The 144,179-nt window shown below is 27.3% G+C and overlaps 1 protein-coding gene across 1 annotated transcript; it reads left to right on the top strand.

The window, feature by feature from the left end:
- Nucleotides 1-38,596: 38,596 nt before the first annotated feature.
- Nucleotides 38,597-123,874, top strand: LOC114129776 (TWiK family of potassium channels protein 7-like). Its single transcript, XM_027994608.2, has 4 exons — nucleotides 38,597-39,360; nucleotides 98,364-98,578; nucleotides 99,375-99,529; nucleotides 122,448-123,874. The coding sequence occupies exons 1-4, from the start codon at nucleotides 38,922-38,924 to the stop codon at nucleotides 122,812-122,814; spliced, it is 1,176 nt and encodes a 391-aa protein (XP_027850409.1). The 5' UTR covers nucleotides 38,597-38,921; the 3' UTR covers nucleotides 122,815-123,874.
- Nucleotides 123,875-144,179: the final 20,305 nt, after the last annotated feature.

Raw genomic sequence — 144,179 nt, 5'->3', positions numbered from 1 at the left:
TAAGCTATATTTACTATTATTGTGTAAGTAGGATATCTATCTAATATGTTTTTGATTGATAAACTAAATATTAATTTCATTTTCATTAAAAAAGCTTCGACAGGTTAGCCACACTCGTAAATCTTCTAATTTCACAAGAATGATGGATAAAGTAATATTTTTAAACGTATTTTAGTTCTTTTTGTTCGTTTTTTATTTCATTATTACTACTACTGTTGTTGTTATTATTATTTGAATAGAGTCTCTGTGAAATACAGAAGTGAATTTTATAAGTTATTGATTTTCAGATGTTTTTTCCGGGTCTTTTTTTTTAAGATAAACCCCAAAACGATTTTAACGTTGAAAAATATTTTGTATGGTGTAATTTTACAAGGTCAAGAAGAGAAGAAAAAAAACTATTGTAAATAGAATCGAGACTTATACATAACAACAACAATAACCAATGTACATAAACAATAGAGATATATCGACGTCGTGTGGTCTACTAGTTTTTGTCTCGACAACCCGACAGTTACATAAAACGATATAGTTATTTATTTTAACTAATACGTTTGTTGGATATTTTACTAATAAAAATATAAATAAAATAATCTTTCGAATATACAAATAATGTATTATAATCGTATACCGACGGTGCAATGATTTGAGAAAAATATGTCATATACTCATGTAGTCATGTCTAATGAAATTATTGTATCAAATAAATGTGTTTTATTCGATAATGAAAAATAAACGATAAAATATTATATCGAAATGGTCTTTACAAAACAAAATTAAAAATTAAAAAAAGCATTTTTAAAATCTAGAAAAAATATATCTAATGTTGTATATTTGCAATACTTATCATTTCATATTTAAGTTAATCATTAGTGTTATTATATTTTATAATATTGTTGTTATATATTCACTATAATATCATGTCACTCATATTTTAATCGAAATCGGCGAATCCTCCTCCCCTCTCCATACACACACACACAAAAAAATGTTGGTAACTATTTAGTATGTAATTTCCATATATTTGCATTCTAAATTTTGTTATTTGTCTGTACTTATATATTTCAAGTTTTCAACTTTAGAGTCGAAAACCCAATCTGTATCAAACATACTTATACTTTTTTTTTTCTTACGTCAATGTTTTTTTATGCATGTGATTAGCAAAGGTTAAGCTAATAATACATTTTGAGAATTTCAACATGGAGAGGGCTGGAATATGTATATGATTTATACAGCTTTATATATAATACGAGTATATAATATTTATAGTAATTAATAACCAATGTTGTCTTAAATATGATTTTTTTTTTTTTATTATTATCAAAGATTATACTTATCAAGTATGACGTTTTTGACAACCAGCTTAGGATGTACAAGGTACATGCACTATTTTTCACGTGTGACGTTATTCAAAATATTCGCAGTGAATAAATAAATTTCCATAGACTTATCTCAACGACCTGTCATCATCAGCTTCTATTCTACCCGCCACTCCTACCGACTTTAAAATGAAAAATTTGACAGTCATGAATTTAAATTTTGGGCCGCATAATCGTCGTTTGTTGCTATAGTTTTTTTTTCTTGTTGAAACTTGGTTGAATTCGATGGTCCGATAAAAACCATGAGGCCCATGTCAAACAATATTTTATTATTTTAGTGTGAAATGTGACGGCACTATTTGTATCTATTTGATAATTATTACAGAAATCCAAATCTTTTGTCTTACTTTAAAAAATAAAAAAGTCACTAAGGGCAGTACGGAAAGTCTAGAAAATTTGTTGTATATACAAATATACACTGATAGTAGTATAATATTACATAAACGTATAAAAAAATAAAACGCATATACTACCATGTAGCGCAAAACGACAGTTCTGTTTGTTTTTTTCTTCTACCAAAACAAACGATTTATTATCATGCAGCCACCCCTAACTTTAGACGCGTTTTTTTTACCGATCTTTATAAATTATTATGTCGTATTATACTCGCAAACGAATCGTAATAAACAATTCTATACCACAAGGTTATATTTGAATTCATAAAACAACAGACATTAGTATTTAGGCCACGTATTCGAATGCAAAATAATTTTTGTGCCTTCTATAAAAAACACTATTTTTCCTAACACTAGAACTTATTCTCGCATTGAAAAGTCTTAAAATACATATTTTGTTTTAGACTTTCTGATATCCAAATAAATAAATGTATGTATATATATTTTATTTTAAGGACACTTGAAGAGTAAAGTCTATTGAATATATAGTACAGTATTATAAAAAATATTATTATCTAAACAATTTCTGTTTAGTTTTAAAATATTATCCAAAATGACAAATTGTTTTTTGTTATAATATTACAACCCACATAATATGTGGGTACATATTATGTACAAAAACAGTATAATGTACATTTATATTATAATGCAAATATAGTTTCATTTCCATTATCGAAACATGGCATACAATAGAAACATAAAACTAATTATTATCAATCTCTTGATGATCAAGTACCTTTATACTTTTTATTGTTGCCAATAAAACAAATTTAAATTAATTTTGCGCGCTGCACTGAATCAGTTTATTAAGTATTATTTTATTTTTTAAAATATTTTATTGGAACACTGATATTTACGCCCTAATAAATTATCAATTAATTTTAATATTTTTTTACATTATTAAATATAGTTTTATTTTCTTTGTTAAGTTACCTTTATATTAATATTTACTATACAATATATGGTGATGTATTTAATCTTTATTTTGAGTTTGTTTTCACTTTATAAACCCATTGAGTGTATTGAAAAGAGATGTTTTTTATTTTATAATTTGATTAATTTTTATTTTAATACTAAAATTATTATAAAATTAATGATACATTAATTATATTTACACAATTTAAACCAATTGATGATGCATAATACTTAAACCAACTAATTATTACATATTATACTAACCAAAATAATAAATAAATTTATATAATTATATTTAAAAAAATATTAAATTTTATTTGTAGAAAAGAACATAATTTTATCGATTAAATATTCTAATTTAATGTTAAAATAATTGTGCAGTTTTTTTTTATTTCTTAAAAATGTTTAGTCAGAAGTATTCTTGAATAACCCTTAGGTTTTATTATAATGAATTGAAATCTATAAAATTATTATGATCCTTGTCTCTGAATTTAAATTATAAGTCCCACGAAATACGCAAACTCGTGTATCACACGCAATACTATTTATATATATATATTTATGTTAAAATCATCACGACGGTCACAATGATGAGAATAAACAAAAATATATAATCAAATTCAAAGCCTCTGATCGATAGTTCGAATAATATACATTATACATAGTATACCTATACAGCGTTATTATATTAGTAATGCATAATATTATATTACACCAACGTAGCCTGCATGTTCATATATATATATTGTCCAATATTTATCTATAGAATACGCGTTTGGTGCGATTTGTAAACGGTTTATATGAAAAAAAATATAAAATATAGGTACCTTTAAAGTATAATATTATAATAAGATATAATATTTTGAACAAACATTTACCAGAATAAGAAATGTCATTATTTATTTAAAGTGTACAACTTTTTTTACTAAAGGAACTAAAATATATTTGGTTTTTATACAAAAATTATTTGAATATGCCATTTCAATATTAACTTTAACTAAAACAATTACAATTGTATTAGGTATTTACTATAACATTTATTTCTGTTAAACTTAATCTAATACGTAACTTTAAAAAACAGAGATAAACAAAAAAAATACAAAAATTTTTTAACTTAAACTGAAAACACTCATAAAGCATTTTATAAAGCGAAGATTTAGAATTAAATAAAATACATATTTATTATTTTATTTGTTTGATTACTGTTAAATACAAATTAACAACATATTTTTATAATTTTATTATATTATTACACAATCAATAGTATTACATATTAACTTGTATACACAGTTAAACTTACAATATGCTTTGATAATCACTTTAAATAACAATCCTAATTTAAGTATTTTGTAAGAATGTAAAAAAAATTAAATTAATTATACTAGGTAGTTAATAGTTATGTTACCGAACTAATGTGATGACGTAACAAATACAATATTCGTTTCATTATGTTTAATTAATGTTCAATATCAGTTAAAAACGTTTTGAAGTGTATGTACCACTTGGACGATTTACTAGTTAATAAATACAAATCATTTTAACATGAAAAAATCAAATCATAAAAAATTTTAAAAAATATGAATACTCGTATACTTGTAAATAAATTTAACGTAGAAGCAATTTAGGTCACCGGTTTCATAAAAAATTTAAACTTAGCACATACCAGAAATTTCTGGTGGTAATTTTTTTTTTTTTATGCATAAAAAATTAGCATAAATTATAATATTCACTTTGTATTAAACATAGCAATTTTTATTTATGTTTAGCTTTTGGAACTATAATGTATTACTAATGTGTGTTTTAAATGAATTGATTTAAATACTATTTTTTTTTTTATCTTATATTCTAACAAAATAGGTATCTCATTTTAAAATACTAGGAGTATTTATCATAGAACCGCATCATTATGAATATTGTATAAGATCTGATTTTTTTTCTAGCAATCATTATAGAATAAGTACGCTTGCACGTTGCTATATTCGAGTTGTCATACCAGAAAGCTTTCTGTGAACATGTTTATTTAATATATAGTATGCGATGAATTTTTGCTGTGCGCAGTGTGTATATGTGTGCACACTTATATTCAATTAAATTACGGATAATTGGTTCCGAGTGGCACGGTCACTTTATCATATCACACTGCGTTGGGCCGAAGGGCGCGTTGCGTGTTGTTAACACGCGTTTTAGCGGAAGTATAGTTCCGGTGGATGAATACACAATAGACTTCACAGAGTGCAGAGGTCCGAACTGTAGCGACGGTCACCGTCGTTAACACTTTGGTTCTTTTCTTTTATTTATTTATTCACATTATTAACCCTTTGCGTTTTTTCACGTAGTATTACATAATACTATAGAAGATACCGTTGTCGGCGGTGGCCGACTCTTTCGTATTTAATGTACTGCGACAACAATAACACTACTGTATTGTACAATAATTTTAGGTGTACGGCCGTGACCAGTGAGAAAACAAAACCTTTCAACAACAACATTACGTATTATAAAATCAACGGTTATCGTTGGGTCACCGCTGTCCGATAACTGTTTACCTCCATAACGAGCCACTGTTCATCGTTATTCTATTACGATAGAATTATAATTGTAAATATAGAATGGTAGGTACATTATTTTTTTCTCGAGATTCATATTCATTGTGTATTATATACATATACATTATAATAATAATAATAATAATAATATAATAGTTTGCACTTTTCACCACAACCCACCTTTCTGCCACTACGACGTTTATAATAACATTATACACTCGAACTAATTCAAAAACTATTCGTAATCCTTGCGCGGGTGTACATACCACTATATAGGTAGGTATTATGTCTAAGCACACTGTGTTTGCTCGGGGTTGTACGAGAGACCTTTGTAAAAGTCGGGCAAGCGTTTAAACCTGGTTAAGGGTTTGACTTTGTATATTATGCACATAAATACCCGTATTCATACTATGTGCGCATGTTATTATGTGATATTATTTTCGAACGTTCGAACAAATAAAGGCTACTGTCACCTCAACCGCGTCACCCTTTTATTAATGAACGCAATTATTCTGTTTGCCGATTAATTTTCCAAATGCGCTGCACATGCAATAATAATATATAACATTTACGTACCCTAATATTCACATACCTATAGGTAGAAACTAGATAATATAGTGGATCGCGATATGCACACCGGCATATACATTTTGTGCTTGTTGCCGTTTTTTTTTTTCAAGAGTACTTATTTATGCTTTATGTTTATTATGTTAATGTGTTTATTGCATTTTGCAATTTTAGTCAAAACCACTCTCATTCTGATTCCTATGAGTTACGACCATACTAATTTTCATTAACTTCCGAAAATATTAAAGCTGTCCTTGTCATAACAAGGGAAAGTCCTAGTCACATTTTTTTCTTTTTGTCCTTTGAGTTGTGGTAAATGGGGTTAGAAAATGTTTAGCTAAGATATTTTATAAAATAAAAATAGTTTTTAAAATATGTTTTGGGGTCGTTTCCATGTAAATATTATGGAATATTGGAATATTTTAGCCAGATATTAAATCTGATTAAAATTAATCATTATTATTGGAATTAGAGTCGTCTATTTTAGTGAAAAATAAAACATTTGTTCTTAGTCGCAGAATATAATATATTGTATTGTTGATTTTAGAGAAATATGCGTGTACGTAAGTAAAAGATAATTACCAATAAAATCTTCCTTAAAACCAAGAAGTTTCAATGTACATTTTATAATATTACCAAAAAGAAAACAATTATAATTTTCAAAAATATTTAAATTAATTTGAATACACAATTAAGTATTAAATTAGATATATTTTCAAATTTAAGACATTTTAATAAGTTTTTGTACTTGCATAAATGTTTGGTGTGCATCAAATTGTCATTTATTTCAGTTTTTATAAAATTTGGTTTTGTAAGTTTTCGGGTTTTCAATATATTAATTACAATTATTTTTTAGCTGTGAATATTATTGAAATTGATAAATAAGCATAACGGATATTCTCCATCATCGTACTAGCGGTTATTGTTATTATAGTTGCTGGCATAAACTTTACGGTTACTGGTTTTTTATTCATCGGAAACACAACAGTTTAAAGTAAATCACAGTTTTTCGTTCGCACATTATTTGAATTTCAGTGAACGTAGAGGTAATAATAACGTTAACAATAACAAATATAAACCAACAAATTATTATACATTCATCGGATTTTCCGGTAAAAATGACCGACTAACTGCAGTAAAATAAAAACAAAAAACGCAAACACGGCGTGGTAAATTAGTTATACATTATTTTTATTTTGTACTTTAACGTGAATATTGTGCAAACATCGATTTACCACTGTAAGAACGTTTTATTTTATACACTTTTTTAATCGTGCAACAATACCACGGATGATCGAGCTTCCGGTTGAAAGTATCACTTACAATTAAAAACAAAAATAAATCTACACTGTACTAACCTACTATTGTGTACAAAATACACTTATTTGTGCTACACAAATATTATTATATTTAATATATTATTATTTTTTAACATTTATTATTATACCTACACGGTGATTCTGTTTAAGATCAACTCTGAAAAATTGCTTAATGTTTTTGGGAATCATTTTTTTTTTTTAGACAATTTTATATTCTTTCAGTGCAATATTTTTTAAAAAAAAAACTATACGAGTATGTTACTATATTATTTAAATTTATTTTTACATTTTTACTATTTTTAGTTACAACATATTATATCTTTAATTTCATATCAAGGTGCAGGAATTTTCTAAGAATTTCAATCTATAAAAATCGAAATTAGAATAAGTAGATAATTAATTAACTTATATGTTAGGTATAACTAATATTATAATAACTAGTTGTGGTGTTTAATTGGGTATTAGTTTTCATGGTTTTGATTTAAATTGAACAGCGTGTATGAATTAATATGCTCCAACTACTTCCGTAATTCCGAGGACGTTAAGTGTTCGTATTCTTTGTATAATCATATTTTGTCTAGTGCAATAGATTAAGTTTTCAATAAACAATCTAACTAAATATTTTATGGCTGTTAGTTTTTTTTATATTTTAGAATTTTAATTAATTTTTAGCTGTTTTTTTTATAAATGAATATGATTCAATTTTGCTTTTATAAAGCATTTATAGACTTTTTTTATTGAGTTTTAAAAACTTAGCAATACCTACTTTAAGTATTTGAAATTATGAACAAAGTAGATTAAAAGCCTTCAAAAGTTATAAAGATAAAAAAAAAAATAAACTTTCAAATATTGTATTAAAACTATTCGTTTTTGAGTAGCGTCTAATAATAGGTTTGTTGTATAATAATTCATTAATATTATTTAAAAGGTATTTATTTATTTTTTCAAAAATCTTAAGCTCGCAATATTATTAATAATTCAGAGATACTTGTGAATATTTTAAAAATTGAATTATTAAGTTTTAAAAGAGAGTTATATAAGTCTTAAAATTTAAGCACGACGTGGGTATATGGACAAATTTATTTATAGTAAAATGTAATATATCTACGTGTTAAGCAAACTACAGGTGTATATTACAAATGTTGAAGAGCTCTGCATAATATTATAATGATCATAATACTATGTACCTACCTACCTACCTACAGGTTATATCGCATTTATATTAACAATAAGTGAGTGGATCGCGAATCACTTGCATTTGCTTTATTTTTTGTTGCCACGATAAATGTAAACGCATACACTGGTGTATAATATACTACTAGGATTTTCGGAAGATTGTTTTTTTTTTTTTTTTGTAATAAATCTGCGGCGATGGTATTATGAGCGCACGCGAAAAATCCGGCCTAACGATTTATAATATTATAATAGTCGACTAGTTTTCGAAGCGCACACAATCGTAATGGAAATTTTATATACATAATATATGAACAGCGGAGATACGTCGGGACGCGCTGCCGTCGATAAATTATTAACACAATAATATTCGGCAAACGGATAATTCAATATAACAAGGCGTGCATGCAACTGTATAATAATATTATTGTACACTGACTGTATAGTTCGCATTGCATTATAATACCGTATTAGGTATATTATTATACACCACTCCGTATAACCTCTCTCGCGGCTCACCCTTTGCAACGGGCGGTGCGTTCAATATTTAATTTGGTTTTACTTGTTTTTGCTCAAAGACGTTTACTTCTCGGACACGCGGCAGCGTAACAGCTGCTTTTCGGATCAATCCAAATATGACACACGTTTGTTAAATTCACACTACGGTTGTACTACACAATAGCCATTTGATTTTTCGTCGGATAAGAGGTCATCAAGCGACACACACGAAATTTTAGCTAAAATGTTTTTTACAGTAGAATTTACCGAGATTGTGTATTAGCTGTTCAACGAACGATGTGCAATTCGACCGTGGTGGATTAGACATAACACATAATATTTTCAAACTACTTTTTACACTTCCGTGATATCTCTAAGAACAATCTGAAAAGCGTTTGTGAAAATCGATAAAGTAGTTAGTTGTTTAGTCTATAAACTACAAACATAGGAATATTGCATTTTGTTGTACATTTTAATAACAAACAACACATTTAATTGTATTTAAAGAAAAGAAAATCTATTGCTACTAATGACGGGTTTGCCAGTCTGTATCAATTTTTTTTCAAATTTTATTTCTGTAATCAATAGTAACCCTGTATATAAATGAAAAATTATTTGATTTTTGTGAATCAAAATAAAAATCATATACGAGTCTCCTATAATAGCATTTAGTGGTCGAAAAATACTCCCTTATTCACCAGGAACATATTTATATGTATATTTTTATTGAAATTGGACTAGCAGTTCCTGAGATTAGTGGGTTTAAACAAGCAAACTCTTATAATATTATTTTATTATACTCTATTATTAGTATTCGTTACACAACATAGAATAGACTAAATAAAATTTAATTTTTAAAAAAATAATTGTATTTTATTTAATAAGTATTATACAATATTATGCATTATGTATATATTATATTATATACTATATAATAAAAATATAGATTACATGAAAAAAAACCGTTTAACATTCAATGAAAGAATAGCTATACATTGATGACCTATTCCATATATTTATTGGTTTTTTTCCGAGTTCTAATACATAAAATACATAACTGCAAGAAAAAAAAATAATAATTATTTTTAAAAATGTTATTATTCAACTATACTTATAATGCAGTTACGTATTTATTCCAGTAAATCCATTTTTAACGGATTAGATTGTTTGAATTTAAATTGAATTTGCAATTGTTAAAAAAAAAAAAAAATTGTTTATTTAAAAATGCTGTGATGATAGTGATTTGTTTTTGTTACTAAGGCTTTTTTAACTGGTAACTGTTGGTATGCCTAAACAAAACCACTCGTTCAACTAGGAAAAAAATGGTAGAAATAAATAACACCGCGATGATAAGAGTTAGTTTTTATTTTTCTGTCCTGAATAATATATATGTGGATAATTGATTTATTCTCTGACGGAGTTTTTTTTTTTATATAATACATATTATATAAGTATATTATGACAGAATTGTACAGCATCCGTTTTATAAATCCATTGCAACCACAGACGCTCTTTATTGAGTTTACGACACGGATACGTGTGTAAACCAGATGATCCGATCCTATATCATTATAGGATATTATGTTTAATAATAATTCAACACGTATTCGTACGGTATACCGAAACATTTTATTCTCTTCAAACTCCTTATACCTATACGATTCAAACTTGTAGATGCGAAGGTATAATAATTTATTTAAACATACAAAAGTGAATCTCGTGGAATATAGGCTGAATTCCAAGATTACACTATATAAATGGTTTATGCATGCTTTCAACGCGACTTTTCAAACTTGAAATTCTTGACATCTTGACATTTTGACATTGGTAAAATACTATTGAGGCTATTTTTAGTCTAAGTACTTACTATGGCCTATATATATGATATTACTTCATATGTGTTTAAATAGTTATTAAATAACGAATTCAATAAATTCATATAAAAAAAAAAATATATATATATTATATATATTATCATATCATATTATAATTTTCTAATGTAATAATAATTTATATAATTTATATAACACAGTTATATTCTTTATACAAAACACCGTGTCTATATTGAGTTAATAATCTACGATCCTTGATTAAAAAACAGTACATTATAATTTTTATTTATTTTAAGATATTTTGCAACATTCAAATCCCAACGAAAAAATTTACATTAAAATATTTTCAAAAACGTTCTGTTCTTTATTCATATTTGTAACATAGTAGCGTGTTTCTTTTTGAAGATCTTGATAAATGTCTCATTGATCCTATCCTTCCTATCAGCTTTAGACCTAAATTAAATTATATTATACATAATAATATCAAGATATATTGTTCACGAATAAAAAATCTTTCAATTTTAAAAATACTTCTGTGATAATTTTTTAAAGAAGAACATTTGTATTTACTATTTATTAACTATATAACTGAAAATGTGGTATATACATGGAAGTCAATATTTTAAATTGTATAAGTATCTTCTTATACGTCTCATAGTTTTTAGTTTGATATAAACATAATATAACCCTGATTTTTTCCTTATGTTTTATTTTAATCGAATTCTGATTTTTGGAACTTAAAATATAGACTATTTCCAAGTACTTCAAATTTATGCCCTAAAAAATATTTCCTGTTGCAAGACAAACTTTTATTTGTTTAAACGAGAACCACTATTTTTAGTATACAGTTTCTTTAGTGCATAAAGTTTAATAATTCAGAAACTTGTAACAACTCGTTTTAGTATAAAATAAAATATCTGCCTAAAAATGTTTGCTAAAAATGCGTGGTTTTTCTTTTGAAAAAAGAAAGTATTGTAGTTTTTACTACCATTACCACCACAAGATATTTTTAAATGGTTTCTAAGATCAAAGTGTTTTAAAATATAATTTTTAAGAATAGAATACTACACAATTCTAGAAATCAGAATTGGAATAAATTTATTATTTATATTTATTAAGTATAAAATATGAATATGGTTAGTAAATCATCTTCTATAGTATTTTTTTAATTAATAGCGAATAAATGAATACATTTAATGGTTAAAATAATACCCTGGATATCACTTCAGGGCTTAATTATTTAAACCATTATCATTATTTTAATAATATAAAAATAAAATCTTAATCTATTTTATAAAAATAAATAAAACTTAAAGGGATACGTAGATTAAATACGTACGTCGTACACAAAACAATATTTTGAACTTTCTAACACCTTTCACCCTCAAAATGTTCTAATTTTTATGATTTTTACAAATACTAGATGGTCAGATAAAATATTTTATTGTATTCATTTTTAATAGAAAGATAGATACTAGTAGACCATTTAAATGTTCAAAGTCAATTAAGATAAATTCTATAGCACTTTACACTCACCACAAGAAATCGCTTTATAACTAAAATAAATCTTAATAGGATTCCCTATTAAAAGGTTAGGTTAGTGCAATGATAAATTATATTATGTCTGATTTATATTTTATATAAATTTCAGAGGTAAAACTAAAACTATAGTTTACTAGTGTTAACGTTTACGACGAATCAATGTGCCGGGTAGTGAGGTTATTGTAAACTACTATATTTTTAATGGATAGTGCGAGAAAAAATGTAATTACAAATATATAATAAATAAATATTTATAATATTTTACATTGTACTCGCGTTATATGAGACTCGTGTAATTGGGGTCTGATCATCAACAACATTGATTTCTTCACAAGTACTAGCCTTTTTCACGCGTGTCTTCACAATGAAATAATTGTTTTAATAATTTAATAAAATTATAAGAATAGATATCATTAGAAGTCAGACCAGGACGTCAGTTTTTCATAAAAGAGTGTCTCAAAAGTATGACATATTTTGATAGTGAACAAAATCTACGCATGTCCACTGGTTTACATTAAAAGAAAAAACCGTCTTCTGCGGAAACCTGCACGTAAGCTTTATAATCTGTACATTCAAATAATGATAATAATAATAATAATAATAGTAATAATAATGACTATGTCGCGTGTGTGTTTCAGATTGTCGTCTCTTTTTTTTTTCTATATAAATATACATAATAATAATACGTATAATGGGGACATAGGGGTATGTTTCCGTTTCTCCGTTTCGTCAGCGAGCCACATTTGTTCGGATTTACAGACGCGTGAACACGCTATTTTCCTCGTGTTCTCTTTGTGTGGTTTTACAACTTGTCACGCGAATAGTATACAACATTTGTATACTACAATTGTAACTGAAACCCAAAAGAAAAAACTCGTATTTGCATATATATTATATATATTTTAAATACAGTTCAATACTATTTTAAAAACGACAAAAGCGGTGCATTTAACTCATTATGCGCACGTAACAGTTTATTTTTTGTGATAACAGTATTATAGAAAATTTATTTATACTATTTTATATTTATGATTATTAATACTGTGTGGTTTTCTGGTGGGTGACTGTTGGACTAACAAAACTATAACAATAACCGACTTATTTAAAAAATATCTGGAGAAAATTAGCAAGTAACTTTACAGTATTATGAGTGTATATAAATTGTTCTCTAATGCTATATTAGCCATTTATAGTTATAATCGTTCAGTGTACCTATTGCGTATTTTTTGGAAATATGAGGATACTTGCTTATACCAACTATAAATATACATAATGAAAAGCAAATGTAACAAAACTATTTTATATTTAGTGGTTACACATTTTGATACCATAAAATATTATGAAATAAAATTGAACAATGAAGTTTCACTTTAAATATGTGTAGAAGATATTAAAAATAGTATTTGAATATTGTTATTTTATTTACTATACCAAAATTCTTAATCGTCAAAAAATAATTAACCAATTAAAAATAAAAAGAGTCGAAAACATTTTAAGTTTGTTAAAAATAAGTAGTAGTAAGTAAGTTTAAAATATTATAAATTATTATATTATATTGATTTGTAAAAAATATAGATTTTATTAAAATACATATATTAAATGACCATTCAACTATTGGCCATAATTTATTAAAAAATATAGTTGTTATACATACAATTCTCGCCTAAAAATGTAATAGGTATGCAATAAAATAAAATTTAGAAAACATTAGGTCTCAAAAAATTGTGCAATACACTTTTATTTAATTTTGTTTGTGTTTTATTTTTAACTATTTATTTGAACTCTTAACTTTAATTAATACAAATATAACATAATATATAGGTAATGCCTTAAAAATAGCGTACAATTGTCTAAAACAAAAAACTCGTATTAAATGAATTTCAGCCATTTTTTCGGTCTAGTATTGACCAATAACCATGACATTTTTTTTTATCTAACTCGTGTTTGTTAAACTATATTTATGTTGCACTTACCTCCTTGCAATGACAAAACTATGTGGTATTGAATTTTTACTAGAATAATATGTATTTATTAATTATTATATGAGAAATGTATTCTTAATTTTATAATATAACATAATTGAATGTCTTGAACGGTTATTATCACCCAATCATATTTGTGACTAATTATTGGCTCGTTTAGAAATATCGAAGTGATAGGTGGAAGTATCAAATAATATAGGTAATATAATATATTATAATATTAGCATTGGTTTTATGAATATTTTATATTCTAAATAAAATTTTTATTTTACAATAAACTACAATACTGAAATTCAAGCAATATGTTTTCAGACTGTGAAAATACTAGCCATCAGGGTACTTTTTAAGCATGTTTCACAAGTTTGGGAAATTCTACAGCAGATTTTCCAAAGAAACGTCGGTGCAATTATACCATTACTACAATGTTATATTACATATTTACAACGGATTATTTAATAGTCACGGTAGTCGTGAACATGGGATCGCCGTGTCCAAGTTCATTGATAAACAGTACTGGTCCGTTCATTTCTATAGTAATACATCATCTACGACTGCTCGAGATATAAACAGAGAGGCATACTCGCACACACACACACACACAGAGAAAGAGAGACGAATAGAAGTGGTAGAACATAAGATAACGGGTGGAAAATATAGATCAGGAGAGAGCGAGTGAGCGAGACTTACGCCGCGCTCGGCAAAAGTTTACCGGCAACTCCGGGGTAAAGTGCAAAATATTAAGCGTCCGTTTTACGGTTTCCGAGCACATCTCGCCCGCTTGAGTCGTTGCCGCCACTGTCGGTAGAGGAATCTACTTTATTATTTTATACGTTTGCCTCCTCGCCGTGACCTTATGAGCGGCAACGGTGTCGGCGGCGTAGTAACTTTTGGTGGGCCCACGGGGAGAAGTTTCAGTACTTTTCATTAGCTGCGCAACGGGAACGGAGCGGAAAAAGGGGGCGCGCAAACTCGAGACCATGACGTGTATAACAATATACACACTAAACGCGAAAATTATTTTATACGACGATACTATAATATGGAATAATAATATTATATTATAATTACATATCATATAATAAACCGCACTGCGCATTGTATGCGCGTATAATGTAGTGTGGGTATAACACACAGTGGTGTGTGAATTTACGGTACTATAATGCACGGCGTCGGTATACGATCTCTTTGAAGTAGAGTGTCGACTGCTGAAGCCGAAAGTCGTACACTCATCTCTGCAGCAATCTTTATGATGATATTTACAGTACCTAAACAGCGGTGGCGTGCGGACCAACGGACTATAAATGAAATCCACGACCGTATTTCACGCCACCGTCTCTAATTCAACCCGTTAAAAGCACTTCACCTGTTCGATTGTAAGTTCTGGAATGTACGACACAATAGCAATGTAATGATAACATGTTTAATCACTGTGAATTGCACGAGTTCCGCTACGGACGATTCACCGTGCCAATACACAATCGATCACGAAAAAATAACCCGTCTTCGTATAGCAACTGTAAGCCGACAGTTAACTCGTTTATTGAAATATTATTAACTTTATAACTTGACAGAGTATATTTTTATTTAAGTGAAACACTCGTTATTTCGATAAATATTAGATATTAGAGGTTTTTTCGAACACGATATTTTAATTCACCAGACAATGTTTTTGTACTTGAAAATTCCCAAGAAAAAATTTTATTTCTGAATATGAAATTAAAATGTACCTTGATTTCATTCGAAAAATTAAAAACTCAAAATATAAAACAAAAATGATAAAAATACTAAAAGATGTAATTTGTTTTTTTTTTAAATATTATTTTATTCTGACGTAAAAAAAACCTTATGAATATTTTCAAAAACATAATTAATATTTTATGAAATAACGGGTGTTTTTTTTCAAAAAAACAAAAAAACATATTATTACTGTTGGATCTATTATATCAAGCTGAAGAAACGTCGTTTAAATGTAAAAAATACAATTTTTCCTTTGAAAAAAGGGGAAATTTACGTGACCGAAAAACTCATCCTGATAACATATTGTTTTTTAGTAGACGATGCTTAGGAAACGTATATGTAGTAGGTATATGTACTAAAAAATATTAATGCATTAGGTAGAAAACATACAATTATTTTGTGAAAAATATAAATTTTCTGTATTTTTATTATATTAATTTTTATTGTAATAGAACACGTAAAATGTATCAAAGTAAGTACTACAAATTTATTGTAAATTGTTCTATGATCTTAATAAAATGTTTGAAATCGAAAATATTATTTTTATTTTTTAACTACTATAATTTTAATATAATAATGCGAAGTACAGATTTTATTTAATTTGAAACTTATGATCAATAAATTGTATGTATATAGTTAAATTCATAAAAAAAAAATAACAAATAATTTATTTGGTACTTACAAAAGTATACGGGAATAAAAGTTCACATTTTAAGTACTTATGTAGTTATACATATAAAGTACATTAAAACTTTATTGGATTTGATTTTAATGCAATTTAAATTTACAAAACACTGTTTTTTGTTTACAAACAATTAATCTATTATTACTTTTTTTTTAAAAATTATAAATCAAATATTTATTATTTTGGATATACAGATCATGTAGTCGTATGGTTCTACTCTTTATTCCTATTTATGTAATACATAGTTGCAATAGTGAAAAACGTGTTGTTTTTCTGCCACGGTTGGATTTAGAATACTTCAAATATTATTTTCATGTTTTATTGTATTTTTTTTTATAGCTAAGTGTTTTTCTGTGTTCGAAAAATGTTTTCAATGTACACCAACGACTTTCAACCTCGGGGACAAGTAGTGTAATAACGTCACCATCATATTGTTTTACAGTTTATACAACACTAGATTAAAACTTTTCCTTTTAACAATAACAATTATTTAAACTTTTAAAGAAATTAAATCCATTATTACCAAAAATAAACGAATAGATTGATTTATACATGATAATATAATAATGAAACATACTTTGTTAAAGGTTTCCAAGTAAAATGGTTAGCGTAAATTTATTTCGAATATAATACTATTATATAGCATCCAATAAATCAGTCTATAATTTAAAATTGGTTTATGGTCAATAGTTTAAAATTTAAAATTATTCGCTATTGTATACTATAAGTATTTATATTTCTGTAAATCGAAATTGTCCACTACTATATTGATCTAGTTAAAAAATATTTATTTTTGAGCACACGAATAGAGAATCTCACAATTGCAGGATATTACACGTATAGGAAAATGACAAAAATATTTTATCTTCTATGGGTGTAAGATTGATGAATCAACTATAAAGTCATTCAGTTAGGTTTATTTTTTTTCAAATTTTCATAATTTGTTGGAAATAATATATATACAATGCATGATTTAATGACACACAGTTATCGTTTAATCGTGTCTTGCTTTTCTTAAACGTCCACGAATCTGGTTTTCAGTAGGCGTTTTCTATTGAAAAGTGGAAACTTTTCGAAAGAAAGCTTGCAGCTATAGACCTGGAATTTTTCTATATGCGATTAAAACTAATCGATTCTGAAGATCTAGCCGTAAATCGTGAAAAGACGACTAACTTGAAAACGGCTCTCTTTTCCAAAAAGTAATACAGACGGCCAAACCTTATAATACTAACGGTCCGTATATAAATATTTATGTTGTTGTACGCGTGAGAAAAGCGGACAGTCCGGGAATTCGGGCGGTACCATCTTAATGGCGTTTATTATCGGTTTCCAATTTTTCGATACGTTTAATTCAGGTTTATAGAGTCTGCGTCCGTCGACACGTCTGCAACTCTGCACGAAGTCGGCATTATGTTATACGTATAACTTCACGTTCCCAAACGAATTGTAATTTCGTTTTTGTTATTTCTTCGTAAAAATATTTTAACGAAACCGTGGCATTTAAAACTTAAGCTGCTATATTCAATTTGATTAATTTTCTTTTTTCAATTATTTTAATAAATTGTCAAGACATCAGCTACTATTATATTTTCAGTCAGTGTTAGATAGATGAGATATTTTGAAAAAAGGTAAATTAATTTATTGCATTCTTCTTATGTATATAATTTAATATAAGTGCATGTACTGTTTAAAATTTAAATAGTAATACATTAACCATGGCGCGCGCGCACACACACACAGACTCATCAATCCTAAATGAGTATACTTAAATAAGTTTGATATTGTGATCAGGTATATATTATAATTTTTTAAATATAGTGAAACATATTATGCTCGTAAATTATTGTATGTTCTATTGACTAGTGTAATCATCCCGCAAAGAACTCGTGTTTATAACCACTATAACCTAACTTACAACTTTTCTTTTTACTTGGGTGTTCGATCGTTCTAATCACGTGTACAATGCACATCTTTCGATCGCGTTCAAGTTGTACCAGAGTTACATAATATAAGTGATATTTTTTTATTCCAATTTCTTCCTAAGAAAAATTAATCTTGTTCCGGGTGTAAGTACCAAAATATTACAATTCTATCCTTGCTCCATCAATAAAATAATACAAAATCTTAATTTATTAATGACTCAATTATATAAATGCAATAGATCAAGGTACTAAATAACATGAATTAATTCGATATAATATTTGAATTTAAAATTTTTTTTTTATAATTAATATATAAGATTTTATTACAGTCCATATAAGCGTATTTACAATACGTAATTTTGGTGATAGAATTTATAAAAGTAAGTTAAAATAAGGTAGCAACTATTTCACATTTTAGTAAAGTGGGAGGTAATTATTGACTTATTGATTATCAACTACCATAATGTGAAGAAATTTTACGAAGATAAATAGACTGAAACGCATGAATTGTTCTAAAATTTGAAAAAGGAGATTCTATAGGAGAAGTCTAAAAAAAAGTTAGTTTCTTTGCTCATTTATATTGTTATTTTAATCGTACACTTAGTAAGCACAAAATATAATTTACTACCTTTATTATGATAAATAATATATAATATTTGGGGTTTCAAGGTTATACTTTTTATTTTTATAAGCATATTATATTGTTCACCCAAAACCGTTTACTTTTATGAGAGGCTGCATTGACGTGTTGATGGCGGACATAATTTTAGCATTAGGAGAATAAGCTGCGGTTTCTATTGTAGTAATTTCATTCCGTAGATAGAAACTTTTCCGAAATGGCTTTATGCATAGACGCTGTTGTACGTATTATTTGTTCTTGAACGTCTGAACCAATAATTATTAATATTGTAAAATGTCTAATGTAGACTTTATTTTTATTCTATCGTTTTCTAAATTGAAATCAAAGTATAATTGTTAATAATAATACGATGACAACAAAATAAACAGAACACGTCGATAATATTGAGTAAAAGCTATTTAAAAAAAACACTAATGAATAATAATAATAGTAATAATAACTCAAATTTATTCACAGGATTCTAAAAACTGCTTGTATAATGTATATTATGAAAATATTTGTTTGATACGTAAAATTCTAAGTATAATAATACATTATTTATACGTTTTTTTTTTTTTTTTAAACAATTTGATTTATATTAAAAACTTAAAGTTCTACAAGTATTTTAAGGTATATTATTTCAAAAACACTAAATTTATAATCGTAAATGGTACTTAGGTACCTATGTCAATAAATTGCCAAGTGACACTTGTGGTACTCTACTTGACAGTAAAAATATAAAAACAGTATGCTTTTTAAAATGGCATAAATTGTTTCAAAGAGTTTATTTAATGAATTGTATAGTAGCTGGAACTGCTCTGCTCTGGCGAGAGGGTTCATTATTATTATTATTATTATTATTATTAATATTAAACGTTGTATGACCATAATTATAACTTAGCTGAACTTGATTCAATAGAAATAGTTATATTATATGTATAATATATATTTTTTTCCCTTTATCAATGCTATAATGATCGTGTTTAGTAAAAATACGTAATATTACTGTGAAAACGGTTGGCAATAGCAGTGCAGCTTTCGTTAATCGTCATCATTAACTATAACTACCGTAAAAAAAATATTGATATTAAAGTATTTTTACTGTTCCAAAAGAGAATTATAGACATAAAAAAAAAACTTTAAAAACACACGCTGTTTTATAAATCTATCTCAATACTCCGTAAATACGCCATTGAGTTAACTGAATATTTTAGTACTTATGTCTTATTTCATATTTTGCATTAGCCAACCAGACGGTGTAGTATTATGTTTATATCAGTTATAATTGTATTCAAATGATCATCAGTTTTATTATTGTTATACAAACACTATGTAAATATATAGTCCTCTTCTATGATTATTAAACTATTTATTTATGCACCATACTTTACAAACCTTCTACAATAATATAATTACGTGCGACTAGGGTACCTTACTATTATTGTAAGCTTTTTATACGATAACAAGTGGTACTTTGTATTTTTTTTATGCTTGGAAAATGCACGTAATTGTTGTGTTTATAAGTGGATCTTTTCTAAATTATTTACATATCTGAGATAAGTTTATTTACACCTAATATTGTTCACCAAGTGTCATAAAATCAGACATTAGTACACAATATTTGCATTGCCATAATATTATATTAATAGAGACTGATAGCATTCCTCATTTCACTTTCAGCAACTGTAGAGCGATAAATTTACTTAAATCACACATAAAAATCGCTGTTTTTACAATGATTGGCCGACGAAATATACCTAAAAAAGTAGTACCGTTTTTGGTTTTCTTATCTTGCAGCCTAAACTAGCACGTGGTAAAAAGTCTATAAATATTAGTGATAAGTATGTTTATGTGAAATACTAGAGAACTCTAAAATCGTTGTTTTTGTTACAACCAGTAGGAAATTTCAGAAGGGGGAAACTATATGTGCCAAGCAGAGATTAATTTTCACTCTTCAATCGTCTCAAAACACTTTCTTTTTTTTTAACAAAATACTAAATACTGATACAAATTAATAAAATAACATAGTTTATATATATATAAATTTAGTATAAATTAAGTAAACGTTTGTTTAATATTATGACGGGACTTTTAAACCTTTTTCTTCTAGGTTTAAGAGCTAATTGTGCTTCTGTAATGGCCTCCCACTAAGCGAGTTAGAATCCTTAAAATCATCGCTGTTACGGCGAGCCAGCACTTAAGGTTGGCTTAACGAATTATCATCGCACTGGACAACCGACTATCGCAGAGGCGTAATATTAATGCTTAATCACCAACACAGCTGTTCCGTATTCTGATTGCGATCCACATCACTACAATGAATCTATTTGATGACACTTCGGATCAAACTTGGTCAACAACTTCCAGCTGACTGAACGTGCATGTTAAGTCATGCGCACTGAACGTAATTGTAAGGATACTAGAACTTAGAATTCATACAACGGATCAACCTTGGTAATAACTGGAAACGGCAACAATATCGTGTACCATTCCGGATGTAGTCCTGTAAGCCGGCTTGCGGCTTTTCATCAGTATTTTTCCGAGTCGTCAATTGTCTCCGGTGTTTATTAGATTGGTTTTCTATTTTCGCATTCACCCTGCCACATAATAGTTCACTGTATGATCAAAATTTTAGCCTAGAATAGTTTTATCATAAGAATTTTAGCTTGTTTGGAAATTACTAGTGCTTTATTAAAATAAAATCAAAACCCAACGACTTTTTTCCTCAGCTAAATCATTCAATTAAAATGATCAAGTACCTATATGTTTTTTTCGTCTTACTATTGGATAGTTTACAATTAGTAAAAATTTGCATGTTTAAATAATTATAGATATCAAAAAACTAAATCAAACACATGTCAACATAATATGCGTAATACTTAATGATCGCTTTTTTTATCGCATAGCATATTATTTTTTAGTTTTAGATTTCCATACAACATAATGAAAAATTCGGTATTAAATTATAATAGTTAAATATCTATTTTAATGTATTTTAACACATATCATTTAATGTTTATATGAAGTGCTCACGAATAGATTCAATTTTTTTTCTTATAGTACCTATGTACGGTATTAACAGCTGAAAACCAATCAGAATCGTAGAACGAATAAAATGGATTTAAATTATAATTTAGTCACACAAGACTGAAAATCCAATAACATAGTATGTATATCACGAAATAAAATAACAAAGACAGTTTTAATAGAAAACACAGGGTCACAATAAAGTCTAATAAAATATAATGTCCACATGTATTTAGTATGAAAACCAACCTCTGAAAATGAGAAGGCGAACGGCATGAGTAGTAATTACCTTGATATCAATATATTATCATATAACATATTATCTCTACGAATAAATAGGTAATATCGAATTACTATGGAGTAAAAATTAAAAAAAAAGGATTTATTCTACCTTATTTTCATTTTTAATTGCTTATTTTACATATTTATCCAATATTTATTATAGTTTAAACTTTAAAGTTCATATTTATTTAAACAATTTTAAATGCGGCAATAAGTTCATAAAACTGATTATAAAATACAAAAATCAATTAAAAAAAGTTTTATGGTATTCTATTTCAAAACTAATAAAAGTCATAATAAGTTTACGACTATTAAAAATGTATAATATATAAGTATCATGTATTGTAGTAGAAATTAAGAATTTAATGATTGATTTTTAAATATTTTAAAAACATTTAACGCACTTCTAGTTTTAACAAACTTACTAAAAAAAGTAAAGAATTTTTACTTTTTTTAGATTATTCTGTTCGAATTAATTAAAATTGAAATAATAAGTAATGCCTTGTAGTACTTACAATATTAATATATTAAGATCGATGATGCCTCAAAGTTCTTATCTTTAAATTTAGTGTTCTTAAACATCTATGTTTCAGATAAATATTCATGATTTGCAATGTATGTTATAATATCAACTTGGACCAAGATTTAAGGATATTTGCTTATTGATATACGTACATTAATAAAAATATATGTAGTCAATAAATTAAAATATGTTTATGCGAACACATGTACAATGTATGTGTAGATTTTGCATTTATACCCTAACCTATCCGAGAACATTTAGATTTATCATCATTGTTTTCAAAGCTTGATAATTTATTCTGTATGTAGGTTTTATACGTCGTTTTAGTTTCCGATCGAATTACCTTTGAAAACTTAGTTCGTGAACATATTATTATGCATAACATAACGTTATTGTAATACCTCAAAATTCTTGCTTTAAGCTCATATAAATATGGTATTTATTAGTTCACAAGACCAAATAAGTGCACAATTGTATGTAATTGTATAATAGGTATAATATATTCTTAATACAGGAATTTGATAAAAAAAATATACTAATAATTGATGTATGAGCTAAGAACATAATTATATTATTCAATTTTTCCATTAATAATAAATAATAATATAATATTTATCTTGAAATACATTTAATCTCATTTTAAATACATGCGTGAAAAAATATTTAATTTATGAAAAAAAAAATTATAGATAAGATATTCCGATTTTTTTAAATTTAACATTGTATAGTACCTAATTGAAATTTTTTGCTGAATTATTATGTTTAAGTATATTATTGATGATGTTTAATACTTTTTTCATAAATACAGAATTACAGATATCAAAGATATATAAATCATTATTATGTCCATGTACACTTTACTGATAGATTAAACATGTATAACATTAATGCTTATTACAATTTTACGTTTCAGTAAATTATTTTTTTTAAAGTATAAGTGAGATTGACTTTATATTTTATTTTAATAATTTATTTTGTTTTAATGTGTACTTAAAGCTATTTTTTTTTAAATTTATTGATGAAAATAGTTATTTGTTTATATTAAAAATAAAAAGTGATGTCCCCGAATATAATATTTACGTTATTGTTTATCCAGGATTTATCTGTTAATTTAAATAATTTTATTTTTATGATTAAATCCAAATTTAATTATATATATATATTTAAACTGAAAGTACTTAAACACTACTTTATAGTAAATATATTTTCAAATAAATAATACAATTAGTATGGAACGATCTTTCGATCATCCGTCGGTCGTAGTTAAAAACAACAAATCGAGAATTATAATATTTAGAAACGGTAAATTACTATGTGTACATATACTTATACTATCCAAACGCATGATTTCTATATTTAATAATATTGTACAAGAATGACGAAAGTACAAAATATGTACAATTTTACGTTTAAAAATTTTTTTTAAATTAAAACGTATGTATAGTAACTATAATAACCACGAAACATAGTTTATTAGGGACATTGCTTTCGGCGTAAATTTAATTCGATTTTAAGCAATGTACAGCATATGATTCCTAATAGATATACAAAAAAGTTCTAAGCCATAATATGAAATGATTAGTACGTCGATATAAAAATAGTTTACAATCATTTGTGAAGCGGCTACGTCGCGTGACGTACGCACATTCGTAATTTTATCCTAAAAAACGAATTGAGGTTAAGTATATAAAGTAACTTTGAAATATTATATAATATTGTGCCACTATATTATTGTCATGATTAATTACAGTTTTTATTTCCCATTATGTATCGTAGTCCCGAATCGTTTAGAGGATATCATTATAGTCTACAGTCGTGATTGATACTATTTCAAAGCGATAAAATTTAGCAGCTGTTATTCGTATAATATAAATATATTATATTTATTATATAACATCAGCAGCAGGCGCACCCCGAAAATGGGAGTGCGTCTTAATAGAGTGTTACTGGGTGTATATTATATTCGAGTATTAATAATAACTCATGATTGGATTATAATAAAAGGAATGTAGTCGTCTCGCGATTCACTTAATACCTATTTAATAATATACTAGATTACACTGCATATTAAAATGAGTTTATTATTATTTTACATCCGGTCGACTATTTCAACATTTATTCGATATATTAATCGACTTACGAACTTATTATCTCATAATGAATTAGGTTGGTGTATAACTGGCATTCATGTAATACACTTTAGGTATAAATTGAGATTCAATAACAATAATATTATTATACATCTATACAGTACCACCTGATAAAAGTACTCAGAGTGCGTCGCAAAGCAATAAAATTGAAAATTAACGAACTTTTCTATTATATATCAATTGTTATGGAAATTCGATTATATTGTATACCCATTTATTCCCATCGTCTTGCCTTACATAATATATATTATTGTTTGTAACCGGAAGTGCGTCATTGTCGATAAAACTGCGTCAAAAATAAAATATTAATCCTCTCGTCTATAATTTTATAATGACAGTTCGACTGCCATAAACGCTATTCTGCTGTATAATTAAATATGTGTTTTTATGTAATTAATTACATTAAATATTGAACTTTGAGAGCGATTAATAAACGATAAATTAAACTATGAGTATGTTAAAATGTTTTTTTATGGAATCGGCAGTCCCTCAAAAAGATTAACTGTCGATTATTTTGCACGGCCAGACGAATAAGAAAACATTTTTTTTCTTTTATTATTTATATTTAAAATTAAACAATTTATACATTTTCCATACAATAAACTTAAATGGTAATTCATTTTTGTCAGAGAGTCTTAATAGGAGAAGCCACTCACTGACAACACTCCTGTTTTGAGGTTGTAAGATTAAATTAGAGGAATATAAATCACTATCTTATTTACAATCTTAAAGGTGAATTACTGGAAATTTATTGGGTTACATTTTTTGCCAGCATATTTGGATGTCAAAAGTAATATCAAAACATTATTAACATTTATGGGTAAATTCTCAGATAACTAGAGTAACAAATGTCTTTTTAATTTTTTTTAGTTTTTTATGCTCATGTTATTTATATAGTTATGTTTAATTAATTAACTAAATATATATATATAAATTGATTTTTATAAAAAATTACCATTATCTGGATAGACTTGATTCGTGGAACGTTTTCACGTGGCACTTTGAAAGTATAACTACAATTTTTTTTAGCAGTTGATATCTATTATGATTAGATCATCTATAGCAGGGGTTCCCAACCTTTTTATCATCGAGTACCACCAGACACTTTTACAATCAATACGCGTACCACTTCAATTATAAATCTAAATTAGAAGTTAAATTTTTTTTAACGTATATTTTTATAATTCATTAATTTCTTAACATTTTTTATTATTTGATATTTATGAAAGTAAAAAAAAAATAATTTTTAGTTAAATCTTTAAGTGTACCACTTACGAGGCTTCCGCGTATCACTAGTGGTACGCGTACCACAGTTTGGAAGCCCCTCATTTATAGACTGTTATCTAAAATAGAAATTTCGCATCCCAGAAATAATAGATAATATAATTCCTACTATTAGATTTCTGCAAGAAAAAAGTTTTTAGTAAATGACCCATTAAGGAGAGCTATGTCTTTGTTGTTAATAGCCAATTAAGGAAAAAATTGGCTTAATATGTATTGAAATATGTATCTACTTGATACTTTTAACATTTTTATATTTTTAAAATCCTAACAATGTTTATAAAATAAATAAATAGTTTTTTTTACAAAGTATTATAATTAATTGCTTACCAATATACTGATGTAAGAATAAAACTGATAGAATCAAAATGCAAACACAAAAATCAATTGATATATATATTTTAACAATCTCTATCTGAGCATTGGATATAACTAATAACTATGCGAGTTACACAAGCATATTATCTCGTTGAGCTTAAATGCGTACACAACTATGCAGTAAGGTCGATATATCTGGAATGTGGTGGACGAATATTAGAGGGCACACTGACTGAATTGTTCATCGGTTCGTTATATTTTAGAACACAGGCAATTGAATGGAACACACAAATTGCTGCTAATATTATTCAATTGGAAAGAGTGCAGCGTATGATATTCAGATTTCCTAAATGGTATACTTAAAATCAAATGTTACATCATCGTATAAAATGATATTTGAAAAATAAATTATCATTGCAATTTTTTACATCGCATTTGTTATAAAATATATTTTAATATTTTTTTTTACCATACTACATATAATTATAGTGTACATACCCGGGTTATATTCCATTAAATAAATAAACAACAAACTATAAAATAATATAAACAACAAAGTTTATATAAATAAATAAAAATACGCATATACAAATACAAGTGCAATAAATAAATAAAAAAAATAAACTAATAAAATACCCCGGGGTACTTATTACCCATTATTCATTACTTATTATTATGCCTACCCTTCGTGTCGATGGCGAAAATTTCGTCATTGACACATGTTGTACGAGTCAATTACATCGAAGGTTCCATTTACTATACAGGTACCTCTACCATTGTATCGTATTTTAATAATACAGTTTATCGAATTCAGAGTCATAAACGATAATAATATTGTGTGTCTGTCGGTATATAAAATCGGGAAAACACGGTGTTGTAATATTTATCGGGTCATAAATATTGTCGACAAATGGCGATGGCGATCGGAACGAGAAAAAAAAATATATAACGAGAATTCAGAATTAATCCGCGTTTTCAAACGGAAAAACGATACCAATAAATAAACAAAAACATTATAAGTACACGTATGCCATATAGTGCATCAGTATACTTGATAAATGTTAAGGTAAAAGTACTATTACTTAGTGTCCCTGCCACATTGATAACGCTAACGTAAAGGTTTAACGCCCTCGTATTCAAAACGATTTTAGAGCTGAATTTTTTGACGTGTAGTAGTGGAAACATACAGTAATTTTACCCACCCATACAATCTAAGCTACCTATATACTTATTTTTTATTCCATTTTGTTAGATGCGTCAATATTTAAATTTTATTGGAATCGAATCAATTATTGACAAATAAAATAAATTTAATCGTACCTTTTTATGTCTAATTGCACAAAAATATTTAAATCTACTTTAACCAGGCATATAATCAAATTCATTAGGTAGTTTAAACTCATCTACATGATCGATAATCAATTTTATTATGCCAATAAAATTATATATTTATTATTAGACGTAAGTATGACATAAACTAAAACATGTAAGGATTTTAATTATCGTAGAATACTTAGAACAATTATTTATCTTTTTGTTTATGACGTATATAAACATATTACTTATATAAGAAATTCACATCAGGATTTACAATCTGTTATTTTACATAGCGAGTAGAATGGAATTTATTCTTCAGAATTTTTACTTATTTCTTCTAAGGTATTGGTATTGTTATTTCAAAGGTGAAACGCCATTAGAATTTTTGATAACTAATATACGTCACGACGAATAGCTGGTATTGTTGTGAGATGGGTATTCAATTATGACGAAAGACATTATAATAATTTCATTTCATACTGTATTTCTAATCTTCAAATAAATATAGGCTATCTTATACTGTACCAGTAAGGATAATTATTTCTATAAATCCTTGAGAGACCACAGAAAAATAATATAGTTTAGAATAATCCCGTTAAAATGAATTGTGTTAAGAGAAAAAATACGACGCCAACAAGAGATGACTCTCAAAAATTAATAAACCCTGAAGCTGTTACATATAATAATGCTTCAGTCGTAGATTGTTATGTTGCCAGGAGGTTAGTGGCAATTTACTGTCTCTCTATAAATTCATTCATTTTCATCTGTATCGCGATGAATTTTGTTTTCTACTAATTCGTTTTGTAAATAATAATAGTTTTTTTTTTTATATATTATAGTTATCACTTAATATTTTGTTCATCCTAGATGATAAAATATATATTTCTTTATACTTATTAGTGATTGAATTATTAATTATTACATTACTATCGTTTACGTTACAACGTAAATCACCAGTAACTGTTATTACTACAAAATTATATTATATTATTATATTTGTAACAGAACACTATACATATAATAGACAACTTTTAAACAATCTTCTCTGCTTAAAATAATGTATCTTTTCATACCATGTGGCTTATGTAGCTAAAATATATATATTGAAGCATTTAAAATGATAATAGGTATATCATAAGAATTTCAAAAATTAGTCATCGAATATAAAAGGTATATGATTTAAATACAAAACAAAAATAATAATTTTATAATAAAAGATGTTTTTATCTATAATACATAGGTAGTAAGAACATAATAAATATTTGAAATTTTGAAATTATTTTATGATTAGAAATTCATAAATATTTTTTTTTTATAACATCTAAGATTTGAAAAAATAATTTAAGATTCCTTGTATTAAAATTTTCTCGTCTTAACAAAAATAAGGTTACGAGAATTTGCATTAATTTTTTATAAGTATTTGAGTTAAACTGTGTACAACATTGAATATTCACATTAAAGTAACTTCATAGTAGTTCTTAGTAAAAATAATTATTTATCCTCAAACGATTTTTGATATTTTGTTGTAATTAAAAAACAAAGAACAATAGATGCTTGAAACATTGTCCAAATTTGTATATGGTACATAAATTATTTTAACAGTTATTTTTTTTAATTTTTATTTCTATAAATATTGATAATAATTTTGCTTGGTCAACAATATTGAGAATCTGACTTACCCAATGGTTATTATACTTCCTACATTCACATTAAGAAAAAAATCATCTGCTTCTAACAATTTACAATAAAACAAAGCGGTTTTAAAATTAAAAAAATAATTCGTATTGGTACATAACACGCTTAAAATTGGTTAAAAATAAAAAAAACTTGAAGATATTATATAGTCTTAAAGTATGCTCGTATCTATAAAAAACCAAAAGAAAAAATTTTCTACCTCCAAAAATGTTGTACCTATCTATTTTACACAATTATTATAGTCATAACAACAAATTATTTTTTACATTTACATGTTATACATACTATACTATGGCTAAATGGTTATTGGATAAAATAAAAATGTATAAAACAATGCTCGTATAACTGTATGTAAATAACGAACTACAATAATAATAAAATTAATGTGATATATATATTAAAATGATTAAAACATTAAGTTAAAACATTTTTAAACGAGATGTATTGGTCAACATTTTTATAGTAGGTATAATAGAATATTCTATAAGAACGTCATAAATTGTTGTCGAAGGGACAAAAAAAGTTAGTAATAGCTACCTTAATCTTACCTTAAAACTTTTAGACAGTAAATAGTGCAAAAATAATAAGCAAACAAGCAATATTATTCTGAATAAAATTTAAAGTGACGTATGTGGATTTAGAAACGCAAAGTTCACAGGACCTAGTTATCCGAAGATCTTTTAGTTTTCCCAGCGGACTGCGGGACCTACATCAATTTCCCGACGAGTATATGTATCACATATAATTATTTAAGATTTTACCGCTATACGTAAAATCAGTTAATAGAAATTCCACAATGAATAAAACGATTTCGATGATTAGTGTAATATGATAATCCCGCGAGGTACAGCATGGTGTTACTATTTCCACGTGTCGTTGACTTGTAAATATATCGGATGGTCGAGAATTTCAGACACGCCGACCCGAAGCTTACGTCGTGTGAAAAAAAAAATCGTCGTTCGCTGTGTTTGCCGGCCTATTATTGTGTGCGAATGGTTTTTCTAAAAATAAAACCGAACAAAAACGTTGTGAAATAATAACATTATAACGTAATCCCCGGTGCAGCGTATCCGTTTTCTTTTTTTTTTTTTATTATTTCATTTTTATTTGACCTCAGGATATTACATTATGATCAAAAATATTAAAAAAGTGTTTCAATTTAATAACAATAATTAAGTCGATGTAATTTATTAGGTTTGTATCCAACTCTATACTTTTTATAAAATATATGATTCGCGGATTAGTTTTTGTCTTCATTCGTATTATAGGTATATATATATATATTATAATACTGTTCTTGAAATGATTATATTCTAGTGAAACTCCACTATTGTAATTTTTTTCCTGCTCTTTTCTTGGTTCTTTATCGCACAGTCCGCACCCAATCATAAGTTTTGACATTTCATTATTTTTACGACACTATTTATGAACACTACACAATTCTAAAATAATCAAGTCACTACCTGTTGGATTTTCACTGCTATTTTCTTTTTATATTAAATTCCAGTTTTACTTACCTATAATAATAAATACAAATAATTATTAAGAAACGCTAAAATTTTTGCTGAATATTTTTTTTTTCATCACATACTTTAAATATTAATTCTGAATTATTATCTATATTGATTATATTATTCATCCATCAAATAGATTTTTATCTATTGAATAATGCTTAAAATAATTAATATTTGTATTACATTACATGTTTGATATAAATATTTCTTTTAATTTCGTTGTATGCACAATACAACACAAAAAATAGTAAAAACTGTCAAAATATACGAAAAAAAAACTGTTTTCAAAAGTATTTCTTTAATAATATACAATTAGGTAGCTGGTTATTATAATCATTATTGAGATTATCCGAGATCAGAAATAAAAATAAAATTATTTATTATTTAGGGATTGGTTATTGAATTGTTTATGTATTGAGTTTCGTGGTTAAGTTAAATATTTAATTAATTTAAGGTTTTTCAAGCAATATTAAGAATATTTTTTATATTACTTTAAATTATTTTACATAGAAGTTTCTTGATGAAATACATATATTAAAACAATTTCTTATGCTCAATAATATGTTTCACTGATATATTTATAAAAAAATTTCAAGCGTATTATTATAATAAATCGCTTATTTGGTTTAAAGAAAAAAAAATAAAATTGAATTGTCTGTTATATTGTAATGCAATAATTTTATATTCAAAATCAGTACTAAAGAATGTACGTTATGTATTTATTTATTTTTATACAAAAAAATGTGTATTTGCATTTTACAGTTCTCAGACTACAGTCTTTTATAAATTATGTACATAAAAAGAATAATATTATATCAGAATGTTATTACAGTACAAAGCACAGCATTTTTGTTATTTAATTGAATTTAATTTAAATAAAATGTATTTTATAAAATATCTATTAACTCTATGTGAAAAGAGAAATAATAAGAATCAAAATAGTGATTGATCATTGTGTTTCGATATTATATTTAACAAAAGATCGACGACGACAATACTTCAATTTGTGTCAAGACCCGCGTAAGTTTGTCACACAGACCATATATTATATTATACAGATTCTCATATATATATATACATGTTATTCGAGGATTTGAACTATTACAACGGTCCGAATAGTTTTTTACGCATTTCAAAGACACTTTAGAAGCACTAAATCAATACGGGTTATTTTTCTGGTACTTCGAAAACTTTTTTATTTTATATTGCAATTTTTATGAACTGCAAATAATTGTGTTCTTAAACAACGGCCATTCTAAACACTGATACGTTTTTCTTTTTGGTTTTTTTTTTTATGTAATATACTTATTAAAATGTTTAACATCACAAGTTTTAATAGTATTTTTATTTTTTACATTTCAACTTGATTTACTCGATTTTACTTTTTCAAACGATCGGACGCTAGTATGAATTATTTAAATTCTTATTTTGTATACATGGTATACGCCGTTTATTAAAAGAACAGTTTTTTCTACATAAATGCATTAAAAAAATTTAATAAGAAAACACATGACACCAAATTATTAATTTAACTGAACAATTTAGCATATTCATAATAAAATGAATTTATTGTTAAAAATTTAATAGTTCTATAGTTTGGAGTTTTGGATGGAAAGAAAAATATTGACATTATTAATTATAGTAGTACATACAATATATTATAAATACAAATTATCGATATTTTATAAAGTAATAAACTACGCTTAGTGTGAGTGAGAGAGAAAGGTTGAAAGAGAGAGAGTGTGTATGTGAGAGAGATAGAGAAATATCTAGTATTATTATTGTTAATAAAAGAATGATAATTAATCTAAAGGTTATATGGAATACAAAATACATTTAATTTAATTTTTTCATTTAAAAATAATCAATTACAATTAAAATCAATATTAAATAATTCATAAACATAATTTTGTAATCATTAACATCAAAATGTAATATTATTTGATTAAAATGAAATTATTACTAAAAAAAAAAAAATAAAATTATACAAACTAAACTTAATGATACATTGATACTTTTAAATTTTAATTATAAAGCTATTTGCAGTTTAAGTCAATTATACAATACAATCATCAACAAATTATCTTTGGTTAATAACTATATTTAAACATAACATATAATATCTATAGTATGATTTCATTTGAGAAACTCTCTAACAACAAACCCAGTACCTAATAAAGTTAATTACATTATCCAAATAACTCGTGAATCTAATGATAATTGATTTTTATAATTCATAATAAACATAATAATTTTTAGCACAAGAAGTATCTAGATTGTTCACTAGTTACTATTATTTTTTATATTTAGATTATCTCATAAGTTACAGTTAATATTATATAATGTTATTAGTATTGTATAATCTTGAATAGTATAGTTTGATTAAAAATATACTTTTAATTTTACGCACACAATTTAACATTTTTTTTTTAATTGAGTTATATTGTATGGTTATTTTATAGCACAACCATTGATTTCATTCAAAAACAAACTCGGAAAAACATATATACATATATATCTCTTGGTATATCTACGGTAAAATACAAAAATACAAACGATTGTCAACGGCTTATCAAATATTCTAATGACAATATGGAAAAGAGCTAGAAGAAGTGATGTACTGATTTTTTATTCCACAGCACCCTTAGTGTCACCCTGTCTTTGGGGTTATTTTTTACGATGGTGGGTGGGCAGTGAGAAAAGAGTAATCCATATATTTATTTATATGTGCTAATATAATTATCTGCATATTATAAAACATCAAATCATTGGTAATATAAATTAAAGTATTTTTTAATCGTTAGAGCTTACGACAGTGAAACAAACAACAAAAACAAAAAACCAAATACAAAACAAATAAAATTAGTATAATTATAGTAACAAATTGTTAAATTGTCTAAACCATTCTAAGCCATTTAGTGCTGCCTAAAGATTAGTACGGATCTTACGATAGTCAACTTCTTTAAATAAAAATGCACACATTTTATATTCGAATAAATTATATTAATCCAAGTCATCGCAACAAAATATAACAAAACTACTGAATCTTTTGGATGGCCATTGTCGTGTAGTTTTGGCACAAGACACCATCGTAAATGTGGCGAGACACCAATCCATCTTTTTCCCTTCTCTTCAGTTTACAACTGTTAGTTATACAACTGGACGTAAGATTTTTTTTCTGTTAAATAAAACAAATTTGATATTACTTCTATTTTAAGCCACAAACATAAAAAAAAACAAAACAAAATGCATTATCAAACAATATATTGTACAATGATATTAACATTTGTATAGTCGAATGTCCTCAAACACTATATAAGTTATAAACGAACCTTAATAGAATTTCATAGTCAAATTTTGTCTCCTCTTTAGAAATAACAGCTGTTTTGTGTACTGTGATTTTAAACTAATTGAATATTGAGTGATAAAATATATTATATAAATATAGATTTAGTGTATGTATATATTTTGTTGATGCGCCTGTTGGCTATTTATTATTCAGTTGCAGTAAATACAGTGAGCTGCACCGACCAGACATATAATTTATCAGCAACATGACATTTCGGTTTGTCGTTCATTGCAAATGTTATTTTAATGCGCACATACATCATACTATATTTTTAACATGCTACTTTAATAAGCTACACAGATGATTGAAATATTTCGAAATTCTATTTGATTACATTATTTTATTTGATTAGCTGCAGACTTTTAGCTTTGAATAAATAATAATTTTCAATACTTTGTATACATGATATGGTATGATTATAGAGCAGTAAAAATCTTATTGATCATAAACTAAATAAAACATTTAATTTTATAGCCACTCATTTATAACTCACTGAAATACTATATATATATAACATAATAATACCTAATTTATTGCTAATGATCAAAACTATTAATTCAATAATAATTTCATACAGTTATTATAATAAATCATCATTTCACTGACTTGTTTAATAATATCATTTAAAAAATAATTTAATATTCATTAGTTATTTAGCTTTTTTAATTTTAACTTTACAATATAATTGAATCATATATATTTTCATGTTGGCATCGTAATTTTTGATCTGATTCCGAGTACAAATCAATATATAGTACCTTCTGCTAAAATTTAAAAACAATTTATAAAAATTATAAATACGAAGTATATAATATGTGACTAAAACTTTTAAATGTATTTATAAGTGTTGAATCGGTGTTAAATAAATAATTATCTAGTGAATAGATTACTTGTGACAATTCAAATGTTTATTTCATTATTAATATTATTTTACTATGAATCCTAAATGGGAATATAAAATTTTACACTGTCGTCACTAATGGTATAGCGAGAGCAAAGTTAAAGTTTTCAACCAACATTTAGGAAAATACTTGAGAAATGTGAGTGACTTGCCTCTGGCGATAGTTATATATTACATTATGTTTATATACGATCATGTTTTGTTGGATCAGTCAGTAGTTACGGGGTCACCATACTATTTCTGAAATGTAACTTTACCAAAACTAAAGAACTTTAATTAGACTCATTCATGTTGTTATAATGGTAAGCCTATCACCCATCTGTTTGTGGTTCCCAAACGATAGAACCATATTCTAAAATAGGAATCACTAGGGTATAATGACTATAGATAAATCAAAAGTTTTATAGCATCAACATCGTTCTTCTAAATGAATCAAACCATTTAACAGAAATATTTCATACTTGTATAATGAACCATAACATAATATGGTGAATGGTAATAATATTATCTGCTCGTGCTCAGGGATAAAGAGATAGAAGGAACATAGAATCGAGATCTCTCGGGCAAGAAAAGTATAGCTACATTTATAAAACATAAATATAGTTAAGTAAAACTATTATTGACATAATATGGTGAAATTATTGAGTTTATTTTTAAAATTATTATAACTAAACGAACAAATTTTTTAATTTTATAAAAAAAAAAAAAATTCAAGCAATATAGCTATGCATAAAATATTTAATGTAATGATAAGAACAAAAATGACTAACACTCTCAAAATTCTATTACGTATTGCCAAAATCCTAAGATAGAATATTTCATGAATACCGAAAATAATCAATTATACGAATTTGTAATGACTAAATATAAGTTGAACATAGCATATACATGAAATAAGATAATATGTGTATTATAATAATACATTATAACCATTACAGGGACACATAATAAAGTTGGTCCCTAAAATATCAGCAGCAGCCAGCAGTTTACTTTTAAATGTACACCTAATGATATATACTGTAAGGGTTTGACTATAAATAAAAAATATTATTCATAACAATAAAAACAATCGTTCGAAAAAATCGGGAAAGCCGTCTTTATAATCCGTTTTTTTTTTTTTTATAATTATGTAGAATAAACTGAGCGGAAAATACCACGAAAACATATTAGACGGATTCTTGCTCGTTTTCAACTAATAATTATTATCCGATTAAAAAAAAAAAAAACGGTTAGAGGGGTCAGAGAGAAAGAAAGGGATCGAGTTTCACGAACAATTAATTTTCAGAATTTAGCTCTACAAATATAAAATGATTTTTTAGTCCATCGAATAAAGTATTGAAAACGTTTTTAAATTTAAAATTGTTAGCCATAAGGAAAAGTACCTATACTGTACTTAATGTGATGTGCTTAGATTTGATTTGTATGTACTCGTAATTTTTCCGACGTGTAATAATAGTCTTCAGATTTATTTTAGAAGTATGAGAAATAGATTTCTATGAGTTCATTTTAGGGAAAAAACTCGTAAAATTGAAATGCGTCAATAAATTAAATAAATGAGAAGCATTCGGGAAACGATTATAAACATGGATATAATGAGTATGGGAATTTTTACCAAACATACTGAGCGTAAATAAAATGTAAAAATAGTTTTTAGTAAAAAACTCTACGATTGATTACGTATTTTGTTTCTAACACATTTCAAGTTGAACAAAAATGTAATGTTTCTATTTAACACAATATTGATACAACAACCATGCGACAGGTGTAATTGAATACAAAATAGGTAGGTACAAATTATAATCTACTACTATTGTACCTATATTATAATAAATAATATGAATCTTGAATTTATGTTTTATTAATAGACGATAAAAAATACATAGCAATGTACGATTATAAAGCGACTTAATAGTATAACACGAAAATAAAAAATATTATCCTTTAATAATATATTATAGTTGATGGGATGCATGTAAGCTTTTACCACATGGTGTGTATTGTATTGACACAGTCATACGAGAATAAAACATTGATTTTACTAAAAATACGAAACGTGTTATCCGTTAAGACCACTATTTGTTGACAATGTTGACATGTATGGCTCCTATATGAATATATTATCATTTAATTTGGGCTGGGTTGACTCGACGTATGATTATAAATCGTAGGTATTCCGTTTGAATAGAGACAACGCATCTTATAATGTCGTATATCGTATTTCAGTCCATCTCAGAAGGATTAAAAAAAAAAAACAAAAACAAAAACAAAATAATAATGATATCGTTGACGCTCTTAAACACGTGTTGGTAATAGGGGGAGGAGGGTAAAGAATTGACAATGGACTGAGACATCGACCGTTTGTTAATAACAACAATAATATTATACCAATATTGTAAAAGTCTCATATGCTGATAATTTGTTAAGTATTTAATTAAAATGTAGGCGGATTTTAAAGTTTTAACTAGGTATAGATTAGCTTTTGATTCGTGCGTTCGTTTAAATCGAATCACAAATAGGGATAAGCTTGTGTTCACGCCCGCTTAAAACAAACGGGCATGGGTAATTTCTTAAAACAATTTTTTTTTCGACCATTATTCAATATTCTAAATGTATACTTCTTAATTCCTCGTCGTTATAAAAAGTAAGAAAATCTAGTGCATCCGGTTTGACTCGGCTTCTCGGCCGCCCGGCGCATTGTACCGCTACCCCCCCCCCCCCCACAACCATATATCATTGCTATAAATCCGGCACTTGTCTCGAATTCTTTATAGCATTAGATCACAGTATAGTTTTCTATGAAATATCAGAAACGATATTATGGTCTCGGAGGCCGAGTAAAAATACGACGACGAAAACACGCGTATTCACCACGGCGTCGTGCACGCACGTGCGAGTATATTGTCCGTCGTCGGCGACCGTTGTACGCCATATTGTATATATTATTATTATGCAGTCGTCGTCGTCGGAGTCTAATTCGAGACTGGTCCCCGGCGGCTGCGTTCGGCGGTCCAGTGAGCATAGAAACGCTTCTATTAATAGGCCTACGCTCGCGCGAGCGGCGCCGGGGGGGGAGGGTGGGGGGTCCGACGCGTCCGTCGGGGGATCCGAGTCGCGTCGACGGCAGACGCGGACGCGCGCGCGCGCGCCGGCCGGCGACAAAAACGCACACGTAACCGTACGCGGATGACCGAGAGTCGTGTTGTGCGCGCGCCCCCAATTGACAAACCGTGTTGCGTAACGCGTGGTGCGTGAAACGTGGTGCGTGTTGCGTGGTGCGTGGTGCGTGGTGCGTAGTGCGCGGAACGTGGCGAGTGCAGTGCGTATTATACAGCGTGGTGCATGCGGCCGGTCGCGTGTGGTATGAACCACGCGTAGCCGCGACCGCAGCGGTCGCGCCGTCGTCGGACCGGACCGCTGCCGGTGGGGTGACCGCGACTGCGGTTGTGCGACGCAGGCATGGAAAGAAAACGGAGCGGCCGGCGGTACTACAACAAGCGGAAAAAGACGTGGACGCAACAGTGCAAGGACTACCTGCGGCAGTTCATAGCGTTCCTGTTCAGCAACATCGGCATCATTTGTCTGGTGGTGGGTTACACGATCGCCGGCGCGTTCATATTCATCGTCATCGAGGGCGCGCCCGGCAACGCGATCGCCGTCATCGACCGGGTGGGCGCGAACCGCAGCGGCACGGCCGACCGGATCTGGGACATGGTGTGCTGCAACGCGTACTGCGAAGACGAGTGGAAGCAAGAAGTTCAGGTGCACCTCCGGTCCTTCCAGAGCCACGTCATCGAGGCGGTCCGCAACTTCAGCTACGAGGGTCCCAACAAGCAGATGACCCGTTGGTCGTTTTCCGGATCGTTCCTCTACTCGCTGTCCGTCATCACCACCATAGGTGAGTGATGTGTGACCGCTAATATCGTATAGTTCCAGACGAGTATAGATCCTGAGTGACCTCATTAACAACGAACCCGCTGATTAGTGGTGGGATTGGTTGGGGCAGTGCTTCTACTGGAAAAGCTTTACGAAAATAATCAAAACCGTCTCTAAAAAAAAACTATTTTTTGTTCATTTGGAATATTGTGTGGTTAGATTAATTTAACCGAGTGAGGTGATGTACATAATAAATTACCAGATGGTTAACAAAAATACAAGTAATTATCATGATTTTTGAAATTAAAAATATTAAGTCTATATCCGGTTTAATCGGGCCCGTGTGATTTTTCTTCAGTATTCAATTCTTGTAAATTGTCTATATAGTATAAAAACTTAGAGTAGTGCCAAAAATTTTCTCTATAATATGACTATATCTATAGTTAATAATAAATATGTTATTTATCCGTAGTTAATGATTTTACTTTTCCTTTGAATAGCTGTTTGACTCATTTTGTATTTTTTAATAATAACACATCATAATATATACTTATAATCAATTAATTTTTTTTTATCTTTTTTTATTTCTTTGCTTTCTTTGTTAAAATATAAATTTTGATATTTAATTTTACTACAAAAGTTTTAAATTACTAAAACTGTTCATGCAATTTCTTCTAAAAATGTGTGTACATCCAGTTATACAAAAAAATTAGTTTTTAATTGTTTTATGTGTACCATTTTATATTTTTTTTTTTTAACTATTTTTCTGTTTTTTTTTTTTTTTTTTTTTTAATGATGAAGTATTTTTATTCACAGTAATCTAATACCTAAAGCTTTAATAATTATTCATTTTAGCATAAAGAGATTTTCACTACTAAAGTTTTTAACGACCCGATAAAATTGAATATAAATATAGTAATAATATTAATAATATTATATTCACTATATACAGTCAATAAGTAATTATTGTTTAGCAAAAACTCGTAAACAATATATAAGCATAAAATTATTAATTCAACAACCAATGCGAAAGACTTTAAATCAATTTTTATAATAATACAACAACATCGTAGGTATAATAAGTATACATATAATAATAATGTAATGCACTAAAGTTTAAAGTGGAAAAAGAAGTGGTTTTTTCAAAATTGATTGAAGTTTTATAAAGCTTTGTTTACTCTGAAGGTTTCAGGTTCTAGTTAAAACCACATTTGTTTCAACAAGTAATTTTTGATCTATTATTATGGAAATATGCGGAGAAGTTCTATAACTCGTATGTGACAAATTAGTTTCCAATGAAACGTAATTTAAAATAATTGGATATTTTTTACCACCCCATAATAATAAGTGTTTTTCGTAAAATCCAAGTTAGAGTTAAATGCTGTTCCTCATGAATGCAGAATTTTAAAAATGTATTTATACTGTATACTGCTTGAAAATTTTTCATTAAAATTCTGACCGAATTCCAAATATGTGTACTTCACATAGGTAATAATATTTTCCTTCAATAATTACGAATATGGATTCACATCACAAAATCGACTTACAAACGTATTTTTTTATACACGGTGTTTTAAAAGTCTTCACCCGATTACGAAATGAGATAGTTCGGCAACGGCTTATCGCAGGTTGATGGCTAATGTATTAATGGAAAGGTTAAATAACCAAGTTTATTTTAATTTATCTAGTTGATAAATTGGGCGGGTTTATTCCCCTCCAAAAAACGAGATACTGTTTTCTTACAATGGACATTGGAACATCAAAAAAAAAAAAAAAAAAGTAATAATTTTTGACATTTTTTTGGGAGGAAAATGGATAGTGGAGGAAAACAGTATCTTGTTTTTGGAGGAAAATGGCTATGGCCGATAAATTTGGCACCTTAATAGCGGTGGATTGGGCGTAAAGAAAACGACGATTTGGTGATTCATCCCTGGCCACCACGTTCCCTTAACCACTCAGTGTGGGATTTTTTTATGGGGTTACGTAAAAGAGAAAGTTTATGTACCACAATTTCCTAAAAATTTGGAAGAGCTTAAAATCAGAATCAAAAATGCTGTTAATGCCGTGACACAAGATATGATCAGCAACCTTTCTACTATGGCCCCAGCATACATTTATGCCCAATCCACAGCCATTACGGGGCCAAATGTATGAACTAGATAGCTTAAAATAAACTTGGTTATCTAACCTTTCCATTAATGCATTTGTCATTAACCCACGATAAACCGTTGTCGAACTATATCAGTTCATAATCGGATGAAGATTTTTGAAACACTATGTATTTTAAAACATCGGATAGGTCAACTTTGATATCGCTGGAAGAAAATTAACGGTAGGTATCTATTTAGTTACTTCAAAAATAGATATACTGTATAGTGTATACTCTAAACTTATAATCACAATAATTATATAATATACCATATGATAAATATAGCAAATCGATGATAAATGGTATTACATCAATAATAATATATTCGATACAGTGGTAGAACAAATTAAACCTTTTAAGCTTAACATACCTATATACTTAAATCAAATACAGGAACCATAGAGTATGTAACTATTAAAAAAAAAATGTAGATATATCTATATTTATCTATATAGAAATTCAGAAAATATTACTGTTTTTATATATTTATGAGTTTTCGATTTAAGAATAATAATGCCATTATTATTATGATAAACGCTACATCCCTCAATGTTCATGTTACATTACACACTGATAGGACAGAATAATAGGGAATAGTGATATGATGTGTGAAATATTATTAATTATAATCCAATATTTTTGTGGACGTCACTGTGCGTTGAAAATAAAAATTCGATTTTTGGTTGTGTGGTGGTTGAACGATTTCCCGTAATGAACATATTTGATACTTATAATATCATAGATCTTATGATCTATGTTTATACATTGCTAACGTTATAATAATTGTACATTAAACTTACGTGACATCATTAGTTATAAACAGGGATAAAAAGTTCTTGCAAATGCATTTTTTTTTTTTTTTTTTTGATAACTCATAGAACATCAAAAGTAAGATTTACATTTGTTTCATACTTTCCTGATGTTATATAAGAAATTTAATTTTGATAATTTATATATATTTACGGTGTCTAATGCTATTTTGATAATTTAAAGTCTTAAAATGCTACTTATAGTCATAATTTTATATAATAAAAGAAATTATCAATACAACTCCAATGAAGTAAGTATACAAGTATGTGAACGTAAATATATATTTTTATCTAATTTTCAAACATTAAATACGTTATTGATTATTATCGCCGATTTGAACAAATTATTCCATTGATTTTCAATAATTTGATTATAGGATTTGTCATATTTATGTGTTCCAAGTCGTACCGAATGTCTTTAAAACTTTAAATGCATAGGTATGCATGATCTCATGGATAGAGTTTTGCATTAGTTTATATTGTCCAATCACTAACATTTATTAAAAACATGTATTTACATTAAGTTTGCAAAAAAAAAAGTTCAGGTTTTCATTTAAATGTCTAAAGTTAACATTCTCTTTCTCAAAAATATAATAAACAAAATAAGTATAAAATTTCCAAATAATTTTAGATGTTTTAAATAAAAAAAACTTCTGTACTGTAAATATTCTGTGTAAAATACACAGTATATTATTATTATTATTATTAAAAGAGCTCTGACCGAATATTTATACCAAAATATCAGTTGTGACTTGCGATGGGCGCTATCCGAATAATCTTTCTCCACGCCGTGAAATTGATTGGGTTCAATTTTGTCAGACCACTGAGTTATTCATTTTTTATCCTCTGGACCAACTTGGCATGCGAACCTTAAGCTGCACGCATGCACGACATGCACGAACGTATATGAGTTATATACAGTATATAGTACAAACATATGTAAAGTTCACTCGGGAAAGAATCTAATACATTTGCCATGTGACTGTGATTTACATAATATTAGTATAAGTCGATTAAAAGTTGATTAACCATAATTGCACACTCAAATTATATTATTTTAAACTTAATCATTTTAATAATATAAATATATAATATCTATAACATTGTGTAATATGATAATAATTATTCATTATTTTAATACAGTATAAATTTATATATTATATTAAGGGTTTCAAAAGTTCAAAGAGAAAACATTTTTATTCATCATTATCTATTGTAGTATATCATATATTATAATATTATAGAGTGATTCTTTTAAAGTTAAACATTCAGTACAAATGTGTGGTGTAATAATGGTTTTAAATTATCTAAATACAATATTTTCACAAACGTTAGAGCTTTTAAAGAAAAATAATATTCACATTATATACATTTATATTTAAATTACAAACATTTCGAATTATAACGGATGTCGCTTCGCAATTTATTACATTGGGTGAAAACGATCGCGTGTGCAATAATTAGTGATAATTTATAGAATTTGTTTAAGATTAGTAACATATAGGTATGTGAATAAGTATAATAATATTTATAAACTCAGTCAAAGTAGAATTTATCTATCCTCATTTTTAACTCCCTTTTAATAATGACATTATTAATATATACTCATATTGCTACTTTTTACATAATCCATTTAGGCCATGAACCTGTTTTTAAGACTCACACTTAGCCAAAAACTTAAAATAAATCTGATAATATTACTCTGTATGATACAGTATTATTTATCGATTCGAACAAAAGTTAATATATGCCATCGATAACTCTTAACAATTAAAACTGTCTATGTCATTTATTTTTGTATAGAATATTTCGTTGATGTGCATAACTAATCATTGATTTTGTATCAAGTATTATAAAGTCATGCAGAAAAATAATTTAATAATTAGTGTATGATTACACCGATGGTAGCACAGGGGTTTAAGAGTGTAAGTTTTCATAACCACAGTCTCTCAAATAAAATTGAAATCTTTTAACACATGAGTATTATATATATTGTATACTTTACTGCCGTTTTTTTATTATAATAAGCTTGTATAAATATGGGGATGCAGAGTTGTTAGTCAGAATATAATATCTATATAAAGTCTACGCAAGACATTATCTTCAAATATATTATAAAAATATTACAATTAATATAATAATAAATTAATAAATATTTATATATAAGCTATAATTAATAGACTTGCTTGATATATGATAACAAGACTAATGACTTAGAAAAGGTTTGTACACTATTCTGATCCATTTCTTATAAAATATTGTATTAATTTAATATATAGTAATATTTTACTATATGTTTATAGTTTTATACTATAATGTGTATAAGTAGTAGAAATAATAAATTGTTTGACATATCTTGCCGAAAAGAAAAAAATGTTTATGTCCGGCCAAATTATAATAAAAATTACGTATAAAAAATAAAATCGAAGATTAGGACAAATCATATGAACATAAGAGTATTGATTCATAAAAGGTATGTAATACTTTTATAATAATATGTACAATGATTGTATTTATGGAGAATGAGAAAGGTTCTGGACTACACTCTTAATCCCCAAACCCCTGGGAATATTTTTAAAAATGATTTTTTTCATATTTATGAGTGTTATTATTACAATATTGTTTATTTTATCATTATTATATTATTGTTATTTAACATCTTTATTAATAGAAAAAAATGAACTAAAGTTTTACCGATCCACGGAACATAACCTGTAATATCACTTTTTTGGTTTAGAACTAATTACAATATAATTTAATTTATATATATATATAAAGATTCAACAATTATGTGACACCAATTTAAGATAAATTTGGTATTCATTTTTATATTTAACAACAATTTTTACATAAATATCTAATGTATTTTTCACACTGATTTCGCTATATTTTGTGTTTTTTGAAACATCCGAGTAGGTATGTGTATTTTTTTTATCTTTCCATATCCCTAAAAAAAAAAATGCAGAGTATCGTCCATCATTTTATGTATTTTGCGTCGTATATATTTTAAGATACTGGTCACAATTTATTACAATATCTAGTAGCATACTATACAGAGCTTCAGCTACACATATTTGTAGTAGACATTTCTATATCTATTTCTCATTCCTATATTATTGCCTCTCTCACACTTTATCACCATATTCGTCCCTTTCAGAAGACAGCCATCTAGAATTCCTTAATTATGTACATTACCAAGATGGTATGCCATTGTCGGTAGCTCGTGCATCAGTTTGTTCGAAAATGACGGTAACCGACTGTCGTATATAATAATATATCATGTATGCGCAGCACACTATACGCGGGGAATGGGCCTCCGGAAAAACGTCGGTGCCAAATTATCCCAAACCATAATTAGCGTCAAGCGAACCGCCACACGCATCTCGGTCATCCGTGAATGTATTACATAGACCGTGTTATAACGTTATAATATAGTCTACTTTAGAGCACTTTTAATAACTTTACCTTCGACGACATCCCACGTACATAATTGCGTACCAATATAATAGTGTCTATAGCGTAACATGTGTATAGGTATGTAAATCATGTACCTACGTCGTATAATATGCATTATGATACGCAGCAGACGTGTGATCGATCTCGATCGGATAAACCGACAGTGGATTTATTACCATATTCTCCGAGGATGTAATAAAAACCATTGTAACCTTTTTTGCCAAAAACAAAAGCAAAATAAACTTAAGTACACACACGCAGTAGGTAACACGACGTACGTTATAATATTATATTTATGATGATGAGCGTGTAACTGTAAGTACAGCGTAAATAAATATTATAGGCACGTATATACTATACTATATAGTTATCTAAGTACTATACATCAGTTCAACTGTGTTACAAATGTATTAACCCCAGGGTATAGTATACTGTTTTATGGATACGCCACTAATGGACTACTTCATTTTATTAAAAAAAAAAAAAAAAATATTCGTCGTCAAAACTATGATTGAGTACGCGCTGACATATACGGTGATGAAATATATAGAAACTCGTCAGTTTTCATTATTATTATTATTATTATTATTTTGGTACACCGTCCGCAACGCGATACAATTGACATGACGTGCCAAATTCGAAAATACGAAAAAGTTACCTTACGACCAAATAATTATGTTATTTGAAATATGAAATACAACACTATTATAGTATTAAAGCAGCAGTGCTGAATTCATATTTGATTTTATCAAACTATTATTATTACCACTGATCTTTTAAATTGAAAAAATTAGATAATATTATAGTAATTTAAGTTCATTAGTAACAATTTTTCAAACTTTTACACTTTTTCTACTGTCGTATAATTTGTTGCTTTTTAAATGTAATACTTAACAAAAGTTAATCTGTCAATGGATAATTTTGAAAATAATCATTTAAATAATTTATATTATACGAAAATTATTGCATCTAAATGTCAATATAATATATTTGATATTATAATTTTGAAACAAATAATTATAGACAAAAATGTTACGTTTTTTTTAGATCACATCAAAACAAATTTGGTTTTATTTACATTGTTGAATCAGAAAAAAATATAGTAATATAATTTAATTTTAAATGTATTTAATTTACATATAACAGTGATTCTTTGGACATAATATTATAATTTATAATCATGCTAATATTATACACACATATTTAAATATTATTGTGGTGTACGAGTATACTGTATATTATACTCATAATAATATACTTTTTAATTTAAGTTTATTTTTCTATTTACAAGGAAAAGTACAAATATAATATACGTGAATACCACTTGACGTTTCGTTTGCCCGTTAAGAGAAAAATAATCTCCATTGACGATGACAAAATATGGGTTTTGTTTTTAACAACGTCTGCGATATTCCGAACTCACTTTGAAATAAATGAAAAAAGCTTGTCGCATTTTCAAAATAATTGGTCTGCTCTTTCTAAACGATACATTGCCTGTAAGAATTGAATCGTATATAGCATCATTGAAATCGATACCACTGCTTATAACAATAACACTAACGTTGTGTATAATAATATACCCAGGATTAGAATAGTATGAATATGAATACACGTATACATATATACACTATACATGAGTAAAATCAAACTTCGAACCAGTTCTTCATTTTTTATAACTTAAAATATTTATAATTATAGTTAGTAAATATAATAAATTTATTTAAATTAGCCAACTTAAAACACTACTTAGTTAAAAAAAAAAAAATGGTTAATAGTTACTTAAAGACCATATTTTCAAATTCTTGAGATTTTTTTTTTATTTTTAGGGACTTTTCTGTAGAGAAACAAACTTTTGATTTTTTCTAAAATAAGAACACTCTTCTCTACAGTAAATTATTGAGTAGATAATTTATAATTTTAAATAAGAACTTACGTGCTTACTTATAAATTCATGACAAAATATAATTTGTATGATTAAATATTCAAGTATTAACAAAACACCAATGTTTACGTTTAGTGTTTACTCGTTATGGACGTAGTTGTAATAGTTTTATAAAGATAGTCGAGAATTTAGTTCATAAAAATCGTAATATAGTAATATTAAAATAAGAAATATAAGATAAAAATATAGTATTACCTTACTATTTTTTTTAAAGAATGTTGTATACTTATTATAAATTAAAATTAGAAATATCTAGTATAAGTTTAAATGATTAAATTGTATTCTGTACTTAATATGACTTTGTTTATATTAACAAACTTAAAGATGTGGAAGCTATGATGATTTGAAAATTATAGTAATATTACCTAATTAATAAATAATTAATAAATGCAATAATAATTATGCCTTATAATTTCTAAAAAGTGTAATAGTTAAGTACTCTAAGTACTAGACAAAATATTAGGTGGATATTATGTTTTATAATTTATACAAAATCGTTATTAAAGAACAATATAATGCTTAATATATAAATTTAAGAAATCACTCATTTAAATTTATTTATAAATGCATTAATCATTTGATTATTATATTTTTTTTAAGTGTCATTATTAATTGAAAAAAATAATATTTGTATCTCCACAGGATACTTTTTATGCTATAAAATATCTGAATGGTATTATATTGATGTCTACTTAAAATACTAAAAGTATACTAGAAGTCTAGAAATACCAAAAATTGGAACTTAAAGAAATGCATTGTTAAAGAAAAAAAATAGGTCAGTGAGTACAGTTCTACTATGTATGAGGTTTCAAGTGGGTCACAATTATAGGTATGTTCAATTTGAATTCTATGATAATATATTACTGAATACCAAAAACGATCCTGAGCGGAGAATGTCTGACAGACTATATCGCAAACTATATTTCACGATGTTTTTTTTTGATATACATACCTAATAATATCATTTATTTTTTTTTTAATATTATGGAAGGTTGGAATATTTTTTTCAAGAATATTTCATCTTTTATATTATGTAAGGTGTGGTGTAGATAGGTTTATGAGAAAATCATCTAGGAAAATTTTCCAAAAGTCTTACGTTGACCGATACAATAGATCTGCAACACATTAGTCGTGTTTCGTTGCAAGAGACAGAATTTTTATCGTTCGTTATTATTCATAACTTCTCATGCTAACAAAATCTGTAAGAATTCACATATTAAAATAATATTAAATTTTCGTATCGTGTAAAAATAATTTACAGTGTTGCCATCCATTTACTATTGCAAATCGGCGAATTAGACCTGACATAATATAAATCGATGCAGTATGATTGGCAATTCAATTTTTAAAATCCACAGAACATTTGGGTACTCTTTAACTCTGAATTTAACCTCGCTGAAACATTGAAATGAGAGGAGTATACAATTATAGTACAAACTATTTTCATAAGCTACATTTGAATATTTTATATAATATTATATTGTAACACGTTTAATAATATATATTATTAATATAAAAGACATATTTTAAACAAACTTACTTAGTTTAATTTGTGTATTATAATTTTATAGTAGTTTTCATTTATTTACCTTGTTTATTACAGTAGCTATATATGATTATTTCTTATAAATTATTATAATATAGTTTACACAATAAAAAAATTATTCATATAAAATGAATATTTATTATTGGCTAATGTTACAAAACATAATCAGAAAAAATAATGCCCAAACGTGTTGTAACTGTAATATATCGGATCATTCATTTAACATAGTAATTTAATTTTTATTTTTATAATGACAATTTATATTTTAAATTATTAATTCTTAACTTGAGAAGCTCCACGAGAGAAGTCACTCGTTTCCTGGGGGGACCGACTGATGTTAACCGATAACAACGTTATCGGTATGTAAGATTGGTGAGGTATGCGAAATTTTCGAAACATTTTGATTTGATCGCCAACCAGGTGAATTCTCTTGTGGGTCGAAATATAGAGCAAAACATTTTCAGAGTACTTTGATGTATAAAAATCAAATTTAGGATAATATATAAGTGCTTAAAATTTAAAAAAAGAGTGGAGTGGAGTGGAGTGGTACTCTTAGAAGTATATCCAACAAAATGTTAGTCCACTCTCCATCCAACAATACTTCAAATAATTTTATGAATAAAATATTTCTCTATAATTTGATTTTTTTAGTTAAAAAAATTCTGTTTCAAAATAAAAAATAAAAAATATACATTTTATTTCAATAGTAAACAACTTAAAAAGTATAATTTTGTTATGTGGTAGCTAATAAATAATAATTATTTTTCAAAAATATTAGTGCTTGTTTGAAATAATGAGAGTGTTACGTTAAATATATGATTCCGTATAGGTACATGTTGTCTGTCAAACACCCCAAAGCGCCCTACCTCTGTAGGCTAACAGTGAAAATGGCGAGCGAGTTATGATAATATTATACACTATTCGCAGTGCTGTACATAATAATTATGCTACCTTTCCCTCGTCAAATTAAACATTATCTATACCAAAACCTCCAATGCCTGCAGCACGCGCATAAACTGCAGCTGTGACTTAGGGTCGAAAACGTGCGAAACGTCTAGCGACGGGTATATTAAATGCTAAGTATTATGAAATTGTATATAATTGTTTTATTATTAAATAATATCATATAATACATCAGATTATTATCATTTCCATATGCATTAACTGTGATTTTAGAAGTCGTCCCTTGTGACTTGCTGTAACAGCGATAGGTGTAGCATAATAATAAGTATACCTCTTAAATATATACTGACGATACGGTGCGGGTGCATATACAAAACGTCACGTTCGTAAATACATTGACCAAATAAAATATTACTGTCCCCATTAGGTGGAAATCATTTTAAAATCGCCTCTATCGCTCTCGTATTGATGCGTATATTATAATAGAAATATAACAATTAAATATAAATTCATATTACAATTTACTTTACAGATTCTTCGTCCTCGTTCATAGTATATTAAAGACATACATCCACTTGTGTTGTCATCACCTATTCCTTCCAAACCTAAATTAAAAAAATAAAATTATTAAATAAAAGTAATTGTTTACAGTAGTATATACTATAGTAGTATTACAATATGATGTTTGTTTTTTCACAGTGATAATCCTACCATATTTAAGGGGGTATAGGTATACCACTTAAAATTATAACTTTATTATACAAATATGCAGAGATATTTAATATAATTATATTATAATCTTAAATCATAAATTTGTGTCTCACCCAAAAACATTTACAGTATACACATTATTACACTGACATATTATTATGTTTTTTGTTTTTAAACAGTATGATACCAAATTATAATGATTAAATAAGACATAATCATTTTATAATTCAATAATTCAATCCATAATATACACGGTGTGATCATGTGCGATCACCACGATAAAAAGTTCAATTCCCAAATTGATTGTGAAGGAATAAATAAACAATATACTGCTCAAAAATAAAATATAGTGTACTTTTGGTAACTTAGATATAAAAAAAAAAAAATCAACTTCCTAAAAATTTCAAGTTATCAAGGTTCGAGTAACTGAGAGTTGGCTATTATTAATAATAATAATAATAATAATAATAATAAAAAATATTATACACAAATTAACGAGAAAAAAAAATAAGCTTAAGGATAATAAATAACTTCTACATTTACAAATATAAAATAGGGAAAATAGACTTGTATTTTACACAATTCATTGAATTATACTTTACAACATCATTATATAGGTAACTGTGTCGTGAAAAATAAATAATGGGAACCGAGTCTATTAAATACGGTTGACAATTCTAATTTTGTTCTCTAGAATTTTAAAAGTAAACATTTAATGTTGCCATAAAATATGCGAAAAGTTTTATACGGTTTTATTTCATCTTCAAATCGTATATTAATTGCACTGAAATACTGCAGTGTGTATTTTAGCGCTGCGTGGTTTCAAGATTAATAGGCAATAATAATAATAATAATATAATGTTTGTCGTCCGATAAAATCGCCCGACTCGTTAAATGTATTTTTAATTCTGATTATTTTCTTTAATTTAATAATAACAATAATAATAAAAAAAAATAATAAAAACCATAATAATAATAAAACACATTTGACTTTCAGCGAAAATATTATGCTCGAGTAAAAATACATTTAAAACGCATAACTCTCGGTACCGTTTAATAATGTTTAAATTACCGACGGATCCGTTGCGTGCACACAATACACAATATTATATCATGCACGTATATATAGCGTTTCGTAGAAGGTACCGACGTTATACGGTCGTTGTGTCTGTAGAATTTTTTTTTTTTTACTCTCTCTCTCCGCATTACTCTTATTCTCTTTCGCATATATCGTATCTTCATAATATTCCCTCTCACTCACTCATCTCCGGCCAGTGCTGAGCGCTCGGTTTATTTTCGTATTTAAAACAGCATCAATGGGGCTAGCTATACTTGAAACCACGCGCTCAGTTAAATATGTATGTGTGTGTGTGCTCGCGCGGTTTCGTGTCATAAACGCCACACAGTCCACTGGTAATGCGCCGAAACGAGACAGTATTTTCACCGGATTCTTTGTGTGTACGACGTGCTTGGGAAAATGATAAATCGGCCGTTGTTTATTATTATTATTATTATTATCATAACTATGATTTATCCGACGGGAAGACGAGAGACCGCGAAGTCTTTGCGAAAACATCGACTTTACATATACGCATTTCGCGCGGCTCTATTTACATATAATATTTTAGACAACGACGACGACAGTGATGGGTTTATTGGTTTTGCAGTGATGTATTTTTTTTTGTCTGTCCCGTTTCTATTTCTGTATAGACCCTTTTTAGTTTCTCGGAAAAAAAAAAATAAAACTTCTAAAAGTTTGACTGCTCTCGTATTGCCGTTCAGGCTGTGTTCCAGGATCTGCACATCGTTACATCGGACTTTCCGCCTGGCGTATTCGATTTCTTCCTCATCCGTGCATATAATTATTTTTATATTCATTCCGTCAGTTCGTATAGCGTTTATTGCAAGCACATACAAACATTAACGTTTGGCTCGTGTTTTTAATGATCAGTGCGGTTGTAATAGTGGCAATACGATGTAGCTTAGGTATCGCGGAATACTAAATGTATAATAATATATACACGGGAAAACGAAGTCAAATTAATGTTGGATTAATACAAGTTCAGTTTACTTAACTTCGAGGAACGCGCGATAAAATATTAATATTTGCATTGCATTATATGCGGATTTGTAATAGTAATAATAATAATAATTAATATTACTTGGTAAACGACGGAACTTTTCTCTAGAATATTTGAACTATATTTATTAAATATACGCTGTGTTTGGAAAATCGGTCGATTATATTTAATAAAAACAGTAAAAAAAATAAATAAAATAACAACAAACAACAAACCGATGTGTAGTAATCGTTCGATAACTGTATTATAATTTATTAGAACACATACGCAGTTGGATTGTCTGTGTGAAAAGCGCTCGTGTTATCTTTTGATAAGAATCGTATTTTATCGTTTTACAAAATATAGCTTATGTGCTTTTATTTTCAATGCGACACGACGGAGGAGTTATTGCAGGGGTGACACTGGGCTGTAGTGCACTATTTTTTCTCACGAAATACACTTTACAGAGCTATAGTGTTAAAAAGTGTCGTTTTGGATTAGGAATTGAACACATTTATTTTTATTGTATCTTACAAGCTTATTTTTAAAATTTAAAAAAAAAAAATCTCAACCGTTATCCCGAATCCCGATAAACCGTCGAGACTGCTCAAATCGTTTTTCAGCCAGGTTTTAATACACCCGGGGATCAATGGTCCACTGTCACTACTCCTCTATATATTTTCAACATATTATATATTATTTTTAAAATAATATATGTTCGTAGTGTATAGTATGTCAGGAACTTGAACCGAATTGGCATCATGACAAGTAATAAACATTTATACAATAACTCGTACCTAATTAACCACAGTGTGAATCATTTCTAAAATGTATTATGAAATCTTGAAGAACTCAAAGTATAAAACCAGATAAGTATATTATTGTTTTATTTTGACGAGCTGATATCAAATAAAAAATCTATTAGTTTCCAGTCCCCTGCGTCCTATTCAAACGTACAATGTTACATAATAAAAAACCATAAGTCAAATTGCATTGCAGATTTCTTAAAAAACATTTTATTTATATTTCTAATAAGTATAAAATTAGGGAAAAAATATTCGATTAAGCTGGTTATAAGATACTGTCATTAGTAACGATTGACAGTTGCAAATTACAACATTAGTTAGTAGGTAACTATTCATATTTATTTCTTCACATTAAAATAATGATATATTTAATATTACATTAAATGTTTGTTTATATGCAGCGTTAATTAGTTAAAGATTGTGAATAATGTAAGTTAAAACTTATATTTCAAAGTATCATAATATTGATTGAAAAATATTGCAAAATATTTAATAAGGTAACTAATGTATGCCTATTTATTGGTAGGATATTATAATAATCAAATGACTAGCTAAAATATATTATAAAAAAACAAATTGACAAGAGTGGAACAATTGAGCTCTAGGATTTTTAGAAAATAATACTGTACTCCTTGATTTTATACACATAGCTGTGATTTAATTATTGTTATTTATTTATTTTATATACACGGTAAAATGCAATTTGTATAAGATTATACTAAGTATTGTAAAGTGTCTGTCAAGTATATAATTTTAATATTATATTATCATAATTATTACTAATTCCATAATTTTATTAAGTCTAAAACCTTAAATGTAACTGTGTTACAAGGAAGTAAGAAAAATTCAATTTGGTTGCAATATTAAATTATATGGCTACACCGTTTATTTATTTTTAATAAATTCATTAAACGTGAAACTTTCAATTATGATATAATTTTTTAAACCAATTTTCTGTTTTATTTTTTCGAATACAAATCTCAATTTTTGTAGAAAACATTAAAAGGGAGACCCTATAATAATCATAAAACGAGTGTATTATTAAAAATGTAGAAATATAATAATAATAATAAGAGGTATATTATTTTACTCGTGCTCAAAATATAGTCGACGAAATGTATTATAGAGATTAGAGCGTCGTTGTGTCTGTCAGATGGCATTCATGTAGTTTATTATAGATCTTATAAAAGGGCGGAAAATAATATCGTGTCGTACAGTTGACGGAATTTATCATAGATCATATTAAACGGGAACGTACGAGTATATACTATAACTATATCATAGCATTGCATATTTTATCTCGTCCGTCAATCACGCCGATCACGAGTAACACCGAATAACACGATAATAATAATAACAAAAATATTAATATAAATTTCGACGAAAAATAAACCAAATTTAATAGTATATAATGTAAACGCGAGCGCGTTGAAAGAAAATCGGCTTACTCGGATTTAATTTTAGTAGAAATGACTGAATATCTCCTAGATTGTTTTAAAATATTGGAAAAATTTTACGTGAAACTCAAACCCGTGATGTGATATTGAACGCGCATTGCCCGTGGCTAGTGAAACGAATTTTTCGACAAGAATCTATAACTTATCGAGCATATACGTCGTGTATAAATGGTATATTATTATTATTATTTGAATTCCCTCGGAGAAAATGCAACCATTTACGATACCGTTGGCCGGATTCCGTCTTCATATCGATCAGTTATAATCATGGCTAAGATTTATACATACAATATAAAATAATGAAATATGCATTTCATTTTCTTAAAATATGCTAAAATATGCAAAATTGCTAATATTTCCCAAACTAATTGATTTAGTGAAAGATAAGCTTCTTATATAATGCTGAAACAAATTGAATAAAGTTAATTTTTATGTAACTTAAATCATTTTTGTGAGTCGTGTATTAAGTAAATTTATAGCAATTTTTATTTTTTGAAGAAAAAAAATCATTAATTTTATGAAATTTAAATTACAATAATTATATATCGCAAAAACGTTTTTAACGAACCTATATGCCGTAATAATACCTTAACTGCAATAATATACTTAACTACTTAATATTATACATTATAATCTTGACATTTTTCGTAACCGTCCTAAAATTATTTGTTTTTCGGCAATTTAAGCATATTTTTATTAAATTTAAGAGGTGGTAACCGAGTTCGCTCATGTTTACATGCGGCCGAAAACATGGTTGACGACAAACAATCGCAATTTTTATTACCGCGAACTGTGTTACACAGCGACGACGACATGCGTTCTCGTAGAGCCGTGTTTAACTCTATATACACAAGCTGACAGACGAATAGCTTGTTGGCATGAAAATGAAATTAATAAATTTTAGTTGACGGGTAGACGGAATTTTTTTTTCCGTCCCAATGATTTTTGCGTTGATCGGTGGTCAGCCGGATTAACACAAGATCGAACGACGGCTGGACGGGCGCGCGAGTGCCCAGACGAACTTAATTTTAAACGTCCCTGGGCATAATCATGTGTAAATGTTGTTTTTATTGTCGCAGGCCCTCGAATTCACCCGTTAATTAATAAGTCAGAAATCGTAATAATTAAACTAAACGTCTAGCAATTTTTATTTTTCGTTTTAACAACATCGTTCGTTTTTTTCCCCTTCAAATTAATCAAAAACATTTATAGCGTCAATGCTAGTTATCAGTTTCAATAGGTAGTGAAAAACGTGTAATTTTTCATTATATGAGTTGCATGATTTAATTTCATTCAAAAATTCTAAACCAACTGCATAACCAATAATCTCGATGTAGGCACTATTAAAAAATAGAGTTCAAAAAAATACTGTGAAACTAGCCAACTTGAACCGAAATATGTTTAGTGTCACGTTATCTTATTTAGACTGGTACTTAAATTCCAGATGTGTGTAGATATTTAAAATATAGTGGAGGTATAACATTTTTTTTCCGGACAACTACTGAACAGGTGACGGATGCGTATTTGCATTTTATATCACAATAATATTTTAATGTTTAGACGTAATCATTGTAGATGTTAAAACTAGGAAAAATCCTATGGTTAATTAAAAAAAAAAATTATTGCGTCACCGTTGTGATAGCCTTTAACACGTTGTCTTATTAAAATATGTTTAAATCTGATCACGATTTAAGGTAAACGTGTTAAATTAAAACTCTTTCTCTAATCAAAATAAATATTATGTTTAAGCTTTTATGTATTTTTTTTTTCGTTTCATGGATCGTGTTTTCTCATAAAGCTAAAACTAACAGTATTTGATGTTTTGCATATTTTTAAATTACAAACTAAATTATATTAATTAATTTGGTATGAGGCAGTTATTTTCCTTTGAATACTTCCGTATTTTTCAGGAATATTTTTTTTTTTACTTATCACAAGTTATTGTTTTGTATAGTATACATATATATTATAGATACACAACAACATGGGTCGAGTAGACGAACTAGGAGCATGTACCTATCTTTAATGAAACTATAGGTTGTGAACTTGCGAATTTTCATTGAAAAATAAGAGAATATTGTTTAATTAATAATTAGATTGTCCTTAATTAAAAATATAAATCATTGAGCTCGACGAATGGAAAATTGAAACTAATTCAATTTGTATAATATCTTTGGATATTTAATCGAATCAATTCAGAAAGAAAAAAAAACTCAGCCATTTTATTTTAATATATTAAATTAAAATATTATGCTAACGTCCCGTGCGACTTTTACATTGTAAGCTCACAGCATCTACTATTGTACACGACTATTGAGTACATGACGTATACATCCACTACAGTAAGTATAAATAAATGATGGCGTCTTCGATGCATATAATAACGTGCGCTTGATTTGAGATCGGAAAAAAATGGAAAATTCAATCGTAAAAAATATATACCGTACGCGTAATATATCGCGTATAGCTGTAGATAAGTTACTGGAGTTTGTTTGGATTTTCACCCGAGTTTTGCATCGGAATTGAATTCTCGAAGAGTTCGATCGCTTTCATGGGAAACCTATGTCAAAATCCAACGGGTCCATAAATATTCCTTGTCTTCGGTAAATATTATTTCCTCGCAATCGAGTCGCAAGACATATGCGACGAGTGGTATAGTAAACAAAATTATTGCAATAATAATACGCGTACAGTTCGCATTTTTTGTGGGGGAAATAAACACATTACGTCTGCGTACATAATATTATTATGATTATTACGCGCACGATAGATATCGCTAGTTCGTTCGTTGCGCACTTGTAATACACGCGAGTAACATATTATTATATACGTAAAATAGATTTAATATTTTTTTTAAATTCCAACATAACGTATTGTTATTATTGTTTTATGGTTAAAGGCAGTTATTTATAGTGCGGTCTACCACGCCGTTTCGTCTCGTCTATACGCGTATTAAGAGGGACGTCTTTCTCTAGTTGTGTATTCGACTTTTCAGCTTCTATTTGTTTTTAACGTGAACGAAAAAAAATTTTATGACCTGCAATCGAATACAAATCTGTGCGGGTCTACGGGTTTCTTTATTGCAATATTGCAGTTTAAGTTCGATAAAAACAATAATAATAATAATAATTTTATAACAAGCACGGAACAGCCGATCGACAAGCCCAACGTTTACGTGGCACGTGCGCGCCTGTACACCCGATAATACTATTATAATATGCGAAGTTGAATGCGAACGATGCATTTTAATTAAATCACCACCAAGAACGATATAAGTGTTGTAGCAATAATCTCAACTATTCCAGACGTACCTAAATATAACAGCATAATTATTTACATTATAAATAATTATGTTCAGTGCCGAACATATATATTCATCACGTCTCATGTATGTTATTATAGTTTGCAACTCGTCGAAATAAAAACATTGTGGTCCAATATAAAGTTTTTTTTATCTAAACAGAAAAGAACGATCAAAACATAGGGCAGTAATAATTATTCAAGATATAATTATATGATGATATACAATATGAATAATTACATAATTAGTCGATGTAACTTCAAAAATATTCTGATTTTTTAGGTAAGTGTTTCGTCAACACTGTAGGTACTTACTCCAATTTGAGTAGTTTGACGGAAATGGTTCGTGTTCTAGTTGTAATAGGGGAGAATTAAATTGTATAACAAATAAATAAATCTAAATGATATGAAATTATCATATTTTTATTATAAATACCTACATAGTAAGTATATAATAATATAATACATAATATACTGATAACTTGTCTTTAACATATTAAATAATAATAGAATAAGGATGGTACCATGAGGATCAGTCATATCTTCTCGACCTTTCCTTAATTTGAATTGAAAATAGTGAGATGGAATATTGATGAGTGATGATTCAGAATTGAACCGGAGCTGGTCATCAGTTTTCTTACCGGGCTAAAACTGACCTCGGATTTCACTGATACACAAACGGATGGCCAACAAGCCACAGTAACGTTTTGGTTTTTGAAGAAAAAGCAAAACTTGAAGCGAAGAAAGAAACAAAAACATGCTTTATTTTGTATATATCACACATACTCACGATGCAAAACAATTATAATGAAAATAGCGCAACGAGTAACAGTGAGTGCTCTAATGTCGCTCAGGTTTGACGGACACCGTACGTTATAGTTGACCGGACGACGTTTGTACCAAGCTGAAAAGTCCATTATCACAATTATTATGTCAGTGATGGTAATGGTGGATGGGCGTTGACGTTATTTTGTACGAACAGTAGGTATCTATCGAAAAATATCGACTCAATACAGAAAGCATTGAGAATTTTAAAATCCGTGATTCGTAATTGCATATACATTGTTAATACTGAATCTAATTTCGATTTAATTTAATACGTCTAGTTATCTTTATGTAATCCCTACTAGACACTCTGGGTTCATCTCGAGTAAGTGGCTTAAATTAAATTTATTTCCGAACCAAAGTTTTGCTTTCATTGTAAAACAGTTTTAATTAACGGCATCAATATTATCCAATGAATAGACGCAATCACTTTAGTTAAGACTGGATTCGATGTACGGAATAGTTGTTAAAAAAAAAATACAATATGTGTGTAGAATATTTGCATGTTATCGAATTCTACGATTTTGTAATATATTATTATGCGTATACAACTGTGCATGAGTTTCGTAATAATCTATTCAAACAAGCAGAAAAACGGATGAGTCGATCATATTATATCATTTGCATAAAGATTATTGTCTGTACATTGTATTTCAACAAAAAGTAATATAATCAAGGCGTAAATGTTTACATTATACTGTGTTCGTGCTAACTGCTAAATGATAATTCCTTATTCTCAGTTTAAATAATATTATCTCCACTACACGATAGAAAAGACCGCGGTAAGTTAGAACGTTGGTGCAACGACCTGTTAGAACTTTATTTAACAGTTCTGATAAATTATGAATTAATGAAACAACACACTGAATTCGATAGAAAACAATAACCGCATCAGCGTAATATATTGCAGACTTATAGGAATTATGTACTTCACATTTTGTCCATGTGCATTTTATCTGATTTAATCTACATGAGTTGTTAAATCTATTTAAATGTATTTTCATTCAAAGTGCGTACGAGTATTATTATTATTATCAATATTTTTTTTTTTATTAAGCTCATTAAAATTGCAATATATTGTTTACATTGTCTGATGAGTCGTCTATTATATTTTTACTAATGTAGCGCTATACAGATATACATTAAGTGAAATAGCTAGGATTTTAGTACTTTAGGTAAGACAAGATTATAAGAAGCTATTCTTTAACTTATTTAATTTGTTAAGAATATCATTATTCCCATTACCCATTGTCCTATTTAAAGCAAAATAAACTATATTAAAGTTACTAAAATTTATAATTGTTATTTAATAAATTACATTTCAATTATATAAAATAAAAGAAACATTTTTAAGTTAAACATACAATTATTATTATTAACGTTGTTATCATCCCAAAATTATTTAAAAGCATTTAAAAAAAAATAAAATTGAATGGAATTTTGTAAGTTATTAAATTAGATATATTATAAAGATTCAAAAGATTAACGAGTATGTGTACGATTTATAAATAATTATTACTCTACTCTACATATTTTTTTCAGTTAAAAACAATAAACGTGTGCAGTTATGTAAAAAATGTACAAATAATATTGCTTTGAAAACAAACGGTGATCAGGTAAAATCTTTAAAACAAATTATGAATGTTATAACAATATAAAACGTTTTCGCGTTTATTGTGGATAACGAACAACGCTAAATCGATTGAAAATATATAACTTTAATAATCAATTATTGTGTAAACAATGGAAGTAAAAAAAAAAAAAAATAATATAAAAAAAAGATATATAGACATATTTTATAAATATATTTAAACATAACATGACCTACATTGATATTTTTGTTATTATGAACGATTGATAATAAAAATTTAAATATTTTACTATAAATATTATAACTCATACGATATGATAAAAAATAGGGTATTCATTTGTATTGTTGTGTATATGATTGAATGGAATTCTTGAAATGAAAAAAAATAGTTATTTTCGTCAATATTACATAGGTACTATATTTATATTTAATTAAAATATAGAATATGATTGTAAAGCATAGTATGTGGTATATTTCTAACTGACAAAATTTCTTCTTTTAGACTAAATTAAAAAACAAGAAGTGTTTTGTTTTTAACTTATCGTGTACATATGATCTTTTCTCTAATTGGTCCAGCCTAATTAGAGTTGTTATACATTTCATACTCTATACAGGTTTTAGGATTAAGAGATGTATGAGCTTTACTTACCTATTGTAATTTGTTTTTTTTGTTGATATGATGAATGAGATAATAGTTTTTGTTAATAATTCTATTATACACAGATCTTATTTTTTTTTTATGTACCAACACTGGAATAATCATGATAATACATTCTAAAATGTTTAAAAGAAGATGAATATAATAGTTGTATAGTTATTATAGAAATGTATTTATAAAAAAACAGAGAAAATAGAACAAGAATTTATAATATTTTATACATTTTAGCTACTTTATACCACAAATTTTACTTTAAATAAATAATATTGTGCTTACATGGTTATACTTAATTTTTTTTCCATGTAAAATAGTAGGTATAACTCAACGGTATAAATTCAACGGACTAAAACAAATAATAATATATAAAGTAAATAATATGTTACTGGATGATCCTCATATTATTTAATATTTATCGCAATATATTGTAATGAATAATGATTATTTATACAACCATGTATACGTTTATTAAAGAAAATGTTGTGGTAATTCTTAAGAAAATATTTTAGGTCTAACAATCGCCAAAAATAAATACTAAAAATGAATGTCGATCATTATGTTAACTGAAATTGACATGAATTACATGATTATTATATATTATTAGTCATAACAAGGACTCGGATTGGACACAAATTTTCATTTCTAACACACTTGCATCTCATAACCAAAGAGAAGTGCTCGATCTATGTACTCTGTGACAAACAACAGTCCATCAAACACATTACATTAGAATACTCAAAGTTCAACAGCTCTAGATAAATTCTTGGAAACATATCAACAATTCTACAAGCATTTAGTGAAGAAAATTCCAAAAATATTTACAAATTGTTCACTAATATAGGCTTAGCAAAATTACATTAAAAAAATATACATTACACTAACATCTTCTTCTATTAAACATAATGTATTAATATATCCCTTTGTTTTTAAGACCAATAGTTTGTAACTATTAAAGGCTAATGACTTCAGAAGTTGAAAACCTAACTCAATAAAAAAAGAAAAAATATATTATTATATCGATACAAACGATATAAACTATGAGTGTCATTTGTCTTCTGAATAATATTATTGCTATTTTCCAAAAACTAAATTTCTGAATTTTTATATCATTGATTATCATGATGTTTATAATATTATATGATATTTAATCGGGTCGTGTGCTGTACTATAAAATAAATATACCAAATAGGACAGATGTCCTATATAGGCAAAAAGTGTACAGGTTTAAATACAATTTAACATGATTATTGTAATAATTATTAAATAAAAACCATACTTATAAGCTGAAACAATTTCTGTGAATAATTATGCTATGTTATAATACAGAACAACATATTATTAATACAACGGTTGCCGTCAAAATAACACACATAACGATAATAATAATTATTATTATAGTTGTAATATTCGGTGCCAAAAACTGGCCAGCTGACTTATTTCGGCCAAAATCTTCCGTCAAACATTTGTTTGTTTTTTTTCTCAGTTTTTTTTTTTATTTTTTAGAAACTTAACGCTCTCTAAAACGCCTACGGACGTCATATATTATACTGGTACCCCTACTACTTCCTCTGTCGGACTACAGTAAGTTTCCTTGCCGAAAATTCTTCACAATAATCGTTTCCACCTACACCTGTTTCTCTTCATCAACACTTATTACTCATCGTTTTCTTCTTTCTAGTGGTCTTCCTGTATCTTACCATGTCCACTCTCGTATATCTACACTTCGCTTTGATCGATGGCGATTATCAACTTCACTGATGGTTTCGAGTCAAGAATGAAAATGGGGAAAAAAAACAACACAATAATCTAATTTCATGCCGAGCGCAGAAAACGGTTGGAGATTCTCGTTAAAAACTGATGTGCGTGTTTACATATTTTTTCCGCAGTTTTATCTTCTTTTTTTGAAAACTACTACGGGAAGTTCGTAAAATGACCTGTCAAAAGTAAAATCTATGCTCAATTCCCAACCCATCGAAATTCTGAATGCAACTTTTCGAGCTTTGACCCGAAAGGAGTTAACTGGAAAAAAAAATACATCATTATTATTATAAAACCAATAGATTCTTCTTCATTTTACCTTTTACATAGTTTAAAATATAAGCAAACGACAAAATTTATTAAGCAGCCAACACAAATACATACACACATACACACACAAAAAAAACATAATATTAATTTTACTTTCTTTCCGTCGAAATCAAGTATAGAAAAAAATAATATAAAATATTTATTGTGGACGTAACTCGCAAAAATAAAAATGTTCAAGAATAGTTAAAATGTAATTATTATTATTATTATTTTTTTTTTTTTTTAATGATTCAAGAAATACTAAATTATGCTGTTTTAATTTTAACAACAAAAAAAAAAAAAAAAAAAATATATTTGAAGATTACATATTACTTGGAAATAAGGTTGATTTATTCTGTTTTTCCCACAATCAGTTAAAATCTTTATTTTGTTGTACCAATTGGACAAACTTAAGTGTTTTTATAATCAAAATTAAAATTATATTTACTTAGTCACATAAGAATAAAATACATTTCACCACACATATAAATTTTATTAAACTCTGTATAATTAGATATTAACTGGAATTTCATAATACAAAATAATATACAGAATACTGAGAAAATATATTGTCTATAGTATATTTTTTATGATATAAATAAAATATGTAATACGATTTAAAATAAATATTTGTTCACATATTAATTTTCAGCTTGTTAAACATATTATATTTTATTTTATATAATTGTTATACTTAGACTTTACATTACATAATAGTATTTTAGTTGATTTATTTATTTTTTTCGGTTTAAATAACTCGTTATTGTTTTTAATATGTAAAATCAATAACATAGTACAATAATGTTTATATTACCATAAATATACATGAACTCTATATCATAGTATGCATTATATAAAATATTTAAGGGAATATAAAATAACACTAAATTCAGATTTTACTATGTCTATCATTTGTTCGTTTGTTGAAATTATATTTTACTTTTTATAAAATTCGGTAGAATGTCATACTAAAACAATAATACATAACGTTTCTAACGGCGTAATTTGTTTAATGTTTTAACTAAATTATAAAACTTATTTTATGCATATTTCCCGCTAGAAGAGAGCGAAAAATAGGAATAGTTCTTAAACGAAAACAATTTCTTTTTCAAAATTATATAGCAGCGTGTTTAGAATAATAATACTTTATCTTAATTAAATGAGACAATATTTTAGCACGATGTAACAAATGCTTACTTTTACAAAAAAAAAAAAAAAATATAGTAACAATAATAATAAAAATCATAATAATTATCCAATAGTTTTTAATTGAATAATAAGATAAAAAGTGCGAGCAAATTACAGTGAATGCTAAATGTCGGTTACTCGTTTCCTGTGTTTTATAATATAATTAAAATCTCTGTGATAAATCATTAAATTAAAAAACGATTTTGAGCGGTTTATTATATTATTTTATAGACACATGTATTCACATTTCACATAGTCTATGTTATTAGGTACTGGAAGTATTTTTTTTTTAAATTTTAATCGCTCATTAAATAACTAAAAACTATAGGTTATTGTTTAGAATAATGATTTTAAAACACAAGTAAACAAATAAAATAAGTCTAATAACCTTTACGTGTTTACATTTCATCATAATCGTCCTGAAAACTATGAATAATTTAAAGAATGGCCTCCATACATTTTTAATCTAGATAAATATTTGTCTTAAAAACTGCAAAAAAAAAAAAAACAAAACATAACAAAACAAGAATCAAAAAGTTCGTAATTATTCATACAACATGTAATTTAATGCACTTTAGATAAAATCATAAATATTGCAATTTAATGCATGGTAGTTTTAAAAATATCTCGCATCTAATAATCTCAACGCCTGTGGGTAATATTTCTAATTCATACGTAGATTATAATATGCGTCGTTATAATATGGTGCACACGAGTAAATGAGTAAAATAACCGTATACTTAACCAATTTTAATACATACAAATAGAATAATTTATGATATTCGACGACTTTTAAATTGGAAATAATCTGATAGAATGAACGATATTCAAATTTAAATAATACTGCTGTGCATATATAATCATTATATGTGATATCCACGTATGCCAGGTATACAACATTTCTGAATAAGAGATTAGTTGAAACGAGAAATTCACTTATAAAACGTAAGTGCGTCATTTACAATCGTTGATCACTGCTAATCTGTAGCTCAAAGGTCCAGATAGTCTACCTTCCAGTCATACCGATTCATGAATATTTTATTATAATATGAGGCATTAATATAATAAAATACACTGGACGCGTAAGCTGCTTCTTTTGAATCAAACAGCGCGAGTAATTGTGTTAAAAAAAAAAAAAATTATTCCACTTTCATTCGGTCATACATAATATAATAAGGTGAATTTTATCATACAGTGCATTTGTTTAATGAAAACCCGTAATGGATCCATAGCGACCCGCTTCTGTCATTTGGTCACCCTATTATTTTACGAACATATATCTTTGAACCCTTTTAAAGTTGTTATATACTTTTTTGTTTTTTTGTTTAGTTGGAATAATTTTCTTCAAATCTGCTTCAGAATAGTACTATTAAGTGATCAGTTTTGTTTTACTTTTTATTTTATTTATTTTCAAATCAATGAATAAAATTTAGGCATATAGCTGAAAACCATAGAACGAATGAAATATTCATTAAAAGATAATCACTTTTTCATATATTTTAATATTATACTATGGTGTCGATATAATTGACACAAATTCATAATTACCTTAACGTCTTAAACTACTATTGCTACTGTAAAACAAGAAGAAATATAATAGATGTATTTTCAACAAGCTATTTATAAATTGTCATATAAAAGAATTTAAAGTTGCTTTTATCTACACAATAACTATAATATGTAAAAACATGTAACCCAAGTAGTAATTAAAAAATTTAATTAACTTCTTTTTAACTGAATCAAGTTAATTAATATTTTTTCTTATATTTTATTTAAACTTAAAAGTTAAATATTATATTATTTATTAAATGTTCTATTACGTTCTTAACGTTAACATAACTTAATTAGCTAAAGTTGTTTTATTTTTTCATAACCTTCATTTCTTCGCATTTTATGATTCCTCATAAGTTATGAGTGGTGACTATATGTCATTTTTTTAGTGTGTTTTTACGGTAGGCATTTCGATGCATAGTGAGCTATAATATATATATTTAATGGGTAAATAAAAGTATTAATTCGACAAGGTTGTAAAACTTTAAAATTATACAGTATTTTTTTTTTTTTTTTGATTGATTTAATCATAAATAAGTTTGTTGATACTATTTAAAAAATTGTGAATACTAATACTAAATTTAGGTATGCTAAATATCCTTTCATTTGTTATTTATTGACTAAACTGAAAATGTTTATAGGTAGTAAATCAAAGAAAGAGTTAATGATACGGAACAATCGTACATGGAAGTATATTTTATTATGGATAACAATGAAATAGTTGTCAACGATATAAATGTCATTTCTAGTTTTTGAAGTAAAATAAATATAACACCTACTTTAATGATTAATAGACATAACATAATATGAACAGATTTTAAGAGTACAACGTTACGTAATTTTTAACTCAAATCACGTGTAATTTATAACAGCTACATAGAGAGACTTGAATTAGGACAGATTAAAATATATTATGCAGTATAAGCTTACTCACTTCTCCTTTTATCCTTTTGTGATGCATTTATTCAAATATTGATTGATATTTGTAATTTCTTAATACACTTAGAGAACATTTTACATTTAGATACTTGTTTGGATATGAATTTAATAAAAAATATGATTTCCTTATACATTATATAATATTCTAATATAATATATAATTTTAAGTTTCAATATTGATATAACAGATTTTGTATTTTAAATAATGTACATAAACACAATATTACCTAATGAAAAAATCAGCATTATAATAAATATCAATAAAGTTTTTCATATCTACCTGGTTCATAAAATACTAAAATATTATTATAACCAATAGAATAATAATATATACCAATTTATTTATTTTGTTTGTTAGGTATTTTTATTCTGATTACCAACTGAAAAAATGCTGAGTCAGTTATTAATAGTTCACGTAACCAAATCGTGGTCACAAATTGTACTATAAAAAAAAAAAAAAAAAACAAAACCAGCTTTCCTATAAAAGCGCATCACATATAATAACGAAAAATAATACATTTTTATAGTGACGTCTTCATTCGTACAGGCTGCACATATACTGTTGCCTCGAGACCAATATAAAAAATGTACTTACAAACAACAAAATACGATGATAGGAAGTTATTGAAAAAAATATACGTCCAGTGAAACAGAAATGAATGAATTATTAAAAAAAATACAGTTCATTCCTAATATAAAATATATCATGTGTATTGTAGAATTTTATTATAACAATACTTTGTAAATCATAATTATGAATATGCTTTTTAATCAGTTGTGAGTAAACAAAAACACTAAAACACTTGTACGAAATGTTGTTTTAATATTATAACTCTCTTATAAGCTATTCTGGTTTTTGCAATATTTTTTTCGGACAAATTACTTACAGAAATATAAAAGTAAATCTCTGTAGTATAAAAATGTAAATCAATATATAGGTACCCGTTTTGAATTGATAAATATATTTATATATACTCGTAAGTATTATCAATGCCTCATAACTCTAAACCAGGGTTTCATAGAAAACCCCAGTCGAACATCCTTTTAAAAAAAAGCGATAAATCCCATGGTGATTTTCGAAGATAAGCTCATGAATAATTTTTATTTTTTATATTTTAATAAATATGCTATAACTGATCATTGTAAATGTATTACTAAGTTAAAGTTCAACATAACTTAAAATTTCTTAACTGCGAGAAAAATATAATTTTTTATATATAAACCACTAACAATTATTTTAACTTATATAGTGTATTTAAATATAAATTGTTATACTACCTAGGTAATGAAAAGTTTTTATTTTCATTTGAAATATGAAAAAATAAAAAAATATAGATATTAAATTTAATGTATTTGATATTTTTTTAATTTTAATTTAATTGGTAGACCTAAAAAATATTCTTTTATAATATAAGAGTTTTTTATTTTGTTAAATTTAATTAAAATATTATTACTTAACTTTAATCAATTGTAGGTATACCAATCCATAGTAATTCATAAGTATGGAAAAAAATAAGAAATTGTAGTTTTTTGTTCATTTTTTACCTAAAAACCCAATGAAACATATATTTATCAAATATTGATAAAGCGTCTTAGTTTTTTGAATTGAGTAAAATTATGGTTATAATATTAATCATGTGATAAATTGTACATAAATAAACGTATTTTATTTATAATCTCTGTAACAGAATGTTAAGGAACATGATCTCATATTTAAATATATCATATTATATTATATGAATATAAAATATGCAAGTAATATAAAGGGTGAGAGGTGGATGTCGCGTTTAGTTACTGTAATAGGCGTTTCATTTTAATGTTTTATTTACGAAGACATGAGTATATTTAGGTATATATTATTATTACAATAAATTATAATGATCGAGAACGTGCGGATACCGTATACACGTGCAGCCTCAGTGCGTGCGATGGATCGGCAGAGAATAAAATCTGGAAGGATAAAAGATCAGAAAAAAATGGAATAGCAAAACCACTGGCACAAAGGTCGGCGAGGGGGAGGGTGGGAGATGGGCAAAAATATATAAAAACGCTTTTCGTCAAAGACCGCATTTTGCGTACGTGTGGGAGTATCTATATTATTATTATTATTATTATTATTATTATACAGTCGTTGGTTTTTTTTATATATTGGGTGCACGCACGTGTTTCCAAACATATACCTATACACAATAATAAATTAACCTTCATTGCGGTATTTATAGAGCACAAAGGTAAGCTTTTAAACGCAAATATTTTTATTTTACTTTCATTGCTAAAGAAATCGATTACTACGACGAAATTAAAACAAGAAATCGTAATTGTTATTAAAATTTTAATGACTATTGCTATGTTATTTGTTATCGTATTCAAACATTCCAAAATGAACAGTTATAATTAACGATTTTAATTTATTCTAAGGGGATCGTTTTATCGAACACCTATTATTATAACAATAAATTCTACAATATTATAATATTACATTATAGTAAGTTAATAGTTAAAAATGAAGAAACGCGACATTTATACAAAATATAAAGAGAGATATTATGATAATATTAAGAAGTATTAAGATATATTGTGAAGGTAAAATACAATAATACGATTACTCTATTAAGTGTCGTGGATAATATATTGTCACGGGAATGCTAATTTCGTTTAAACTGTCGGTAGAAGAGAGAGAGAAGGAAGGGCTTATAATGGAATTAAAGTCTGACAGGAATTTAGATTATGATGATTCTATGTATTATCGAAAGATTTGGGAATTAAAGTGACGGACGCATGAGAAGGATTAATATTATAATTGATAATAGAAGTACACGATTTTTTAATGTCTTTAAACCTAACGATTGTCACGATTATGAATGGTTCGTAGTATGTTTTTCGGGGGAAAAAACTGCCATCATAAAAAAACTAGATCTGTATTTATACTTAAATGATGCAAATTTTAACCAGAAGCATGATGATATAGATGATATTGAAAACTTTATTACAATAGCAACTTGAATAGTATCGATTTTATCCGTAAAATTCAAATAATATAAAAACAACTATTCCTGTACGACATTTTATTTGTATTCGTTTCGTACAACACATTTAATATTTTTCATATCTAAACGATACTGATGTATAATTTAATATAATTATTAATCAGTTTAACTTCTTTCGTTATCAACATAATATAAAATTATTATTTAGACCACTTTAAGTAAGTACGAACTGCGGTAGTGCCTTTGTTATTCCACGGAAAGTTATAATAAATTTTAGTAAAAATATTTACAAGAAATTATAATAACAATAATAGACTTACGCAAAGTTTGTTCGCCGCAAAACATTATTCAACGTGTCTGATAATTACATATCGTAGCGTTTTGTACTTTATTGTTTACGTAGTTAAGTCTGCGGTGATGTTCCAAAACAAACAGTTTTAAAATTTTCATTCCTACTTTCTTCACTGTCGTTATTTTTAGTACCTAGTACTACTAATATTTCTTGAAAAGAGTAAGTAACTGTATTTAATTTTTTTATTTTGAAACGTAATACACTACGTACAGACAAATTATGATTAAAAACAGACAGTTCATTAAAGTTTTAAAATTACAACCAAACGATTTATATGATGATCGGACACATATTTTTGCTCCCAGATATCAACAGTAGACGTCATTGTTCTATACTATGTTTGAATAATTTATTGTAATCTGGCGAACTATAACAATACTTAAATAAATAAACATATCATATTTTGTACGCAATAAAGGTCATATTACAGTGTTTTAAGTGTAATGATTTGTCCTAAGGAAAACCTTTGTCCATGCTATATACAACACTAAAATATGTATTTTGAGTGTTGTTTAATAGGATTACCGCCATGAAACAGCAACCTAGGCATACGTGTCCGGTCAATGTTTTTGCATAAATGATTGCTGTGCTAACTTGTTCTGGGCTGTGGTTTAATATTTAGATAGGATTTCTGAGCGGGAAATATTGGTTTTGGCGAACCGTTTAAGTCTACAGCTGATATAATATACTGACTATACCTGGGTCATAGCGGTGTTGCGGTACACCAATTTGTATTCAATAACAAATAAATTTAACTAATTTAATGATTAATACTACCTACGTAGTTTGAAAACTGATTATATCGGGGGTTCGCTTCACATCATGTTACCTACCTATACTTGTTCACAATAAATTAATATTGTTAATCGACTATTTAAACCCGTATTGTTCGTAAACTACGTACTACCAAGCTATTATACAACCGATACCGTGATATAAACATGCCCACGCACACACACACACTTACATAAAATATATTCCACAGTTTTGTTTCGATGAAATCGGTTCACGTGTTTGATCGCAGAAATTTTAAATGATTTTTACAGTACGTTTCGTTTGTTGTGCTCATAACTTTATTATAATATCGCAATCGCTAAAGTAAGTATAAAACAACATTATAAATAAATTAATGAAATTAAGAGTTATATTTATATTACTTTTCTTAAATATTTTATATCTCAAAAATAGTAATTACAATATTATCTACCTAAGTGTCACTACGTGTTTTAAATTTTACATTATATTTTTGCTTATCTATAATGATTTTTAAAATAACAAATGTTTTATTAAACCTTTTTATAAGACAACAAAAGAAGGTCATTGATAAATAATATAATATATTATATCTTGTGCTATATATTCAACGATAGCATTTAGTATTGAGTACAATGTTGTAGAGTAAAGCATTTACATAAAATTTCGATTAAAAAACCTAAAAATAAATTAAAAGAAAAAAAAACACTGACCTAATGGCTTATAACGAATTTTGTTTTACAAAGAATTGAAACATTGAAACTGTTACTATAATGGAATAGTAACCTGTAAAATCATTAAGGAACAAACTCAACTCTACTCATTTCAATTTCATTATAATTTGCCTAAATTATTACAAATTAGAAAGAAATAATAAATTGTTAAATTATTCAAAAAAAAATTAAAAAATACCGAGCAGAGATTAATGTTTACTATAGTCTTTTTTATATGATATTCTTAACATTTTAAATACTAGTAAAAAAAAGTTTACTAATTAAGTTTTTTATTTTTAAAATGTACTGCGTACATCAAAAATTAGCATAATATATTATTATGTTATATGGTCGTTATGAATAATATGTATTGACTAATTGTATATCTTATTAAATCAATTAATAATAATTGTATATTATTAACACTAGGTATACATAAACGCCATAAACTATATTTATAATAAAATATCACTAATATTAGTTATTTTAATTTCATTCAAATTAAATTTTAAAATATTATAATAATATATTAATTTTTTAAGTTCCATAATAATATTATAAAGTAAAAATAACATAATTATATACAAATAAAAAAACAAACATATAATTGAAATAATATTCTAAGAAATAGGTATACATATTATTCCAAATGATATATAGACAATATTGTAAAAAATGTGTTGAATAATTTATCAAACGCTTTTATAAATAATTTATATTACATACGATAGCTGAAATAATTATTAAAAAAGCTAATATTTATTATGATGTATAAAAAACGTATCCATCTCTCAAGTTAAATCTCTACTCATTCTAATATAACAAAACTCTTATGCGTCCATAGAACATCAGTAGTATACTAGAAAAATTAATATAGATACAAACTTGTAAGTCGTCTAATAAGAAGCATAACACTAAGATGATTCTAATGTTTTTGTTACGTGGTTTTGTCATAATAAATTTTGATGCACATACACTATATCGCATGATAGTTAACTATACATATACCTGCAGATACCTGTATGCCAAACGTCTAAACAGTGTGTAATGTATACTAATTGTTAAATACAAATAAAAAGTTTATTGCTATTCTATATTATTACGCTTTATATCTGGTACTTATAAGCAAAAACTATAAAAAATTTTTTTCTTCCAGAAACTATAAAACTAATTCATTATTCTAGTAGTGTTATTTTATTTTTCCGTGAAGTACTTTTAAAATAGTAAAAAAAAAAAAAACAGAAATAATAAAATCAAAATGAATAATAAAAAAAAATAAAATTATAAAATGGAAACGGATGTCGGCCATGGATACAACAGGAGCCATTGGTGAGCAATTCTAAGCACGGAATACACCCCAATTTGGAACACATTTAATTAAAGAACGTTGTGCGCCTATAAAGAACTCAACTGCCAGTCAGGCTGCCAACGTTGCCCTCCATAACAATATTTTAATATGATTATCAAATGCCAGGGTTTATTTTTAATTGAGATTTCTACAGCACTGCAGTGGATAAAAATACTAAAAGGATTTAAAAAATAAATAAATACATACAAACAAAATAAAGCATAACAATAATAATATAATATATTATAAGTGAAACGGACAAACAAACAAAATATATTATGTATTATGTATATAGTAGCAAGTTAAAAGCGTGATATAATCCATTTTCATATAATTTTCAAACATTTTCGGCATATTAAAATTATTCAGTTTTACCCCTCTGAATCGCATATAATAATGCATATTATCATTGTGAATTCCACCCACATAAGTACATATGACGTATTGTATTAAAGTGTGATATAATGGACTAGAACAATAATGGTTAAAAGCTGTTTGGTTTTACTGTCTTAACCCTCACTTTGGTCTAAAATGTAGTTTAAACAAAATTTTATAATTAGAAATTAAATTTTTTCCTTATATTTTTTCCATATATCCTTATTTTAACATCGTAATCCAACAATAAATAGTGTCAAATATTGTTAGCCTACATAAAAATTATAGGATACGAATTAATTTAATGAAAAGTTTTGTCTATACCTATTGCATTTAGAAATGATTCAAATTAAAACAGTTCACGACCAAACGAAACTTTTAATTTAAATAATAAAAAATTAAAATTTTTAATCATAATTATTCTATTATTTTCAACTCTCAAATAGGTCATAATTAAAAATATTCTTGATGATCATAATATTAATTTTCCACTCAATTCTAAGATTCATAAATTATCACAGAATAAAAAAAGTATTATTAAGTGTTTCTTGAACAATATTTTTTTTCAGTACTTACGGTTAGCTTTTTAACCATTGCTATTATTGTTATACATATATACTGGTATTATTTTTAGTTCTTAAAAAGCAAATTCAAGTTTTTATCACTATCTTAAGTACCAGTTACCTTGGGTAATATTGTATTGACCGGTTTTTTTAACTTAACTTTGTAACGTCAACAAATTTATAGATCCTAAATAATGTTGAACTTTATATTTATATAGTTAGTTATCAGTTTCCGTTCAACAACGAAATGCATTAATTCTGTATGTTTTCCTCTTCTTCTATACCCAAGTTTCTGATTACCAGTTAACACAACCACCAGCTGTTGCGGAGCACCGTTGTTGTCGGTGTCATCGCCGCACCACCGACACGTACTCTGCACAGTGCACGCACATAAAATAATCTTCATTGTATTGTTAATTCTCATACATTGCAAGCCACTTCAATCACGATGTCACACCAAAGCCGGGCTAATGGCTGACGTCTCGTCGTTAAACTTGGTGCGTTTATCATTTCTACTATGAACGCTGAACGTAACCAACTAAAACCCCTATCGTAATATAGTTTTGTTCGTTACCAGAATTCAACAAATTATAATAAATAGCCAAATCTATGCATTTTGGCTTTTTTTTTTTATCCACTAATCACGGAATAAGTCAACGTTATAAGTCCTCGACGTACAAACAACAAGCAAACCATTTCTGTTCAACAACACTAAGCCATCATGGTGTTTATAGTAATACAATTCGTAATGCATAATTTCCCCAAAACACGTCATAGAAATCATGTGTTTCTTTTTCCTTTTCAATATGACAAAGCAGTTTTTTCTCTTTATAATATGATACAAAGTTTCTCTAAAACCTACCTGAGTAGCTATTATTTTCTTATAATATACAAAATGTGACGTACCGGGCAACCCATAGATATAAGGCTGTAACTGGAAATTAATTTCGGGGGGAGGGGGCGAGTTTAAGCTAAAAAAAATTGTGTTCTAATTTTATTATAATACTTCATAGGTAATTTAATATAGTATAAGATTCACTTCAAAATTTTGGTGGGGGGTGATCCCAATAAACCCCCCAGGTACAGCCTTGCATAGACAGCAACCTTGGTTCAAACCACAATATCTAAAAAATAATTGTATTAAATTATTATTGAAAAAGAAAAAATATAATTGATCCAATTAAATTTTCCTGATTCATATTAATTAATTACATATGACTATGTATTAGCAAAAACTTGTTCAATTAAAAAAATATTATTTAATATTGTGTATAAAACTGACACCCAAATTATTCTGAACATTTCTCCCACAAAATCTTTTAAAATTAAATTTATTATTTGTTAATATATTATAATATGGTTATTTTAAACTATACTATTTTTATAATTATATCAGTATTACATAATATATTCTATTTTTTTATTATTAGATATTAATTATTATATTATGTATCAAAATCTGAGAATTCTATCAATGTTTCTTTAATAACATTTAATTCGGTACTATTCACAAGCCATTTATTAAGTGTTACTCTCAAAAAATGTGTGTGTATTATATCCCTAAAAATTAAAAATCGTCTCAAATTCATTAAAACTTTAGAAAAATAATATATAATATATAAATATTCAATTTATATACATGTATATAGCTATTAGCTATAGTATAATATGTCCTAGACTTAAAATTGTAATTTTTTAATAAAACAAATGTTTGTTTTGATTGTAAGAATATAATATTATTTGTAAATTGCTGTTATTTTGTTAGATATTAAAATCGTGCAAATGTTGTTGAATATTAATTTTCAATTCAGAATTAAAATAAAAAAAAATATTTAAATTACGGTTCCTATTTTTTATATGATGAGGAAAAAAAGTTTCGATTATAGTTCTCGCTGTTATTCTTTTGGTGCATTATAATATTAAATTATCTGGACTTCTACATAAATTCAAATTTCATAAACGATATTAAGAAAAGTGTTTTTTTTAGCATACGCGAAGTTACTCAAAGGTTTTATCGCAAAAACTCTATACACTCATGTATACGTATGTCGTATATATTAAAACGCAATTATATGATACGTTTTTTGAAACATAGTAAATATCATAAACTATAAAAGCATTTCCTTTGAATTCAGAAAGACAATCTGATTATGAGAATCAACGATGCAAAATATATTAGATGCAAGTACAATCGGAAGAATAAAAATAAAAATAAAATACAGAACTCAGCAGAACTACTGGTTTTTACCATCGACGACTAATGTTTTGTTCTTTGTACTATTTAAATTGTTATTTGAAAAAAAAATTGTATAGTTTGAGGTAACTGGTCAATCGTCTTAAGATTTTATAGAATAGATCATACTCAAAATATAAAAATAAAATTTAATTTAAGATCTCTATTTAACGTCGAAAAAATACTTATTACACCACTAAGGACGTTATATCATTATTCATTATCATGTCTATTCTTGTGGTTTAAGGATTTAAATATAATATATCTAACTACATAAACCATGAACAGATTACAGTAAATACTCTTTAAACATATATATCATTGTCGTATATAGATTTAATTATTTTATTATACGCGATAACTTTCGATCTTATAAATAAGATATTCGGTAAATCCATTTATTTTCAATATGCTTTCGTATGTACTATGCACATGCATGTACCTACTCCGAAAATTTGAACATAATATGTTATCGATGTTATATAATAATAAAATATTCGTACATATTTATAATCAATGATTGTACTTTCTATGAGATTTGGTATTAACCCGGTAGATTCAAAATGATCACCAGACAAATAATATACTATCAGTACATTATTATTGTGCATAAGGATCGTTCCATAGGATATGTTCAATCCGTATCAGTTAATGAATCACTCTATATTTAATTTTTAAATTAATATCTTTGGGATAATAACTGTGTTTAATATAAGTGAATAATAGAACAAAACCCAATCATTAACGCGATAGACATTTAGCATATATATGTGTTGATACATCTTTCAATGTTCATATTTCATATCATTATTCAATATAAATACAAACAGTATATTAGTACATACCTATAAAATATTTACTCATATTATGCCATGCATCTGTACATAATATACTAAAAGATAATATTATTGTTATTTATTCAAATTTAAACTAAATACTAAACTATTATAATATCAAAAATATTATTATTGTTTGAGGGTGTGAAAATACGATAATTAATGATTATTATAATTTATAATATATATAAAACAAATTGTCTCGAAATAATATTAGGTTTAACACCCCTATGTGTTTGGTTGGGGTACCAAACGCATTTTAAACGGAACATACCAGTGAATGGCTTTACCTCTCATACTCCCCGATTCCCATTCCATATTTGTTACATGTCTTATCTCTATAAATAAAATAAAATAAATCATCCATTTAAATAAATTATAACATTTTAGGATAGACAAATCATCGGTTACTAATAAAATTATGCTTGAAATTGAACGAAAACGGTTTTCAGCATATTAAAATAATTTAATTTACAATTTTAGTTCATTAGCTCTTTTGAGATGGATGGTTGATAATTCCGATAGCGTATCTGTTGTGGTATATTTCCAAAGTTTATAATTATTATTTGAAACAATCACGAGAATCGGAGAGCTAAAATTGCTATCTTTAAGATTCAGGGTGCAAAGCACCCTTGGCATCCTGGTGATTTACATCGACGAGCCAACGATATCCGTTATTACCTAATTATATTATTATTGTAATATGGTATACATCGACGAATAATTATTATTGTGCTCAGTAATATTCATAACACGACGTAGATACTATTAATACGACGCTGTCGTTTTGCAAACTCGTATAACGATCGTACAGTGTTCGTTCGAATATATGAACGTGTGTACGCAGTGGTATACCTATAAATACACTGTACTTTACATTATATTATAATTCCGTATGTGTGTGTGTGTGTGTGTGTGTGTGTGTTTTGTATGGCTGACCATTGTGTGATCGTTTATCCATTAATCATGATATGGTCATCTGTTTCGACGCTTAATGTGCACCCCCAATGGATTTATTAACTCGGTTTGGCCGACAGAAAGCCATTTGCGAAAGGGCAAAGAGAACGAAGCGCGTGCGTAAATTAGAAACTTTCCGAGTGTCTGTCGATACACGCTTGTTTGTTATAATCATATATATATACAGGGCGATTCGTTCAAAGGTAAATGAAGGATCATATTATCGAAAAGTTATATGTTCGTTACTGCGTATTGTACACCACCCTGCAAACTTTAAATACGTAGTATGCACTGTATATTCTAATTACATATTTGATATCTGTGCATTTAAATTTTTAGAAACGTATTCTTCAGAGTATAATAGTTTAATGTATATACCGTTATTTGGAAACGTAAAAAAACTACGTTTTAGTAACGATAAAAGTACTTAAAAATTAAATTATTTATAAGAAATGTAATTTTTCGTTGTGTTATAATTCTAGGAAAAAAAGTACTTTCAAAATTAACATATTTACATTTTAAAGAAATCACTCTGTTTATTTATATAACATGCGTAACAACATTACCCTTTGAATTCGTTTATCAATAATTGGTATAGTATTACGCTCGGACTCTTAATATAATACTATTATTGTTACTTGTAAACTTTTTTTTCGATTTCATTTTCTAACACACGTCAAAAATACCACACTGCGAGTTATATATATATATATATATATATAGATGTACACATTAATCGGTCTTTACTATAACTATATAATATATTATAACTGTGTTTCGTGTATTGCGCAGTATAAATCATTTACGCTTTGACGTTTCAAACTTTTGAATTTATTTTCACACGCGTTCCTTGTGCGGTGGGTTGGATGCGAGGGGCGTAGTGCGTATTATGATAATTGTATTAAAGTAAAACGGTTGCTGCAACTAAACTCATAAAATATTACAGTTCAGTTTTATTATGTTATTTATATGTAATTTTTTTTTCAAGTAAATTCGTAAACTACGCCCGGGAAATGACCAATTAGACGGAAATTCAAGATTGTGAATGATAAGACTTATATTATGGATATAGTAGGCGGCCAACAATAAGATATATTATAAGGACATTTGAGAATATGTTTTATTTTTTATGATCACATAAAATTTGAAATACTTCTTACAAACACTACAACAGAGTTGTATACAACCATGATTTTGGCTGAATGTTTTTTTTTTATTTTAATTTCGAATTTAAACCGTTGCAATATTATTATTCTGGTTAGTCAAATAATGTAGGATCGGAATTTTCAGATTTTGCGATAGATCCATATTTTTCGTCATATATAATCTTCCAATATATTGTATTGTTTATTATTATGATGTTAAATATTATTAATTATATAATATATATCTATATAACACAACAATTGTATTGCATTTTCAATATTTCAGTCAACAACATGTTCATGTAAATTAACAAAAATGTAATAAATATAATAACATAAAAAGATATACTTATACTTATAATAGCTATGAGTTAAAATATTTAAAAATATTAATACATTATATATTTAATAAAATATATATTGTTGTTTGTTTACAAATATACTATTATTATAAATAATGATTTTCTTATATATTAGTGAAGTTGATGAGTATCATTCCTCTAACTACACATAAAATAGCTTAGGCGTTTTCGCTTAATATACCATTAATTCATACCTAAGTTATTTATTCAGTTTTACATGAATTAAATTTTTTTTATCGTCGTAATGCACCAATATATTTATTGATAGTATTTATTATCAAATGGATGTATATAAAACAGTAATCTAAAAACACTATCATTTTGCATTAATATTTGCTTGGGTAATTATAATTAATTTGATTTGTTTGAACGAGCTGAAAGAAAATATAATCTAGATACGCCCACTGCACATATGGCTAAACAAAAAAAAAAAATATGGGAATAACTAAACGATAATTTAGTTCACGAGTCGAATGATTTATGTACATAGGCCACCCTGGTCCCTGAAGCACACTAAACCACAGACGATAAAACTGAACAACACAAAATAATATTATACAATATATTGCTATTACGTCATAATTCAAATATAGATTTAAAAAATTATTATTCATTATTTTTAGTTTACTATTAACTTTATCGGCTATCAGCGTTACATGATGTATTTGACGTAAATTAAAGTAATTATATGCACTTTTATTGTGTCGCTATTTCCGAAACACGGTATAATCATTTTAAAGTATTTTGTCAAAGTTTACACAGTTATGAATACTATTAATTGTACTCAAACAAAACGATGACAGGATCTTATTATAGTTTGTTATGGTATGTGACCATGTTACTTATGAAAGGTCGAGCCCACGAACCCACGACTCTTCATTAAAAGGGTATAGGTACCATAATATATTGTAAGTGCACTATAATGGTGTTAGACAATGACATAATTTCAAATATAGGTATTGTATCAAAAAAAATCGAAATTATTTACCATATACATAATTTTTGTCCTATATGACATCGTATTTTGTCTATTCAATAAAATGCAGAATCTGATTTAAATTCAATTTACTGCTTAATTTGTGCTAATCTATCATTGTTGATTCATGTTTAGTTTTCTGGATTTATTCCAAGTAATTCAAATTCGATTTGTTCTTAAGTCAAAGTGTTGCGTTCATTGGGTAGTTATATTGTAATAATATTCATTAAATATATATGAAACCTACAAAATATCTAACGCAGCCACTTTCGATAAAGCTGGTTTTGATATCACATCATTATGGACTATTTCCCACGATATCGTTGCAAAACATCACTAACAATAATATTATAAGCACCATTTTCGGTCAATGATGATCTACCACAGCATCTTCTTAGAGCGTTGAGCATTTTCCACGTAAAGTATGGTTATCATTGTTATTATTTATTCCGCTGGTGCCAGAAATGATTTAGATAAAATATTTTCAGACAAAACACGAAACGGTCACTTAGCTGAGAATACCACACGAGTTGGGGAGGATTATAAAAACGAATAAACGACGAAACGGATGTCAAATTCGATATTGTGCACTATATTATTATTATTATTATATACATACACGCACACACAGCTATGTAAACAACGTTTTTCTCCCGACCTTATTTTGAAGTGAAACTGAAAATAATCTTGGACCAAAAACGAATGAAACAAAAACACTCTCCAGGAACTTTAAATTGAAAATAAATTAGATAAGTCCAGCTTTAACAGCGTCCGGTCTAATGATAATATAATAATAAATTATAGAAATCAAAAACACGTGACAAATATTCTCGACGAAAATTTTTTACACGATGTCGATATGTATTTTATATTGTTATATTGACGTGTTTAATTATATCACATTTAATATCTAAAACACTATAATGTACAGTGGACAACGGGGATGAATCGATAACTTTACAACTATCTTTGTGTATGTATGTAATATAAGTGATTTTTTTATATTTGTTATAATCTCAAAAATTACGCAATAGATTCGAAAGGGTTTTTTTAAATTTAAAGAGTATACTGAGGAACTTTATATTATAACTATAATTGTATGGATCCAACTCCTGTTCATAGAATATTGAGGGATAAAAAAGTAATATAATATACTAGTGGATAAATATGTAAGAAAAAAACAAAGAAAATTAAAAACAAAAAATAAAAAATGTTAAATATTATTCTCTGGCGAAATAGATTACCTCATTTACACCAGATGAATTATCAATATAGTAATAAAATAGTTAATTTTATGTCAATGGTTATGAGAATACAATCTATATAGAATTGATTTACTAATGAATTAAAATGGAAACAAAATACAGCGATAAAATGTATTTTTATTCATTTCTTTCCTAACTGAAGTCCCATTTTATAGCTAGTTGCTAGGTCTTAGTAATATTAATGTGACACCCTAAAAATAATAATCCTATTTAGTATTGGACAATTAGAAATTTTTATATATTATAAGTGTTTATAGATTTATATTAATTACCGACATAAAACATTTTCAAATCACCACACCTGCAATAATAATGTATTATGCCTTTGCACACTAAGTATCATATACCTATATTGTCCTTCATATATGTAGATTGTAGACAAATAATTCAAAAACTCTTCGTTTGGATTTTGATTTTTACACACCTTTATATAATTTACAATAAAAATAAGAGAGGAAATGTATCATTTAAAACGAAAAATTATCACCACTTGATAATTCATGTATTAGGTAGTGTTTCAATAATTTCAAACTATTGTCTTTAGGACTTAAGTATTTAAGTATATTTAAACATTCTAAAAAACTAGTTTTGATAACTGCATTATTGAAGAAAAAGTGAGGTAAGAGTGTTTTGTAAATCACCTTGTATATTATTATACATCAAAGTTAGCAACCCAGCAACCTCGAAAATTTAACTACTACGCGCGTGGTCCTTCGTCGTATAAGCGCATCATTGCCCGCTTCCGCACATCACCTACTCTATACCGATGTCGATTTGTTTTACACGCTCCATTACATATTAATTTTATGTCTTATCGAAACGTATATTATTTAATATATATATATATATATATATATATATATATTTACACAAAGGGTAATCTATAATAATTTACTTAAACTACCGTATAAAACGTTTTATTTTTATATAAACCGAAAACTAGACTCTTACGTTAAAAAGTAACAAAAATGATAAAATGTTTGTTAACGCGATAAACATAAATTCAAACGATTTGTAAAGAAAATAAAAATCTAGTGATAGCAAATATGATAATAATGATCAGTATTGCATTGATATTGGTATCATTTTTAATATTTATTTTAAAGTGAATAATAAACACACACACACACACACACACACACACACACCCATACGTGAAGTATATTATATTTTTAAAAGTTTTGAGTATTCGAATGATAAACGATAAAGAGGTGTACCAAGTATCTACTTATAACAACTACAGTTCATTAAAAAAGTTTGACCGTTTAAAAAGCACCATTATATAATATAGAGTACATGTTATACAGAGTGATTTTCTCAACAGTTATATCAAAATTTATAAATGAACGTTTTTTGTTATTTTTTTTTTCTATAGACAATGAAAAATAAAATGTCAAATAAAATAGATTATATTTTTACATTTTTAACCTTATTATTTTATGTTAGCGTATATTTTTAATTTCTTATTTAAAGCAGATTATTTTTTCTTGGAACTTGGTGTATAAAAATCTAATTTTTAGTGATAATACAATTACCTAAAGTTGAGCGGGGTAAAGTGATATTAGTTTCCCCACAAAATGTAGGTTTGCTACTTCAACTAACCATCACTTTAAATACTTATAAAACTAATTAACTACTCGTTCCACGTTCACCGAAAAAAAAATATATATATATACATATATATAAATGTATTTTGTTTTGAAGTATGAAATTAAAAATATATTCTGTCAGAAAAAGTAAATACTCAACAATTATAACGATAAAAAACATTTTAATAATGATAATAAAAATATTTTTGCAAATATTTTAGCTTGGAATTTTTTCAAAATAATTAGGATTTATAATTATTGTTAAAAATCACTCAGTATGATTTATATCAGTCTATTCGGGTGGTAAATGAGTTACTATCGACGACGACGACTGTGAAGATCACTCGATGACGTGACTGATATGCTAACACGTCGCGTTCGATTTATTATGCTTGACTTAGACACGATCACGCGAAATAAATTTTAGAATAATACCTATAATATGATATGTTTATTTATTATATTATATTATTATTATTATTTCGATTAAACTTCAGCATAAACAGTGTAAAGATATAATAGGCCACGGTCGTTTTTTACATCCCTAGTGCATGTGTATCGTGTTATAATATAATATCGTGAAAGATGAGCCGCCCACCATTGTCAGTCCATTCGTTATTTTAACAGATACCGATAAATCATAACTATTACGTGTGCATCTGGATAGGTATACAACGGTTCTCCGATTACGATTATGATAATCATTAAAACCGGCGATTATGAGCACGAATTATTGTCGCAAACGATGAGTTCATTGTTATATGTACACATTCTATGTTGGTGTGATAAAAAAAATTGTTTGGCGATAAAAGTAAATGTCGAAAAAAATTGAACCATAGGTCCGATAATAATTATATAATGATTTAACTCACATTTCATTGTGAGTTAGCGAATATTTTGTCAAATGAGGCAAATTACTATCCCCAATATAAAATAATATATACAAAACACTAACGTAATGCAATCATGCATCCAGAGGTCAACGGATAAACATATAATAGCTTATGGACTTCATCTATTCTGCTAGAGAGAACGGGCGACCATAAAAAGAATATTATAACGTTCAAAATAAAAATAGCCCTCCAAAGCGCAGAACCATTAATTTACTGTCTGATCAGCATGATCGTATCGTCCGATATCCATTGCGTGCTCACCAATCAACTCAACGACAACAATCTGTTCAGATACACCGATTTTAAAATACTTTTTTTTTTATTAATATTGCACAACTGATCAGCGTCCATAATATTCACTGTAAATAAATAAATTGATTAAATTTTGTAAATTGCATTATATCAATCGCTACCATGCGTTAAAATATTTTATATTTTGGAATATTTTTTTGTATAACTAGTGCATATAGTATAATATCATTCTGATTTCGGGTGAAAATTGTTTTTATAATAGAATATTATGTTTGACCTATACAAAGATTCATTGTTGAAAATAATTTGTCGTAATCAGAAACACTTGACTTGACCAGTAGTCCATAAATATATGAAACTGTGTTATCATATGGTATTAGTAATAAGGGGCTATAAAGCGCAAATAATAGTTGTTGCGTATAAAAAACATTCCTCTATTATAATAATTATACGTACACATAGACTCAACTACTTACAAAAGAGCACTTTTTCTATCGTTAAAATCTTATTTCAGACATGTAACACTTGATTTTTTTTTAATTTAAAAAAAAATACTTTATATTTTATTATTTGTTCAATCTATGCAGTTCTATCTTTAAGTAAAGAACACATAAAGAAATTAAATTAATTTATAATTAACTTGTATACGTATTATCTCGTATACACACATTTTTCTACTTCATATAGGATGATATTAAGAGATTATTTTTTTTTATATTATGAATATTGTTCTTAGTATTTATTTATGTTGGAAATAAAGTTATATTAATAATTAACTATGAACTACCAACCTATCATATTATATTTGTATTTTATAAGTATACTTGTTTAATAATTATTATCTGTTATTTTTAAAATATGAAAAATACGTTAAAATTTTAATGGACTCTTTATTTAGCTTACGAAATTTTTATTAATATAAATGTTATTGAAACAAAGTTAAATGTATATGTATTATGTATTACAATTATTAATGTATTATTAATGTTTCATCTATCTATATACCGACACAATAAACTTACACTAAGTTATCGATTACCATATTTTAAAAATAAGTAATAATATCGTAGTGTATAATATAAACTGTATAAGTTAGTAATAAAACGTAGATACAAATATAATATATTTAAGTTTTTGAAGAAGACGTTTTTTCGAGTTATTATTTCTCGAATGCCACCTAACGTGTATTGATTGATCATATTCTTAATTGGTCTTAATAAATATTTTCTTATTTTATATACTTTTTTAATATTATTTCTCTATTAATTTTTAGTGAACTTTATATGTAGTACATTTGGAATGTAATAAATACTTGCAAGTCTTAATATAATATACAAAATCATATGCTATTCAACAATTTAATAAAGTCAATTAAAAATTAAAAAATTGTTTTAAAATATTGAATAAAAATAAGTTAAGTTCGATTATTATTGTTTTGCCTTAAGGATAACAACCTCTGACCAACGGCATGCAAGTGAAATTGAATATTTATTAAAAGGGCATTCGATTACAATCGCGTTACACGTCAGACATATTATTATGTTCTTCTTACACGGCGGCATGGTGTTTGTGCATGCGATATAATAATAATAATATATATATATATAGTTTGGGAAACTCATCAAACATCGATTTTCGACGCAGTCGAGTGCGGTGGTATTCGTTTTCAAACAATCACCCCGCTTGTACGTGAACCCAATCAGGCTTTAATTTAAAAAAAAAAAAAGATTGAGAACAAAAAAAAAACCCAAAAACTAATACCAAACCGCACCGCAAGAATGTGCCGGATTTTATTGACTTTCGTGTCCAAGAAGAGGGAAAAACAAAAATTCGTGATTTTTTTTAAGCGAATCGCTCCGAATACGAACCTCACAGCAATAATACTATAGCCAGTGTAGGGTACCTATTATATTATATAACCTCCATACACGCGGCAGACCGCAAAGTGTAACGATCGGAAGCATTGGTGGCGGCAGTGGCGGTACTGGTGGCGGCGACGTTGTGGGTGGAAATGGTGGTGACGTTGTTAGTGTTGCTGATGCTACGACTGCTGCATATATATTTATCGTGCTCACTGGAGTTACACTTTTTGACGAATTTCGATCAAATCCCAGATTTTCCATCCCTTCCGCTGCCGAGGTCTTGGCCGCAGTTTTTGGGATTTTTCACATATTAAACCGATCAAAAAAAAAAAAAAAAAAAAGAAAGAAAAAAGCAATTTCCCTCACTCCTTCTCTCGTCATCTATTCCTCTACGTCATTCTTGTACCGCTTTCGCTTCTTCTCATCATTCTCCCCGACGACAGCCATACTATTATTCTTCCTTTACCGGTTCGTCTCGTATCATCGTCGACCCGTAAAACCCTCCGTAGATACATCTACCGGCATATATACGTATATATTGCAGTTTCCGTCGACGTTCTCAAGCTCCATTTTTTTTTTTTATCGTCGTCGCACTGTCTTGTATAGGTACCTTTATACGATGTGAACGATAGATTGACAGACAGGTATGTATAGACGTTGTCGTCGTCGACGAGAGATCAAACCGACCTTTCATGCGTGAGATTTCGCAGTAGCGTCTTTAGATTTTCGAGAAATCGGTCTGGACTATAATATGTTTATACATTATCTGAAACTTTCAACTTTCAACATTATATATAAATATATTTAATGTAAAATTATTATGTGGTTAACAACGGTCGATTCAATTTTACTGTCTCTTTTTCTCTTTATTTTCTATGACTATCTCTTTATTTCTACTTATACAAAGTATTGACTGCAATAGTCTATTTCAGCGAAAAAGTATGCAATATATATATATAATACATTCACAAAACCATATAAATATATTAGGTATGTCGATTGACGAGCGATAGTCAATATCCCACTTGTATACGTTAAACGCTTTAAATATATTCGCCTGTGCACTTACCAGCCAGATACATAAAATATACAGGTATAATGTGTACCATAATTTTAAATGGTTAAAATAATTTATTGATTACTATAGAAATTTAAAATAAATACACGATCGCTAAATTAAAATAAATTATTTATTATTCATTAAACATTTTAATTTCAAAATTCTGGTCACTTGTAGACCCTGAAATGATCAGTTAAATTGAGTGGCAATATCAAGGTTCGCCACAGTCCGAAATAATAAAAATACCAATTTATAATTATTATCGTTTATTTTAAACATACAGACATCAGCTGATAAAATTAACAAACAACGATAAAACACTGATAGTAAGAATGTATTATTGTACCACAATACATAGTTGATAAACAAATGGAGCTCCACTATTCTCATTAGTAGTTACTGAAAAATAAAATATCTACGTGTGACTTATTCTATGACAATTAATGGAGGTCTCATGTCTTATCGTTGTATTCTCTAGATATGTTCATAGCTAGGCTAATAATTTGATTTCTTCTAGGTATGATTGGCAGTTTGAACCATTATTTTTTTTTACACCAATCATGCCCCTTTCCATCGAAATGGCTTTTTATTTTTGCAAAGGCTTGACAAATGAAGAATCACTTAAGTGTCTGGAGGCTAACGACCAATTTGGTCGAACTGTTTGGCTAACTCAGTAGTAGACAATTATAATAATAATCGTGTCGGAGACAGACGTCGTCATAATTTGAGCATCAAATTGGCCGTCAGCAGGAAACCGATATTAAACATAGCATGATGTCAAGTACATAAAGTATGTATAAGAACTATGGATAATGTTTTCCGTGTTTCTGGAATAATTTCACAGAATGTTTGAAAGTCGATAAATCAATTTTGCTACACGTAATGTTGTATAGTATCATAAGGCGACAGACGACAATTTTCTGATACATACCTAATTATATTTTACGTACGATCAGAACAATCTATATAATATGCATAGAAGGATGATTGATCATCAAACGTCAACGATACGTAAGCTCTCTCTAACATCGTAAATATTTAATGGGTATAATGTACAATGTATACATATCGTAAGTATATACATACTTATTATATAATATAATATATACATCAATCTATGTATATAAATGTGAAAACAGAAATCTTCATCATGTATGTTCTCAGAAACTACTCATACGATTATCTTGTTTTTTTTTTTTTTTTTTTTTTTAATCAAAAAATACATAGCGCAGAAGGTTATAAGATTATTTGTGACTCTAAAGGTTAATTAAAAATTGATTTATGAATTTTTTAAATAATAAAAAACTACGAAAATAAGTATATTATTTGTTTTATCCGTGTTACCAATTATTATTTATAATTAGAAATTAGTATTTTAGTGAATAGATGATGTATAACAGGATAACAGTATAACTTTTTTGTTATTTTTAATTCAAACTATTAAAAATTTATGAGTTGTTGGAAAAGGAAATCAAATTTGGTTCGTTCAACAAATAATAATAATAATAATAATAATTTAAAAAAAAATACTGTTGTTAAATGGTTAAAAAAAAAAAGCAACGATGGGCAGGACAGCTATGTAAAGTTTATATGTCGGAAATATCATCTATACTCCGGAAAACAAAAAAATATTATTTATCTATACGCGCGAGCATTAGAAAACCAAAGTTAACAAAGATAAATTTTTTCGGGCAGTGAGCGATACGCTACAATACATATTTATACATACTATATTAAATTATAAACCTATTAAAAGCGTGTTAAAAAAATAAAATAACGTCGTATCATCGATGATGAATTACAATTTACAAACGAATATCGACATGCGTTGACGGGTATATTACACATAATGATAATGTTACTCGGGCACATCAGAGATAATGAAGATACATATTTCCAACACGTGACATTTAGGCACTCACATATTATTTTCACATTATTATGAAACATAAAGAAACGAAAAAATTGACATTCGAACAAGTTAATTAACTGTATCACTTCGTCGTTAGCGGTCCATTGAGCGGCGTTTTTTTTATTTGTATGTATTTGTGTGATGTATTTTTTTTAGATAAAACTCGTTTTTCCAACACATAATAATATTATGTTATATATTATGTATATTTGTATAGACTTGGTAGAAATTTCAAACGAACTAAATTCCCTAATATTTTGATCATTTATTTATAGCGGGAGCAAGAGTAATTATAATTATTCACAAAAATGTCGTTATATATTAAAATATCACAAATTAAAATTGATTAACCTTAAATTTTGTTTTTATACTTATCGTGTGCAAAATAAAACTGTAAGTAATACAATTATTATTTCTAACGGTAATATTGTCTATACATTCAATATTGACACTAATCAGATTATATATATATAAAAAAAAAAAAAACAGAAAAACTCTTTAAAGAGAAAAAATAGAGTACTTCAAATCTTGGAAAAAAATATTATGAGTAGAAAAATATAATGTATTCACATAAATTAAAATGTTATATTATCATAAATTAAAAAAAAAAAAAATTGGTTGAGAATAAAATTGGATGGAGTGAGAAAAAAATATTGTAATAATAATTGTACTCCAGTGGTTATAATAATATATACATTCGTCCAAAATAGGATATAAATACATATTCAAATATATGTAAATTAAAAAAATACCCTCCTTAAGTATAGCAACCACCATCTTTTGATTTTTAAATGGCAACCATTATAATTTTTTTTTATTTAATATATTCCGATAAGGAAAATTAAAAAATGATGATGGTCCAAATAAAAATAATAACAATAAAAATACGTCTGAAAACTGCAAAACAATTTATTAAAAAGTATTAAAAAAGTGATTTCATTGTTATAGTTGTAATATTTGTTTGTTTTTCACAATTAAATCTTTTGTGTTCAATATTATGATGAATAATATAACTATTTAAAATTCTACACAAACGATAATGACTAGTTACGGCAGATACTATTTGCTGTATTTTAAAAACTTATCCATAGGTACGAATTTATAAAGATGAAAATTTGTGAAAACAACAACGCAATTTATCGATCACTTTTTGTAAATAAAAATGTCATAACCAAACATTTGATACGAATATAACGTGACATAGCACTTATTACTTTGTAGAAATATTTTGCAAATTGTGTAAACTCTAGATCAAGTTCGTCTAGTTTTAGAATTTAAATTTGTCGTTAAGTGATCTCAGATTAGCCGGATAGTTAATTAACATGTTATGTTATAATAACATTTGTGTAGAATGAACAATATTTATGTATCAATATTATCTAATCAATCATAAATTAAATATTTTTAAATATTATATTATAATAGTATATATATATATATTTTTTTTTTTTAAATAAATAAATCATGATCAAATATTAAAAATATTAAAAAGAAGGAATAAAAATAAATCAATATCAGAAAGTTAGTCAAGAATTTTATAAAATTAATTTTCACTCGAGTTTCATTTAAGTTTCTTAGAATTAAACAAAAAAAAAATAATAGTTTAAATTTTATGATTTTTTTGTTATATTATTGAATAACTAATATTTCGCATTAAAGTATCGAAAAATAATTTAAAAGCAATATAGTAATAATAGGTATATTTTATATACTAGATACATTTTTAAATTTTAAATTTAAATTCTGATTACATCGTATATTCTGTATTAATAAAAATACTATCAAAATTTTTCTTTTAAATTTTGATTTATAGTTCATATACATGTTACTTGTATAATGTAGAAATTATCACACGTAATTTATGACTCACAATTTTCGTATTATAAATTATAATAATATAACAACCTAATATAATATATCACATTATAAAGTAGAACTATTTTAGTGTAAATTTTTAATATGTAAAGATTTTAAATACAATATTAAAAACTTTATACTATAGAGAAAATCAATATTAGATTTCTTTTTTATGTTTCCAAAAATTGTAACATTTTAAGTTAATCATGTTATATATGGCATCATTGTACATCGTGCATTAACAGATTGAGTAATATAGATTTACATATCATTAAAATTTAAACCATTGAAATGCATTTACACTCTACTATTAAACACACTTATCATCGTATACAAATTAAACAGCACTGCATAACAGATAATCTTTAGAAATAGAAAGTGCTGAGTATTATAATTTTCTGATTAAACATTTACGAGGGAAAAAGACGAAACGATAATCATTTTGTCACTTGGTTGTGTGCGTGTTTTATTTAAAACGAAATTATGTCTATTTAGTTTTCTCAGCTGTCTGATTACAATCATGAAAATAAAACCACGAGCAGTAATGACCGTGTCATACACACGCTTTTGGCGTACGCATACACCGACCACAACATTTTGTTTCTGTCTGCTGCCGTCATTTCCATAACTTGACGGAAAAAAGGTGTGACTCATAAATGGACGCAATCTCCACCGAATCAAATTATATAAAACATTATTTAAAAGTAATCACACGTTTGTCTATAGCATGTTTGATATTAAGATGTAAATATTATTTATATGGTAGTATTCAATTTATACTTCGTATTTAATAAGAAGTAAAATTTAAAATTATAAAATAAAAATTTCAATTAATTATGTAAGAAATAGAGGGAGATGATAAAGATTGGCGAATCACTCTATACATAGTTAGCCGATGCTGATTGTTTGATATTATTCATTAGGTATGACTATTTTTTTCAAGTGTGTATCGCGATATTGATACATAATATTGTTATTATTGCGTATCGAATATTTTTCAATAGATTCATGGTTTTTTAGCTCTCCGTCATAATAATAAAATCGGAATTTTCATTATTTTTGTATCTCTTTAATATAATATTTTATATAATTATGCATATATACAATATATTTTGTTTGTGTTTTGTTGAATCAAAAAATGTCTAATGTAACTATTTAAAGGTTTATTTGATTATCATATTGATTTTAACCTTTTTTATGTTGTAATTTAATTTTCTGAAGCAGCAAAAATATTATTATTTTTTTTTTTTTGAAATGGTTATGTACATAAATGTCGAATATTGATCCAATAATGTATTCATATAATAATACTTCTGAATACTAAGAATTACAAAATACAGATTCAAGAAATCTATACAGAGAAATAATTGATGAAATAAGTTCATAAAGAATGGTTGAGAAAAATATTAAACATTTTTAATTTTGGCAAATGATTTAACCATGAAAATAACACGCCAATGAACTCAAAGAGATGCGTAATTGACTAATTTGAAGTTTTATCTTTAAGATAACTTTACTTTATATAATAGTCACTGTGTCCTATGCAGAGATTAAAAATATGTTTAACACGGCGTGATGTATAGGCATTTTAGGTACATCCATCATATTCTGTGCTTTGCTGTATTCAATAATATTTGATGCCGTTGCACTCTTCGTTAGAGTTGTTTTATTTCAACTTTTTAAATTTTTTCTAAGCCACAAAGATCACTCAAAAAAAAAAAAAAGATAAAAGGGTAAAATATAATATTATCTGCAGGCTAACCGTTCTTCGGCGATACACAATTCACTTGACCGGAAATTCTCAATCCGGGTGATCCCTGACTGGCCGACTTTACAATGACCGTGCAAAACCGTTTATGACATAACGACAAAGTACTTTTAAAGTTTCTATTGGAGCACGGTTAGGTGGCTTTTGAAATAATGGGTACCACGATTGTATCACGACATCACGTTACACCGTTTGCTAGTCACAAAAGTCGTTCGAGCGAGATTGACTCGACTATAACACAACGCACACCGGATCAATGGTGTCCAAGATGGAGTTTAGAAAATTTGAAGTTTTAGAACGCTAGAAGCAGATATTCAAACATAGTATTATTGTTCGTAATATCACTGAAGAAGCACATTATTAAAACGATTCGTCATGATTTATCGGCGACTTTAAACTGCAGCAGGCACGCGGAACCTATATGTGATTTTAAACCAAAAACAATACGAACCATAAAAACAACAAAACATAGAATGCGTATATAGGTACATTATGTTCTTCACGAGCGTTTAAACACACACTTTGCTTCGTATTATAATATGTACAATAATTCAAACAAAATATATTGTTATACGATACACGGACCCAACAAGAACCCATATTACCATAATATTATTATATTATTTTGTAATAGTTATTTAATTTTATGTCTACGGCGTTGCGTTCATAAAAAAAATAAAAAAAAAGTCTTTCCCAAAATTCTAGCAAATTTGCGTAGTTAGATTAATTATGTAACCACACCGGCGAGAGTTAAAACAAATAATTTAAGTTGTACATGGAAAATTAAAAATTAATCATTTTTTTTTTTTTTTTTTTTAATCTCAACGAGCCAGAACATGATTTATTAGATTCTATCGCGGGAATACTGTCTATAATATATCATAACGAAGTTTATTCACGGTCACGTTATTATTTATATTCGTAAATTGATAAAATACAACGGAACGAGACTGGCTAATGAGAATATTTGTTTAAACAATTCTCGTACATCACGCGATAATAATAATTCATCACGAGTTCTTTATATTAATGGTACGTATATATAAATATAAAATATACTGAGCGTCTTGGTTAAAACTGAGCCCCCTAGCTGAAACGTCTTTATTAGAAGGGGGCACAGCGAGTTCGTATAATTCAATCACGTCAGTCGTCGACATTTTTCTTTCACAAACACAACGTTTCTCGTCGTCGTAATTGAAAGCGACTGGATATTGACGACGGTTTTTATTTTTCTCTTTTGTTTTTCGTTTGAAGTTAATAATCAAATACTGTTATTGTATTAAATTATGTATAATATGTAAAATGACAACAAATATTTACACTGATATGGACATATTGGAATTGACGGATATGCAGGGCAATCCATTTGACCTACTATGCACTTTTATAATTTCTTAGTATTATTTTTGAATATTTATTATTATATAACTACATGGTTACAAAATAAAAATGTACTTACTCGTGCTGTAACTAAATACTTTTCCAAATTTTTGAACGCTTATTCATTATTAAATATACATTTATTGTTATAAAAATATATCATTATTATTATCATAACACTTATTCTATTATATGGCATAGATAATAATATAATATAGTTGTATACTATAATATGGTATATAAAAAAATGACTTAAGCCTCTAAATGGAGAGACGGATATTAGCTGCGAATTCCAGAACATAATATGATTTATTATTTTAAATTTATTTCCATGCATAATTTATAAATATGCTACTGCGGTATGGAAGTTCTCTAAAAGTTTTACTACTGCTAGTCTTAAAATTGTATCCAGTTGATAACATAGAAAGTTAATTTTTCAAGATTTGAAAAATTATTTTTTTTTAAATATTCTAAAAATATTTATTTTTATTTGTTAATGGAAAAATAAGACTGAAATAATTACCCATGGCTTTAAAATTATCTTATAAGTAACTAAAAAAGTAAAAGCGAATTTTATATTACATAGTCCTGTACACATTTTCACAAATCATATTATTATAACTTAAGTTTAGATTTGCTTATCTTTGAATATTATATGAGTAATGAGTATAATATATTATATAATATATATTTTGAAGTAATTATACAGTTCTACAGAAGTAAGAGATGTTGATGTTTTTTTAAATTATATGAATAGAAAAATGTTTATAGTGAATAATATAGTATATACAATATACATGCATATTTTAGCAGTAACACGTGATTTGAAAAGTATTGTAAATATTAACAATTTTTTTTTATAAAATTTGATTATTTTTATTTATTTACATCAAACAATTATCAACCAAATAATGAAATTTATTTGTATACAATTTCATGTATCCAAGAATCTATAGCAATTTTCTTTATAAAGCTGTCAGTTTATATTTTAAATACTCTCTTATATACGTTTTATTTCACTAGAAATTATCAACGGACGGATTAGGCAATAATTTACACAGTACATGGTGATACGATGATATATTTTTTATAATTAAATATTTTATTATATTTTGTCTGTGTCTTGTAATTATATAGTTTGACTGAATAGTGTACAAATGTTTAAATTTTAACAATCTTTAACGTTTGATTTGTAATATTTATCAACGAATTATGAATTAAAATATTGCTGAAAAATTATAACTTTGCATATTTCTTACCGTAATTAGGTTTAATTGCCAGGTTTCTCAATGTATTAATATAATGTTACATTCAATTTAAGCATACATTTTATTTAAAGATAACATTTTCTGATAATATAGAAATGCATGAAAGTTCACATAAATTTCTCTTATAACCGTAAACCTCTAGGCGTCTGTTTTAGTTTAAAAATTAAATATTATAACCAGAACTTAAAAGTTTTAGCAAATGCATATTTTATTTTAGTAAGTCATAGAATATTTAAAGTAAAATACAAATTCGTTTCGCACTTTCCTGATGTCATAAAAAACATTTTATTTTACTAATGTTTGCATATTTACAGTTTTTATTTACATTTATCTAATTTAAAGTTTTAAAGGCTAGTTATAGACATACTTTTATATTATAAAGGAAATAATCAATATAACTTCAATTAAGTATACAAATATAAGAACGAACATATGTATTTTAATTTTCAAATATTTGGTACATTATCGGTTGTTTTTACCGATCACATCGGACAATTTATTCTATTCATCTCCAATAATTTTGGTATCAAGTCGGTCATATTTATATGTTCTAGAATTGAACCAAATAATTATAATTCCTAAATACTATATTATTCTATAAACAAATTACATTTTGAAAAACATACAACAAATTTTTTTAAAAAAAATAAATAATTTTCTTAAAAGGAAAAAAAATATAATGTGAGGTATATTATATTTTTAAACATTCAGCCTAAAAACAATAAAATGTTAAAAATACTTTAATCAATTAATGTTATAACTAGGGCTAGAAAATTATACCACTAAAAATACGTTTTTTTACTCTTTAATATGAATTTAAACACATCGAAGTTAATGCCAAAAAAAATACTAAAAATTGGTAAGTATGAAAAATAAAATTGTTAATACGTATTTGTACATTATCATGTATACGTTACGATACAGAATGTTTCATGGTGTTGTATTGTACCTCACATATAATCATTGATTTTAAAATATTAAAATGAATTTTTTCCATCTCTCAGTTATTGGAATAAACCAAAATGAACTTACGGTTATAATATAAATGACGTTTTATATTTTCAAAAATATAATAGGCCGAAAAAAAACGATTGACAAAGACAAACTGGACGGCGAGATGTCCCGCATGCTGGTATTGTAAAATATTAATGTTGCATTATTATAATAATACATATTGTGTATCTATAACAAGCACAATGGGTTGTAAAATACAATATAATATATAAACATATATAATAGTACGATTATCATAGACCATATATCATAATATTCTATATTCTACCATAACTAAATGTCCAAAACTCGTCAAACCGTTTGCACCTTTCCGATGACCCAACACGTGCCGCATTGTGGATCGTTACAATAGGACACCGAGAATAACTTCACCCTCCCCCCTCTCCCATTGTAAGTTATTATCATAAAAAATCAAACATTTCATTCTATTTTTCATAAAAATTTAACCGTTAGTATATTTATAGGACGTGTATCAAAATATTATGTTATGCAACGTATAATTTATATTATGTCATATTATTACTATGATTGCGAGCAACTCTGTAGAGGTATTATGTAAATTTCTCACCGTTATCACTGTCTTTCTATTATATCCACCATTGACGTTTTTAAATATAATATAGGCCTTCAATATTGTCATCGTAGTCGGAAGACTACCAGTGGAGTGCCGAATATATTAGATCTAAATTATTAATGTCATCAGTCAACGAGTTTGAAAGTGAAAAATGGTTTATCCGTTTGTAATTATGTCCGTAGTATCATTTGTATCAAATCTCCATGTAAAAACATGGTAGATGTATTGTTGATGGTGAACCGATAGTATTGTGCATTATATAGATAAAAAAATAATTTAAAACATATTTTTATCCATCTATCTAAATAAAATAGTTATCTGAGATAAATAACATATATAATTTCTTATGTCAAGTCTTTCACTTTTTTTTATCTGCCCAGTATATTCCAGAGTCCAGAGATTCTTCTAAACAAATGATTTTAATCCATTTCTTCGATTTTATTATCAAATAATTTTTATTATCCTATGTTAACCGCATAGTTGTTCTTATTATTATTATAAATCTAGAAGATATCACAAAATAGGAGTATACAATTTTTAAATTATTTCTATTTTTATTGATTTGGTCATATTTTATCTATCATCCGAATAATTGCTGGATCATCTCTCTGCAACACTGTAAATTATGTTGGATTTGGTGTAAAAAAAAATCTGATTTCGACTTATTTCACCACGCAATGTGAGTTTAAAAAAAACTCACAAACATTGTACCTCTACTAGAATTATTTTGTTTGTTAAATGAAATAGATAATGATTAAGTTTTCTCGTGTTTTCAGGCTATGGAAACGTGACTCCGCGGACGCTAATGGGCAAACTGGTTACCATATTGTACGCGATAGTGGGCATGCCGTTGTTTCTGTTGTACCTGTCCAACATCGGCGACATACTGGCCAAGAGCTTCAAGTGGATATACGCGAAATGCTGCCTTTGCCGGAACTGCAAGAAACGCCGAAAACGCATGTTGGCCATACAGCGAAAGGAACAGTGGAAGGTATATACCTGTATATAACGAGTGACGGCGCAATGCCATTAAATAATATAATAATAATATTATACGTAAAATGTAACAAAAATAATAATAAATATTATAATATACCGGCAGTGGCCTGCGCTGCACTGTCGATAGTAAATCAAAAATGACGTTGATGTATCGCCTTCGCGAGAACGGCACTTAATCTTTAAACCGGCAGTGTGCGGCGCGGAGGCCAGGGTAACTGGTGGTTCGGTCTCCTCTCTCCGTCAAGTACCCACATCATAATAACATTATACCATGTTATTATTATTATTTTTTATTCATATTCACGCAATAACAGCAGTTATTTTAGAACGACGTCAACTTTTTTGTTTTGTGAAATACTTACACAACATTTTAATAATACAATAACGTGCTTTGATGGTTTTCCGATGAAAATCGCATTCGAATATAGGTCGCGTAGTATTTTCTCTGCGTTAGCAAAAATGTTGACGACCACCACTCATAATATTATATGCATACAGATAAAATTTTACTTTAGAGAAAACTTTTTCTTAGCGTAGAAATATAATCATTCTGAATTTTTATTATAATCCACATCGTCTATCCTATGTCACTGTGCACATGCATAATATACATTATATAATATTATATATTATTAGAGTACTGTTATAGGATTCGGAATGATTTTTCTTTCAAAGCCCTGGTGACATAACCCGCACCACCATTCATTTGTTGTGCCAGTCGTTTTTGTATACACCGTCGTTATAATAATAAGAGTAATAGTAATAATAATAATAATAATATTTTACAGATGGATATGCGAGACTTCAAACTGAACACCGGCGTGCTTACTGAAGGTGAGGAGAGCGACGACGAGGGCACGACCGACGGAAGTTCCTCGTTAAGCTTCAACGACACGCAAGAGGTTACCGTGCCCATCCTTTTGTGTCTATTCATAATGGTCGGGTAAGCGAACGTGGTGATAGTGACGATATAATAATAATATTATATTATTACGATATAAGACGATAACGTGGATTTACGGGTTAGAAGCTCGTTATGTAAAATACATTAAACAGAAATTAAAATTATATTGAAATATTCATTTTGGTAAAATTCTTAACTTGAAAAAAAAAAGTTAATACTAAGAGTTCAAGTTTTTTGATATACGTATAAAAATAATAATTAACAACACGTACTTAAAGAATTGAAACAATAAATAATTATGAAATTTTATTATTGTTATACCTAATTTCTATATTAAGCATTTAAATTAATATTACATTATTATATCGGTAAACTCAAATCATGAATTAATTTAATATATATATGTGTATATATATATATATATAAATTAGATATTAATATAAGATTTATAACAATATACATGATTGCCTAAATAAATCATCTCTATTGAGCCAATGAAGCGTTTGTATAATAAAACTTAACATTTTGGCTACTCGAGTATAATCAAAATCGTATCGTAAAACGGAATCATTATGATGCTATATAATTAAAATATATGTTACTATCAATGTCGTAAATTCAGGTAATGATGATATTGACTATTTAATTCATATAATATAGTGTCTGAGTAAGTTAGCCATTATCTATAATGAATATAATATTTATGACATTGTTTTTATAAATCAGACGATATTACAATTTTATAGATTGGCTAATCATTATAATATTGAACCAATTTTATATCTTAAGGTTTTAATACTCACATCAAGATTAGGTATCTATTTATGAATTAGATACCAAACATTGTATTACTACTAACGAAATTATAATGATTGATGATCTATTTAAGTCTTTGTATGAGCTTTGAAAAAAAAATCCCAAAATTAAAATCGAGGACAAGTTTCTAAACCAATAATTCATAATACACTCAATTCACAAACTCAATTTGACATTATTGTCATGCAAAGTCAAAATTTTAATGAATTTAAATTTGTTATTAATTACAAAGATAATCTAAAAAAATGTATCCTATTTAGACCTTCAAAATCAAAATGTGCTTAGAAAAGGGCATTTAATTTGATCGATGTCTTTAATACAACCGATATTTAATGTAAATGCAATTCTTCGCCCTAACAATAGAAGGAAATTTGTAAATACAGTTATAACTGAGCTTAATGTGATGTGGAGTAATGTAAGAATAGTTCATGACAAATCAAGTCACAGCCAGAGCTAAGGGTAGGTAGAACGAGCGAATCGCGATATTGAAAATAATATTTTGGCAACAAAGATGTCTGGAAAAAGACTATCTATGGGGAATAAAATTTATTCAATTTAAAATTGGGTTTTTTTATTCAGGTTTATGAAATAAATTGTTGAAAAATGTAAATTACATTTTGTATAAATATAAATGATATTTACGAAAATTGAAAACTAATTAGGTAATTAAAAAGAAAATTTGTAAAAGAATTTCGCTAATTAGTTGATCTTATATTTAACTTAATAACGTGAGCTATTTAAAATATTCTTAGCTATATACTAAATAAATGTATGTACTTTATCACAATCTTGTTATTTTTTTATTGATTAAATTATCATTGACTATATAGTCTTAGTCAATATGACAATTAGTAGCCAGGAGTCAAACATAAAAATTACGTTTCATACTATTAAATTATTTCTATCATTGACTGTCTTAGTTAATCATTCTTAAAAATGACTAGCTAATTATATCAATATGTATAAAAAACAACCATAGTCAACATAGACCAACCGTTTTAAATAATGACTAATTATCATCATTGATGGTAACATATAATTAATCGCCACGTTTTATCTTGTGTGGATAAAACAAAATTTAAAAGTATATAACGGACAATTGAATATAACTATTTTAATTATATGCTCAGCTGATCTTCTAAGATTTGTGAATGTATTTCCTATGACAAAAATATCTTGAAAAACCTACGTTATAAGAAAATTATGTGCTCAGACGGTTTACTTTCATTTTGAGATTTTCATTCTCGTTTTAAACACAATTCAATACCTACCGGAGAATTTTATTTTATTTCTCAAGTGATATTTTTTATTTTACCTTTTGTGTAAAAATAAAAGAAGTAAGTCCTACTGTATTTACATTTTCAAAACGTTTTGAATATTAAAACCTAGGTGGTATTGAATATTGTGACATTTGTTATACGCTTATGAATCACGATATTCTGAGAAAGAAAAACGAAAGATTCAAAGAACTGTTTGTAGGTTCCCTTTATGCTTAACATTATTTTATACACGCTAAGCTCCATGCTCGATGTACTGGTAATTCATATACTATTTTTCTATTGCTCTCATCTCGACTTAAGACTAAACTATTTCTCGTATGAAAAAACTTGCCGGTATAAATCAATCGTTTACTAGGTATTTAATATAGCTAGTATTTTATTAGTTTTTATTTACAATTTAATATTTTATTTTATTTTACTATTTTAATATAAACTTGAGTAATTTATTTGTGGTTATTTGTACATTTTATTTAATATGTATTATATGTTTTTTTGTAAAAATATTTAAAAAATGATGTAGATAAGGTAATAGATAACACTTTTAATATCTATTTAGCTTAAAATAATTAAATAAAAAACTTAAATGTGTTAAACTGTATTTTATGATAAAATAATAACACTTATGTATACATTTTGAATTTTTCACTCGTAATTTATAAATACGTGTATATTAAATATTATTATACTAATTATTGCTTACAAAGAATGAACAATATACCTACCTATTACAAAGTAGGTATAGTAAAACATACATTATAAGAATAAATTGAACATCTAAAAAAAACACGAACATGAAATAAAATGAAATAAAATAAATAAACTATATAAAAACAATTAACACTTCCACAAAAGTATATACAAATACTATACTAAAATAATCTTTACCTGTACAATTACTTTCATAATTTATCTCAGATAACCATTTTGTTTTTAATAAAAATTAATCAATTTATATTTTAAATTATATTTCATATAAATACAATTATTGTTATTATACATTATATAGATAACGCACAATACTGGTCCTAGATTCAAGCCTGTGTTTCTGAAAGAACTAGTTAAATAAAAACATTTTTTTTTCCTTTAAATAGTATAATATTTTTAATCGGAAAAACATAATTGCTCTTTGAAGTCCTTAAAATTTCAGAAAGAGTCTGGTTCGACAAACAACTGTTTCTTTCTGTTAAAATGTAATAAAAAGTGAAAAAAAATCTCCACACTTAATCACCTTTTCATAAGCATCAGAAAATATTTTAATTAAAACATCGGAACCCTATTGCCACCCGGATCGATATACTTAACCGGGCTCACGATAACGGTTCCGTGGAATCGGTACAGCGGATCGACAGCGAAAGAAAGCTTTTCGTCATTTTCGCTTTTTGCATCCTGGCATCGGTAGGTATCGATGTAAATTATTTACGAGCCAATAATCCCCACTGGCGTTCTGTAAATTATCCTGTTATTTTAACGTCTACACTGCAATATTCTATTTCGTGAGTATCGTGCAAAATTTTATCATTTTCATTATTTTCATCCGATGCGAACACTGCAATTTAGCCTACGACATAATAATATTATTAATAGTATAATTATTGGTAGCGAGTTATTGTGATATTTTGGTTTTTCTGGTTGTTCTACTGTGTATCGTTATTCTAAACGGCGTACAGTTTCTCCGCATTACAGATCTTAATAAGTACGTAACCGTTATCGGCAAAGAAAACTTATTTCATAAAGTCTGGATGTAAGCCACATCAAATTTTTGTCACGTGTTTAAATTAAACACTGAGATTCCGTGTGTATAATAATAGCGTTCGTTTACTTATAACCATGTACAGTGCGTATGTCATTTTAAGCGATAATTGACTACTTAGAACGAAAATCAAAAGTTTCAAGTTATTATTTTTGTTGCCATGGTGTCAGTGGTTGTACGCAATATGCACAAAATATTCACTAATAAAAATGTTTTGTCACTAGACATTCATCACGGTGTGAGCTGAAACGTAAATGAGTATTTCACAGCCTTCAAAACCTTCGGAAAACATTGATGTTAACGTATACTATAGTAAACGGTAGATATTAGTATATAACTTATTAGTATCTATACAAAATCACAAAGCTTTTTGGTTGAAAAAATAACTATACTTGATTGCTATATTTATAAAATACATGTCCTTCATAACCCTCTCACATTGATATTTTCAAAATAAATGGCAATAATTATTTTGCAATTTAACTTTTGTAATGGTCACGCGTTTGATTAAAGTGCGAATTCAAAAGTTATGTAGGTCATAGTATAATATTTTTTTATACTTCGTCTTTAACCCATCTTAGTTTCAAAGAATAAATATATCGACATTTTTTTTAACGCTTGTTTATTGGGGAAAGTATAAAATACTATATGAAACCTGGTAGGTAAGAAAATATATATATATATGTTAGTTACAATACTGTGAAAAAAAATGATATAATATGTAAATTCCTTCAACATGAAATACAACTTATTATGTAAATTCTTATGTTTATAATTTATCTTTTATAAATGTTAAATTATTATTTGTATAATGAAATTTAATCTTATAATATTTTATACATTGAAATGTAGTCAAAATTGTAAAAATATCATAAAAATAAATCATAATATATTTTAAAAATAAATAGTTTAAAAAAATATATGTTTTTTGTTTTATGTTTGTGAGTGTAGTCAAACAGATGCTAATGTCTTGAAAAAAAAATAAACAATAAACAAAAAAAAAAAAATCAATACAGTTAATATACGAACTTACATACTGTATTATTGTTTTCTATCGTGTAGAAACTAAGAAATAACACATACAATTTGTATAAATAAGTGTATGTAATTTTTACTAACCACTCTAGTGTAGGAACTTACTAGTTGCTGTTTATCATGTAAAGTCTTATATAATACTACTTCCAAATTATAAGTATAATATACTAAAAACACTAAGTTTTTGATTTTTCAAATATCATCGTGGTTGATAATATCAACCAGTTATTATAGTGTAAACAAAATTATTTATTTTTATGGATTATAAATATAATCAATACATAAATAATATATGCAAGTATTTATCACTTGCGTAGAGTGTGTTGATACTTAAAAAAATAAAAATAAATAATTCAATATGAAAGTAATAGATCAAAGAAAAAAATAATAATCCCCATAAAAAAGATAAAATTAAAAAAAAATTTTGTGTAGGTTTGTTATATCTTAAATTATAAATTGTACGAGTAGTACAGTGTTGGAAAAAATAATTGATTTTCACTAACATCAGTAGTTCCCATAATATAATAACAAAAAAATAAAAATAACAGCAGTACAGTACAGTGAAAACTATACGTCCATACCGTTTAAGTGTCAAACTTTTATATTTTAGCATTTTCATATTAATATTTTTTTTATTAGTGCATCAACAGTATCTTGAAAAACACAGCTAAAATTAATGTTGTTCAATCCGATCATAAACACAACGTATGCACAAAAATAGACTACCCATCTAGGAAACCGTTTATTCTGGGTACAATTAAACTATCGGAGTTCTACGTTGGAAAATAATTATCCACACTACCTTCTTGAAAAATTACTAAAGGTTAATTTGGATGTCGACCGAATATACCATATTATATAACTAAATAATAAAATTGTATGTCACTACCACGTTCACTCGATTGGTTATCACGGTTAATGTGTTGATTATAAGTTTTAGTGACTTTATTTTAATGTTTTGAAAACTATAATATTTAAATAATATAGTTCACCACAGCCGAGGAAAAAATTATTTATTTTTTTTTTTTGCATTTGAGTTATAGTCGTTTTTCACTGTTTTTCTTCGCAGTGCGACTAACTCAGCTATATAAAAAACGATCTCTGTCGCAAATTTATATTAAGTTCTTGCTGATTTGAAGTTTTCTCAATTAAAAAAATATAAAACTCAAAAGTTCTCCGACGAGAATTGTTTTATACTATTTTTTTTAGTCTTGAAAAATATGTTCACATTAAATTACATTTATTTTTCTTGGAAACGTTTAGTTGTCAAACATGAATCATCTTGACAAACCGTAAAAAATAAAAAATATAATAATAACTGTGCACAACAAAGAGATATTAGTCATTACACCAAAAACAATAATTGGTTGAAAAAAAATGAAACAACGCGTTTAATTTCTACTCATAAGAAACAGACCTTAATTGACAACATACAATAGAAGATGTAATTACCTACCTACTTAAATAAGTTCAAACATCGTAGTCCATCAAGACTCCATAATTATCCAGCGCATACCTATATAATTTATTAAAATGAAACGATTTTTACATTTAACCCCGTATTTTGATTTCATTAAATCATATCAATACATTTCATCTCGTTTTGTAGTAATAAGTAATAATTTTGGGTTAAGTAGTAAATATAAAATTTAAATTTTCCAATATTTATCATGATATAATATATTATATCATACGTTCTATAGATAGTAAATACGTTTGCACATTAACTAATAGTCAATAATTTTAAATTTTCGTTTTCAGTTTCCACTAATTACTGTAGGCTTTGAATTGACAACATATTATCATTGTAAGCTTTATTGAAAATTGTTTGTTGACATTTGTATTTTATTTGAACAATTATAATATTAGTTAGTTGATATTCAATATCATTGGTAATTACATTTTTATTTTTATATTAGATAAATTATTATGATATATTAATTAAAGGAAACATCATATACTGCGATAATATTTTAGCTTTCAATATGCATCTATAATTACAAAACAGAATGTAAAACCCTTCAGACGCGTATAGTTTTCAAAGCTATCACATTATTGATTCAAAATATTGTGATTTAATAATGAGTGGAAAGTATAACGTATAATAATGGCCAGTTTATAAATGTATTAAATATTTTGTTTATTGAATAAACAAAATATGCTATTAATATTTTCATAATTTTATATAAGTATATTTATATTTTATTTGACGAGGCATTTTTTTTACAAATTTGGCTAAAAAAAGAACTAACATTTTTCATAAACGTGTACAATAGTACTGTACTTAGTTTAGTTATGATATATTTGTCGCTACACTCGCCCGGATAGATTTACAATTTCGCCTCGTCTGAATGTGATTATGTTTAAATAATTGAGACTGAATGATATGCCATTTGAATCGTTTTACGCTGCAAACTACTTAATTTTATATGAATACCTTACTTTGAAAAGGCACTTAAAATATTTTTGGAGTATGCAATAGGCTACCAATGTTCTACCAATTCTATGAACTATTAGGAAATATGCCATTTCAAAATATCTACGAATCCTTGGATTCGCCATTTAGAAAATCATAATGTACAAATATAGAATCAGAATCATAAGTACTAACCTATTATGTAAAACCAGATTTGACGTATTTTAAATATATAATAATAACGTATTATAATCAAAATGGGTCACACAATTACACCTATTAAAATAATAACTTTCAAAAGACACAAAAAGGTGGCGGAGGCAAAATTATAAACTTAAGATGCAGAAGAAGAGGAACGGGGACTGCACACATAAAGAAGTCCACAGCACAGAATATTCAGATGTACCAAAGTTCTTGAATCTACAGCACCTCTACATCTAACGCTTTTACATGCACAAGTTTACTTGAGTTAAATTAAATTAACTATCTGTTTTCAAATCCAATTAAATTAAAAAATAATTTTGAATCTACTACTTGGAGACACGAAAACTAGGTGCACTACAGTCTACAAGTAGTATAAAAGCATAAAATATTTAGATAGTAATTAAAAAAAATGACATTTAAATCGATTGTAAAACTGCTTCAGCCAATTTAATATAAATAATATAATCATACATTATTATAATCATAATTATTATGACTTTATTTACTATACAACTTTTCCAGTTATCAAAAATGAAGGCCAAAGTCACTACTTAGTTGATTTTATGGTTGACATAAAAGGTTAACTAGGTAGTTAAATAGCAATATTATTATATTTAATTATGTGTCCTGTTAATTTGAAAAACCTTAAAGTTAATTAAAATGTATATGATATCCTATCGCTTAGAAATATCAACAAATTAATTTAGGGCTAAATAATTTATCATTTTTTTTTTTCGAAATATTATGTTTCATTTAATTTGAATGATTTTAAAATAAGTCAAAGAAGTACAATAATGTTCTGTTTAATAATTTAATCGAATCTAATGTATTTTTGCATTAATCATAACAGTTAATGTAAGATAAGAAAAATATAGTGATATTTGAAAAAGTTTAGTAACTATTTAAAACGATTTACTATTGTAAAATTATCATGTACAAACCAAATGGAAATTAAAATTAATAATAAAGCTTCTTTAAAATTAGTTAAATTATTATTTTTTCTCACTACTTAACTTTAAAATTTTGAAGTTAAATACATTTTTTGCTAGCCACCAACTTAAAATTTAATGACTAAGAAATACTTAACTGGTGTTAAATTTCCACTTACCTACCACTTTTGTTAATCACTATAACATATTATATATTTCTTGATTATATCAACACGGCATTAAATTGTCAGGTTTATCGCGGAATTATATACTGCGACAATAATATTACAATTGATATTTTGCCAAATTTCATAGGTATGACGTGAGTCAAAATGAAATACTTATAATATATATTATTGTTATTATGTTTTAATACAACTGAAGTTATGTTTTACGTGGAAATCTAGAATGTAGGTTACCATTTTGGCAATCTAAATAATATAATGATATACTCCCAGCATACAATTACATTGTGAGTTAATTCACAGAACTACTCTCATTTAGTACATAATAATATATATTAATATTGTATGAATTTTCATATTGCGTATGAACACTGAACAGTGATAAAAAAAATACCGAATGGGAAGCCAATGGGTTTATTTCGCGGATTTTATATTTTACCGTATAATTGAACTTTCCAAGTTCTCATTTTCTAACGATTTATTACAATAATAATTATAGTATGGATGAGGGTAAAACACACGGTTGGAAGTTAAAATCATGTTTTTAGAATATTTAAAATATTAATGTAACAATACAAATTTGGTTGTAAAAAATTTAATTACGCTTACACGTGTTGCGTAAAATCGGAGATGGTACAAAACAAATAAACTCTTAAAATCAGTGTCTATTTTTTTATTGTTCTTACGTATTTTATTGAACGTAACAATTAATTTATTACACGATTAATTATTATTGTAGTGTTACAAAAATATTACACATAATATGATAATATTATAGTAAATGCTTTTAAAAGTATAAAACAAAACTTTTGAGTGAGAACATACACCACGAGTATTGTACATGAATTATTAGGTCAGGTTGGATAATTGTTAACCCTCGAAATGTGATTAATTGAACACCTTTTTGTTTCTCTTTATTTATTGGGCACGCGTGCTCGTACGAACAGTCGAGTTTTCACTTTGAGTTTCTGGCAATTGAATCGCATGTTCCACCGGACGACTATACGATATTGTTTTATCCACGTTTCTTTCTATCTCTCAGAAATTCAGCATACAAGTTTAAATGGATACGAGAGCAGATTTTAAAGAATAAAACCCCTCAAAAAAAAAAAAAAACCAACGCTCGTACGTATTATTGTACGTATACCCCCGAAACCGTCGTAATATTTCGTTTGTTTTTTCTCTACAACGTGCCGTCGGCACGGACGAGCGTAGGTTAATAAGGCGGCCGAACCCGATTCATTATTACTACGCCCCCGAGGGCGTCCGGGGATTTACCTTTTTTTCTATACGGTTAGAGTGGAAATGAGTAGGGGAAAAAACACCACAAAACACAAACAACATCCAAAGTGTTTTCGCAGAGTGATATTTCGTACGTGGCAGGCAAAGCACGGACAACCGAAATGTCAATGCAATTCAACCAACACGATTGCAACGACACGCAACGCATGTGTTTATTAATAATAGTAATTTCTCTATGTCGCTAATGAAAAATAACTCATTTTTTGTATATTTTTTTTTTTTTTGTACATTTTTGTAAGAACTATTCCTCTTATCGATGGAATCACGTATTTTTTTCATTTCTATGAAATATATAATATATAGTTGTAAACCCCACATGTTTATATATTGTATTATTAGACTTATATTGGTCTATATAATACCTATTATCTACAATATTTACAAGTATAATATAACACGGTTTAATCAAACAGAATAATTACTAAATATCAATTATGATATCCAAAGTAACAATAAAAACATAATTTAAATACGACTATATAATATATTGTGTATCGTGATATTATCATATTACTTATTATAATCGCACTTTTATTAAGTATTATAAACCTGTGATTTGAGTAAAATGAAAAAAAATATCTATGACTTTTCAGATTTTCAGAACTATTACTTTTATGTAGTTTAATAATATATTATATATTATTATATTTAATAATTTATGTTAATAAATATAGCATAACATATTATTATAATTCTACTATAACTAGAGTAAATGTAATAAGAAACACGACCCATTAATTATACAATTATTGCTCAACAAATTAATAATAATATATTTAAACAAATTTAAATAAACTAGTAATTATAAATAGACATCGATTAATAATATATTATGCTATATGCTGTTACAATTAATATTATAACCGATGTCTTGCAGTATATACATATATTCAATATATCCATTGAAAATCATACATTTATAAACGATAAAAATAAAAATAAAACAACACGAGATACTTTACTTTTCGTCAGAGTGCTCAATAAAATGGAATGTTTCACGATTTCGTGGAACGTCTCAAACTTTTCAGACACTATACACGTGTACTATATTATTAATAGTTACGACCGAAGCGATTGGGTTTCGTTTCGCGCGAGAATAATGCGGCTATCAGCCCGGACTCACACGCGCGTAAACGTGTATCTACTGCGATACTATAACAAACGCCCTCGCGATAACGTTGGGCACGGCGACGGCTTTGCATATAAAATATATTGTGTGTGATTTATTCACAAAGGACAGAGACGACGGTCGCAGGATCGGGGCTCGAGGTGTTGGTCCATATCGTAGAGCAGTGAAACTTCCACGTTTCGCGAAGTCTCAACGGGCAACAAGAGAAATAATTCTTATTTTAGAGAAATTCGTAGAATGTAAAAATAAAAAATAAAAATGTTTCGTTGAACAGAAAATTTCTTTTGAACGGAAGTCTCTTTGTATTTACTGTATATCCAGGGTTGTGGGGTGTCGTGTCTTCCCGCGGCAAGGTGGGTATATATTCACTTTGCTTCCGGATATTTCGTGCCGGCCTCGCGGGATAACACGCGCCGACGTTGTAATATTATTACTTTTGATCTATGCTCGCGCATTACTAACGAGAATATTATAATACTATTATTATCGTGACTACTGCGCGCATACGTTTCCACACGTTCGCTGTAATATATTATAGGCGCGTATTACGATGAGTCGGTGGAACCCAGTAATAACACATGAAAATTGTACCAAGCAGCCGTTCTCGAATTCCTCGTTTTCTTTATTTTTTCGTGTTTCTGCGACGCATACGACGGTGGTCATGATTAATACGTCGGTTGACGACGACACTGTATTTTTCGCTGTATTTGACGTGTATTTCGTCACCAATGCGGAAATATCGTACACAGTATAACGATGATACCTAGTAAGCATACTACGGAAAGCGACCTACATCCTATGTCCCTCCAGTATATCGACGGTGACCTGTATGTATCATGTTATAAACTATGTGTATTTTCGAAATGATAACAATAGTAATATTATACTGTTTGTGACCCGAACTAGCTACTGCGAGGTCACGCTTATGTCTTACTTGCACCGTATAATGTAAATTCCGCAGTTTTATAATTATCATTAACTCCGTAAATCCCTCTGCTATAATTGGTATATTAATGACAAGAAAACAACAGGTACACTAGGACACTAAAGGTCCACGATTGTATGGAATTTGATAAGCTGATGGTAACGTGGGATGGTGATTATTTTATAAGCATTTTGTGTATTATATTAGTATGATTATTTACAAGGTTACATATTTCCTATGAAAAGGTTTAGAACTTTGTTGAGGCTGTCCATTGGTGTCCCCGGTATTAATATGATGCTAAGTTTATTATAATCACGAACGTGTTTATAAAATTAAAAAAATATAACAAAAAAACATAAATTAAAAAATTATTTTTGAATAATATTAAAAATAAAAATTGGAAATTAAATTTTTTGTTATGGAATTTTTTTATTGCTGTCCTATTAGTATTATACTATACTTATAAAATTACATTTTAATCGGTCTTTTCTAAAACTTAATTAACATGAACTGATTAATCTATAATGATTTTTCGGTCAACATTGATAGCATTTTTATCGACATAATTACGTTTCGTAATAGTTGTATTTGTATTGTTGTAAACTATTGTTACTTTTGTATAACTTTAATTATCAATTTATTTTATGGAACTTTTGTTAAAATATTTATAATCAACACGTTAATGTGTTGAACCTACTGTAAATTTGTCTAAATATCTAAAGATATAGATTGCCTATGTCTAGGTATGTATTATTTTGTATTATAATAATAAGAAAAAGTTGTATTTGTAATAATACTTAAATTACTAGATCTATAATTTATGTAAGCTAAGTAAATTTTTGCATTCTAATATGAATGGAATACCTCAGGTCTGAGTAGTTTTGGATATAAAAGTTTACTTTCCCTAAATGTTATATCTACGGAAACATATGGTTTCTATATTACAACCAGTAAATTCAATGCTATCCACGCGTTGGAGCTATTTTTGTATTGATGCCATATGGATATAATTTGTTTGATAATTTTATTACTTCATTAGATGGGATATCAATTTTAAAATATATTTACGAAGCATCTAATAACAATAATATGTTTTTATTAAAACAATTTACTCTTTCATTGGCAATGAGATAAATGGAAATTACGAAAAATGGATTAACAATCTAAAAACTATTTAACAATAGTATCATAAACAACATTTCAATCAAATTTGAATTAAGTCATAGTTCTTATAAATAAGTTGTAGCAAAATAACTAATAAAAAAAACTCTCCTTAATGCTATATAAGCGAAAACTACATCTTTACACAATATAACAATAATCAAAAATGGTTTTAAAACAACAATTATACAACAGATATCTTTTTGTGGACTAAAATTTTTCATGTGATTTGAATACTGATCTAGTACAATATGATGGGTATATAAATAATGAGAGGAGTGGCTTTCAGAGAACTTAATGAAAAATAATTATAATAATATTTATACTTAAAAAATAAAGTTGATTTTAAATAACTTGCTATTACTCAACATTATTTTTAGATTCTAAACAGATCAATGAATGTATTGGTTTAACTATGATATGAGTTTTAATATCATTATTATTATTTTTATAAGTCGACTATAAGTTGTCAAAATTAATAATAAACCAGATTTTTAATAAATTTATTTTTATTATTTTTATTTTTGTATAATACAAAAATGAACTATAGGAATTTAAAATGTTCACTCAGTATTTATAATATTGTTTCATATAAATTATGAATGGATTAATTCACAATATATTTCAACTTATTTCGAGATATCCATTTATAGTTTTTTTTTTGTGTTTTTTTCTTTATAAATATCAATGAAAAACTTATAAATAAGTAGAAATGCTTGAAAATTGAATACATGGTTAATAATAAGTGGCTTGTTTTCTATCAAGAACATCAACAATTTATAGTCACAATATATTTTTTATACGCATTTAAACTTAGAAATTTAACGAAATCCGTAAAAATCTCGTAAAATGTAAGTTATTTTGTAGTTCGAGAAAAACGTTCTGTCCATACCTCTGCAGGGGTTAAAATTGAATTAAATATTCTTTATAAGTTTTCAAAATATATACGTACTTATAAAAACTTCTAATAAAATCCTAATTAATTTTTTATGAGCATTAAAAGTTCAAATTTTTACAACATTGAATATTCACGAGTGTAATATCTATTTCGTGTTTTTTTTGTAATCTAAAAATTTGGAAAAAAATATAATATAATATTATTGAATTCGAATTCAATACACTCTTAATAGTGATCCACTAGACACCTAATGTACAGAACAACGGTATCTACCTTTCACAAACTATAATATTGTACTGTTATTTCATAACTTTATTTTGTAATCGGAGTATAATTCGAGGTAACAATGGTTCACATTTAATAGGAATATCGTTATCCAGCATCAAAGTGGCTGCGTAGGTGCCGATGTTGTGTTCGTTTTCTTTGTAATAATATTGCTGATTCTACTACGAGTAATATTACATCGTTAAGTATTTCGACTTTACGATAATACAATAATATAATAAAATATCTACCTGCTGAAGGTAAAAACCATAAAACGGACGAATTGTTGACAGTTCACGTGCGTATAAATTTCATTTGGAAACATTTTCAATTCCGTTTCCACCGATGTGGGGTCGTTCCAATACTCACGGCGCAATACGTAGACCATAAATATATTGCATACGTTCTGTGTTACTGGCTACTACAACTACGGTACTACTTATGCTACTAGCTGTATGTACAAAGGTTATATATTTTTTGTTCGTTATTTATTTCATTTTTTTGTCTCTTACCCGACGACCTATATCACGTGTAGAGGATATATTATACGGACGACAGAGACCACCGAGAACGGCGTCGAAACGGCATACATTTTATTGTCGGCTCGCTCTAGAGGCGTTCGATGGACTGATTTATAGCCGGCGGCCCTGTCGCCCACCATCGTCTTCTTCTACTTTTTCTTCTTCACGCTTCCACCACCACCGTCCGATCGGTCGGTGGGTAGGTAGGTCGGGTGTCTTGGAATACAAACTCCGCCGGCGAGACTGCTGCAGTCCGTAGTTTCCGCCGCGTATTAAAAGCGAAAAAAGAAAGTATCTGGCGGCAACGGCGACGACGGTGACTGGTGGTTGAGGCTCCGACAACAATACGAAACAGACAGGACGAGGGATAATAGCGGGCTGGAGGACGTATATTTGCTCGTAAATCGTATTCGAGGGCGAGACTTTCGAATTGGATTCGTCACTGAGTTATTGTTCGCAGTATTGCCCCGTTGCGGTATTCCAGTGCCGATACAATCGACATAGTTATTATTATCATCGTTCCCGGGCTTCGCGAAGAACCCAAACGATTTTGATGACCAGATTACGCGAGTGGTTTATATCGCGACTTATAATATTATATACGTCTGCATTGTTTACCCGTCATTGTCTTTCTTATTTTACCATTCCGTTATTTATATATAGATATCTACGTGTAGACTATTATTGCAGCCTACGAATTCGGTCACTTCGGATTGGTTGAACCCCGAACTTGGCACAATAGACAAAATTCGACTAAACGAGATCACTTAATTCGCATCAGTGTTGTCAGCAATTACCTATGTGGCCCGTTTTACTGACCTCCACCGTGGTTCTGGTATGCGTATAATACAATAATAATAGTATGACTGTGTGTATTTCGATAATTATTTAACTCGGACGTTATAGCTTATGGACAAACCCAGCGGTAGAAGAAAACTTACTTAATGGTCTTCATAACCAACTTGTCATGCACAATACATTATGTGGCTTACAAATTATTAAGACTTTTCTGATATCGAACGAATCGTAGTTTTATTAACGTTTTAAAAACGTAAAATCGTATATGAGCGCTTATGTCACACATATCGGGAAACAATATCGTTATTGTTTGTTGTTATTTAAATACTATGATATTGCTGAATTATATTATGATCGAGTAGTCGTAGTTTTTCTGCAACTGCCGTTATTAATCCATTAATGTACACACCATAAAACTTTGCATGCCAGTAGTAATTTTTACGACCACGCTGTATCCACCGTTGGTGAGTCAAAAATTCGTTGAAAATAATATTACGTAGATTTAACAATGAGTATTCGAATAGCATATGAATTCGTAAACATGGGACATTATTATTACGTATTCGGATCGCGTGTAAACGAAATGTTATCATACAAACAGTTATTTGGTAAAATTGATGATAAAAAAAAAACCATTCAACCCAACTATTTTTTTGTAAACAAAATGACAAGTTTAAACGTGTTCAACACAATGGGGATAGCGTAATCTCGACTTTCATGGTTATATGATAAAACAGTGCACGCCCGCCAACCCAATACTCTGTATTAAATAAACCACTCACATTATATTATAATCGCGAGAGGCCGAGAGGGTGTTGGGTTATCGACATCGTACCTTTTTCGTATACCGAGTGTGTATGAAAGTTGATCGATAAAATGTTCTGCGAAAACCCACTCTCAGTGCGTTTGCTGACTACCTGTATATAATAACCTCAAGACATGGATGGGTATTTTTAATTTATTTCCCTCTGGGCGTGGATATAGTAGTATAGTTATTATTATACCCCTATCATGACCAAAAGTTCGATTAAAAATATTTGTTTGTTCCAAGTTTTAAAAAGTTTTTAAATGTTAAAAAAATATTATTTTTTTTAACTTAATTTAAATTATGACGTTAATGACTATCTAATTAAATGTATTAGTAGATAATATAATAAATGATTTATTTGAAAAAAAAAATAGTGTCCTAAAGATTCTTTGCTGAATGTGTTTATAGCATATATATTGGTTGAAAACCGTGTTTATCTTATGTTACTTTGAACAAATTAAGTATTTTAATTATCAAATAATTTAATTAAGTATAATTGATTTTGTTATTTTATAATAATAATTTTAAATAAAATAAGTACTTAATATAAAAATTCCTAAATAAAATAAATCAAATGTTTATTATAAATTAGCTTTGAAAAAGTTTTTCAGTTAAAATAGTTTAAATATTCTAAAACTGATGATAAACCTCATTACATACTAAAATAATTTATTTTAGCATCGTACTATAGAAATTCTGACTTTATATCGTTATTAATATATGCAATATTACTTACTTTTCAAATATAGTCTAAGCTACTATAGGAAAAAGAGTTTAAATTTAAATGGTGATACCATACATATGCTTATCAAGGAAAATATTTTGCAAATGCACGTATTATAACTATTTTGATTCCAAATAGTTGTTATAGAGATACATTTCATTAATTAAAATTGTATTATTTTAATATAAATCAACAGATATTTACATTTACAATTTTCGTAAATTTTATATATGTATTTTTAAATTCAATGAGTATAGTTTCGAGACGCGTCATATATCATTTAATTTAATGTATTTACAAAATGTTTAATATAGTTTCTACAATCATTGTAAGTGTATTACGTCAGGCTTTGGTGGCTGGGTTTATTTTAGGTGTGTAAAATGAATTTCAATGAAGGTTGTTTGGCGTGGGTAGGTTGGCTTACTCAGCTAGTGAAGCTGCATAGACTTTATAAATCCTATAGAAACCATCGTCGCCTCAAATATTTTCATAAACTTCTAGTATAAGACATGTATAAGTTAATAAAAAAAATCAATCAATTAAAAGAACCGTGGGCAGTAATCCTCCTTAAAATTCCCGTACAATAACCCCGGGTTGTCTCTCTGTATAGCTATTGTAGACGCGATTCCATTATTCAGAAAAAGAATGGAGATAATACTTTTAACATTGCAAATAATAATAATAATATGTCGATGGTTTAGAACCGCTGCTGCTACATACCCTGTCCGCGGGCTGTATTCTAATTATAGGCTACAGAATTATATAGCCTGTGTATAAAATTATTATATAATGCTATAATACTCAATACTCGTATAGGACACAGTTGTGTACAGTTTCATTAATATTATTGTTAATAGTACGAACCAACCGAATTATATGATTAAACATTATATTGTTATATATTTAGTAAATACGACTAATCCACCTCAGTTACTGATTCATATGCTTCATACACACAGAAACATTCACACTGTGTCTAACTTCAGGTCGTTTTCCTTTGGTAAGGTCGGTATAGCGTGTTAAGTTAACTCAATACGTACAATAAACGTACGCCACGCTGTATCGTCAAAGCCCATTTGTCGAGATGTTGGTGGTCGTTTGATTTTTCACGCTATTGTACACCACAATCGTGCTTATCGCCGCGCACAAACAAAACTGTGTATATTTATTATGACCACGGAGGATAAAGATTAATTTTTAGATAAATATTTGTTCTCTGTAGCTATAACACATACTATATATATATATATTATAATATTATAAAGAAAACTGAAATTGCGTATTATGTAAAAACACACCGGTCGTACATAATATAGTAACTCGTGACCTGAAATATAAAAGTATTAGTTAATAATATTATATCGACCACACACGGGATTGTATAACTTTCATAAACTTATTGATTATCTTTCAAACTTCACCCCCATTTCCATTGAAACACTGATCAATTTTATAAACGACTCAAAATTTTTAAAGAAATTATGATATTAAATATTATACATACCTATAACGGGTATCTAATATTATTTATCTGTTTATATTTGTTCTATACAATATTTACTATTTCTATAATCCATTTGAAATTAAAAACAATAAAAACACAACGATGTTGTAAAATTATTTTTTATCCGTGTTTTTGCGAATCGTACAATGAATAAAACATAATGATAATAAATAAATAAAAATAATTTTACCCATACAATAGTATATTGTAAAAAGGCATGATCACACACAACGATAAACGACACTATGAGTTCATAATATACGAAACCCCATCGAACCGAATGCGCTTGGAGTTTTCGAGTGCGATTCGTCAACGTTCTTTCGTTAGATTAATGTGATAATAACCGTTACGCGCGGGCGATGGATTAAATTGAATTAAGCCCAACACATGCCACCTCCGTCCGCGTTTGTCATAACCGCAGTATATCATATTATTATAATATAATATTACACTATAATATTATAGTGTACTTCTATACTATTATTCAGATGCATGAATACACCACGGTCGTGACGACAAGCATTCTCGTGTGATTGAATTATTGTGGATCGTGGCCGAGTGATCTCGTGACGATTTCTTCATACGACACAGAAATTCAATGCGCACCGGACACGTACCGAGTAAATTATTGTTAGTTTATTGACTAGTTTGAGGTAAATATTCGAATAATACGTCCTTCAATCGATTGACGACCTGTCATACCAACATTATAATATATTCGTTTGGTTCTCCGTAATTCCTTGAATAACACTGCCATTCCCAAAATATTTCTTTAGTAGACCATTCAAAATCATACCTAAGTGCATATTATTTATACATATAATATTTATGTATATATAAATTGGATTTTCAATTATTTAAAAGCTATTGGAGCTCTGAATTCACTATTTACAACGACGACATAACCGTCCAGAGGCGATGACATCGGGATTGCATTCACCGTTCATTATTATAATTCGATTTGAACGCTACGTCCCCGACTGACGCCGTAGCTGCTACGCAGAGTCGACGTTGAGTTTCATTTTTATAATACAATATTAATAATTTAATCGAACAGTTTTTTTTGCACTCAACCTGTATTAAATCGTCCGCCTCGTAGTTCGCCGTCATCGATTTTTTTTTTATGTCGTCTTAATTATTTTACTATGGTATGTACGTATACTTACTACAATAACAATAAAAATACCTTCCCCAGAAAATATAGTACTTAATATAGCAGTAGGTGAGGTTGTTGAAGTTCCTAGAGAAAGGGTCTAAAACGTTTAATTATCCTTCCGGAGATCATACCTCACGACTACTCGGCGGAATAAATTGTGTGTATGTGTTATCAAGAAAATAATTTATCCTCAGCCAAAGTTTTAGTTCCGTCCAAAATGACTTGAAACTATACGATAATAACATCTACAATATTATGTATCTATAAATACTGCGAAGGACCTATAACTAAGAGCGCAAAAGAGTTCTGCCAAACGGCGCACCGGGTATGTGATATTGGTATACTTGAGCGTTCAAGCAAACATTTATTTTATTATTCGTATTAAACAATATTATATTATATGCAATACGACGATAGAATTCAATTTAACTGAAAATCTTGCAGAGATAAACTTCTATCATCTATTGACGACACTCCTGGACTGTGGTTAAAGGTTCAGGTTAGATATGGAGTAGGTGACAACGCCGTTTTATTTTCAGTCTTGAACGCAGTGGCAATAAAATAAAAACTAGTAACAATCGTAATAACAATGTTGCCTACCTATGTAAATACAATAACATTATCACATGTAACTTGGCAAGAGAGGTCGTATCAGCAGTGAGTTGATAAAAACCCCGTACTGGTAAACGAGCACGTTCGGCAGCGATAAATCCATTTTTATTTTATTTATTTTTTATTAGAATTCCCATTTTTTTCTTTCTATGTACTTTCATAATAACATGATAATAATAATAATAATAATAATAATATGAAGGTACTGTATATTTTGGCTCGAGATTTCGTAATATTACGCTACGTTGCCGTGTAATCGAAATGGGATTTCGGCAAACGATATATCATAACCACCCGATATTGCACACGCACTGTAAAACAGCGAATTCTCTTAAACAAGCGTCTTTCACATCCCCTGGCCACATACTTTCGGGCCCATCCCGTTAGCATAATATTAGCTCAAACCTCCACCCATCGTCATGTATAAAATATACTGAACTAAACAAATCACCGAATTCAAGTGAAATTTTTCACGATCAAAAACGTCGAATCACTACACTAGATATTATTTTCACGTCATCTTCAACATCATTTTTGTCGATTTTTATCGTCCCGACGGACGGTGTACCATTTTCGACAGGTACATCGACGTCATCTGCTTTATAACCGATCTACAATCATTAGTCTATAAAAATATCACATTGCTATTTTTCCGAGAAGTATACCACGTGTGGGACCTGGTTTATATGTTGTATCTGTGAACAGGGAGAGGGAGTACGTGTATCGGTTTTACTTTTTGGTTTTTTGGTATTCTATTATAATAGAAATATTATTGAAATATAATAGTTCAAAATAAATAAGTCTCAAAAATATACTATTGGTGATTATAATCATAGCTAAACTGCTCTAATTTTTAAAAGATTATTTATATTAATTTAATAATAGCAAATTTTTGACAATTTTTAAATATATTAGCTTCAAACAAAAATGATATGTTAAAAATGTAAAAATAAGATTCACTAATACTGAGAAAAAAACAAATACCAACTATACATATTTATTAATTGTAATATTACAATAAAAATAAAATAGTTGTTTTGAATTTTTGTAGTCAAAAAAACAAAATAGTTAATTTTAGATTTTTATATATTATGTAATGAACTTGTACAACGTGATCTGTTTAAAATACACCGTCACATGTATTATAGATTTTAAAGTCTTGCAATTTCAACTGTCGGATTGCATAGTAGATTACAATATAGCAAACATTAAGTCATCAATTATTTTCTAAACAGCAATATTATAAATAATAAATCATTTGTGGGTAACGACTAGAGCGATAAGACCACCCGAATGTTTAGAACATGCATGTGTGTTTATCGTTTGAACTTAAACGATTGCGGATCACCTAAAAGCGTCTCACAGCGTTAACTATTAATCTTGTATGTAACCACATACACTTATACTTACACTTAAACTTGAAATAATGTTTATAAAATACTGTTGTTAATATTGATTTTTGATTAATATGGATGAAATAAAACAATATATTATTTCGTCATTTCTCGGATGTAATTTATGAACACTGTGAGACGAGTCACACTTTAAACGTATTTATCATAGTAGTATTAACTATAAGTAATAAGTATATGAATATATTATCAATTTTTTAAAGTGGTAGTATACAAAATAATAAAATAAATACTACATACCTTCTACCATAGTGATGGCTGACGACTTAATTTTAAACAAAATATGTTATACAATTTTTATGATTAATTAAAACGAATTCCAGAGATTCGTATTTTTTATATCTATCAAGAGTTGAATCTATCTTTGGTTTTATTGTTTCATAATATTATTATTATGACCAAAATCAATTTATTTCTGTAGGACGTTTTTGATTCATTTTGAAGTATGTAGTCCAAATTCAATTTTTACTCGAAGCAATGGTTTAGTATTCGTTGAATAAGAATAACTATTATCACCTATTAATCAATAATAACAAATCATACCTTATTTTGATGAAACTGGATTTGATATACTATATTAATAATATAGCTCCTTTATAATAAGATTTATTAATTATATTATAATTATCACTATTGATATGTGAATTTGGACGCTAAATAAAAAATCAAATTTATACATTTAAGTATATTAATGTACAGAGTTAATAGGTATTTAAATAATTTTAAAAAATTAAGTCTATCATATCGATCATTTATTTCTCTCGGCAAAGTTTGTTATGAAAACATGTGTTATCTGTTATCTCCTCTACTGTTAAGTTTCTCCTCTTAAGATATATACGCGAAAAACACATTTTTAACAATGTTATCTTAATTTTGTAATCTTTACTTAGTGAATGTAATTGAAAATTATTCAATATTTATAAATCTTCATTATTTATAATAATATAATATGAGTATAAGTATATAGGTATTAATGTGGGAAAATGTATTAGACTCACCACACGATAGTTTTGAGCCTCTTATACCCTCCCTGCGAAACTACGCCACTGGCACTATTAATTTTTTACCTACCGACTATAGTCAGTAATTTTTTTTTTAATATTGTTGTTTATTTATTTTTCTACCAAGGTACGTATCTGGAGGCGCCATACTGTTCTCAAAATGGGAGTCCTGGGAGTTTTTCGACGGGTCATATTTCTGTTTCATATCGCTGAGCACCATCGGATTCGGCGACTTCGTTCCAGGTAACAGCATCACCGGCCCTGGCACTGAAACCAGCCCTGGCACTGGCACTAATCCCAGTACTGGAACATTTACCGGATTCCGTACTAGCTCCGGTACCGTCATCGAGCTCAGCTTCATACTATGTTCCATGTACCTGATGCTGGGTATGGCGCTGATCGCCATGTGCTTCAATCTGATGCAACAGGACGTCGTGATGAAAATCCGCACGTGCACGGACATTTTACGGAGGATCAGCAGGTGTAAAAATTGATGCACGTACCGTACTGCTAGTGACGTAACCACAATCGTGGCGCAACGTTGAGCGTAAATCGCGATTATAAAGTTGTAAGATTGTATAAATTGACGTATAACCCGTCCAGTTTATTTGGACACATGGAAAAACAAGATGAGATATTAAAAAAATATATCAATTCAAAAATTACAATATTTTTTTTTCAATATTATAAAGTTTTTGGACCAATGTTTTTTTTTAAAAAAATATATTAACGATTTTCAAGTTACGAGATGAACTGGATAGGTTATACGTGGTTTAAAATACAATCACGTGGTTTCTAAACCGAACAAAGATCGGTAGTCGTATTCAGCAGTACTCGGCTGACTCGATGTTAGGTACACGTCACCGTCGAGTTTTGACCGAATGGTGTATGCAATTTTTCCTGCCATACCCGCGTGTTCTCGGTCGCCAACAGAAACGAAACGGATGCCGATTATGTTTAACGCAATTTTTTATTATACTATTTTTAGATTTTTGTAATGTATTTTATCTCATATTTTTCTCCCGTTTTGTTTTTTCCACTTATCCCGTTTGTGTAAATAAAAGTCATTATGTTTTACTTTATGAGTTGGGTTTTAGTTTGCCGCGAGATATTAACAGTCTGACCAGCGTACTTTGAAACAGAAACACATTTATCTTACCGTCATAGAACAGGTAATCTCGTACACGCACTTCTGCCACGGTAAAACCATGCGGTTTTCATTTTCTCCGTATTTCCGCAGTCTTGTCTAAAGTCTACCCTTGTATATGTTATTATTATTATTATAATAATATTTCCGTGTATAATTCATTACTAGAAAATACGTTATTAAGTGAGCTGCCGGTCCCGAATGTGTACAATTCGTGTGCATGACAAAACAGAAGACATTTCGCTTGTCTCAAACACCGACCAAAATTACAATACAATTATTATTAACTGCGATAATATATTATGCATTTATTATGTACACTTGTAAATCTATTACGAATTAAGATATTGTATCGTTATATATTATGATTTTCGATACTTATTAAACCTTATCCATATTATATTACATTTGAATCTGTTGTTATTATGTATTTTTTTTTCCAATAATTATTTTTATAGAAATTGTGCAAGTATTTGTGTATACATATTTTATTGTGATCATTTATCTGATGGTGTAGATGATCAACGTAGTAAACGTATAAAGACAAATAAAAATACGATATTAATATTTATAGTAGTATAATGTATGGTATAATAACTAAGCACAGTATTGTAATATGATAATATAGACGTGTTTAAATATTACGTCCATAACGTTTTATAATATAGGTTGATATTATGATATTCACTGTATATCATATTTGTAATAAGTACCTACGTTATTATATATCGCTTTATACGAAAAAATTATTATGGGTATTATATACTACTAGAAACGAATTTTAGAGGTTCTTATTTTTCTCTATGTTTTTTTTTTTTTTTTAAATATATTTTTGATGCGCTATAAAATGCATTGTAATGTACGCAGTAAGTATACTTAATTTTTAATAAAAATTAAAATCTACTACTACCATGTATCAATACTTTTCAAATATTTTATATGGACGCTAAGTCTTTAATGCTTAACCGTATAATGTTTATTACAATATGTATAACAATTCCCTATATGAATACTTTCATGAATATGAAATGTTTGTATCAATTTATGCTGAAAGAATTATTTTATTTTATAACATTAAAATTCTAATTTAGGAAAAAAAATGTTGGGGTGGGTAAATTAAAAATTATTGAAATTGAAACTACTAAATATATAATTCTTAAATTATTTTGATAATTAAAATATTTTATTCCTATATAAAACGCGAAAATAACCTATAAATAACAAGAAGTGAATTTAAGTGGTAACACTGGTGAAAGTATAACGTAAAATGTTTATATACTGTGCTTTTCTAAAAAAAAAACCCGAGAAAATAGGCCTAAAAACAAGGTTCATAAAAAAAAGTACAATAACAACTATTATCGTTCAAATCAGCTTACAATTAATAATCTATTCATCTATAACAGTTGATAGAATGGATTGCAGAAGTCTGAACATAACTGACGTAATAAAAATACTATATTATTATCGTATTATCATTGCATGTCTATGAGTGATCGTGATCCAATACAAAGAATTGTATGAAAGTAAGTGTCAGGCATTAATTATGGTCATATTTTATCATTATTATAAAGCCTGAAATAATACTTGGCCTAAATGTAAAGAGTTATTATTACTATACTCAATAAAATACAGTATGGCCAGAAAGTTCTAAAATATATTTAAACAAATGTGTTATCAAAAAATAAATAAATATAGACATAAGTTGATAAGTTGATTCAGAAAGATGGAAGTTGTATTATTACATGCAACATGCTCTGATGTCTCATACAATAAATATATTAATACACATAGGTACCAGAACGTAGATAATAATGACCAAATTCAAATGTTCATAATGAATAGTATTTCGTAGAACTCATGGACGGATTCGTTAAAGTAGATACTAATAGTAATAATACTAATCAAGTACGAGTCAATAACCATAGGCCTAAAAGTGAAGGGTAACACAAATTACACATAATTCGGGGGTTAATGAATAGCACCCATATACGAGTTTGACTTGACTAGGCCTATAACCGAAAGCGGTAGAGAACCGACTCTTAAAAATGCTAGCTAGATTTAGTAATATTTTACTATATATTAGAATATTCTATATTTTAATGAGATAAAATATTGCATCATCGCACGTACGCTTATGATTCAACAGAAAATCATCGATATAATATGATTGACGTAAAGCGTGGGAAGGTGAAGGCCGCACGTGCCACTGACCAGCAGGGACCAGTCGGTACCGCAGAAGTCTCTGGACGATATATAAGGTGGTCCCGAATAGGCTCATTTTAGACGTGATTTACCAGAGTTAGAGCGAGCACCTTCACGTCTAATATTTTTTATAGTTTAATTAAATTAATTATTTGGACTTAAAATATTTTTCACAATAAAAAAAACTTAGAAATATTTCATAAGCGTTTAAATTATTTCAACATCTACATCTTTACGATTTCTCATACGTGGGACGCTACATACACAATTGATTTTAATTCCTCATCAGTATCTACAAAAAAACAAATAAATACAAATACAGACAGGATACGGAGATCTACAATCGTTTTAATACAGTACAAACATGTAGTATATATAGTAAATTATTTTTTTTTTAATTTTTAAAGCGATTATGTAATACGAAGAAATTAAATAATTGAAATATATATATTTTTTAATATTTTCTAATTGGTAATTTGTTGTGATAGTTTTAAATAATTTAGGTAATTATTTTGAAATTACAAAAAACTCAATTAACTTATTAAACATAATATATGTAAAACAATCCAAATGTACAGAATATATTATTATTGATTCGTATTAAATCATGTAAATTAAAGAATGATGTACCAATCAAAAACAATCCTGTTTTAATATTATTTAGCACTATAATTACTATGGAACTGATTACTTCACATTCCTGCTTCCAACCGATTTCAAAAATAAAAATCTATTATAAATTAATTAAAATAATATATTACAATTAATCAAAACAACAATATAAAGTTATATTCAACAAAACCAAAACTTTCATTCATCAACTTTGATAAATCTCGTCAAATATAGTACATTATATAGAGGTACATTATTGGGATTGAAACCAACCATTTTTTTTTTTTTTTTATATATAAGGAGTAAGCAGATAAAAAGATCCTTTTTGCATCACGCAATACCAATCATACAAATTATGAGATAAAAGTTCTAAAAGCAGATTTTAAATCCTCCCCCATGTCTTATCAAAAATTCTTTGACGCTTTTCATGAATTTAGAATTTAACCCAATGTAATATTTTATGATATACATCACATAATATATATATATATATATATATTATAAAGCATTAAAAGTTTTCAAAAAGGCCTCCTCGTTTTTTCATAGTTTGTTATTTTCCCATATGTATAATAATCATGTCAGTATCTGATATTTAGCACCCCTTACAATAATTACAATAAATGTGTGCGTTTTGATTTTTTCACACATTGGTTTAAAAAAAAAAAAAAACAGACAGATACTCTAATTAACTTTTTAAATACATAACAGAATAATTAAACAAACAATACAACAGATCAACAGTTAACCACAGAAATGTTAAATATAAATTGATGAATATACACAATTCTAAATGGAAAAATAATCATGTAAAATGAGTAAATGTAAAATTATTGCCATATAAATATGAAATTGAATTAAAAGCTTCACTTGCATCATAGGCATATTAAAAATATATTTATTTTAAAAAACCCACTTTTATTTTTAATGAATTCCACAGTTATTTTTATTTTTTATTAACACAAAAAAATAAACGGAAACATGTAATTTATATTCTTTAAGTTATCATTTGTATTTTAAATTATCTTTAAAATTATAAGATTTAAGATTACATTTATTATTATTATCATAAAACCATAAATACATTACAACCGATGACAAGATTTATATATTAAAAGTTGTTCAACAAAAACAATAGAAGACACACATGTTGTTCTATATACAACATTTAAAGCTAAATAAGAGAAATCATTTTATTATTCTTTTATAGTTTTATTTCTATATATTATTTTTAAGTACCTACAGTGTATAAAAACATTAAATTGGAATGTTAAATCGCTATTTAAATACCTGTTTACTAAAAAAACTTAATTATATGCTAATTGTTTTAGCGAACAGAACCCCACAGTCGGCATACACTGTTATATTAATGGATGCTACTTTTTACTTGATTTAAAAATAATTAGTATCGTGGATGCTACATAAACTGTACAAACCATTTTTTGTGATAAAACTTAGTTTTAAAAGTAAACAACAGATGTGAGTAGTTTTACGACGTATTTAACTAATTTTTAGTCACTTTAATATTATACGGATTTCATAGACAATTAAAATATAACAATATGTTAATAAGGTTGAACAACATCAGTTTTTATAGGTTCAATAGAATTTGATGAAAAGTATATATTATATTCACTCAGAGATCATTTAAATATCATTTATTTATCTGCTATAATTATTACATCTTTTTGTTTTTTTTAAATTATAATATTCACTACGATTCATTATATTCAATTTAATATTATAGATATAACCTGAAGGATGTTGTTATTCCATTTAATAGAATACCAGTTATTTTTATAACATGATTAAATAAGAAAATTACGAGGTACGTTATCCTGACACACTTAAGTTATAATTTTCCTAAAATTATTTTAATAACTAATTTTTTAATATTCGTAACCACAAATTAGAATTATATTATTTAATTTCCACCCCGTTAATTTAATTAATATTTAAGTTAATTTAATTTACACATAGGTACGTTTATTCTACAGATGGCGTTGTGATAACATTTCACCAAAAACCCTTATATAGAGGAATGTACTTTGAGAAATCAAAATAGCACTATTATTCAGTAAGCAATTCGTAGCTATTTTTCAACACCAATTTTGAATTCGTAATTAAATTTTAGTTCGGCAATTAATTTTTCTCAGGGTGGTGCAAGCATAATATTAAGTAGTAAATGTATTATATACGTATATTTTATTTTTCTAAAATAATAAAATCTTAAGATCGTAAAGATCGATCGTTGCTTGATAATTGATAGTAATAGTCACAAAACAAAGCCATATGAAAGTATACCTGTATTTCTCTTTCAAAAATTTAAAAAAATGTAAGCCTAATTTATGTCATCAATGCAATATTTTTGGGAATTGACGTCCATTGGCTGATAAAAGATGAAAACTCTACTACAAAATACGTTTGAACTATATTTACCACAGGTAGGTCATAAATAACTAGTTTTGGTCATTGATGATATTTCCTGGAAAATTGTGTAACTTTTAAAATTTAAACTATCTTCTTTGAACGTTATGTTCGTTATGTTCTAAATACTTTTAACTACCAAACTACCATTAAAAAAAAAAAAAAAAATGTAAATAAAAAAAATGAATACAGTGGTATACTTTATTTAGCTTTATAAGATTATGTCCATACGATAGCCGTTTGAGTATAATAGCCTAAATTTATTTCGGACCGTTGAGTATTAACCAGACTCCGAAAAATAATATTTTATTATCGAAAGATTTCGTAAACATGGTATTAAATTACGTGCTAGTTTTATAATAATAATATTCCGTAGACTATTCTCGAATTGGATTATTGTAATCTTGATCCACGTCCAAATTGAAGATTAAAAATACAGAAAACTAATGTGACAAAAAAAAAAACAACAACAACAACAACAACGCCTAAAGTAAATAAAATTATATGTAGTGCGGATGTAACGCACAATGTATACTATTATAATGTCCTCACGATGCGATCAACTTCAAAACAATTCAATCGTATCGCCGTGGGACAAGTTATTTCTTGCAAGTCGGACGTGTGCCATCTAAATGTGGTGTGCGTGTGACTAATTGAACTGAAAAAAACGGTGTCGTTCGTCAAAAATGCCTTCGTTGCACGACACAGTATAATACAATGATATCATACACGGTGTAAGCATAAGTTTATCGATTTGTCGTATATTATAGTGACGGAGAGAGTAGCCGTAACAAATGATTTGAAATAAATCGAACGCGACATGTGTTATGTAAAAAAATGAAAAAAATTGTATCCGCCACAAACAGAAGACACGTTTACCGACACTAAAATTACGTATCTGTGGCAGACGTGTAACCCGCGATCGCTTACCGTTTCCATTTTCGTCCACTTTCATTTTACTCTGTCTTCGTTATTATTTTTTCTGCTCCGAGTCAAGTTTAACTGATTCACTGTTCTATCGATAATATTTTCCGATGTCGACTGACTTTTTTTAGTATCCATAGCTATTTTAAAGGTTATTCTAAACGTTATTAAGCCCACCAATATATCGGTTCTGTTAAAATATTTTCGATTAACGCATAATCTACATGATATTTTATTATAATAATATATTCATTTTTAAAAAAAAATGATAATATATGATATTGTATAAAAAAAAATTTCACTAATCAGGAGGGCATAAACTAACTAAAAATTAAATGATAAATTAAAAAATTGTTGCTTATTTTAAACTTTTTTGATTTCACAAATTAGTAAATTGTATAATATGCCTGAATATTACAGAATCCATTGTAACAATTTAACATTTTCCATTAAATTAATATATATTTATATATAATATATATATTATATAAATTAAAAATTATTTATATGTACTCGTATAATGTTTATCTATAACCCTGTAGCTAAAATTAATTATACATTATTTTCTCATTTATTATTATAAAATAAATAAAAATATTCCATTTTTCAATAATTTAGTGAACATAAATTCGTATTATACTAATAACTACAACTAATAATATGCAAAATAATAGTATAGTACTATAGTGTAGCAATTTTCAATAAAATATTTAGTAATAATTAAATATCGAATAAAAAAAAAATGATAAAATGTGCTCAACTTCTCGTTATTATAAGTTTTATCTAGGTGTAAAATAAAAACAAAACGTATTTAGAAATAATTTGAATATATAGTTCTTACTATTACTTAAGAATTCTTTTACTTTAGAGTTTATTATTATATAATATTATATTATATTAACATTTAACTTATAACCGTAATTATTTAACGTTACTTAACTTAATTAACTCGAGTCAATTATTTTTATTAACTTGCTCCTCAATAAATATTAAATTATGAAGATTTCACGTCAAACTATTTAGATTCATTAATTTTATATAATGTAAAAATAAAGTACGATAGTGAGAGTATTTCAAATAATTTTTTCTATTTTCACAATTTTAAAACCAAGTTAATATTTACACTTTTCAACATTTAGTCCGACAGTGAAAACAATTCGATCACATACAGACGCAATAGAAATTATTTACGAAAGCATATAATTACTTTTATTTACCTTGTAAAACATTAACTAAATGTTACTTTGATTACCTTCAAAGAATATTTATTTATGTTTTTGTTATAGACAATATCTGATCTTTTTTATAAAATCACACCTATATTAATTTTTCGACCATGACAATAAAACCACTATTGCACAATCTGAAAACTTATATAAATTTTCATAACAAAATCCCAATAAATATAGAATGTTTTCAATAATATTATTAATCTCGTATTATTTCAATGTAATGACAGTTAATATTATTAATGTTTAGATATTATCATATCCCTTAGCCGGCGTAGTGTATATGCAATTTCGCTACACCAGTGTGTAGATGTTCCTTTATCATTTTTAGATTTTTAATCCATTATCAATTTATTATAATAATATTATATTTTTGTTTGAAATCATAATATGAATAAGTATTTATGTAATCTTACTCAATTGATTGTTATTATTTTAGATTTTAAATTGAGCGAATCGAATATAGTGGATATATTTTATCAAAAAGCCAGTATTTTTTTTTAAATACTGGGAAGAACAAAAAACAAATACCAATATTTTGGGATTTTATTTCAAAAATTAATAACCTTAATGACTTATAAATAAAATATGAATAAGAATATTCTTATATTATACTTAACTATACAAGATTGAGATGGTTTTTTTGCAATTCATAAATTTTTTAAGTGTTGATTTTTTTTTTTTTTTTTATATGTTAGTTTTTGTTCATAAATATAAAAATAGGTAACAAAATAAATTAATACAAATTAATACATTTTATACACAATATCTTGAAAATATTACAAAATATATATTCACAGTTTATTAGCTTGCCTAAGCCTTTATAATTACAATTTTCATAAAATTCGTTTAAAATAAAAAATATGTGTATATTTTTATTTATTAAAATGTAAACAATTTTAATTTTAATTTCTAAGGCTTGAAAATTTAACACTATATTTTTATACATTATACTAATTTAAATCATTATAAGTTTAAATATATATATGATATTTTCTAACTTATGATAAAAACTTATCATCAAACAATTTTTATAAATGTGAGCATTTCATTATAAATTAATTTATCAATATACACAATGTATTATTTTTAAAAATATAATATTAAGCAATTTAAAAGCACTTAAGCACTTAAAATTTTAATTTTTTTGTTTTTAACATTTTTCTTAAAATGCTGATACAATTTTTTCTGTATTAATTGTCAAAAAAGTTAAAAATAAAATAAAATTTCTTTTTTTTAATAATACTTATTTAATCAATACAAGTTTATTATAAGTTGGTCTAACAAAATTCTAAAAATAAGTTTGTCATAAAAATAACATGGTTTTGCTTTTGCCGATAAAAGTTATATAATATGCTCTGTTTAATTTTATGCTAAATCTTATATAATATACGCCTCCAAAATTACACTAACGAAATGTTGATGAACACCTCTTTGACAATACAGCGCACTGTAATATTTATAAATTGATAATATTTAAAAAATTCAATTATATTCATTGAACATTATCATTACTAAGAATTATCTATAGTTTATATAATATTATTTACAATATAAAATTATACTCTTTATACAATATTATATCAGTAGTTTTATAAAAGTCTATATGACTTACGTATTAAGTCGCAATTGGCTTAGTCATTGTTTTAATTAATGATACATAATACAAAATAATACTGTGCAATATTTTGTACTGGTTTTTAATAACTAAAACTTTAAAAGTAACTTTAATATACAAAAAAAAAAAAAAGAAAATGTATTATTTTGATAGTATTTAATAATAACATACAAAAATGTAAAAAATGATGAGGCACTTTTTAGGTAACTAATTAACACAAGTAAGCACAAACATATGTGTATAATATTAATAATATATATTATAGGTCCTATAATAACAAAAGAATAGGCAATTGAGGCTGTAGACATACATTTATTACGTTTTCTATTCATTAGTAAAACTGAATAGTACATTTATGACCAATCATTTTTTTGGCACATCAAGTCTAGAGTTAATCAAAATTCTTAAATACTAACAATTGAACGTTCCTAATATTTATGGCGGTGCTAAAATAACAGTCTATTGGCCATGATAATATTAAAAAATGACTTATCAGCATAATATTGTATAATCAGTACATTTAATACAACCAAATTCGTGGAAAACAATTACAAAAAAAGTTAAGCCGGATTCACAGCTACATCATTCGTCGTGTTGTGTTAATAGCATGGTGAAACAATTCACAAACATTCGATATGCTTTAACTGGAAAACAATGATCGATTAGCAAACCTAAACTACTGAAACAATATATCAAATAGTGGCTTAATATTGTAGTATAATAAATAGTAATTGTATGTGCGACAATATTGTCCTCGTGATACTATAATTTCACCCACCAGTTATCGGTTTCCTCTATGAAAGATCCATTCAGCAATTTATTCACGGTATTAGGAATAGTGAAACCAACTAGATCCATTATAATGTCACCACGTTATAAACAATTTTACATTTCTAGTGATTAGTTGTGGTTTGTTTGATTCCCGGATGTGTTTCAATTATTGGTTTAAACATTTTTAATGACATGAAATATTAATATTCACTCATTAAATAATAATATGATTATAAAATGATACAGGGTTATTCACTAAGCATGTTAATATTTTTTTTACACAATAATACATTTACTAACATTTTGATTTTTTTTTAAATTTTTTTAAGTGCATAATTAACCATTTATTTGGCACAATATGGCATCATTTAAAAAAAAAAAATTATAATTCTTTTAAAACATCCAGTTAAAGGTATAAAACATGTTTTTTCAATTCAAAATCTGAAAATACGTATATTCAGCATTTTATAAATATGATTACTAATATAATTACTGGACACAGTGACCGATCAAAATACTTCTAAAAAATAACTCCGGTAAAAATATATCCGGTACATTGAATCTCTGACAAAGTATATCTCCTGCACAAAATATCTAAAAAATATTAGGAGTTGAGCTCAACCTTTTTCAATTCGCGGGACATATTCAAAATTTATATTTATACTGTGGACCGTATATACTTTTCTATATGATTTTTCTTACTCGTATGTTCATTTCGATAAAATGTACAGGTATATAAAATGAAATATATAATATGATGGTTAATGAAATATAAAATACATATAAGTAAATTATATTCTATTAAATACAAAAATCGATATAGTGTCTTAAGTCACCAGTGGTTAGGTACAATCAATCAACATATAGTAATTTTACAAAATACGATAAGTATAATTTATTTTTTTTTGGAAATTTATAATATTGTAACCAGCAATCGACATATTAATACAACTACATTATGATATTAGTGTTACTTATAATTGATAGTTTTTTGAGTGCTTATAATAATATAATATTTAATTTAATTTAAAATAATTTGAAATACATGGAATCATTATAGTACTAACAGTGCAAGAACCAAAAACCACATTGAGGGATAAGAAGATGAAACGTCTTAAAAGTTGGAAATTCAATCACTCATATATTATATGAGGCTTATAGGTTTTTTTTTTTAATTCTATCAAAACAAGCGTATTTGAAACCTTGTATTAAATTAGAAATACATGCCCACATATTGTAAAATCAATATATTCATTAGTTCGCTTCGAATACAAAATATTAAAAGAAAGATTATCATTTGTCAAAGAAAGGCAATACTTTTATACATTTCAATGACGTCATAAAATATATTTATTTTTTTTCAAGGAATATTTCAAATTATAATTTCAAGCTACAAAATGGTACAATTTCCATAATGGAATACTTAGATGCAATAACGTTCAATTTTTATCTTGAAAACTGAAGTACTACAGAATATTTAAACAGTTTATAAACATATACTTAAGCGCATGGTGTGGCTCAGTGAACTCATCAAATACTTGACGAGTAGATATTAAGCGAGATGCTCCGTTGCTAGTTTCCGGATAAATAACCTCCTGGTAATTTTAGCAACACGCACGTCATATCCTAACCTAACCATAATCTTTCGTGATAATTTGTATTTATCTGTAACTCTCCAATAATAAAAAAATATATATATGTATATGACCATACATATTGTTGAGTAATAATATTCGTGATTTTTACAAATAATTTACTATGCTCTAAAATTCAAATATTTTAATTATAAATCACAACTAATAAAAATAATTAATTTTGTACTATATAATGCCTCGGAAAATCAATTTGTCGACTAATCGGTACTTCACAGTTCACGACCCTGGTGGTCTTCAATATTATAATTTATTGAACCCGTGACCCATTTTAGTTAATATTTATATTTGGTTATCTATAGGTTTCAAGAAAAAAAAAGGTAGACAAATAGGTACCGCTAGAGTTGAGTTGTCGATATTATTACGAAGAAAATTCATATAAAATTGACCTACGCAGACACTTATTATTTGATGTTGGATAACGATATTCTTACTATAATATGTGAAAAACTGTTACATTGGTATTACACTTTGATTACAACAACAAAGTATAATAAAACATTATAATATTATAATTTAAAAAAGGTAGACAAATGGATACCACTCTGCTATACATTAAAATATGTCTAGTGGATAGCTATTATAGATGTGTTAAGTTTGAATTCAATGATATACCATTGTATACGAAAAACGATTATGAGTGGATACAGTCTCCTAACATGTGATATCACTAATTATATTGTCTGAAATGTTTGTTTTTCGGTATAGCTATTAAAACCATTTAGTTTACTTTTAGTATTACGGTTGGTTGGAATACTTTTTTTGGAAAATTTAGTATTTAATTATTATAATTTTATATATTTATACCATATTATAAAAATGTATTTAACTTTAAATTTAATAACATCAAAATAATTAACATCGAGTATGTATTATTTAAACAAGTAATTTCATCCAAATTTTAAGTTAAAAAATCAACTAAAGATAATTGCCTTCATATATATTTTTTAAATTTTATGGTTTCTGTATGAACTACGTATGAGAAATGAAGACTTATAATGTAATATAATGTAAATATGAAATGTGAAATAATGTTTCTGTGATTATTCGTTATTGAATAAATAATAACAAAATAAAGAAATCAATTTAGCCAATATCTGGTTCAATATTTTTTTGTTTTTTTTACTCGAAAATAAAAAGATATTACTAAGGATATATCATTTTGGCGTTTCCAAACGACAAACTAGATCTAATTGTCTATCCAAAACTCTTATAGTCAACAATGTTATCCAACTTTAATTCTTATTGTGTATTTTATAAAAAAAATTATAAAACACCCAATAATAAAATCAATACATGTATTTCTCTTTCCAGAATGTAAAAAAAAAAAACGATCTAATTAATAAAATATTCTGCATTTAAAATGAATACATTTTTAATTATAGTTTAATACTGTTATTATGATGCTCATTGTATTAACTTAATAATATATTCAGTGTATACATTTGTTTATATGTATGAACTTTTAGGAATTTATCAATAATATATGAGATATATACAATCATCAAGGACAAATACGGGATTTTATTAGAAAATTTGTAATTATTATTTTTTTTTTCATCATTTGTGATATAGATATATTATATTTGATTCTCTCCAATTTAATAAAAACGAAAAAATAGCAATATCTATATGCATCAATTCCTAATTAATAATAGTTACAGGTGTATATAATATTAATGGCATTCAACTGTAATAAACATTTATGCATAAGGTGATATTTAAAGGCCATATAAATTATATATAATACATAATTTTTATATACGTTTAGAATTAATTGTTTTTTGTTTTGTATTAAAAATATAACGACGTTGATTTCTGCTCAAACACTGATTTACAACTAAATACCGTAGTCAGTCACGCGAAACATAACGCAATTTTCACCGGCGCAAAGATAGGATAGCAAAGTCATAATGATAATAATAATACACTTTTCGGTATAATATATGTATAAACTTTAGAAATCGTAAAACACAATTTAAAATAATATAATATATTATCAAGAATAGGAGAGTTGCACGTATTATTATGAACTGCCGGGGTGGATGGATGCCAGAAGAACTACAGAGCACTAATAATAATATATTTTAATTATTACATATATAATAATATGCACGCACGGAATAACATTATTTATAATTCCACAAACGACCGCAGTTTGTACGATAATGTTTTCGGAAATTCGACTATTCGACGAATAAGAAGAGTTTAACTATAATATATTATTACAATACTTTATCATGAATATTATTCTAACGTTATTTCATGGTACCTAATATTACTATTTTTATCTATTATTACTATTATTATTATTATTATTATTATTATTAAAAATGCATGTACTAAACCACAACCGTTTCATATAATATATGACCCACGGGCGATGGCTTGCCAAAAGTCTTAATTTTCTTGTTTTTTAATAGAATAATTTATAATATGAAATTATAAAATGAGTTAATGTGATGAAAGCCTAGTAATTAAAATTACATTAAGTTACGTGATTAGAGAAAATATGCATTGGTATTACTTAACAGCAAAAACATGTATATGTATAACATATTGTTAAAAAAATAATTATAAAAAATAGTTAAATATTTAACTATTTTTATTTTTATTTTCTAACATAAAAATAAATACATTTTAATTGAATTCTTATATATATATATATAAATATTGTTAAGCATAATGAATTATATATAGTAGAACACCAATTTACCCAAACATGAATTAGCCGGACGTTCTCATTTCTGGACGAAAAATTGAGCCAAATAAATAAACGGTTATTTGGTCGTCTCCAATTCGTAATTATCATTACTCGTTTGCCATTAGTATAAGCATTTGTTTTTAAATTATTTTATAGACATTTTTTTTATATATTTAATTAAATTAGTAATTTTTACGAAGTTTTTTTTCGTTCCTTACAAATTATTTAATTTCGTTTCATTAAATAATCCAGATTTTGCTTATCCAAATACTATCACTGACTGCAATTGGATAATTAACGCTCTACTGTATGATAATTCAGTTTATAATATTTATTATGTTATCATTTATCATGATTAAGACAAAAATGTTACAAAACAAGTGGAGTTTATTAGATCCATTATAGAGGATTATGTATATTGTAAACCAAAGAATTAAATAAATAGATATACCATTTATTTTTCTAAGAAATCATTTTTTAAATTAATATACTTGTTCCATAGATGCTCATTATACTCAGTTATTTACGGAAAGTTAAATATACAATATACAATATATATTAGATTGTAATGGTTATGTTGGTTCTGGGAGGAGGGGTTTATTGAATAAAATTTATAATTATTATTTTGGAAGATTTTGAAGTACTCAGGAATTGTATAATACTATAGCAGCTACTGGAAGATATTTTATTTTTATAGCTTAAATAATTGTTTTATGCAGAAAATAAGGATCATGACGATATTGAGTATTGTCATTCTTGCCTAAGTATATCATCAAACTCAAAAGTGTTAAGATCTCCACCTACTTTCACTCGAGTTATCGGTGACCATATTGAAAGGAAAATTTTAAGAGAAGCATCACAGTTACCTCATCAATTCAAGCCAAGATTTCATGGCGGTTTCTCTACGTCGTTTTGACAAAGGAGTTTGATTTTAATTTTCAGTTGCGGTAAACCAAACAACTTGAACCAGTAAGGATCAGGCGTTACATTACGCATGGCTGTGGTACTCACATCTTTAGCTTCTCTCGACATTATACATATCTATTGCTTAGGTCGTAGATATTAGCCATTAAAACACGTACCGCATTTGCAAGACTTAAAACTATTGAAAATCTCAATAAAACGTCAAAGATTATAATAAAAATATATTACATTGTAATCAATCAGACTGTCCAAAAAATAATGGCCAGGACAGACATCACGATGGTTCAATAAAGATAAACTCTATTAAATAAACAACTTTTACCTGTAAACAAAATTAGCGTGATAGTTGAATCATATTGAATCAAAGTTTACAGTACATCATAAGACTACGCGTATAATACATTACACAAAATCGTGCATTTCCAGTAACGAAATTTAATTTTCCACGAAAAACCAAGCCTTGGAGACATAACGAATTAATCTAAGCCTAGAATAAGCCCTTGACTTCCAAGAAATATTAACAATATTTATTTTTGAGTAGGATATGAGGACAGTGTGAAGGTGCCGGAAATTCACGATTGCTGGCTATTTGAACCATTTCTTCTATACCTACGCCGCCGTTAATCCTGCCCGCGGGTAAAGCTTTAAAAAGTAAGTTATTATCTACTATCTAGGTCAGAGCCGACCACTATATTTATCAGCTCGAATCAGATTCACAAATTTTTTTTTTTTTGTATTCAAAAATAATTATATACAATATTAAGCATATTAATACCTAAACGTATTAGTAATTGCAATTAATAGCTAATAAACACATTGTGTTTCGTATGAAATTAGCTCTTCCTATTAATTTTGATCGTTTATTTTCATATATTGTCAGCTGTCAATATCAAAAAAATAAAAAAATATATAAACCAGTATTATTTATAACTATACAACATACGTACATTGCACGCGTTCTAATTTGTTGTTTGAATATTATTTAATTCTCTTACACAAAATTTGTCAGCTAAACATTCTGATGAGTTTCAGAAGTCATTTTTATTCGACATTATTGTTTATAATTACGTTTTTATCATAATATATATTCCGATAAAAAAAAATCTAACGATACTAATAATTTTTATATCACCGATTCACAGCCTAAATTGGAATATTCATCTAACGGGGTTTCAATCAGATATTGCTCAAAACACGGTCGACAATGCGATCCTCTGTATAACATTATAGATTGCGATATTTGTAAATTTTGCGTTTCTGTATACAAAGTGCATATAAAACCCGAGGCACCGATCGTGCACTTACACACACGGGTAAAGAATATAAATAACGACGAAAATCCACATATAGGTACCTATCTATGATAATAAATAATAATATAATATACGCACAAACACATATATACCTTGGACGGGTACCGGAGTAAAATCGAATATCGTTCAGATCGTGTAAAAACAGTATAGTTGCTGTTATTATTATTTATCGGCAACTACGGTATATTATATATTATACTCCATCTTGGTACATAATATTAAAATAATAAAATAGTTTGTACGGAAAAAAATTGAACCGCCTTCAGTATAAAAAAAATGCCAGGTGAGACCGTCTTCTTATAAAATATACTGTACGTTTTTTGGTCTAACCAGGCAAAATAAAGGTATGCATGGACGTGCCTGTATTTAAAGGAAGCAAATAAGGCACTATGTATCGAAATGAAAGTTAAATGAGATGAATATTATCTTACTTACTATTATGAACAGTGATCACCATACTAAAATAATTGATTCACCTTAACTTTTAAAACTATTAAATGTAAAATGTGTACCAATATAAGGGGTATTTTGGGTTAACAGTTGTCAGAAAACTAATTTTCACGATGAGAGAACCATCAAAAGACGGTGCTTTGATCGTGTATTCAAGGATAATGATTTGTGTAAATTTGTTAATTTATTAAGGAGGTCCCACGGTTGTTTGTCGTTACTGAGCCTTTTGAGGATAACTAGTCACTTTTGAGCTCAAAATTTAACATGATTTTCATAGTACCATCAATATTTTTAGTATAATGTGAACATAAGACAGAGCTTTTCAGTGGCATAAGTACTGCGCTAACCAATGTGGTGTATAGTATAACCTTAAACGTAGTTATTAAAACGCATTAATTATGAATCTGAGCCTTTTTGGTTGGAGTAATTATATATTTAAGTACTTAAGTGGAACCCAATTTTTCAAAATTATTTTTTATATTGATTATATCAAACTGCAACAAGGTCATTATGATGAAAAATGTATCTGATAACAACTGATGATAACACACCAACCATTTGGATTTACCTGGAGCAAATTGTGACGTGTGTCTGACGACCTGAAACAACGAATGATGTATAAATCGTACGATAGTATCTATAATATAAACCCTAAACAGTCGTTAACGAATTTGATGTTTATCGATAATTGGGAAACTACAAGGATTTTGAATCCACACTATCATCGTTTAGGTTAGATTGAAGGTCCTAGATTTTGTCTAAACATCTTATCGCGTAATCCTATTTTAAATGTGTCTCATACGATATAGATCTACACTAAAAGCAAAACAATTAAAAAGCTTAACATGAGATCTCAACGGTAAGAAAAAATCACATTTTTCCAAAGACGACGCGTTACGTTTAACGACATTACGATTCTGAAAGTCAACTACGAAAACGATACCCGAGATATCATACTATCTTCTCGTTGTACACGCTTCACGAAATCGGCACATTGGCACGTGGATTCGGCTTCCAGCAGTTTCTTAATCGAAACAACGGCACGGACGTAACGACTGCGACGTCGTTCAAATAGAGCATAAAAAATGAACATTATTCTCCCAGGTCATGTTTTCATTGTGTGCGTGTTTAGGTATAAGTACGTGACACAGTTTTTGTGAGTATATAATAATGTAGTTCATACGAATATACGATCCGCGTCGAAAACTTCTCGGTGTGAGGTCTCGCTAGATTACTCGTGTGACAACGACAGTAGGTGCATAATAGTAATAGCAATGACGACAATATTTAGTTAGAAAAAATCCAATACGCCTATTTTTAGATTGGTGAGAGACCAATAAAATAATATATAAAATAAATAAAAAATAAATAAAAAAAACTCCATATCCACGTCGCACGCCGTCAAAATAATACGAGTTATATCATCTATATCATCTACAAGCTCGCTATAAGTACACTTGATGAAAATAACATCAGATAACCGTGAATAGTAATATTATTACGTATATTATTGATATTGCATTGTTGTCCTTTAGACCTTAAGAACTTTATTAAAAAAAAAATAATAATAATAATAAATGGACGAGACGATCTGAGAGTAAAAGAATCGTCTTATTTTATGACTTATGTATATAATATAGTCTTATATAATAATAAGAAATATAAGCTTGACTTACCTTTTATTAGTTTTAAACCTTAAATAACATGTCAACAATTATGACAATTATTATTATGAGTTTATTACCAGATAATTTTAAAAAATAATATGATTTTTTAGTATTGAATTATATATTATACTATTTTATTATACATTTTTTTTTGTCCCTCCTTTATCCGCTTTATTTATTTTGATTACATGCATCATTTAAAAATACAATTCCATTTTATAATATTTCGTTTGAAATAGGTCAAACTATAATTCATTTTTTTCTTTATTATTTAACAATATATTATACTTAAAACGTATTTCAAATTTTTAGTTCTTGGAAAATGCACAAATGTCTATAAAGGTACTCTATAAAAAAAACCATAATATGTCTGTTATATTCTCGTTACATCAACTTACTGTCGTTGATTATAATTTATGTAAGTAGTCGCGCGCGATTCGCAACTGAATACTTACTGCTATCGTTGTTAATTCGCAATTAATGATGTACCTATCGACGAACTGGCGTCGCGCACAACCAGCGTGTAACTCATATCTTCCCCCCACCACTACCCGTATGAAAAAGCCGTGATATTTGCTAGCCGTTTGATTTGGGCATCGAAAAAGCATAATACATTTGGCAATCGCCGCTCATACCGAAACGATTCGACCAAATAGACACTATGTGACCGTTGACGGTACCGCGAGAACGTAATCGCGTAATAATGCAACGTAATATTATACGAGTATTATGCAATCGTTATATATAACGCCCAGGCATTACACCGACGAAGGCGATTAAGACATTGTTATCCCCGAGGTTCGGCCCGTTCGCCCGGTCCGATCGCATTATACACGCCCCGCGCTTAAAGACGCGTATTAACGAGATATTGTTATAAACGTTTTAACAGCTACATAATATCTAAGGCGTTCGTCTGTAGTAGTAGTAAGAGGAAGAACCGCGCGAAATGATTTAGCGCCCCATTTACCCGCCCCGTCTTCTCCCCCCCCCCACTCCACGCCTCCTCCCGGCATCTCGTAAATCTATCTTTTGCAAACAATATAATATAATACGTATTATCCGATGACGATTCCCGCCACCCGCGTTATATATCACGTTACACGCGTCACGGGCATTTCGCGTAAAGTTGATTTTTCTGTGCCACACACGCCGTATAATACGCGTTCAACGTTTTGAAGACGTTTCAATTTCGATGACGACAAGATAGGTAGGCGGTAGCAATCGATAAATTGCGAAGCGCTCACATACATACGCACACGTTATACGTATAGAATATTATACGTTGTAGCGATACGCTCGTATAATACACATGTCCCGAAGACATTAAATATTAACGACGCTGAAAAGAGGTCGTCGTCTGTATAGGAGAAAAAAACGAGTGCACGTCACTTTTAAACCGATAATAGCTCCGCTCCGCCGCACTGAATTTAAAAACGTTCCGATTTCGCGCAAGTGTTCGTTCCGGCGTTGCACCGATATCGTTGTTTGGCGTTTGTCGACGTCGCATCATAAGTTACGGCCGTGCGGGTGCCTACTTAATATTCTCGGGGATAAGTTCTTCGAATTTATTTTAAAACGTAAAGCGCGCGTTTGATATAGGTACGTAATACAGTAGATAATACGCATGTCCGACGGATATTCGCGACTTGCCCGTTCCAAATCATTAACATCAGTTAATAGTATATTTTGCGTCAATGCAATTATGAAAATATTATATTTTCGAGTATATAAAAATACATCGTTTAAATACATAATACCATGTTATTTTTGCATACATACTCTGATATAGATAGCTGTAAAGTATTTAAAATTTATTACTTATTAGTAAAGAGTGCGAATATCGAATAATATTAAAGAATTAAATTTTTAATACTTATAACTTAAATTGTTGCTATTAATTGGCCTTAATATGGTAAGTTATGCATTTTAGAGCCGAATGATTGCATCATTGTCTGTACTTACTATAAATTCATTACATTATCGAGTATTTGCAAAATTCCGTTTTGTTAGCAACAAGTAAATATACTTATTAATGATGATAATAATAATAACTAATATAGCACTAATCTAGTTTTAAAATTTTAAACAATTATCAAACAGTATTAAGTAACGAATAATAAATATAAAACAAGAAAATTTTTATTATTAATATTTTAAATTTAAAATTTGTTATGATGTCATAAGTTAAAAATATATGAAGTTGTGAGGTTATTTAATTATGT

Source organism: Aphis gossypii, chromosome 2 (genome assembly GCF_020184175.1).
Source record: "Aphis gossypii isolate Hap1 chromosome 2, ASM2018417v2, whole genome shotgun sequence".
NCBI lineage: Eukaryota > Metazoa > Arthropoda > Insecta > Hemiptera > Aphididae > Aphis > Aphis gossypii.
Note: the sequence above shows the minus strand (reverse complement) of the source record. Positions and strands in the feature narration are given on the sequence as shown.

Excerpts from the sequence above, each read along its gene's own strand:
- LOC114129776 (XM_027994608.2), top strand. The coding sequence starts at position 38,922 with ATGGAAAGAAAACGGAGCGGCCGGCGGTACTACAACAAGCGGAAAAAG. Across the intron at positions 39,361-98,363 it reads GTCCGTCATCACCACCATAG|GCTATGGAAACGTGACTCCG; the intron begins GTGAGTGATGTG and ends TCGTGTTTTCAG. Across the intron at positions 98,579-99,374 it reads AGCGAAAGGAACAGTGGAAG|ATGGATATGCGAGACTTCAA; the intron begins GTATATACCTGT and ends AATATTTTACAG.